General features: G+C 43.0%; 2 protein-coding genes and 2 long non-coding RNA genes across 9 annotated transcripts; 3 read left to right on the top strand and 1 right to left on the bottom strand.

The window, feature by feature from the left end:
• The first annotated feature begins 4,883 nt into the window (after window positions 1-4,883).
• Window positions 4,884-12,958, top strand: LOC150053185 (uncharacterized). 2 transcript variants are annotated; one of them, XR_016538156.1, is made up of 4 exons: window positions 4,890-5,308; window positions 5,734-5,917; window positions 11,690-11,785; window positions 11,878-12,958. It is a non-coding gene; the product is annotated as an uncharacterized LOC150053185 (long non-coding RNA). The 2 variants fall into 2 exon arrangements; XR_016538155.1 differs by having other exon boundaries at window positions 4,884-5,308; window positions 11,690-12,958.
• A 43,288-nt stretch (window positions 12,959-56,246) lies between these two features.
• Ampd3 (adenosine monophosphate deaminase 3) lies at window positions 56,247-106,801 on the top strand. 2 transcript variants are annotated; one of them, XM_090348159.1, is made up of 15 exons: window positions 56,247-56,340; window positions 75,631-75,856; window positions 86,471-86,672; window positions 89,199-89,361; window positions 90,422-90,641; window positions 92,637-92,766; window positions 95,843-96,037; window positions 96,828-96,959; window positions 97,507-97,670; window positions 98,339-98,465; window positions 99,411-99,574; window positions 100,588-100,708; window positions 102,179-102,352; window positions 105,455-105,565; window positions 106,514-106,801. In XM_090348159.1, exons 2-15 carry the CDS (start codon window positions 75,636-75,638, stop codon window positions 106,688-106,690), a joined length of 2,301 nt encoding a protein of 766 aa, XP_090204285.1. In that variant the 5' UTR covers window positions 56,247-56,340; window positions 75,631-75,635; the 3' UTR covers window positions 106,691-106,801. The 2 variants fall into 2 exon arrangements, with proteins under 2 accessions (XP_090204285.1, XP_090204284.1); XM_090348158.1 differs by lacking the exon at window positions 56,247-56,340 and adding an exon at window positions 65,700-65,790.
• A 6,357-nt stretch (window positions 106,802-113,158) lies between these two features.
• On the bottom strand, window positions 113,159-135,833 carry Rnf141 (ring finger protein 141). Of its 3 annotated transcripts, none has more exons than XM_090348156.1 (6): window positions 135,746-135,833; window positions 126,461-126,654; window positions 123,385-123,493; window positions 119,540-119,721; window positions 117,424-117,531; window positions 113,159-113,959 (listed from the first exon to the last, which is right to left on the bottom strand). In XM_090348156.1, the coding sequence occupies exons 2-6, from the start codon at window positions 126,601-126,603 to the stop codon at window positions 113,809-113,811; spliced, it is 693 nt and encodes a 230-aa protein (XP_090204282.1). In that variant the 5' UTR covers window positions 126,604-126,654; window positions 135,746-135,833; the 3' UTR covers window positions 113,159-113,808. The 3 variants fall into 3 exon arrangements, with proteins under 3 accessions (XP_090204282.1, XP_090204281.1, XP_090204283.1); XM_090348155.1 differs by lacking the exon at window positions 135,746-135,833 and adding an exon at window positions 131,639-131,817; XM_090348157.1 differs by lacking the exon at window positions 126,461-126,654 and having other exon boundaries at window positions 135,746-135,827.
• Window positions 135,740-140,969, top strand: LOC150053182 (uncharacterized). 2 transcript variants are annotated; one of them, XR_016538080.1, is made up of 3 exons: window positions 135,740-135,823; window positions 137,431-137,592; window positions 139,727-140,969. It is a non-coding gene; the product is annotated as an uncharacterized LOC150053182 (long non-coding RNA). The 2 variants fall into 2 exon arrangements; XR_016538079.1 differs by lacking the exon at window positions 135,740-135,823 and adding an exon at window positions 136,059-136,207.
• The last annotated feature ends 2,891 nt before the right edge of the window (window positions 140,970-143,860 follow it).

Genomic DNA, 143,860 nt, shown 5'->3' with positions numbered 1-143,860 from the left:
TATTTCTAGTTTTCCCATTTTCTTGGATAAAAGTAACTAAATAAATGTCATAGAGAGAATAAGTAGTGCCCATTTGGACTGTGTCATTTGGATTGGTGCTTGATCTGAACAACACCCTTCAACTTGAGACTTCAGTGCAGTAATGAGCAGAGAAACAACAGTGGTTTCACATAGCAGACCCTCCATTAATGTTTTTAAGTAAAATTTGAATGAAATGAATAGCAAAAGCTGGTGTCTGGGAGAAAGGATGTATTAATAGTGATCCTGGGAAATATGCCTTGTGCCTGTGTTCATATTAACAACCAAGTCTCGACCTTTCTCCTATAAGAAGAAAAAAATTCTCAAAACACATTTCAGATGATAGATTGCCCAGGCAGGGAGATATTCCTACCCTTGGCCCAGTCATGTCCCTCTTGGGATTCTCTCATAAAGAATGCAACAAAACCAAAGGCACAAAGGCATTTATGACATCATCACCCATGACATCAGAAATATGGAAACAAGACAGGAGTATGGCTCAAATAATAGTATGCTTGCCTAGCAAGTGCAAAGACCAGATTTCAAGCCACAGTGTTCCCTTCCTGCAAACAAATAAAAAGATCAACAGAAGCAGCCATGATCCAACAAAAAGGAATAAGTTGTGGTACAGCTATTCAATGGGATATCCTGAAGCCCTTAAAATGGACTCTGTGAATGGCCACTGTATAGCAAATATGGTATAAATGTAATAAACAGTTTAGTTCAAAATAAAGTATGGGACATGCCACACACAGTTATTAATGTAAGGGTGTTAAATGTTTTTCTTTATCTTAACTGATCAATTTTTGCCAAATTGTTATCACAGTGTTTAAATTCCACAGGGGACATAAAAAATTACTTCACAGTATCTAGTGTTTCTCATCCCTTCTCTGGGTTAAAAAGTGCACATTTTAGAATTCTGGGAAGCTGGCTGCAGCAGACCACATAGTATGTAAATTGACTTGAATCATCATATTAAAAAACAGCAACTGGTTAGCAACACTATAGACTAAGGAACAGCATTAGCAATCAAATAAGGTGACAAAGTAAGAGTAATAGCAATCACAGACAGATTGTGGGCACTGGTGTAGACAGGAGAACCTGAGAAAATAGAAGACATCAGACATGAAGATACAAAGCACAGAAGGTCAACACTAGAGCAGCAGCAAGTTGGACGGATATTCTCCGCTGATGGATGAGAACACAGGCTTGTGGCTAGGTCTAAAGGGACTGGGGCAGTCTGACCTATTTGAACATGAAATCTTGAAAATGAGTAGCCTGTGGTGTACCATGTTAAGATTGGCTTACCCTAAAGGAAACTTCTAGGATAAGAACTGAAATCTAAGAAGATAAAGACAGAAGAAACAAAGAGAAGAAAGAGTAAAGAACTAGGAAAAAAGGAAAGCAATTTTAAAAAAAACAACCTGTAGCTGAGCACCTGGAGGTTCAGGCCTGTCGTCCTAGCTACTCAGGAGGCTGAGATCTGAGGATCACGGTTCAAAGCCAGCCTGGGCAAGAAAGTTGTGAGACTCTTATCTCTAATTAACCACCAGAAAGCCAGAAGTGGCTCTGTGGCTCTGTAGCTGAATAGCTCAGGGACAGCACCTAGGCCCAAAGTTCAAGACCCATGGCTGACAAAACAAAACAACAAAACAAGAAAGAAAGAAAACTTTTATTTTTATTTTTGCTAGTCTTCTGGCTTAAACTCAAGGTGTGGGCACTGACCTCTGGGTTTCTTTTTGCTCAAGGCTAGCAATCTACCACTTGAGGCACAATCCTATTTCCAGCTTTTTCTATGTATGTGTTACTAGGAATTGAACCCAGGGCTTCATGCATGCAAAGCAAGCACTCTACCACTAAGTCACATTCCCAGTCAGAAAATTTTTATTTTAGAATGCAAACTGTCCTTTTTTTTTTTAGGACACTACTTGAAAATATCAGGGAGGTATGGAAACAAGAGCCATATAATATGTTCTTAATACACTAGGTTGTTTCTCATCTCTTATGTTGTCCCTTGGTTATTCTCATATTATTACAGTATCTTACTTTGTTATCTGGTACATTATATATACATTTATTTGTTTATTTGAAATAGGAAAGGGAAGAAGGGAAAACAAGATGAGGGGAGGGGTGGGGGAGGGTAATGGGGAGAAAAATATGAGAAGGGGTATCAATGTGTGTGAAGTAATGCACCTTCTATTTGACAAATATAACTTGAACCCTTCTATTAATTATAATTAAAAAAAAGAAAAACAGGACTCCCCCAAAAAAGAAAATATCAGGGAAGGTCACTCTGTGAGATTATAGAAGTAGTTGGAACAGCAGTAATCAAAAAATATAATTAAGAAGGGGGGCTAGGAGTTTGGCCTGGTGGTAGACACTTACAGAAAAGTTGCAAAGATAGTACGGAGAGTTCCTGCATAATCTCTACCTATTTAAATTCAATACAAAGGTATTTACAGTATATTTGTCCAAACTAAGCAATTAATATTGATACAACATTGTTAGCTAAACTACTGACTCTTTTTATATTCCATGACATTTACATAAATGTCCTTTTCCTATTCCAGTTACTTACATAGTTACCCACAACCAACAATGCCTAGAATTCAAAAAATTACTAAATGTGAGAAGAAATAAGCAAGTGTGATTTACAAGCAGAATGAGTCAATAGAAAAAATGCAGATGTTAAAGGAATTGACAGAAAACTTCAAAAATTATTTGGTAGATTCAAGGGAGAACTCAAATAGTGTAATTTCTTAGAAAAGCAAAATCAAAGTTCAGCAATTTCAAAGTTCAGTAAAATAAAACATCAGGAAACAAGAACTCAATAGGGGTAGGATGGTGTCAAGGGGAAAGGAATAGACAAATGGAGAGAAGAAGAGGAGTAGAGAGGTCAATATATAATCAACCGAAATAAGAAAAACAAGGGAGTAGGTGAGAGATAAGTGAGAATGTTGAAAAGAGTGACATCGATCAAGATGTATTGTATCCATAAATTGTCTTGTTAAATGGCAACTTCTATATACAACTACTTAAAGATAATAAAAAATTAAAAGTTACTGTATGATCAAGTATTTAAATAACATGAATATAACAAGAAGAAATAGAACCAGGAGAAAATGACAGATATCAAAAACAAATACATAGTACAAAAAATTCACTAGAAGTGCTTAATCGGCATATTGGACAATGTAGAAAAGATTAGTGAACTAAAGAACAAAGAAACATAAATGTATCTAATCTGAAATAAGGGAAGAGGAAAAGATGGGAAAAGATGTTTAGAGCTCTGTAATCTATGGGACAATAAGAAGTGCTATAAAAATGTATAATTGGCATCCTAAAGGAAGGGGGCAAAAAAAATAATGGCAGAAAAGTTTCCATATTTGATTAAAAACTATAAATCCACATACTCAGGAAGTTCAACAAACCCCAAGTGGGATAAGATAAATATAAAGTAAACCACATCGAAAAACAACATAATGAAATTCTTGGAAGTCAGTAACACAGAAAAAAATCAGCCAAAGTAAAAGAAGAACCAGAGAACCAACTTAAAAATGACTATACAAGATAGCTCTTATTTCTAACATCTTTAAAGTACTAAAAGAAAAATCAGTCAACCTAGAACTTTCCACACAGGAGAAGCAGCCTATATATAAAATGAAGCTGGTGCTGGGTGAGGTGGCTCATACCTGTAATCCTAGCTACTAAGAAGGCTGAGATCTGAGGAACATGGTTCAAAGCCAGCCGGGGCACTAAAGAATGTGAGACTCCAATTAATCACTAGAAAACTGGAAATGGGACTGTGGCTCAAGGGGTAGGGTGGTAGCCTTGAGCTGAAGAGCTCAGGAACAGTGGCTCATGCCTATAAATCCTAGCTAGTCAGGAGGCTGAGCTCTGAGGATGTGATTTGAAGCTGGCTCAAGCAGGAAAGTCTATAAGACGCTTATCTGCAATTAAGCACCAAAAATGCTGGAAGTGGAGCTGCGGCTCAAGTGGTAGATCACTAACTTTGAGCAAACAACAGCTTAGGGACAGCACCCAGCCCCTGAGTTGAAGTCCCAGCACCAGTCCTCCAATCCAAGAAAAAAAGAATAAATATAACATGGCAGGTGTGTTAGGCAAATAAAGCTGAGAGAATTTGTAAACATCATCTGGACTATAAAAATGATCAGTGAATATTTTTTCCCTTTTTCATTTTTTTGCAAACTTCAGGCCTCATGGAGGCTAAGTAAGCACAGTACCTTGAGCCACTAGAAATGCTTTATGCTAAAGAAACACGATACCACATGGAAACTTGATGCTACACAAAGGGAAGCAGAATGTAGGGAATGCTAAAGATGACTACTGACAAAGTAATGTTTTTCATTTAAAACTTTTCCTAAAAGAAAGGCTGGAGATATAGTTCAGTGGTATTGTACCAGCCGAACAATTGTAAGGCTGAGTTTAAGCCCCAGTACTTCAGAAAACAACTTTACTGAAAGTTGATTCACTGCTTATAAAACAATGTTCCATGGGTATTTATAACATACGTAAAAGAAAGGCTGTGGACACACAAGACAAAGTAAAGGGAGGAATAGTAGAATCCGTGTAAAGTCTTCTACATGAAGAGGTAGAATGTTACATGAAGGTAGACTGTGGTAGGAAAAATACGCATACTCAAAATGAAGTAAAGAAAAGGCAAAAAAAAGAACACATCACTTCATTTTAACTTCAAGGAAGTAAAGATAAGATAGAACACTGAAAAGAAAAACAAGTTCATCCAAAATAATTCTCACAAAAGGAAATAAAAACAGGAATGACAAAGAACAAACCGGACAAATACAAAATGAATAGCAAAGTGATAAGCTTAGGTCTAACCATACAGAGCACTAGGAAGTCTGTGATGAACGTACTGCAATTGAAAGTAGAAATCTAGGGCAGAGGGATAGCTCACTGCTGGAGTACTTAGCACATACCAGACTCCGTGTGTCAGGCCCACACCACAAAACAAAACAATCCCAAATCAAACAAAAGGCCCAGAGACGCAACTATGTGTTGTCTACAAGAGGAAACCCATTTTTAGCACACACCATCCTCTAGGGAAGGAAGAGAAGCAGGAGACAGAGTTGATAACCCATGATGCTTATGTGAGGCAGTGTCCAGAAAAGATCCCTAAGGCTGCAGAGCTCTGATGGGGTGAAGGCTTCAATGGCACACACTCTAGCTCCACAGGCAAAGAAGCTTCTGTGTCTTTCACACCTTTCCCTGTGGACCTCATCATCTATCTCCTTCATCATGTAATAAACTGGTAAGTGTAAGTAAGTATTGACTTCAGTAAGCCATTATAATCAGTGGTTTAACACGAGAGTAGACCTCCCTCCCCAGTATGTACTTAAGATAGACAGAAGTATGGGTAATCCAGTGAATCTGAACTGGAAACTGATGTGTGATATAGCTGGCAGTGTGGGAGGCTGAGCCTGTAATTTATAAGGTCCCTTTTAAAAAAAATTAACGGAACTATTTTTAACTAATTGAATAATGACTCTCAGAATTGAGTTGGTGTCTGCAGAAGAAACAGTTTGATTTTCCTATACAAATGACAGCTGCAGTATACAAGAATACTTTACCTAGCATCATGCTCTTAAGTATTTTTGATCATTAAGATTTTAGGTGGTAAATAATTTAAGATTGCCCATTGCCTAAATTCATTTCCTTTTTCTTTTGGTGTTGCAGGTCCTGGAGCTTGCACAAGGCCTGGCACTGCCTCTGAGCTTCTTTTGGCCAAGGCTAGCAAGCACTCTACCACTTGAGCCATGGCTCTACTCCAAACTTTTTGGGAGTTGGTAGAGACAAGAGTCTCACAGACTTTCCTGCCCAGGCTGCCTTTGAACCATGATCCTCAGATCTCAGTCTACAGGTGTGAACCACCAGTGCCCAGAATTCAAATTTATTTCATTATTAGTAAATTTTTAGCCATTTTGGCCATTATTTTATTTTTCTGGACATTATTTTGAAATGTTTCCAACCCCTACATATGTTCATCCATCTGCCTGCCTGTCTATCTGTTTCTCTGATCTAATATAAGTCTCTATCTGTCTGTCTGTCTATCTATCTATCTATCTATCTATCTATCTATCTATCTATCTATTTCTAGACAGACTAAGGTAAAACATTGATATTGATAGTTCTGTCTTCTTGTTCATTTTATGCCTTCTTCTATTGCATTGGTATTTAAAACAATATTTAAGAAAAATGGTACAATTGAGTATGTCCTTTTTGGCTACTAACATCAATAAAAAAAGAATTTCTTTTCATTGTGCTAGTACTGGAACTTGAACACAAGTTTGGTGCTCTACTACTTGAGTCATACATCACTTCTGGCTTTTTGCTGGTTTATTGAAGATGGTAATCTCTTGGATTTATCTGCTTCAACCCAAGATCCTAAGATCTCAGCCTTCTGAGTATCTAGGATTACAGGCATGAATCAGTAGAAGCTAGCAGGATTTCATTTTCATTTAAAAGATATTGTTATAGTTTATTATGTTATAATATTGGCCTTATTTTCTTATGCTTTAAAAGTTAAGCAATAGCAAAAACAAAAGAAAGGATGTGAAATTCTAGTCAGTGTTTTTTTTACATTGTCCAGAATTGTTTATTTATTTGTTTTATTGTTATTATTGATGAGCTGTATACTTAAACTACATTTCCTAATGCCATACCACCTTAATCTGGCAGGAATGAACCCTCATGATTTTTATGGGGGATTTTTTTTTTTTTGCCAGTCCTGGACTTGAGCTCAGGGCCTGAGCACTGTCCTTGGACTTTCTCAAGGCTAGAGCTCTACCACTTTTGCCTCAGCACTACTTTTGGCTTTTTCTATGTATGTCGTACAAGGAATTGGTAGTGCATGTTAGGCAAGCATTCTACCAATAGGTCAAACTCTTGGCCCTATTGAGTAGGGAGAGGGATTTTTTTTAAAAGTATTTACATTTAATTTGTTAATGTTACAGTTTTCTTTCATCCACATTCAAAAGTGACACTGGTCTTCTGTTGTTTTGTCTTGTGTCTGTACTGTTCCTGACAGGTTTTCTTATCAGGGTTATGATGATCTCATAAAATGAACGGAACAGCTTTTTGTCTTTGCTTTGCTTTTTTGTCCAAATTCCTCTCTGTTCTCCTGGCCTGGAGGAGACAAGGCTGGCCTGTGTTCAGACCTGCTCCAGGACCTTTGGTGACCTCCAGCAAGTAGCTGGCTCTCTTCTTGACTCTCCACACTGTTGTCTCTGGCATCCCTCTACTTCTCTCTGGTCTGACTTCCCACTGTGCACCCCAGCATCTTTGCTTCAACCTGAACTGGCCTCTCTGTGAACCCAGGGGAGGGGATTTCCTTGGCAGATGAAGGTTCTCCAGAAGCCCTTCCCACTTCCTCCAGGAGTTCTCCCAGCTGGGAGCAGTAGCTCCTTCCTGGGCTTTCTGCCTCTGGCTCTCTGCTGCCCTCACCTGCCTGGTGGTCACCACGTTGGTGCTGGTCAAGGTTTCCTAGGGCCAGGGCCTTAGGCATTGAGATCTACAGATTTGGTGTTAACAAATGTCTTGAAGTCCTTGGTGTGTGTGTGTGTGTGTGTGTGTGTGTGTGTGTGTGTGTGTGTGTGTGTGTGTGTGTGTGTAGGGAGAGGGGACAGGCTACAACAAGGCAATGCTTGTCCTGGATACTTCCAAAGAAAAGGGATGACAGAGTACTCTCAAAGCTTGGATGCTCCTACAAGAATGCATGAATATCATATCCACCCATAGGCAGCTTTCTAGAGAAGGCCTGGTGTGGGGCCCGTCACATCAGGGAAATGGAAACCTGTGCTGTGAAAGGAGGCCCAACTCGTGGCCCAGTGCTCATTGCCTGGTTTGGGGACCCAACCTGCCTGTTGCCCGATTGGAAGGCGTGGCTGTGGTTTGTGAAGTAAAGTAAGGCTGCCTCTGGGATAGGCCCTGAACCCTTCTGCCCTCTCGGACAGCACATGATTCCCCTTCTTTACCTACCTCCCCCCATCCTGCTCACCTTTGTGCTGATAGGCTCCTATATCCCATATTAGCTAAATGTACTTCCTCAATAAGCAAGTTCCTGCCTTGACAGGTATCCCTGACGCCTCTGATTGTCTTCTGGAGAGGGAGGGCTAGGTGCAGGCGGTCAGTCGGCCCTTTCCTTTCTTGGCTCGTCCTGGCTGGGGCATGTTCTGTCTATCCCTCCTGCAGGTGGGGAGGGACAGAGGACTAAAAACCCCTACAGCCTGGCACGTGGTGTGATCCAACAGGGCAGCTCTGAAATGCCAGAATGGGGAAAGGAATCATATTCACTGTGGATCTTTTTCTGCCATGTTGCTCTTCTGCCCTTTACTCCTACTTGAGACAGTTTGTATGTCCTACCTCTCTGTCTGGTTCAGACTTGGGCTGTTTTCAGGATCTAACCTAATACTATACCTTCCTTACCTAGCCCTTTGGTGGGGAGGGATTGGGAAGGAGAGAAAGATGCCTGAACTCCAGGTCACATGCTTATGCAATTTCATGTCAGATGACAAGGCCTTGCAATGAATTTCTCATTTCCTTGCCATCTCCTTTGATGTCACCTGAGGCCAAAGTATTTTTGTAAACATATTGTGTGCTGCTATTTAATATCTTGTGGCTAAGAATATGACACCTAGAGTCATACCCATTTAGTTGTGAATCCTGAGTGTGCTACTTATTAACTGTGAGACTTTGAGAAAGTAGCTTTGCATCTCTGACTTAGGGGATAGAGAGTAAGAGATCAGGGTGAGATGGCACTGGCTGTGCCAATGAACCATGGTTATCAGTCTGTAAGTGTTCAAGTGGGGTCTTAAGGCCTGGCCAATGACAGTCAGTTGTAATGTAGGCAGCTGTTGGATGTGAGAATATAAACTGAAGTGTACTGTTTTGCAGACACAACCAGCTCTGTCCATGAAAGGCATCTAGGGGTGATGACTTCCCTTTGGCTTGGGTGGAGTAAGCTGTGTCCCCTAATGTATGGAAGAACCTGAGATTCCTAAGAGATGAGCTTCTAGTCCAAAGCGGGGACAAAAACCTAGGGTGAGGCACTTCTCAGGCTAATGGGAGCTTGGCAAAATTCTGTGTATTGAGAACCATGGTCAGGTGATTATTTATCTTTGGGAAGTGGGTTGGAGGTTACCCCAAGTTATTCTAAGGGATTGGGCCAGGCTTTAAAACATGGAGTCTAGACATCTTTCCTCTGGATTAAAGGGTTGGGTTACGAAGTACAGTATAAGGGGAGGGGTACAGGACAAGGGGAGGTTAGGGTGCAGTATAAGGGGATGCCAGAGAATTTCAGAAGTCTGTGCTAAAGGAACCAGAATGTTCATGCCTCTTTGGACTGCTGTGTGAGACAGCAAGCCACCTGCACCAGGGGTAACTGGAAATGCCTCAGAGTCTCAGATCTTAGCCCTGGAAAAGTCTCAGTTTGCCTAGAGGTCTAAGTCCCAGTACCCAGCCCAAGTTCTTCCCCACCTTCTCTCATTTTGTACCTCCTAGACTGAAGAATCATCAGTGCTGTTTGCTGAATATTTCCAGTTTCCTCCTCTTCTAGGCATGTGATGGGATTGTACTTCTTGGCTCCTTGTGGCTGGCTGGAATCAGGATGGCAATTTATGGCCAGTGATTGTGCATGGAAGGCACATGTATCATTTCTGGGCCAGAGCATTTCCTTGTCTATGCAAGTTCCTCCAAGACACTCTGCCAATGTTGGCAATGTCCAAAATGGTGGCTGCCTTCCCAATGGAGAGCCATGGAACAAACCCATGGACTCGTGTTTCTGTCACTCCTATACCACGGAAGATCCGGGTCTCTTCCATCTGTTCCTACCCTTAATACTTCATTTTCTTTCTTCAAGATTCTGTGTCTACTGCTTTACTTTGTCCTCTCTGCACATCCCTTTCTTTTCTTAGTTACAGGGCTTCATCTAAATAGCTCTAGTCGTCAGGTTAACCTGTTATTGCTTAGCTGTGTATTGAATTACTAAGTTTAGATTAACTTGTTATGTAGTAGCAAATAACTAATACAGACAACTGTGTTTGAGAGGTGGTATGGAGATGACAAATGCATTTGAAGAGTGATGATAGATTTCTACTCACTCTAGACATGTTCTTGGCCTTGAGGTAAGTTTGTCCATCATGGCATGGCTGGTGACAATGCTCAAGCTTCCCAGATGTCTCTGTGTATGGAGAAGTAGCAAGAAATAAGGAACCCAGCCTAGTGTCCATCCCTTAAAAATATCTTTGATTTTCAAGACCCAAGTCTTTATTTATTTATTTATTTATTTATTTATTTATTTATTTATTTTGCCAGTCCTGGGCTTGAGCTCAGGGTCTGAGCACTGTCCTTGGACTTTCTCAAGGCTAGAGCTCTACCACTTGGGCCTCAGCACCACTTCTGGCTTTTTTTTTTCTATATATGTGGTACCGAGGAATTGAACCCAGGTCTTCGTGCATGCTAGGCAAGCACTCTACCACTAGGCCAAACTCCCTGCCACAAGGAATTATTTTTTTTTTTTACAAAAAATTTATTTATTTTTAACCTTTAAGCTAATATTTAATTGGACAGGATGGCATTTCCCATCTCAATAGGGTATGTACAGTGACACCATGATGCCTGTGGACACAGCATTTTCCTCTACTGACTGCCAGTCATCAACTGTACTTATCTAGTCAAAGATATTTGACAACTGACAGTTTGATTTATTTATGTTTTAGCAGTACTGGAGTTTGGATTCAGCCTTACGCTGGCCTATCCGGTGCTCTAACACTTGTAAAGACACCTCCTGAGAGACTTATCTCACTAGAGATTGCCTTATGGTGTTAAGGAAGAATGTGAGCTGGTGAGTTGAGAAGAATTACTGTTAGGATGTCTTCATTTGTGCGTGTAGGCTTTCCGGATTTGAGGAAATCGGTAAGTTAAAAAGAACAATAACAAGAATGAATACTATTATTCTACGGGGGAGATGAATAGATTAGATGTAGGTCAAGGAATACAAGATTTAGTTAGGAGAAAGTGCAAAAGATCTTTTATGTCTAGAGTCATATGGATGCAGTGGGATGTATCTGTGCAAAATCCCTAAGACAGGAGATTTAAACTGTTCTTATGGCAAAACCCAAACAACAAACAAACAAAATAGAGTTGAAAACGGATGGCTCATGCCTGTCATCCTAGCTGCTCAGGAGGCTGAGAACTAGATTTCCATTTGAAGCTAGCTCAGGTAGAAAGGTCTGGGAGACTTTATCTTCAAAATAATCAGCAAGAATCTGAGCTGGAGGTGTGACACATATGATAGAGCATGCAAGCAAGCACAAGGTCCCGAGTTCAAAGCCCCCAGTATAACAACAACCACAACAAAAACCCTGATAAGTATGTGGGGTAATTGGGTTAATGAGTTTGATTTAGTCATTTCTCAATACATGCCCATATCCAAAATCGTGCTATATAATATAAATATAGATAAATTTTGTCAGTTAAAAAGTGGGCATACAAAATATAATATATTACAAAATAAAAATGATTCAACAAAATGCACTTATTATATGTCTGAATTCAAAGTAAATAGCATTTATACATCTTGTACATGTTCCAGCTCTGAAATAACCTAAAGGTGGGTATTATTTGCATTTCACAGGTGAGGAGTCAAACATTGCATAACTTGCTACTTCCAACAGCTTCCTCCAAGGATCAAAGCAAGTCCACACAGTCAGAGAGTGACCACCCAGGAAAGGTACCGTCCTCTGGTGCCCACGCCATCTGACCTGGGTGATCCAACTGTGGTTGTGTTATGAGTACATGTAACTCTGCTCCTTTCTGAGACAGGTTCTCCTGGAAGGAAACCCATGTCCCTGCCCAGCCCAAGGCTCTGGCTGAGGGCATTGACTTTTTTTATCTGTGGAGTCAGCAAACGTGTGGATAATTTATAATAGCCATTAGTGGAGTGCATTTGAGGTCAAGTATGAACCTCTTGCACTTGAGCTCTACACAGAGCTGGGCAGGAGTCAAATTCCTGGAACCAGTCTAATCAGAAGAGAGGATTCTGTTACTGCAAGGCTTGTTTTAGGCAACTGCAAGAGGAGAGATGGAGAACAACAAAATGAGTGTACTTAATGGTACTACAGTAGACTCTTAAAATTGGTTCCAGTAGCCAATGGTGTGTGTGTGTGTGTGTTCACCACAATAAAATGTAAAAATAAAAAAAAAAAAGTTCTGGAGAATCATCATCAGCTAGTAAATGGCATCTGGGGAAGGAAGTGCTTGGCCCCTGTTAGGATGGAGATCTTCATAAATGAACAAGTGAATGAGCAGACATGGAGTCCCATCTAAAAAAAAAAAAAGGATGTTGGTGAAATTACTGTAGCTAATTCTACTCTGCTGAGGAGGGTAGAATAGTTAATTATAGCTTAATCATCAAGGTGGCCATGGTTTTACTTGATTTGCATTCACTATATGTGTGTGTATATACATCTTAATTGTGTGTGTGAATATATGCACGTGTATGTGAATAAAAATCTATAAACATGATGGGATGGGCTGCAAAACCCTGAGTCACAGAGGCCTCTCAGATTCTCCCTGGAGGCCACCCTGAATGAGCGGAACTGCTGGTTTGCTAGTTATCATTCCTGAGCAGAGTAGACATCCCAAATGAGCCGCCCCTGTTCCTGCCTGTCTGGGCTGTACATCCCACCAGAAGCAGAGCCCAGAAAGCCAGCAAGGTGGAATCAGCCTTAGGATCCTGACAATGTCATGGAAAGATTCAGCCTCCTTTCTGCCCATGGACTAGCCTCACCTGCAGGCTCCTGGGCTTGGTGACAGGCCTCACCAGTGATGACCTAAGTGAAGAATCTGGGGATAAGTTTGAGTGGGAGTGGGGCTGTGGTCGCTGGTCTTGTTGAATTAGAATTGGAAGGCCTTCAGACTCACATCTTGTCTTAGAGATGTGAAATCTGAGAACTATCTGATTTTCTAGTTCTTTTAGAGCTCTTTTTAAGGCCTTAGAGATGGTACTTAATAATATTCCTACTGTCAAGCCTACTCTTCTTCAGGTAGAGAGCACCCATACCTTTGATCACGCTACCCAAAACCTAAACTAAAAGTGCAATTCTCACGGCAAATGCAAATAGCCCTACTTCATTCTTCCCCTGGCTTAGGATCTAAGTGATCTTTTTGCCTTACATTCTAATCCCCCCACAAAAGCAGACCCTCTGGCTGGCTGATCTTGAGGGACTCCTGTAGCTCTCTTTCTCTCCATCTCTCTACATGCTTTGCATATGAATGCAGTGCTATCTCTTCCTTTTTGCGCTCCAAACCAAATCATAATGGATTTGCAACTTTGCACTTTTGGCCAGGGGTTCTTAAACTTTGGTTTATCTTACTCTGTTGTGTTCAGATTCTTGCTGGATCCTTCTCTCTGGAAATCTCCCAGATAAATTGCAGCCAGTCACATCATGCTGTACCTCTTCCAGAATAGTCAACATGAGGCAAGTTAGACAGGCCTTGGGAGAACACCCAGAAAGCCCTTGTATTATAGATGGGAAAACAAACCCCAAGGAGAGGACAAGGGACTTGCCCAAGTCATGGGTTTGAATCAAGGCCAGAAGTCAAATTTTCTTGCTTCACAGATCTCTGCTCTCTGAATGCTGGTCTCCTGTCTCTTTCAAGTTGAGATTTTCAAAGGGCTTTTTTTTCTTTTTCTTTCTTTTTTTTATGGCCCTCACCTATTAGGCATCATATCCAGGAAGACAAGCTGGTAACAGTCTGATCAAGTGTTTATTCCAAGAGTGGACAATCCTTCAGGGTCTAGGAGAAGAATACTGGCCCAAAGGAATGGAGACAACAGCCAGTGGCCCTTTAGATAGTCCCTTGATGAGACACTATCAAATAGTATTTTGATAATGAGCACTGGGAACAAATAGTGTCTGGGTAGAATTTACCCTGAACCTGAACTTGGTGAAGTGTTCATGGCCATTGGAACTCTCCACCACCCTTCTAATTGTCCTCTGGCAGGAGAATGTTTTGTTTTTGTGGTCTCCTGGTAATGCTTTTTCCATCAGCACAGGCTGAGTCTTGCTTGAGGCCTGATGAAGGCCGCCAGCTGTGTTCATGTTAAGTACATGGAAAGAATGCTACTTTTTTTGTTTTGTTTTGTTTTTTGGGGGGAACTCTGTCCTAGGCACCACTTACTTGAGCCCTAGTGAAGCTCCAGGTGGCATCAGGGAAGTCCTTTACTTTTAGAAGATGTCCTGGCCTAGAGAGGATGAGTGACTAACCCAAGGCTGCACAGCTAAACTGTTTCGGACAACAATGCGTTGACTTCAGTTCACTACTTATGGTGAAGCTCTGAGGTTCACTGCTCACTAGTTATGGGAACTTAATAGTGACTTGATCATTCTTTTCTGTTCCCTTATTTATTTCACTTTGTGCCAGTCCTGGGACTTGAACTCAGGGCTTGGGAGCTGTCCCTGAGCTTTTTTGCTCAAGGCTAGCACTCTACTATTGGAACCACAGCTTCACTTCAGGCTTTTTGGTGGTTAATTGGAGTTTAGAAAAAGAATAATGCCTGTTAAAAACTGGTTTAGAAAGGTGGAAAAGGGTGTCAAGAAAGAACCACGGGGGAGGTGAATTTGGAAATATTACAATCATTCTATACAAATAATATCTACTAAACTAACTAACTAAAAATGTATTATGAAAAATATATGTTTTGGCCAGTCCTGAGGCTTGAACTGAGGGCCTGGGCACTGTCCCTGAGCTTCTCTGTATACAAGGCAAGAGCTCTACTACTTGAGCCACAGTACCACTTCCCGTTTTTTTCTTTGTATGTGGTACCGAGGAATCAGATCCGGGTCTTCATGCATGCTAGGCAAGCACTCTACCACTAGGCCAAACTCCCTGCCCTGAAAAAAAATTTTTTTTTAAAAACAAAACTCCTTATTTGAGAATGGGTCTATTTTAGGCAGTATCAATTGACTTTCCCTTCTCTGGTCTGTCTTTGAACTGTGATACTCAGATCTCAGCCTCCTGAGCAGCTAGGCTTATAGGTGTGAGCCACCATCTCCTACCTTGTTCCTTTACTTTTAAAATTAGGAATATAATACATCTGTCGCTAGAATGTTGGAAAGTTAAATGAGCTGACATATGTAAAGTACTTAGCCCAGTGCTTGGTAGGCAGAGAGTGTTCAGCAATGTTGGAAATTGTTGCTTTTATTGTCAAGTGTGACTGTTATCACCTATCTTTCTTAATCTTCAGTAGGGATTTCTCTAAAGGGTTTCTGGGAAGATGAATTTCCAAAAGAGCATGGCAGAAGCACTAGAGATAATCCACTTTGTCTACTTATTTTATTGCTTAAGTAATCGGATACTTGATGATAATCATACATAATTACCTTTGTGATTCATAGCAATTAGGCACACAAGGTCAGTGGTCTGCATAAATCCCTGAATTTATTATTACATTTATGTAGCCAAATAACATTTAAAATTTTGTTCTTTCATTGGTACACTTTGGTATCTATAACAGACATCTGTGTCATCACATTTCTCTGTTATATGCACCATTTAATCCTGATCACATGCACTTACAATGACTCATGAGACAAAAATAGGCAAAAAAACAGTATTACTCATAATCTTTGGGAAATGGGGTAGGGGTGAGGGAGGAAGTTTAAGAGTGCTAATTTCCTTATCTTTCTTAGCAGCCAGTCAATAGATACCGCCTAAAATAGAAACATACTCAAGTAAGGAGTCTCATTTAAAAAATAATTTTCATAATAGATTTTCTTTTTATTTAGTTACTTTAGCATATATTAATTATACAATGATTTCATTGAAATATTTACAAATTCACCTCCTCTGTTGCAGTTTCTTGTCACTCTTTTTCCCCTTTCTAAATCAGTTTTTAACAGGTTTTTTTTTTGTTCTGTTTTTATACATAATCTCTCCATCATTCTTCGCTTGTGACTCCTTGGGATTCCCCAAGCCCTTCCTTATATCATCCATCCTCCTTTCTTTCCTCCCTCTCTCCCTCCCTCCCTCCCTCTCCCCCTCTCTCCTTATGATCCCTTTTAAAACGATTTCTTTATATTCATCCATCCATTCATTTATCCAGATTTTTTTCTTAGTCACCTTCTAACTAATCTGTGCAAATAAAACAAGAGAGAGAAATATAAAGAAATGAACATATAAATAAATCTGCAATATGTTTTCTTATGTCAGCTATGGTTAATTTGGACTGAGGGAATCTCAAAGTTTGCATTTTTTTGAGTTCATCAATATTGCTTGAATTGTTTATAATATTTTTTGAATTGTTTGTAATTTTTTTTGCCAGTACTGGCATGGACTCAGGGCCTAAGCACTGTCCTTGGGTTCTTTTATTCTCAATGCTAGAGCTCTACTACTTGAGCAACAGCACCATTTCTGGCTTTTTTTCTATGTATGTGGTACCAAGGAATCGAACCTGGGTCATTGTGCCTGCTAGGCAAGCACTCTACCACTAGGCCAAACTCCCGGCCCTGTAATATTTTTTATAAAAATAAAACATTCTAAAGAGGACCTATGTCCAATGCTTCTGGAATACCTCCTCCTACCCAACATTTGAGGTTTCCCCGATCTTGCCACCCTCCCTTGCCATATGCTTTACAGTGGCAAAGCTTCCGGGTTCATCCAATCCCCTGCTATGTATGATGATCTATTCCAAACTCCTGCTGTAGAGCTCACATCAAGGGTCATTAGTGCTGGAGAACTTGAGACATATGACTAAGGAGAAGATTGCTAGAGGAGAAAGGAAACAGGCCCAGAGGCCCTAGCCTTTCTTGTCTTGCATATGAAATCAAGCCTATAAGGGAAGGATGACTTATTCAGACTCAGCTAGTCTGCCACAAACATCAAAATCCAAATGACAGTCCCTCCAAAAGGAATCTTTTCTCCTACATTTTATAAGTAGGGAGGAGGTAAGGAGGTCTAGGGATGAAAAAGGAAAAAGAAAGTGAATGTTAGGGTGTGGATGAAGGACTAGTGCTACAACCCCTCCATTGTCAGCAGTTAGTCCTATTTTCCTACCAAGTAGACCAGAATTAGTCTCTCCAAGGACTGCAAGACAATCTAGAGGAATCTATCGCATTAACTGCTCATAATTTTCTGAATGAGAACAATGAAGTTTTACCTGGGCAGATCTTATATCTGGATTTGAGCCAATGAGAGAAGCATGAGAAGACTCAAGGCCAGTTCTCACCTTCCATACTCAAACAGGGGAATATGGCTTATGTTTTCTTAAACTCTTGTTGTACTTTATGTTTATCTGGGGATGGCCTTGTGATAGGGGTGTGGAAGGGACTCATAATTGGAAGGCAGCCCCTGTCCAACTCTAGGAAATTGTCAGCACCTTCCTGGTGGACAGCTCCACAGCAACCACTGAATCTCAGTGGAGCCATTAGGCTATTGAGGTACTATGAACCAAGCCTGCCTGCCTGCCTGCCTGCCTGCCTGCCTGCCTGCCTGCCTGCCTTCCTTCCTTCCTTCCTTCCTTCCTTCCTTCCTTCCTTCCTTCCTTCCTTCCTTCCTTCCTTCCTTCCTTTCTTCCTATCTCTGTTTTCTCCCTTTCCTTCCTTCCTACCTCCCTTCCTTCTTCCTTCCTCTCTTTCTCTTTTCTCTCTTCTGAATCTGTGTTCATATAAGGGAGCTTCAGTTCAAAAGGTTTTTTTTTCTTTTTCTTTTTTAATATACAAGATGTATGTATGGAAAGAGATACAGAGTCCATCCAAATAAAATATTTCTTTGGCTAAAAATATAAGAGCCCAAGTGACTGAGTTAGAGTTCAGGGATGTATGAATGTCATAGCTTAAGAATCTTTTGTAACAAGATTTTTAGCACCAAACCAATATTAAGGACACATCATCTTGCAACATTGTTTTGGGCTATTTCCCAGTGTTAATGCAATATGGGAGAGGTTAGTTGGACATGGGAATCTTAGAATTCCAAGGATATTTTAATGACTTAAGGCTAAAATCAAAAATATTTGAAATCTGGGCTGTACCAGAAAAATCCAGAATTATGAATATCATGTCCATAACCATCTGTCTGAAATGACTCAGGTAAAAGAGAGGAATCTAACAGGAAACAAAGTCCTGGCACGGTGGACATCCTGGGCTCTAAAGTTTTTAAGAGTACTCAGAGATTTTCCTGCTAAGAATGAGAAGACAGTTTTGAAAATATGTAGAGTCATTCATTGCTTCCACAAATAGAAATGGAACACTGCCATCTAACCCTGAAAGTATGCAGCAAGGGCAACTGCTGATAGGAAGGCTCACAGAACTCTGTTGGACACCTAGTGAGCAGCCTTTGTGTTGGGAAGTCTTCATCAGAACCTGGCTCTCATCTTGGTGGACTTAGAAACACAATTTTGTCAATGCTGCGAGTGGCTCTGTTTCCCACACAACAGGGTTTCACTGTCCAAGCTTGCAAACACGCATGTGAACTACTTGCTAGGTACTCTTTGATGATGAGCAGTAGAATGGCATAGAAACTGGGCATTTACTGCCTCTAATTAGTATCTCCTCTTTTCCTATAGGAAAAAAGATTTGTTAAATGTAATCAGACTATAGTGTTTTTTATTTTGGGTTGCCTACTCCTGACCCTAGGAATAGAACCTTTACATGCTTCTATTTTTACTTATGAAGTAGAAAAGTTCATAGTTTAATTCTTAGAATTATAGGAACATCTTGCTGAAGGCCCTTTGCACAGCTTAAAGGAAATGGGAGTGGGAAGGAGAAGAATAAGCTCAGTAACTGGAAAAGGAGGAACATTTAGAGAGAGTTTTGGTGTGCTCTGAACTTTTTATGACCGCTGATTCTTGAGTTCATCTGGAATAGAACATGTGTAAGCCTAGCCAAGAACATTTGGGGGAATAAAAAGAACAATGGTGAAGAATTTTCCCTATGAGGTATGAAAATATACTATAAAGCTACAGTAGTTAAAACATTGTGGGTTTGGCTCAGGAATAGACAAATAATTTTAATCAAACAGAGTAGAAAGTCCATAAATGGACTCACCCATGTGCGGGAGCTTAGCATACAGTAAATATGGTAGTTGAAATGAGAGGCAAATGGAAGTGGGACAAGGGTGATTTATACAGTGAGCCATGCATGCCATTAGCTATTTGAAAAAAAAGGTTAATTGAAATTCCTTTCCCACATATATATAAAAATATACAAATGTTTATGACAATCATACTAAAGAACAAAAACTGTCACTTTTAGAACAAAGTTGGCAATTCCCCCTCCTCCATGAATGACACCTCTTGAAACCTTTTGCAAGTGTCTGAAGCTGCTCATGGTACTAAACTCCATTTGTGCTGGAATTTTTTCTATGACAAAGTTTACTTTGTAAAGATACAGTAAGAGGCCAACAATAAGAATTAAGTGGAATAATTAGAACAATATGCTGTAATAAAATTTTTTTTACATTTTATGAATGGTTTGTTTTTGGAATTTTCCATTTGTATTTTGGGACTGGTGTGGTCGACAAGTAACTGACACCGTGAGAAGTAACACTGAGGATAAGGGGGTGGAGACGACTGTAGAGTATTGTTTAAATCTTGAGGCAGGACAGATCATTATACATAAGGCACCACAGCTCTTATTGGAAGATTTGACTAGATCATATTGAAAACTTTTGTGCAAGGTAATACAACAAGGAATTCCTTCTGGACTTACCTTTTTTAGTGTGTATGTGTGTGTGTGTGTGTGTGTGTGTGTGTGTCTTTTTGTTTCTCTTCATGTGTGTCTCTCTTTTCATCTTTCTGTCTGTCTCTGTGTCTCTATTTCTTTCTCTTTGTGTTTATCTATTTGTCGTTCTCTCTTTTATCTCTCTGTATTGTTTCTCTCTTTTGTGTACCTCTTTGTCTTTCTGTGTCTCTTTGTCTCTCCTTGTGCTTTCTTCCTCTTTGTGTGTCGGTATCTGTCACTTTCATTTTGCCTCTGTCTCTTCCTATTTGTATGTCTGTCTTTGTTTTTAGCTTCTTTGTCTCTCTTCGTGTTTCCCTGTGTGTATCTCTTTCTTTGTCTCTTTCTATTTGTCTCTGTGTATTCATGTGTCTCTTTCTCTGTGTTTCTCTGTGTTTCTCTCTCTGTGTATATGAGAATGAGAAGAGAGAAAAACAAAGGGACTGTTGGTGTTCTACGTGGTGGTTCAGCTTCCACTACTCTACTCAGAGAGGCCCGAATAAGCTCTGAGCAGCTGAGGCTCAGCCTCTCAGTTACCAGGTGGCACTGGCTTTAATCTCAAGGTGAACCATTGAAAGTAGCAGAGCAATGAGGGAAGAAGGCCATGAGGAAGGAACTACACTTCCACCGTCATCCCACGATTGGATGGGCTTTCAACACTACTTCCTTCCATCTTCTTTGCTGTCAAATATCACCTTACACAATACCCAAGGAAATGGTTGCTCCTCTTCTCCTGCCCATCAGCACATTGACCCTTATCATGACATTTCTCCGTAATTCTGGGTGCCACAGCCTGGGAGGGTCCAAGGAGGGGGTCTTTGCTCCTTTACTCTTCTTCAGTAGGCTCCCATGCTTCCAGCAACATCCCACAGCACTGCCAACCTGTAAGTCCCTGTTCATCAACCAGTCCACTAAATGGAAGGGAACGAGGAAGTAAAGATAGCAGATAAGGAAATGGTGACAAGAGTTGAGGAGCTAAGAGCTCCAGAGAAGTACCTCAGGAATCAATGTCTCCATCTGATCAAATGTGACCCCAAAGCCAAGAATGCAGGCAGCAGGAGGGACTAGGAAGAGAGCTCCCCTCTGTGGATAAGTGGCAGTTTTCTTTCCCAGAGAACTCAGCCCTAGAAAGAGTTCAGACTCCTCAGTGAGTATTAGTCTCTTGGAAACCAGAGTGGCACACTGTGTTCTGACCCCACAGAAATGATGTTTCCTCTCTTCCAATTTCCCCTTCCTGCCTGGAATGGCAGAGAGGACTGGGAGCTCCTCTCCCTTACACTGTATGCGGGAGATTCTGGGGGCTGTGTGTGACTCAGCCAGCCACCTGCATCCACTTTCCGGCTCTGTGGCTCTGTCCTTGCCACATTCTTGGGCCTGGCTTCCACACCCCAGAGCAAGAGGTGCCCTCTTGGCCTTGGCTGAATCCAAGTCCAAAAGCATGTTTCCTTGATGTGTCATTTTCTCTGAAGGCTTACAGAAAGGGTAGCCATTTCCAGGCCAAAACAAAGAATAATCAATGGTATTTAGAACAAACTTTGAGAAGTTCAATCCCTCAGGAGCAAAGGAAATTCCCCTATCCCAGATATATCCTAATGTCCTATGGCCCTAAGTCCCTGCAAGGACCTAGGTGCCTTCAGATTAGAAGAACAGGCTACACGTACAACCCTTGATCTGAGCCTGGGCTAAGGATAACAGGGCCACTCTGGGTAGGGCCTTTTTGTCCCTCAGCCCAAACCTCTTCTGAGTGCTAGCCTCCTCTGTACCACTGCCTACTTGACTATGTGGTGGCTCATGCGGACCTCAAACTTGACATGTCCCAACTTGACTTGGCTTCTGGCTTGAGACCCCCATATGCCAGTACTGCTGTTCATCCAGTTCTCAAGCCACCAATGTGAGATGTAGCCAGGAAGTCTTTTTGTCTGTCATGTCTGAGCTTCCTACTTGACACCAGCAAGTGCCATGCAAGGCCATTGTGTCAGACCAAGCCACCGTCCCCTCTCTGCTGACTGTAATGCCTGCAGCCATTTCCCTTATAGACACTCAAGCAATCTTTTAAATCTGATGGCACCAGTCTTTTCCAAAGCCCTTTCCTCCCCAACTTCTTCTTCACGAGCCAACAGCTTGCCTTAGCTCTTGACTTTCTTGTGTTTCTTGCCATCTCATGCCATTTTCTATTTGCTGTTCTTTAGTTACACAGAGCCCCACGCTGGTAAATATTTGGTTTTCTACCTCAGGCTGTGGTATTTAAAAAATGTCCTGATATGCCTGCATTTTTGTACCTCTGTCAATCCTTAAACATCTCCTCAGCGTATGTACCTTGCACAGCCTCTTCAAGAAGTTCTTTTTAATTTCTTCTTGTTCTCTTTTGCCATTCCATTTATTTCCTATATGACACTTAACCCATTAATTGTCAACATATTTTTAAATAATTCTATGTTTATATGTCAGTCTGTCACAGCTCCAAGAATGAGCCTGGGCAGGTTACAGGCACATCAGGGGTTCCGAGTGACAGAGGCAGGGGTTACGGCAGGTGTAAGATTCTTAGAGAGAAGGAATCATGTTTTACATACACTGTGTCCAAAGTCGCCAACAAAGAACCTGGAAGAACATTTGCTATTTGAATACATGGGGGATGAATGAGTGGGGGAAGGGATAGATGATGGATAGATAGATAGATACGAGGACAAGTGGATGGATGGACAATGGGTGGGTTTGTGGGTAAAAAAATGAATGGGTAACTGGATGGATGGATGCATGGGTAATAGATGGGTTCATGAGTAGATGGGTGAGTAGATGGATAAGTAGGAGGGTAGAAAAATGAATAGGTGAGTGGTTGGATGCATGAGTGATGGTTAGTGAGTGAGTGGATGAATGGATAGATGATGGATGAGAAGTTGGATGGGTGAATGGGTGGTAGACAGAAGGATGGATGAGTTGGTGGTGAATAGGTAGGTAGATGGATGGGTGGGTGGAAAGATGGACAGGTGAGTGGATGAATGAGAATTTCAGTCTCAGATAAAAAGCAGATAAAGAAGCCATGTCTGAAGGATAGGAGGGAATTAGAATAGGAACCATATAGGTTCATGTTTAGAGACAAAGACATTTATGCATCTAGATGAGGAAGACCAAGAAAGGTCATCTTTAAATTGGCTTAGGAAATTTTTGCATGGCAAGAGGGAAAATTAAGAGTAAATGAATGAGGAATGTGATCTGCTTTCTTCCTTCCTCACTTGGGGCAGAGCTGCTTGGCTCAGTCCCATGGGTCGGTGAGCCAGATGACTCACAGTACTCTAGGGGAATGGCTCCCTCACAGACTTGGTTTTGCAATGTCAGCATTCCTTAATAATACACTAGGCATTTATTCCTAGGGGAAAGGACTAGAGGTAGAACTTGTGCTCTGCCGCTTGAGCCACAGCTCCATTTCTGGCTTTTTGTTGCTTAATTGGAGTCTCATGGTCTTTCCTGCTTGGATTGACTTCCAAAAACACTGGATCCTCAGATCTCAGTTTCCTGAGTTTCTAGGATTCTATCCGTGGGTCATAGGTGTCCCTAGGTAAAGAAAATAAGAGTGAGCACTGATCTTCCTCCCAGGACACAGTATCTGGTGTGTGGTCAAAGTACATGACGCATGCCTCTAATCACTTTTTCAAGGACCACAACTAGCCACGCCACCACCAGCATTTGGCTCTCAGTCCCAACCAAAGTTGGCCAACAAAATTCTCTTTAATCAGGCTGCTCATTCTGCAGCTTCTCCACAGGGAAAAGTGCATAGGCACAATGTGTTTCACAATCACTGGCTTCCCATCAAGATGAAGGAACAGGGTGTAATGGAAAGAGCACAGGACTGGAAGTCAGGAGACCTGGGGTTGGTCCTCCTGATACTAACCAAGTGGCCTCCGTGTTTCTCCCCTGTCCCCTTCACAAAGGTAGAGTCAAGTGACAGGCGCTCTCTGTGATTTGTTTTAACTACTGAGCACATTCCATGAACAAGATTCCCCCAGCATGGGATCTCACAGTGGGCTCCCCTTAGCCGCATGTACACGTGTGATTTTCATGCCTTCCTCATAGTAAGCCTGTGACCCACCAGGTCCAATAAATCCCAATTTAGATGGAAATGAAAGAGAGATTGAACAAATATAGGAAAAGCATTTGTGTGAACTCAGGAGCTATGGGGCAACCATACTTTCTACCATACCATCTGGAGACCCATCTGCAATGAGGTAGAAAGTGAAGCTAATAAGCAAGCTTCGTGGACAGAAGGGGCAGAGACAACCTGGTCTTCATAAAGACTGGAAAGTTATGGGTTTAAACTTTTATCAGGCGCTGGTGGTGCATGCTGTAATCCTAGCTACTTAGAAGGCTGAGATCTGGATGATCACAGTTTGAAGCCAGCCCTGGTAGACAAACCCAACAGATGCTCATCTCCAATTAACTAACAAAAAGATGTGTGATTCAAGCGGTAGAGCACCATCCTTGAGTGAACAAGCCAAGTGAGTTCAAGAAGCCTGAATGTGTGCACACACGTGTGTGTGCACACATCCCCTCACACACATTCACACACATTTTCTTAAATGGGTTTGTGGGGGGTGGGGAATTTGATCTCAAGTCTCTATGGGCTCTGATCATCATTGTGGGTCCTGCTTGTCTTCCAGGTATCCCAATCTCTGCTTTAAGCATCTCAGCTCAGATTCTGGTCCACATCTGTATCAAACCCTATCCTATGACCCAGCCCAGGACTTTGGCACGGCTCCATCAACTCATATCAGGTGGCAACATAGAAAATCCAAAGACATCTTGCCTCCACAGAGCCCATTCCTTGGAGTAGAGCCGTGCAGCTCCTCCTTCTCTCCCTGTTCAAGGCTGTTAACAATGAAGCCATGACCTGCCTGAGCCCTTCCGGCTCTGCAATCTGTGACCCTGCATGAGGCCAGGACGCAACCCCTGATGTAGTCAGCCTACAACTTCCCAAGTTTTATTTTTATTAACCCAACTGGAAAATTGGACTTCACTCAGGATTATGCTGAAAACCAGATGCTGGAACTGGGCTCTGGTTTCCTAGATAAACACATTGCAATAATATGCATCTACCCGTGAAATGCTTGCTGTGGCCCACGTGGCAGCTCTCCAGAAGAAAGAAAAACAGTGTCAAAGCTACATTTGAGGCTTCTCATTCCCCTTCATGGCCAGAGGTTGGTGAAAATAGCCAAGATTTCTGGTTGGCATCACTGCAGGCAAACTCCCTCTCTGCTGGCATCCCTCATCCTCTCTACTTCTGGCCAGGAATTTAAAACTTCTAGAAAGAATTTCAAGCTTCTCTCTATCCACCTGTCTGGATTGAGGTCTTCTCTCTGAGCTCCCATGATGGTGGGTAACTCTATCCTGGCAAAAGAAGGCGGTGCAGCAGGGCAGGTGTTCCAAAAGGCAGTTTCTTCAGAGTGACATGGAAGCACCCTGGGTGAGGCACAGAGAATTGCATTGTCTATAGTCCATGCCCAATAAACTCCCTGGCACAGAAAGGGTGAACAGAGCTGTGAGTGTTGCTAAAGAGTGAATAAACATGAGTCACACTAGCAGCAGCCAGGGGGGGCGAGAGGGCTGTCTATAAGGGGGAGGCCTGAACTTGAGGAATTTCCCCATGTGTCTGTCCTCTAGCATTTGCCAGACCTTGTAACAAAGCCTAGGATTGGTATGGGGAACAGGAAACATCATGGCATATATATGCCCCAGCAGCCCACCATCTAAGAAAGAAGCCTTGTCCGGTAGCAAGATAAAACCTCCTTTCTCTCTTATGTCCTTCCCTGCCCCCTACTCACCATCCAGTCAGAGAAGGATCTTCTCTAGGAAGTCATCAAGAGTGACAGAAACAGCATAAAACTCCCCAGTTGGGGAGGTCAATATATACCAGAAAATGAGCAAAAGATTTAAAAGATGATTCCCTGGCTATTCTGAAGATGTCCAGACTCAAAGACCTCTAGGTACAACATTATCACTATAGAACAGAGTTGGGAGCCAGGCATCGTGGCTCATGCCTGTAATCCTAACTGCTGTGGAGGCTGAGATCAGAGGATGGCAAATAGAAATCAGCTCAGGCAAGAAAGTTTGTGAGACTCTTCCATTAACCAATAAAAAGCCAGGACTGGAACTATGGCTCAAGCAGCAGAGTGCTAGCCTTGAGTGAAAAAGCTAAGGATAGTACCTAGGCTCTGAGGCGTACAGAGAGAAACAAAATAGGGAGAGAGAGACAGGGAGAGGGAAGACATTCAGTCAGACAGACAGATACCAAATTCACAGACACACCTTCTCTATTCACTCCTCTCCATCACCTGCTACTCCACTAACCTTCCCCTTCCCCTCCCCACACATCATGCTCCATCTTTCCTCTTAGTTCTGGTGCATTCCAGCTCAGTCTGTTCGCTGTCTCTGCAGCTTGCATGTAATGGTTTTGTTTACTGCCTCATCCCCAGTGCTGAGAAAAATGTTTGGCACATATAGGCATTCAATAAATATTTGTTGAGTGAGCAAGTGAGTTACTAAATCTGATGAGAATGGAAGTTTTAGTGACTCTTCAGCACTGATGTGTAATCTTCCTGAGTGAATGTTTATCCCACGTATCAACATTTTTCTTTAAATTAAGTCAATTTGCTAGTATTGTCTCATGGGGCACGGACCCTCTCAGGGTAGGGCCTCCAGCCAGGTTATTCCTGGAAGGGTTGCCAGGAGCCAATGCTAGACTCAGTGCCCTGGCCCCTTGATGTCTAAGGATAGAGCCACGGCACTGCCCAGGCTTCCACAGCTAATTCACACTCAAGTTGTTGGTTTTTCCCTAGAAGGAAGTCCAGGCCTATGCCATTCTTTATCCCTCAGAGAAATAGAACCAACAGGGTATGTGTGTTTGGGTGGGGGGATCCTGTGTGTTTGTATCTGCATTAGGTGTCTCAGTGACAGGATATACATATATGTACGATGAAGAGAGATTTGTGTGTGTGTGTGTGTGTGTGTGTGTGTGTGTGTGTGTGTGCCAGTACTTGGCCTTGAACCCAGGGCTTTGTACTCTAGCTTACCTATTTGTTCAAGATTGATGCTCTACTACTTGAGCCACAGCTCCACTTGCAGCTTTTTTGCTGACTAATTGGAGTTATGAGTCTCATGCATATTTCTGCTCAGGCTGCCTTTGGATCTTGATCCTTAGATCTCAGCCTCCTGAGTATCTAGGATTATGGTTGTGAGCCACTGGTGCCTGCAAGAGAGATTTCTTTTACAGAACTACATTAAGAAATTGTGGGAGCTGGCAGATTTGGAGAGTTGTAGGGCCAGCCACTGATCTGCAACTCAGGCAGTTTCTGGGTTGCAATCTTGAGACCAAACTCTGGCTCAAGAAAGCTCAGTCTTCATGCTTAAGAATGTCAACTTAGCTGGGTACTGGTGGCTCACACGTGTGATCCTAGCCCCTCAGGAGGCTGACATCTGAGGATCGATGTTCAAAGCCAGGCTGTGCCTGGGAAGGGAATTCCATGAGATTTATCTTCAATTGATCACCAGAAAAACCACCAGAAGTGGCTCTGTGGCTCAAAAGAGTAGAGTGCTAGCCTTGAGTGAAAAAGCTCAGAGTCAGTGCCCAGGCCCTGAGTTCAAGCACCACAACCCACCAAAAGCAAAAACAAAAACAAACTTTCACCAATTAGATAATGCCCATCACATAAGGGTGGCATTGCTTTAAATGTTAATTTTATCTTAAACAAGCAAACAATAAACAAAACCAAAAGCCTTCACAGCAATATCTGGACTGGTACTTGATTGAACAACTGGTCACCTACCCCAGCTTATAGAATTACCTGCCCCTAGGCCGGGAGTTTGGCCTAGTGGTAGAGTGCTTGCCTAGCATGCACTAAAGGTTCGATTCCTCAGTACTACATACATAGAAAAAAGTTGGGAATGGTGATGAGGCTCAAGTGGTAGAGCTCTAGTCTTGAGAAACTCCAAGGACAGTGCTCAGGCCCTGACCTCAAGCCCAGGACTGGCAAAAAAAAAAAAAAAAGAATTACCTGCCCCAGAGACTCACCTTAGAAGCAACTGGCACAGTGTATTTTAGAACTAGGAGATGCTGCTGAGGTATCTTGGGCTCATTCAAGTTTCTGGTGAGGTCTTTGTATAGCAGTCACACGTATGAGGGAGCTATCAGGAGAGACTAAGAAAGGAGGCCAGAATTCCCTCTACCCTATTCTGGCTTAGCCCACATCCCTTGGTCTCTGAGTCATTTTTCTGGTGGTCTGAAGGTCAGGGAGGTCAGAGAGTGTGTGGAAGGACAGAGCCAGGTCCCGAAGATCATCTGGCATCTTAAGGGCTGGATAAACAGAAGCAGGGACATAGAGGGAGGGTGAGGACTGTGTTCCTCCTCTCTCCTCTGCTCTCCCTCCACTCCTCCTCTCCTTTCTTTTCCTGTCCTCTGCTTTCCTCTCTTCTCTCCTCTTCCCTCTCCTTTCCTTCTCAAAATGAATACCTAAACTCTCTTAACAGCTTTCTAGTACACGACAGCAGGTTATTGACTACAGTCCTCTCACTAAATCTCCCTGTAATCTGCCCCCAGCCGTGACTTTGTACTCTCTGCCTTACATCTTTTAGTCACCGTTCTTCTATTTCTGTATATTCATTCCACATACAAGTGAGATCATGCGATGTTTTCGTTCCGTCTGCCTTATTTCACTCAAAATTATGTTCCCTAAGATCATCCATGTTGTCTCAAAGGGTAAGATCTCACTTTGAAAGGCTGACTGGTATGCCATTGTGTACACATACTTTGTTTTCTTTCTTCATCTACTGATGGACACAGGCTATGAACTTGGGAGCACAGATGTGGCTATGCGGGAGTGGTCGTTTGGTGGTGTCCTTCATAATAACGGTACTAAATTGCAATCCCATCAAAAGCACGCAAAGGGTCTTCTTTTTCATTTTGGGCTAAGATGCCTTTATTTATGCATTTATTTATTTGGTGTTTATTCACATACATTAATCACACAAAGTAGATTTCACTGTGACATCTCTACTGATATATACCATTCATTCCTCACTCAGCCCCTCTACCACTCTTCCTTCCCCTGCTCCCTTCCCTCAAATAATACCAAGAAGTTTCATTGTTCAACTTGCATACAAACTGCCCGGATCCTATTCCTCTTCATTCATTCTCCTCTTCGTTCTTCTCCTGCTGCTGTTAGCTACCCTCCAACAGAGCCTGCTTCGCTTTCCTTGTCCCCAACAGCATTCATGGAGATTCTTTATGCTGTCTTCATACACAGTTGCAATGTATTTCAAAATAATTTGCCTCTCATTTTCTTTTTGAAAAGGTCATCTTTTTTCCAGGCACCTGCCTTGAAAAAATGGTCATCATTCATCCATTCAGGTGCCAGCACACCCTAACAGTGAGCTCACTGTGCCCTGGCCTGCTTTCCCCTCATGGTGAGTGACATGCTGAGCACCATTTTGTGTACCTGGCAGGCATTGCATGTCTTCCTGTACCAGTTCCTTTCCTTTCCCATTTGTTCTGGTCCCTCTAACCCTCACCTCCATGGAAACATCCTTTCTAATGCTTTCATTTTCTTTTCTAGAAACAGGTGATAGATGGGGGTCTGGAGCAGGTGACAGCCCAGACCTGTGGGACCCAAGCAGCCCCCAGACTTTTACTAGACACTCACTTGGTGGCAGGAGTGGGGTGGGGGACAGTGTCCTGAGGGACAGCTAGGTACCTTCTAGGGCTGAAGGCTCCAGATGTGCAGACACTCCTCCTCCTTCCTCACTCTCCTCACTGCTGGAGATGCAGGCTGTCTTCAGAAACCTCAATATGGCAAGTAGGAAAGAGTCTGAGAGGGGAAGGAAGCTCTGCTAGTAGCAAAGTGACTTCTTAGGGGGCATCAAGCAGATGTACCAAAGCACCCCATGCCTGGGCATCCCATTATGTGTGATCTACTGCCAGCCCTAGCCTCATTTTCATAAGTTTTAAAAACAGGAGCAATAATAGGATGGTCAGTAGTGAAAATGTTCTCGAAAATGTTTTTTCCCCGTTTGCCCTTGATAGGCCTTGGCGATTCCCAGGACCAAAATGTCCTGATCTCCAGTCTGGTGGGATTTTTTTTGCATCCACCCCACATGTTAGATGAGGGCAAAGATGAAATGTTCCACTTGGGGTGGGTAGACACTAAGAGAACAGAAAGTTCTCAGTCAACCACTGTACATGAGTTGACTTGGCCCCACACAGATTTTTTATGGCTCAGTAAGGGAGGACATTATAAATGTCGTTAAAACCTTCCACAGAGTTCATTATTTGACAGTTTATTGGTACCTTTTACGTGCCAATTTCTGTCTAAACATTGGGGTACAGTGGTGAACCATGCTGTAAGAGTCTTGCTTTTAGGAAGTTCTGGGCTTTGACCTTTTCTTCACCTCTGATGTCTTATTTATTTATTATTTTTGGTAGTGGGGCTTTTTGCTTGACGTTTTCTGTTCTAGGCTCATATTCTACCATTGAGTCATGCCTCCAATTCCAGTGTTTTGCTGGTTAATTGGAGATAAGAGTCTTGCAGTTTTGTCTGTCTTTGAACAACAATCCTCAAATCTCAGCCTCCTGTCTAGTTCAGATTACAGTCATGAGACAACAATGAGTGCCCAACTCTGTCTTCTGCTTTAAATTAGTTTCAGGATGTCCTCAATCAGAAGCCAGAAGGCCTCATTTCTTTCATCTAGTTCCTAGTTCCTGCTCTCTTCAATGTAGCTATGTGCCCTGGGGCAAAATGCCAGGCTCAGCAGACCCACTGCCAAGGTCTCTTGGGGCTAGAGGCAGCCCTTATCCTTCTGTCTTCCTCTATTAGGTGTGGTCTCTGTCACTGGGCTCTGGCCTTTGTCAGAGATGGGCTGTCTTCAGTCTGCTAAGGAGCAAATCATGGCTGAGTTCAGGGCTGGCTCCTTCTTCCTCTTCTCTGTCTCACTCTCACTCTCAGATTCTGCATCTACTGAATTCTCCAGTCTCAATGTCAGGCGCCAGTCTGAGCCTGCCTAAGCATTCCCAGTTGCTAGTTCTGATGGACTGTGTCTGCATTTCTAATCCCTAGGCCTCTGCTTTTCCTCAGAGTTCAGGAGCACAGGTCCAGCTCCTTTGTGACACAGAATCATGGCCAATAATCTCCAGGTTTCCTGGACAGTTCTGCAGGGATGGAGGCAGTCTGGGTAGATGCCAATATCCAGGATGGGCATCCAGTGAAGCCTGCAGTTTGCTCTGTGATAGGAGATAAATCACTTTTCTTCACCGGGCTCAGGTTCTCATTTCTTTATTTACTCATTGTTCAGTCAGTCAACAAGCCTTTATATAAGATTCCTCTTCATCTTCTATAGGAAAAAGTCCCTTGGTACTGCAATGGATGCCCCTGGCTTGATCAGAGCTACCTAGAAGGGAGCTGGGTAAGAGATTTCATTTCTTGAATGGTTCTTGTTCTGAGAGCTCTGACCTTCACATGCCACATCTGGAGCATTTATTGGTCTCCTGCACACCTGAAAGACTGAAAGAGGCACATTCAGGGCACTTGGGCACCAAGAAACTCAGTCACACCCAGGATTCCTGGGACTTCTGCAGGCCTTAAATCCCTTAGGGATTTAAGAATTTTGGACCGAACTCTCTCAATACCTGAGTTTAGGCTTAAACTTGGGGGCAAAGGAAAGAGCAGGGAGAAGCAGATTCTAATGAGAACCAGGAAGGACCAGCAGAGCCAGAGAGGTGCAGTGGGGTAGGCTTCTGTGTAGATAGCTAGGGAAGAGAAGAGTTCTGTGGAAGCTGAGACCAGGAGAGGCCTGCAAGTGACCACAGAGAGGTAAGTCTGACTCAGAAAAGGGGACAGAGTTACTATTGCCTTGATTTGTCAAAGCTTAGAAGACAGCACAAGCTGGCTGTGTCGGGAATGTGTCCTGGGCTATCACTAGGGATATGGCAATCATCTCAGAGTCTATGCCTAGTCCCACATGGTCTCTCAGAGTGACTTTCAAGACTTAAGGAACATTGGGAACAGGGTTACTCTTTTTCCCTTGCATCCCCTTGGGGGACGAAGCTCAGAGCTTCAGGCAGCCGATTTCCTTAGATGTGAAATCTGACATGGAATATCATAGGGAGGTGAAGGAAGCAGGGAAGAGGCAGAGGCAGACTGGGCGATGCCATTATGTTATCTGTAGAACCTGGTATGTACCTGTGTGAAGCTAGCCATTCCTGGGACATTTTAATCTCAGGGGTCTTTGTTTAAACTTGTAACCAGAAGAATCTTCCCTAATACAGAACCTATGATAAAATTCATCTCAGAAAGACCAACATGATAAGAGAAAATTCCTCCTGAGTTCTTACTCTCCATAGTAGTACAAGGTGCTCATCTGCTGATGACAGCAGTCTGTGCAGGATCTAGTGGAGATCTCACTGACCCTGATGACAGTGACCTGGGGACCCAGAATGACTGCTCTATGACCCCACATAAGGCACAATCAGACTGTCCTGAATCCCAATGTACCTATCTTCGTGTGCCATGGGAATTAGATTAGAGATTGGATAGAGTTCTGCAGCCCAGTGCAAGTCTATTTCCATATTCTATTCACATAGAGACCAAGACTGGAACTTGGCTGGTGCTTCTGAGAGTAGGGTGGTTTTGAAAGGCCCATAACAAAGGCTGGGAAGGAAATCTTGAATCCCCTAACATCCATCACAGCACTGCAAGCTGGCACTTCTGATTGGAATTGCTGTGACATCTCTTCCCAAAGTGCACTTGTGTGTCTCTACCTGGGAGAGACAGAGTTCAGGGTTCAAGGTAAAGAGGAAATAGAGCTGAACACCAGAGCATACAATGTAGAACATGTACACAGAACATGTGAATTGAACTGAGTTGAACTCAATAGCAAATGCTTTGTACATTCTCATTTCAGATACAAATAAAGTTGACTCCACAGTTTTCTTGTCTGTATCAGTAATCTTCAACTTGGAGTGGGTTACAATTTCCCTAGAAGTTTCATGTAGCTTTCACTTCTGTAATTATGCACCAAAGCCTCACAGCTGACACTTTATCAGTTCTTGGTGAGAAAGGGAAGGAAAGCTGAGTTTCTGCTTAGGCAGTAGGGTGAAAATAGCATTTGTGGGGCAACTTTGACTTGCATGTCCTGTGTGGAGAGTAGGAAGTGTTTCTTCTCTCTCTTCCCCCCTTTCTCCTACTTTAACCTGTTTATTATACTAAAATAAATTCCAGAATTAAAAAAAGAAAAAGAAGGAAGCATTTATGGTTAAGCTGGGCCCTTTTCCCTCGGGGTGTCAAAGGGATCCCAAACTCCCTGGAACTTGGAAGCTGGAGTTGACATTTTCTTCCAAAGCTTGTGATTCTCTTTCCTCTGTATGATCTTTATCTTTGTGGGCAGAGAAGAGAGTCCAGTGGTTATTGGTTTTAGGTGATAGACAGCAAAGATGGTCTCACAGGCCAGGACATGTGAGGACTTGGCTAATGTAGAGGTAGTGAAGAGAAGGACAGAGAGGAGGGTGGGAGCAGAAAGGGAGTCATATGCTCCCTACAAGCACAATGCCTGTGGTAACAGGGATAATGATCACCTAGCAACAACAAAACTGATTTAATTACCCCAACACCGTCCTTTCCCTTTGAGAGTCAGCTTTAAAATGGCCACTAGGGGGCAGGAGAGACTTCTTTAGTAAGACATTAGGCTTTCTAGGGTGATCTGGCCCTTTCAGTCAGTAGGCAATGCTGCCTCATCATCCCCAGTTCGAAGAAAAGGCAATACACATATGCTACAGAGAGAACTGGGAGCAAACAGAAGAGAACTTCAGGGTTCCTGGAACTTAATGAAGCCCCCCCCTACATTTCCAAATGTCATTAAGTATACCAAAATACGCAGTAAAGGAAAATACTAGGTATTAAGTTTGTATAAAATTCCAAATAAAATAACCTTGAACATTTTAGTCACAAAACCTGAGCAACTTTATAATCACACACATATGTTGAAATTATATTTGACGATTATAAGTTTTTCTCTCTCCTTTTTTGTTCTCCATTGACAAATGAACGATGGAAATTTCTGTAGACACTGAATTTAGTCCTCACTAAACATTTTCATTTCAAGTTTATTAAAATAATAATTTAAAATGGCAAGCAGGAATTTCTAGAAGTGTCACTTTGACTAAAAAAGCTCATGTGGTATGAAAGACAGAACTAGCCCATGTATCCTGAATAATGACCACTGTCCTACCACAAGTGGCATTGTCTTGACTGGTCCTGAGGAATTCTGATTTGGTCCTGCTGGCCTGACATGACTCACCATAGTGCCACCTTCCACTCTAAGACAAACAGAAGTACAATCCACAGAGATGGGCCTCAAAACATTACCCTGCCCGAAAGATACCAGACCCCAAAAAGTACATATTGTATGATTCCATTTATTTGAAGTTCTCACACAGGAAAAAAATGAACTTGCAGTGAGGGAAAGCAGATGTATTGTTCTCCGATGTAATATCAGACATGGGAACTTTAATCAGACAATGACAGGAGTTTCCATCTCAATTGTGGTACTGGTTACACAGGTGGATTGCCCAAATACATGCTTGTGAAAATTCATTGCACTGTATGCTTAAAATGAATGTATCTGATTGTATGTAAATTGTACCTCATTGAAACTGACTTTTTTAAGAAAGAGAGAACGTATGTCTGTTTGGTTTCTGTAATAAGCATGAAGATGGAGATGCAGGGTAATCATCTGATACTGTGCCCCCCCCCCCCGCAATCCCCTCCTGCCTTCCTTGCCTTTGGCCCCCATCCCTGTTGACCTATATTCTGCGTTCTCTAGGTACATGGTGCTCCCTCTTCTCCCATGGTTCCTTTGGCCTCCTTGTTTATGATGGGCCATGGCATACTGTACAGCTGGCAGCTGAAGGATAGTAATGGCATCCCTCACTACTTAGGGACCAAGTGTTCATAGTTATTTCGGCTGGTACCCAGGGCACAGGCCAGTCAGGAAGGACTGGCATCAGGCCCTTCCTTGGGCAAACACATGGCTGAACACCAGCATTGAGCACCACACTGTCAGCTCAGGTCATACCCACAGCTATCCACAGCTGACTTTCCTTTTCCTTGCTGTCTTCTTCCTCCTGGGCTTTGCAAATCACTCTCACTCTACATCTCTGCACCCTCCTTCCATAATTTCCTTCTCCTCTTTCCTGTTGCATCCTTCACACCCTTTTTGTGTTGCTGGTAGTGGCTTCAGCAGAAAACAGGAAATGATGCCTTCGTGAACCCATTGTTCTACAGGGCAGACCTGACCTCACCATTGTCACATGGGAGGGTTCGCCTGGGCTCACTGTTTTGTGAACTGGTTAACATCCTTGGTTCCTTTTGTAATATCAACCATTTTGGGGTTCTCAAGTCCCCCAGCAATAGAGTCACCAGCACTCAGTGAATGGAGCTAGGAGTCAGTCTAATAGCAGCGCAGTGGCTACTCTCTACCTTCAGGCTGAACTTTTAAAGGTGGTCCTGTGATAAGGGAAATACCACACGCAGGTAGGCAAGCAGTTTAAGTATTTAAAAACAAAACCAGAATTAGACAGCTAATCCTGACATCTTTCATGGTTCTCCAGGCTCAGGCCAGGAGGCCCTACTTTCTGGTCTGTCATGTTAAGGCAGATTTGAAACTAGGGCGGTTTGGTGATAAGAGAGCTGGTTACCCTGATTTCTTTTTTGTTCCAGTGCTTACTCCCATCTTTTACTATAATTATAGGTCTTGGCTTGCTTCTCCTCAGGGACATGCTGTGTCAATTCCTAGTCCTCCACCCAGAGTCCAGTACAGGGCTGTGCCCAAAGTGGGTCTTGATGATATCTGTTGCCTGGAATTGAATCTGCAGTTCATTTATGGGCGCTTTCCAGGCTTGGCTGGACATTGGGAGTTGTAGCCAGTCCCCCTCTACCATGTTCTCAAGGGCCCTCAGCCTGTTGCCGCCTCCAAAACATTCGGTCACATTTACCAACAGAGAAGCCAGGGGACAGAGTGGGATGGGGACTAAGGAAGTTATCCTTAACTCTTAGACACTAAAGGGACCAGATGAATGGGGGCCAAGATGATCAGACTGACGAAGTTTCAAGAAAGGGACTGTGACAAGATGTAGGTGAAGTTCAGGAGCAAATGGAGGGGGAGAGGGTTTGGAAGAGAAGCGGAGAACAGGAGGTTTCTGCCCAAGCCTTGGCCCTAGGTCCCTGCCAGGCCACCTGTCTTGAGGAACAGGGAGAGAAGCCAGCTGCCTCCGGGGACAGCCACATACGGCAGCAGGTGAGAGTTCCTTTAGCACCCTTGGGGACTAATTGTGGGACTTAGAGAACCAGGCTTTCACCTCTCATGGGCTCTGACAGGAGGAATGCTAACTCTCAGCTTTCCCCCACCTTGTGCTCCAGGGCAAAGTTGGGGAAGGCAATTGGCAGGAAGAGGTGCTCCCCAGGGTGCAGTATTTGTGGTGTGGTGTGAGTAAAGTACCTGCGAAGCCCTGGCCAACCTGTGGGCTGCAACACTGGCTGAATCATTGCTTAACTCATATGCTCTTAAGGCTCTGTAGCAGCAGGGTGTGTCAGAATAAGCAGTCAGGATAAATACAGAGCATTTTCCTGGAGCATCCATGAGGTATCAGTGCAAAATCCCACCTCCAATTTTGTTATTTAAAAAAATGTACAAATAGGAGCCAGGTTCTGGTGGCTCACACCTGTCATTCTATGAGTGAAAAAATGCCACGAGACAGTATTTAGGACCTGAGTTCAAATCTTAATAAACACACACACACACACAGAATCAAATGGAAACTATCCATAAATGTAAAGTAAGCAGGGAGCCCTAACAGACTCTTATATTTCAGAACATAATCAGAGGATGCTGCTAGACCCTTGGGGTTTGCATTCTTTTCTCTGTTGTTAGCACTGTCCTGGCCATAGTTTGCTAAGGAGGGCAGTGAGGCTGGGAAAGAGTTAGTCATTTATTGGATTCGAGCATATCCTGATGACCTCACTTTAACTCATGATTTCTATAAAGGTTCTGTCTCCCATTAAAGCCACACTGAGTTAGGACTTAATATATAGATACTGCCTACTCTGCTATCCCTCTGTGCAGCGTTGGGCTCCCTGGTTTCACCACATGGTCTCTTTCAGCTCCTTGGGTGTGTCACCCTGGTACCCAAGTGAAAGTTTACACGCAGGCCCCTTTCCTGCATTCCACCCAGCCATAATGGAAGACCAGCATTATGGTATTGTCAAGTGTGACTTGACAGTGACCTGTAGTGACCTATCAGGATTTGCCGTCTAGTTCTGTTTTTGTTTTCTTTTGTAAAAATGCTTAAACTGCTTGACCACCTGTGTGTGAGCTTTGAAAGCTCAGCCCCAGGGAAGGTTGGGGCTCTCTCTTCAGCCCAGAGGTGGCGGCGCTGCTATTAAACTGACTCTACGCTCTGTTCACTGAGTACTGGTGACTCTCTTGCTGGGGGTTCAGAGACCCCTCCCCAAATGGCTGGGATATTGCAATAATAACTTCTGGTACAGTTATGATAAGCACTCTTTGGGATACAATGTATCTCTATCCTAAGCTGATTTGTGTTCCTTATCTCCCTCCACAACAAAAAATAGGCGTGAGTGGGTGTCACAATTATTGTAATCTGTATGATGCACAAATACTCTGTATGGTATATGTGTACATATTATATTGCTATTAGGTATGTCTTATATATTGTATGCACATAGGTATGTACTTACATGTAGGACGTATATGTAGTAGAATTTGTAGTGGCTACATGTGTGGTAGCACAGTCCACAGGGTTCTGGGCCACACTCTTTTCTGATCACAAGCTGTCATTATGCCCTAGATGTGATTTGGCATCTCTGTCAACTCACAGCATTGTAGCCTTCTCAGAGCCTCTCATCTGGCAAGTTCACCTCATTTTGCAGTAATGACAGCCCCCAGGAAAAGCACAGATTGGATTAGCACAGGATACTGTTATTTCAGCATTCAGGAGATTCACAGCTGTGATTCACAGCTGTGAAACGCTGGTTCACTTTCTTTAAATCAGCAAGGACCACAAAGAACGAACGAACCCTAATGCCCAGGAAATTTAGCTGGAGTCAGTGCTCTGCAAACAGAACGGCAAAGGACAGAATGAAATTTTTATGGTTTCCAAGAGCTGAAACTGCAAGCCAGGATTTATTGATTTGTTGGAGTAGCCCTCTAGAGCTCACATTTCTCAGGGAAATCGCCAGATTGTTTAAATGCAAATGCTCTAGCTATCTCAGTCTCCTAGAGAATTCAGCTTTATCAAGAGACTCCATTCCCCACTGAACAATTTCAAGTCAATGCATTTGGGGGATCCCTAAGAGGAGTAAGGTGTAATATGGAATTCCTCAAGAGACGCTTCAAGACTTCATGAAGGATGAGGAGCTGTGGTTCAAGTGCAGTTAGCCTTGATCAAAAAAGCTCAAGGACAGCACCCAGGCCCTGAGCTCAAGCCAGGACAGACAGATGGACGACAGACAAACCAACAGATGGATGGTTAGGTTACAGGTGTGTACTATACTGCACTTGTTTGACTTCCTCTTCTTTAAACAAACAAAAAAAATGAAGCACTGACGAGGCGCTACATATTTAGTTAAATGCTCATAATATGCATACTGTTTTGTTTCATTCTCACAGTGAATGAGAGGTGAGGATGGATCACAATATTGAGTCTGCAGTTGGGTGTGTTGCATTTGTGTTTCAGCAGAGCTCTAGAAATGATCATTTCTGGGCATCATCTGTTTTCAGCCAATTGTGTCTAATGGGAGGGACTGGGGCAGTGGAAAGAATTAGGGACCAGAAGCCAGGAGAGGATGATTTTATCTCTCTTTTAACAGTATTTTTTTTTTTTTTGGTATTTGGGATCAAACCCAGGGTGTTGCACTTGCTACGCAAGTGCTTTGCCACTGAGCTACATCCCAGCCCTGATTTTATCTTTAAGCAGCTCTTTTTTTTTTTGTTTGTTTCTGTGGTGGTTAGAAACACTTTTTAAAAAAGATTTTATTAGCATTAATTTTTTACATCATATTTCAAATGTCATGTTTAATGAACAAGTATTCAAGAAGGGAATCTCTATATACAATCACTGGCACATAGATTTTAGAACATAATTAAAATTAATCTGAGGGTTTGTATGTCATAGATACATATCAATCTATATAACATTATGTCTATAGAGTATATATCCCATCATAGATTTTTTTTTTGCCAGTCCTGGGCTTGAGCTCAGGGCCTGAGCACTGTCCTTGGACTTTCTCAAGGCTAGAGCTCTACCACTTGAGCCTCAGCACCACTTCCGGCTTTTTTCTATGTATGTGGTACCGAGGCCACTAGGCCAAACTCCCAGCCCCATCATAGATTTTTATGTCTGTGTAGTTATGTTTACATCTCCAAGACCATGTCCATAACCTTGAGTACCCAAATATTGAGTCATCACTGTTGTACTGTTTGGATCTAATAGCCACATATTAAGAATACCATGTGACTTTTGTTCCTTTGGTCTTGACTTATCTCACTCAACATGATTCATTCTAATTTCATCCACTTCCCAGCTATGCCATTATTTTATCTTGTCTGCTGGCTATGTAGAATTCCATTGTGTGTGTGTGTGTGTGTGTGTGTGTGTGTGTGTGTGTGTGTGTATACATATATATATATATATATATAAATCACATTTTTTTGTATCCATTCATCTGCAGTTGGGCATCTGGGTTGTTTCCATTGCTTGGCTATTGTGAATAGTGCAGAGATGAACATGGCTGAGCAGGTGTCCTTATCATATTCTGGATTATGATGCTCAGGGTAGATGCCCAGGAGTGGTATGGTGGGATTGTAGGGAAGGTCTATTAAGCAGCTCTTTTAATAATAAAACTCTGGGAACTGAAGGTAAGGCTTAGTGATCAAGCACCTATCTAGCAAACCTGAGGCCTTGAGTTTAATCCTCAGTACTGTTAAATAATAGTATCAATGATGATAAAGCTCTGTAAGTTTGACACCTCTTCTCTCTGTTTCTACCTCCCCTAATCTGTGACAACTTGACCTCTGATGACTTGGGTAGGCCCATTGCTTTCTTTCCAGAACATCCAGTCTAGCAGCTGGTCCTTTCCAGGTCATGCTAGAGTTCCTGTAGAGGATTCATATTGTATGGGGCCAACTGCTAACCTCCAGACCTGGGCTTAGAAGACTCCTCTGGTCCTGGATTCTGGCTGGCACCCAAAGCTGGTCCTGTCTCTCTGAGGGTAGTGGCATCCCTCCCCTCGTTACTCTTCTCTCCTGTCACTTAGCTCCCTCTGCCTGCACAGGTCAACTTGCCCACTCACCCCAGAGAATGTCTTGCAAGTCCCATTCAGACTCCTTCAGAGCGGGCTGGAAGCTCATCTGGGGAGCATGGGAGACTCTGGACCACGTGGTACAGACATTTCACTTCCAGCTTCCCCTCCTGCCTCTCTGTTCCTTCCCTCTGCATCAGTGGCGGAGGAAATGATTCTCCATAGTTTCCTGGCAGCTTAGAGCTGGGAGGTGTCTGGAGATGATGCTTCCTTATAAGGACTTTGGCTCCATTCTCCCATCCGTTTCTCAACCTGGCTCCAACTCAGAAACCTTTGTGCAGCATTCCTCTTGGCATTCCTTCTCAGCACGTGGGCTGTTGGTTCCAGCTGCTGTGTTTGGTAAATTAATTACCAATACTTGGCTTCTCATTTCTTCCAATAATTACTTACTTTTCCCCATCTTCTGTTACTTCATGCCATTCTCTTTGCTTGAGTTAGCTCTGTTTGAAAGCATTTTCATTTTATTACTTTAATGTCAGGAAAGAGAGGAGATATCCATTATTTAACCCTCCCCATCTCTACCGCCACCTGGCTTGCTTAACCCCAGGTTCCAATCATATTGCTTTTGTGAAGATCAGCCATGATTTCCAGGTCACCGCATCTAAAGGTCACTTCTTGGTCCTCACGGTATCTAGTCCATCAGCAGCATTCCACGCACCCGCTTCTCCCTTCTGGTTTTTTTCCCCCCTCAAAGTTAGACGCAGTACCTGATGCTTTTTGCTCACTGGCTGGCACTCTACCAACCTGAGCCACACCTCCAAGGCCAGCTTTCTTCTTCTAGACTTCCTTTTGCTCTTCCTTTCATCACATCCTTCTGATTTGTCTGCTTCTCTACTGGCTACTTTTTCCTCTCTCCCTCTTCCTCCTTCTTTTCCCTCTTCCTTGTTTTTTGTTTTGTTTTGGGGAGGGTCATGGGGCTTGAACTAGGCCTGGGCACTGTCCCAGAGCTCTCCAGCTCAAGGCTACCATCCTACCCCTGGGCCTGGGCATTGTCCTTGAGCTCTTCAGCTCAAGGCTACCACCCTACCTTAGAGCCAAGCCCCACTTCTTGTTTTTTAGAGCTTAATTGGAGATAAGAGTCTCAGGTCCTTTTGTGACTGGCCTGACTTTGAACCTTGATCCTCAGATCTCAGCCTACTGAGTAGTTCGGATTATAGGTGTGAGCCACTGGGCCTGGCTCTCCTCCTCCTCCTCCTCCTCCTCCTCCTCCTCCTCCTCCTCCTCCTCCTCCTCTTCTTCTTCTTCTTCTTCTTCTTCTTCTTCTTCTTCTTCTTCTTCTTCTTCTTCTTCTTCTTCTCCTTCTTCCTCTCCTTCTTCTCCTCCTCCTTCTCCTCCTCCTCCTCCTTCTTCTTCTTCTGCTTCTGCTTCTTCTTCTTACTCTCCTTCTTCTATTCCTCCTCCTCCTTCTCCTCCCCCTCCTCCCCCTCCTCCCCTTCTTCTTCTTCTTCTTCTTCTTCTTCTTCTTCTTCTTCTTCTTCTTCTTCTTCTTCTTCTTCCTCTCCTTCGTCTACTCCTTCTACTCCTCCTTCTACTTCTCCTCCTTCTCCTCCTCCTCCTCCTCCTCCTCCTCCTCCTCCTCCTCCTCCTCCTCCTCCTCTTCTTCTTCTTCTTCTTCTTCTTCTTCTTCTTCTTCTTCTTCTTCTTCTTCTTCTTCTTCTTCTCCTTCTCTTCTCCTTCTCCTCCTCCTCCTCCTCCTCCTCCTCTCTCCTCCTCCTCCTCCTCCTTCTTCTTCTTCTTCTTCTTCTTCTTTTTCTTCTTCTTCTTCTTCTTCTTCTTCTTCTTCTTCTTCTTCTTCTTCTTCTTCTTCTTCTTCTTCTTCTTCTTCTTCTTCTTCTTCGGTGTTACTAGAGTTTTGAACTCTGGGCCTGTGCTAGCTAGGCAAGCACTTGAACCATGCCCCCATCCTGTTTTTGCTTGGGCTAACTTTCTCCCAGCCAGATCACTCCCCTCCTCCCTCCTGACCCCCTATCCCTGGTCCTGGGGCTTGAACTCAGGACCTGGGCACTGTTCCTGAGCTTCTTTTTGCTCAAGGCTAGTGTTCCACCTCTTGATTACAACGCCACTTTTTCTGAGTACCACCTCCCCCCACCTCCCCAGGCCCCAGGTTTTCTTTGAGTAGTTTATTGGAGATAAGGAGTCTCACAGACTTAGGAGCATGGCCTAGTGGTAGAGTGCTTGCCTAGCATACACAAAACCCTGGGTTCAATCCCTTGGTACCACATACACAGAAAAGGCAGGAAGTGGTGCTGTGGCTAAGGGTAGGGCTCTAGCCTTGAGAATGCCCAAGGACAGTGCCTGCCTGGGCTGGCTTCAAACCAGAATCCTCAGATCTTAGCCTCCTGAGTAGCTAGACTATGAGTGTGAGTCACTGGGCACCTGGCTTTCCCAAATCATTTTTCAGAGCAGCACTTAATTTTGCTTATGTTTGAAAAAAAGTTCATAGTAGGAATCATTATTCAAAATTGTCTTGTTCATATATGTGTTCACTTGCAAATCCTCTATTCTCTGTTTTAAAAATTAAATCTGAGGGATTGGGGATTTAGCTCAGCGGAAGAGCCCTTGCCTGGCAAGTGCAAGGCCCTGAGTTCGGTCCCCAGCTCTGGGGGGGGGGGGGGAAGCTATAAAAGACCTAAAAAAAATTAAATCTGAAGCCAGGAGCTGGTGGTTGACACCTGTAATTCTAGTTACTCAGGAGGCTGAGTGCTGAAGGATCACAGTCTAAAACTAGCCCAGGCAGAAAACTCTATGAGATTTCATCTCCAATGAACAAAAAGCTAGGTTGGAGGTATGTCTCAAGTGGTAGAGCACCTACCAAGCAAACACTTGAGGCCCTGACTTCATGTCTCAATATCAACACATACACACGAAGTAGAACTTTGAGTGAAGAGGTCATCCTCTGCCTAGTTTGATTTTTGCTTCTCCTTGACTGCACTGTTTGGAATATAAATAATACTCAATAGATAAATTTACAAAAAAGTGAATAAATGGCGGTTACATTGCAGGGATGAGCAGCTAGGACAGTTCTCAGGGAAGGTGATATGGGAAGCATTCCTAAACAGGGTATCGCCTGAAGTGCTATTAGGCAAGCAGAGGCAGGGACAGAGGCAGGGCACAGACCCCACACAGTGCAGTACAAGGTACTATCATGCAAAGACCTCGTTCTATTCCTCTGCACTGGGTGACTTTCTATTTTTTCAGTGTTTTGAAGTAGTTTTCCACATGGTTAGCCAGTCCTATCAAGTGAGGACAGGAACTGGGGATGGCTGGGAGGGTGGAGCCTGGGGGGTGAGGACTTGGGGTATGCTGGCAGTCTCCTCTGTGTGGGAGGGCCCTGGATGTGACACACAGGCTGTTCCCCTGTGGCTGTTTGGAGGGGAGCTGGTAAAGGAGCTGTAATTCTGTCACACATGCTTTCATCTGGCTCCTGGTTCACAACTCTTGGCCTATCACTTCTCAGTGATGCACACCATAAAGTATTAAGTCGTTTTTTATCTTTGTTCTTGAAGCAGCCCTGGAACCACTTCAGAACAAGGTGAAAAATGCTCTCCTCTGCACCCCTCCATGTGCCTCCCTCCCTCTGCCTTCTTCCTCTTCACTCCCTCTTTCCATGCCTTCCTTCCTCCCCCCCCCCCTCTCTCTCTCCCTCTTTCTCTCTGGCTTATCCTGGCCTTGAACTCTGGGCCTGGGTGCTGTCCCTGAGCTCCTTTTGCTCATTGCCAGTGCTCTACCACTTGAGCCACAGCACCACTTCCAGCAATTTCTGTGATTAATTGAAGAGTCTCACTGCCTGGGCTGGCTTCAAACCAGCTCTCAGCCTCCTGAGTAGCTAGGATCACAGGGGTGAGCCACTGGCACCCAGCAGAAAAACTTAAAAAAAAAAGTTTGCTAGACACAGGTAGTTCACTCCTTAATCCGAAGGCTGAGATTGGAAGATCACTCTGATCTCCAGCTATCCAGTAAAAAGCAGGAAGCAGAGCTGTGGCTCAAGTGGTAGAACTGGATTTCAGGACACCCTGGTGGGGGGGGTGACTGTGTTCCAGCAGATTGCTGGCTTGTTGTGAAAAAGACCCCCACTCCTGGTAGATCAGAGAGGCCATCTGAGGTGTGATCATAAAATGGGGGTTTAAGTTTGATTTTTCTCCTCCGGTCTATCTTTTTTTTTATTTTTAAAAGACATTTGCCTTCACATTGAACCCCACATCTGTGGCATACAGCTCAGAACAGATGTGCAGATGCAAATTCTTCCCAGGAGTTTGGGCTGGAGTCTGGGAAATGGCTGTGTATCACAGTTTTCTTCCTTTTGAGTTTCCCTGTGGTTACAGAACGTTTTCGATTTGGAGAAAAAAACAAACCACAAAAATAGCAGCATGTTTACGAAAATAGAGAAAGAGAGAGATAACATTTGGATTTTTTGAAGAACAGAAAGAAGGAGGCTGAGTGCTTGAGAATATTTCCTTTATGAGTGAATGGAGCCCCATGGGGTGGGGAGGGTGAGGTGCGGGGTCTCAGCACTTCCAAGAATGCTAAGGAGGGCCTGCTGGCCAGCGCTTGTGAAAGCTGAGCATCCTCCTCTATTACCCACTGCCCAAAGTCTGGCAGGCTCTATGGGAAGAGGAACGGCCCTAGGGAGAGCTGGAGCCTGGCTTGCCCTGGTGAGTACTTCTGCAAGGCCCTCCTCTCTCTGTGCTGCCCAGCTAGGGCTGTGGCTGCCACTCCCACAGTGCCTCGGGAAGAGGCAGCTGATGAAAAATGCTCGCTCATCTTGCAGAGCCTTGGCATCTCTCCCAAAGTGTTCTTAGTGGCTGGATAGCCCTGCTGCTTATCAGGCTTTCACATCACACTCTAGTTCTTTTGCTATTTCTTGGCCCCCTTTTGTCCAGCCCGGGCTCAGTCTTAACCCAGAAGCTCTGTTTTGCATGGCACACTGGAATGGCTGTGGGGCTATGTTCAGGACTTGTTTTCTAGCACCCTGCTTCTTTTGCAGTTTTGAAGAGGCTGGAGATAGCAGTTACCCGGTTTGTTCACTCTGGGTCTCAGGGTCTAAGCAATGATGGTGTGTGGAATCCAGCTGGCCTAGGTAGAATTCTGTATAATACATTATGTACTCAGAATGGAATTCTTTCACTGGGAATGAAACTATCGATACTTATATATGAGGGGGTACACACAAGAGTTTAAGCAACTGGATATGCACAAGTAACCAAAAAACAGATGAAGTGTTCAGCTATTGATTCCAATCCCTCTCCTCGAGGAGCTGTGATAATCATGGTTAGATCTGGCTGAGGACAACATCCTTACTCTGATTCTTTTGCATCTTGATTGTTTTATTTTGGCCTCATTTTGTGTGTGTGTGTGTGTGTGTGTGTGTGTGTGTGTGTGTGTGTGTGAAGGGAGTACTGAAGTTTGAGCACAGGGCCTCAAGCTTGCTAGCAAATGCTCTACTATTTAAGCCATGCCTTTAGGCCAGCCATTTGGAACTTTTTAAGAGTGTCTGTGGCCCTGACAGTCCCCCACCTGCTGGTCCATCAATTAGGCACCAACAATGACTATGGAAATTTGGCTAACATTTTTTTTTTACCATTGTAAGATTTTTCTACCTGAAAAAAATAAGAAGAAAAACATCTGTACTCATTTACTGTACCCATAATTCAGACAAAGGAAATGATTATGAGCATGTCTAAACATTTTAGAAGGAAGAGGCATGTAAGTAGAACTATCTCCATTATAAATTGGCCTGGACCTATTTCAAGCACTGAAATAGAAATGGCAATAAGAGACCTCCCACCTAAGAAAAGCCCAGGGCCAGATGGATTCACAGCTGAATTCTATAAGGTCTTCAAAGCAGAGCTCACACCAATACTCCTCAAGCTCTGCAACGAAATTGAAAATGAAGGTTCTTTACAAACTCATTCTATGAAGCCAGTATAACCCTCATCCCCAAACCAGACAGAGATTCATCAAAGAAAGAGAACTATAGACGTATTTCTTTGATGAACATCGATGCAAAACTTCTCAACAAAATACTGGCCAACCGTCTACAACAACTCATCAAAAAAATTATACACTATGATCAAACAGGATTCATCACAGGGAGGCAAAGCTGGTTCAACATACGCAAATCAATTAATATAATTCAACACATCAACAGGAGCAGGGACAAAAATCACGTGACTGTCTCAATAGATGCAGAAAAGGCATTTGACAAGATCCAACACCCCTTTATGTTAAAAGCTCTGGAGAAAGTAGGAATCCATGGAACATTCCTCAATATAATAAAGGCTGTGTATGACAAACCCACAGCTAGTATTATACTTAATGGCGAAAAGCTAAAGCCATTCCCTCTAAAATCAGGAACGAGACAAGGATGCCCACTCTCTCCACTCCTCTTTAACATAGTATTAGAATTCCTAGCCAGTGCAATAAGGCAAGAAGCAAGCATAAAGGGGATTCAAATAGGGAAAGAGGAAGTAAAACTTTCCCTCTTTGCAGATGACATGATCCTGTATTTAAAGAATCCTATAGACTCTACTCCCAAGCTCCTTGAGCTGATTCAAAACTTTGGAAGAGTAGCAGGCTATAAAATCAACCCTCAAAAATCAACTGCCTTCCTCTACGCCAACAGTGAGAGGAATGAGGCAACAATCAGGAAAGCAACTCCTTTTGCAATAGCCTCAAAGAAAATAAAGTACCTAGGAATTACCTTAACTAAGAATGTAAAGGACCTTTTTGATGAAAACTTTAAAATCCTGAAAAAGGAAATTAAAGCAGAACTGAGGAAATGGAAAAACCTCCCATGCTCCTGGATTGGAAGAATCAACATTGTGAAAATGACAATCTTGCCAAGGGCTATCTACAAATTCAACACAATACCCATCAATATCCCAATGTCATTCTTTAAAGAAATAGAAGAGGCAATCCAAAATTTCATATGGAATAATAAAAGACCCCATATAGCAAAAACACTTCTCAGCAGAAAGAACAGCACAGGAGGAATTCCAATACCAAACTTTAGACTCTATTACAGAGCTATAATTATCAAAGCAGCTTGGTACTGGCACAAGAACAGGCCTGAAGACCAATGGAATAGAACTGAAGACCCAGATATTAAACCACAGACCTATGGCCACCTAATCTTTGACAAGGGAGCCAAAATAATAGAATGGAAGAAAGACAGCCTCTTTAACAAGTTGTGCTGGCAGAACTGGTTAAGCACCAGCAGAAAACTAAAGTTGGATCCTTTTTTGTCACCCTGCACTAGAATTAATTCCAAATGGATCAAAGACCTCGAGGTAAAGTCCAACATACTGAAAACTTTACAAGAAGGAATAGGAGATACACGAGGCCTCCTTGGCACAGGTCGAAACTTTCTTAATAAGGACCAAGAATCACAACAAATCAGAGAAAGGCTGGATAAGTGGGACTGCATTAAACTGCAGAGCTTTTGTATGGCAAAGGACATAGCTAGTAAATTAATTAGGAAGCATACAGAGTGGGAGAAGATCTTCACCAACCAAAAAACAGACAAAGGCCTCATATCTAAAATATATCAACAGCTCAAAAAATTGAATCACTCCCAAACTAATCTCCAAAGTAACAACCATCGCATTAAAAGATGGGCCAAAGACTTAAAGAGAGTCTTCTCTGAAGAAGAAACAAAAATGGCCTATAGACACATGAAGAAATGCTCAACATCTCTGGTCATAAAAGAAATGCAAATCAAAACAACTCTAAGATTCCACCTCACTCCAGTTAGAATGGCTAGGATCAAGAAAACTAATAACAACAGATGCTGGAGGGGATGTGGCCAGGAGGAATCACTACTGCACTGTTGGTGGGAGTGCAAACTCGTTCAACCACTAAGGAAAGCAGTGTGGCAGTTCCTCAAAAGACTAAACATAGAACTCCCTTATGACCCAGCAATTCCACTACTTGGCATTTACCCAATCATCCAGAAACAAGGACATCCTAAATCCACCAGCACAACAATGTTCATTGCAGCACTATTTACCATAGCAAGATATGGAACCAACCCAGATGCCCCTCAGTTGATGAGTGGATCAACAAGATGTGGTATTTATATACAATGGAATGCTATGCTGCTGTCAGAAAGAATGACATCGCCCCATTTGTTAGGAAATGGAAAGACTTAGAAAAAAATCATATTAAATGAAGTAAGCCAGACTCAAAGGAACTTAGGCTCAATGGTTTCCCTCATTCGTCATAATCAGTAGAAACCTTGGGCTCTCCTAGCAGAGATCTGCAATAGAGCAAAACCTTGATACAAAAGGCCATATAGTAGGATGCTAAATGAAAGGATAATCTAGGATATAGAAACATAAGCCATATAATGAATGATTGTTGTCCTTAATGTACTGTTATCTCTCATCTCTTTTGCTGTCCCTTGATTATCTCATATTGTTACAGTACCTCACTTTGTTACCTGATATATCGGATATATTTGTATTTGGTTATTTGAAATTGGATAGGGAAGGGGGGAAAACAAGATGAGGGGTAGTGGTGGGGGGGAGGGAAATGGGGACCAAGGCATGAGAAAGGGTATCAATGTATGTGAATTAATGCACCTTCTATATGGCAAATACCTTGTAACCCTTCTATTACTTATAATAAAAAATATATGAAAATAAATAAATAAATAAATTGGCCTGGACTGAATAAAGGAGTATAAACTCCAGGTTTAGCTTCAGGCATAGTTCAAAGAACTAAAAAACATTCTTCAAACACTGGTCACTTGTGGCTCCTGCCTGGCGTCCTATCTACTCAGGTTGAGATCTGAGAATTGCCGTTTGAAGTCAGTCTGGGTAAGAAAGTCCATGCGAATCTTATTTCCAATTAACCAGCAAAACCTTGAATTGGAGCTGTGATGCCATGGAGCTGTGGCTCAAGTGGCAGAGCACTATTCTTGGGCAAGAATAAAAAGCTCAGGGATAGTATCTAGGCCCTGAGCTCAAGCCCCAGTCAAGAACTCCCTTTCTACTCTACACTCTATGGTAGATTTTTTTTTTCTACCATATATTCCCTATATGTTGAAAAAAAGTCCTGGAGACTCTATGTTTTAGGACCTCAGAAAAAGTCTTCCAGTAACACAACTAGTTCTTGAGAGGATTTCTAGCTTGGTTTTCTTGGCCATCCTAGAAGGTAGATACTGTGTTTACCCAGCTTGATTGTCTGCCTCCTTGCTCCCACAAACTTCTCTTGAAAGGGAGGAGGAGAATGGTTTGCACGTGAGGAAATACAAATAGAATAAGTAATATATCTACTCTAAGGACTGTTAGTCTGAGGCGTTAGTATTACTTATTTTAGGACCTTAGAAATAGTTGAGATTGTTTAGAACCTCTACTTAATTTTCCAGACCTGAGTCCAGTGGAAATCCATCCAGCTTTAATGGAGATTATATAGGCTCATTTAATTTTCACAAGATGTGTAAGGTAAGTACAGTAATCATTAGCTCTGCTTTTACCCATAACAAAAGCTAATTGTTCTTAAGAAGTTGTCATACACTAAACAATTCTGTAAACTATCTATAGCTCATAAAAATTTGATGCCATGCTGAGTTTGTTAAGGCTCTTTAGATTGCAAGCAGCAGGCAGAACTGCTAAATCAAGAGGAAATGTGCTGAAAAGACGATAGAGTATCTTATGGATACCTATTCGAGGAAGAGTTGAATAATCAAAAGTTGGAACAGCAAGAAGTTCTGATCGTGTAGGCAGCAAGTGAATTTCGAGGTGAACCCAGGACATTCCCAGCGGTTCCAGGTTCCTATTATTTCTCTCCTAGATATCACATTCCTGGGAGAGAAGATGTGATTGGCTTATCCTGAATCATATGTATCTATCACTGGACCAATCAGATTGCAGGACCGTGCTCGACCAGACCTGGCCCCTGGGAACTCTCATATTGATATTGGAACTGCTCTCAGAGAAGCAGATTCGGTATGTATCAGTTAGGCAAATGGTGATCATTACAAGCCCATATTATTTTTTTAATCATTTGGAATCATGATATATTCAAAAGTGAGAATTGGAGAACATTTAAGAAGAGAATTAAGATGCAAAGAGTTTAGGCATGGCAACAAGGGCTGTTAGAGGCTAGTGACAGTGGGAGATGTTACCATCCCAAACCTGAAAGGGAAAGGGGAAATGATGGCTTTGGGAACCTATGGGAGAATTGTAAGAAGAAGGCCTTGGAAGGAGTTGTGGTCATTGGATAAAGACCACCAGCAACCCTTAGCTACTAGCAGTGTAGGATCCATCAAGCTTTAATGGAGATTATATGGGTCAAATGTCACTCTCCTCCCACCCTCCCCATTTTTCCGGTACAGATGGAAGTCAGAAGACCTGAGAGTTCCTGGATATAGCTCCTGGGACATAGGTCAGAATAGAAGGGGTTGTAGAGTGGATAGGGAAGGCAAATGGAAGATGGCTAAAACAGTATATCATAGTTTATGAAGGAGCTAGTGACTTCAGTTTTACACAGTTAATTCAGGGGAAGACTTTGGAACTTGTGCCTTTGATCATTATGTTCTATCACCTCTCAGATGAGGACACTGGATTTAGACATTAGATTGATCACCTACTGCTCAGGCGGCTGACTTTGTCTCTCTGCTTCCCCTTTAACATTACCTCTCACCTGCAGCAGCCAGAGTCTTTAGTCTAGCTTCCTCAGATTGGGCAGGAAGATGCAGACTTGCTGGTTTCCCGCCAGGCCCTCGCCCTAGGAGTCACAGAGCCATGTGATTTGATTGAGACTTAAATCTTACTTCAATTAAACCTATCTTCTCTCAGCCCTCAGGGGAGCACTTTCAGGCCTGGACCACACATTGTGTGAGCTAATACCATTAGATGCCAGTTCATCTCACATAAACAGGCCCATTAGTGCCTCATCTGTCTATCCATGCACTTTCCTGCAATTACTTGGAGCCAATCAGTCATGCAGAGGGAAATGTCATTAACAGTAATGATATTTTTGGTGTGGCTTTATGTTCTGTTTCCTAATTTTGTTTCTGTTTAGCTAATCTCTGAGATCAGATCTGATCTCAGAGTGATATGGAAGTAAATAAGAAAGATACTATCTATCCGAGGTGTGCTAGGTACTGCTCAGTTGTCCATGGATTATCTTACTTTACCTTGCCAATAAATGTAGAAGGTAGGTATTGCTTAATTCCCACTTTATAGATGGGGAAACTGAAACTTAAAGGGGCTTAAGATGATACAATTAGTAGGTAGCAAGTCCATGACTTGAACTGAGAGACTAGATCCTGAGCCAGTATTGCTTCCTTGTACCCTGGTATTGCTTCTTAGTAGCCTGGTATTCATAAAATTGTGAACTCTAGCCATCTCCTTTTTGAAGAAGTGAGATTCTTATTTGTTTATGAAACAGGAATACAGCACAGGCTACTATTGGTCACCAGGTATCAGGGTGTTCTTCCAAAGTTCCCTCTTCTATCGGAGCTGAGTCTGAGCTACATAACTATGTCTGACCTTTAGATGGTAGAAGAAGTGTTAAGTGTCATTTTGGAATCTAGATAGAGTCTGTGGGCACTATTGGCACTCTTTCTTCCTTTTCCATGGTTCTAGAAGCCACATGATTCTATGTGGCTAGATATAGACAAGCCATACTGCTTGGAGAGAACCATGCAGTCATTACCTGACCTACACTGAAAGGGTGTCACATATGAGGAGATACCCTGTGGTGGGTATCTCCACTTAACTTGAAGTTTACTTATTATCACAACATAGCAGATCTGTCTCTGAGTAATTAAAGTATTGTATTAAAATAGATATTGGTACATTGAAGTATGCTATTGCTATAACAACTTAATGACTTAGTGATGTGTTAGGAGGGAAACCAAAGCTGGACACTGGCAATACATGTTATATTGTGCTCAAACATTACCAACCTTATAACTTGGGAGGCAGATTTTATGTTTACTTAAATGTCATCTCTAGAAGAAGAAATTAAAAATCAGAACAATTTGTACTGGTGGCTGTGTCTACATTTGTCAAGTATTATTAGAAGAATATGAGCTTAGAATAGAATTGACCAGAGACTTTTAGAATGGGTAAAAAAATTATCCAATTATATGTTATACTTGTACACTGTATTAATACTTGTACTCTGATAATGACAAACCATTGTTGAAAGAACAAAAGACCTAAACAGATGGAAAGTATTCTACTTAGTATTCATGAGTGTTAAAATGACAGTTCTCTATATATCAACATCATTCCTATAAAAATCTCAGCTATATTTTTTGCAGGAATTGTCAAGTTGTTAATGAAATTCATATGGAAGTGCAAGAGATTTAGGATCAACAAAGGATCCATACTTTCTTGGTTCAAAACTTACAAAACTCTAATAATCAAACTACACAAAAGATTGTGACTAAAGGATATCTATACATTTATGAATTAAATAACAGTAGCAAACTATTATTTTTTAAATTGTAAACATGCTAATAAAAGAAAAAAGAGTATAGTATGGCCTTGGGATAGATATATTGATCAATAGCATGGACTTGTGAGTCTGGAAATAAACCCACAAACTGATTTTCAACAAGGATGCCAAGATCATTCAATGGGAAACAAATACCTTTTCATCAAATAGAGCTGAGAACACTGTGCAGAAGGATGAAGTTGGAATACTAGTTCATACTGTATGCAAAAGTTGATCAATGACCTAAATTTAAGAACTAAAATTATAATATCCTTGAGTAAAAATATAGGTATAGATTTTCATGGCCTTGAATTAAGCCATGATTTCTTACATACAATACCAAAAGAAAAAAATATGCCATCACAATTAAAGGACACATTGTATTTATGTACAAAGATGGTATAAAAAACTTAATGCAAGTTGGTGAACAATAGGGAGGTAGGGGGAACTGGAAAGAGGCAATAGATGAGGTTAATTTAAATTATAATATATGTATATGTGACTTGACAAGAACCCCTTTGTACAATTAATATGCATTGAAAAAATGAATCAAAGAAAGTCAAACAGGCGACACTGGTGGGTAGGTGCCTAGGGGAGTACATAGGGTTATGAAGAGGGTGAATGAGAGTGAATGAGGATTAAGTGTTTCACATGGATATCCCAAATTCTTGTATGATAATAAAATTCTGAAACCTGTTGAAATTGTTTAAGAAGGGAGGAGGAGGAATGAGGGAGAAAGATGGAGGTGAGTTTGATCAAGGTATATTTTATGTATGGATGGAAATGTCACAGTGAAAACTTCCTTCTTCTACAACAAATATATGCTTATAAAGAATCTTTAAGAGTAAAAAATATTAAAGGATCTCAAAGTATTTCCTGGTCACTTAAAAGAAAGTGAAAAGATAATCTACAGAAGAGGATAAAATACTTGTAAATCTGATATGTATATATAATGATCTCACGTGCATGATACTAAGCTTATGATAAAAGATTAGTGTCTAGAATATATAAAGAGCTATTATATCTTAACAATAAAATGAGAAATAGCAAAGGATTTGATCGCTATTTCTTGAAATAGCCATATATATATATATTATAGTGGATATATAATGGAAAATAAGCATTTGAAAAGATGGTGGCTCATGCCTGTAATCCTAGCTACTCAGGAGGCTGAGATGTAAGGATCACAGTTCAAAGCTAGCCCAGGCAGAAAAGTCCCCAAGAGACTCTTAACCACCCCAAAACCAAAAGTTGCATTATGGCTCAAAGTGGTAGCATGCTAGCCTTGAGCAAAAGAGCTCAGAAGACAGTGCCCAGCCCCTGAGTTCAAGTCCCATGACATACATACACATATGTCACACACACGCACACACACACACACACATGAAAAAGAAAAAAGACAGCAAGTGGTGGTGATGAATGTCATGGTATGGCCACTCTGGAAAAAAGGCTGAACGTTTCTTCAAACACTAAACATAGAGTCTCTACATGATCTCTCAATTTCATTCTTAGATATCTATCTAGGAGCAATAAAACAAACATCTACATAATACTATGTAGAAGTGTCCAGCAACTATTTCTATTGCCTCAAAAGCAAAAGTAACTCATACACACATAAACAGATAAATAAACAAATGGTACATTCATAAAATAAATAAAATGATTCTTATTATAACATGTATGAACCTTGAAAACATTATGCTGTATAAGAGAAACTAGACTGAAGAGGCTACTCATTATATGGTCTCATTATCTGAGGTATCTAGAATAGGCAATCCATACTATAGATAGGTAATAGATTAAAGATTTCCATGGGGTAGGAAGATTGTGGGAGAGTGAGATTGGTAGGATCACAGTTCCAAGTCAGTGTGGGTAGAAATGTCTGAGAGACTCCATTTCAATGGAGGGAAACTACACATGGCAGCATGTGCCTATTATCCCAGCAACCACAGAAAGCTTAAAATGAGCAAGTTGGGAGAGTGTGCCTTGGCAGAAAGCAAAACCCTATCTTAAAAATAACCAACAAAAGCCAGAACTGGAGGCATGGCTCAGTAATAGAGTGTCTGGATAGCAAGTACGAGGTTCTAAGTTCAAACAAACAAAAAAACCCACCGAACAAAATTGCAGTCAGTACACACACACACGTGAAAATTTTACATATTTAAATATAACATTTTGCATTGTGTGACTTAGCTTTCTGTTATATAAGTGTATTAAATACATGCTTCTGTTTCTTCTGAAGACATTCTATAGTCCTGTATTTGTTGTATTTTTCAAGGGAAAATGAAAAAACAAAACAAAACAAAAGAAAATAATCAGAAAAATAGCAGTAAATTAAGACAGATTATAATTTTTTTTTTGCTAGTCCTGGGCCTTGAACTCAGGGTTTGGGCATTGTCCTTGGGGTTTCTCAAGGCTAGAGCTTTACCACTTGAGCCACAGCACCATTTCTGGCTTTTTCTATGTGGTATTGAAGAATTGAACCCCGGTCTTTGTGCATGCTAGGCAAGCACTCTACCACAAGGCTAAACTCCCGGCCCAGACTATAATTTTTGAAAGTACTGTCAACCAGTTTTAAAATGGACTATAGAAAGGCCAGAACATTGAAACCCACAGAACTGGAAGGATCAAGGCTTTCAGTTCCTAAATGCTAAGAGGTGGGACTTCCAAAGGAAGGCTCGGCATGCCCAAGTCCCAGATGACCAAATCGAATCATGAAAACATCTGATTCAAGTTCCTCTGGCTGGTTCCACTGTGACTGAGAGTCCCTGGGGCCGAAAGGCAAAAGACAAAGCACATGGGAAAATTCTGGTTTCCAAAAGTGATATTGAGTGTGGTGATTAGCAAATGGAACTGACTAGATGCGGAGAGAAGCTCTCCAATTGTTTTGAGGAAATGATTGCCAAAGAAGCCACAAGCTTATGCAAGAAAAACACACATCCATTAGTTAAGCCTTAAAGCAACCTCTGGCAGGAAATGGCACTTCTCCGGAAGATCCCTTGCTTGCTGTGGACATTGGTTCTTAATAATAGACTTAAAGTTTTAAGTTTCTTCCCAGGCACTGCTTTTGTGGCATTGTAGGCCACGCTACCTCCCTTCTCAAGTGGTGGCTGGAACTACATGAATCTCCATATAAACATTCGGAGGACAGCCTCACAGCAAGGCTGTCTGCTGAGCACTAGCTTGTGATATGAACAAGCCATAACTGATGCTGAACTACTGAGCTCTTCTTTCTTTCTTTTTTTTTTTGGAGGGGGGGGGTGGTACTGGGGCTTGAACTCTGGTCCTTGCTCTTGCTCAGCTTGCTTACTCACTGTTGTCATTCTACTAATTGAGCCATGCCTCCACCTTGGTGAGGGCTCCTCCTCCTCTTTCTCTTCCTCCTCCTTCCCCCCCTCCTCCTCCTGATGGAGATGGAGGCACTGAGATTTGCTCCCAAGTGGGCTTCAAATTGTGATCCTCAGATTGTAGCTTCCTGAGAAGCTGGAGTCCAGGCATGAGCCATCAGCTCACAGTCCCACAGTCTCTCTTGTTTATTCTTCCCATCCTTCCTATTCCAGAGCACCCAAAGCTCTCCAATTTTTTCTTTAAAGAAAAATAAAAGGAAGAACACAATCAAAGATCAAGCCCTCCTTTACCCAAGCCAAAGCACAGCACAATAAGACATGGAAGGCAAAGATGAGTCTATGGGGAGTTGGTAGAAGGTAAGAGGAGCCCTCCTGAGCTAAGTTTTACTCTAGGACTCAGACTTGTATTTTTGGTTTTTTTCCACTTATTTGTAAGCTGATATTTCCTTTAAAATAGTACCGCTTTTAAATTTGGCTTTATTATTGCTATTAGTATTAATGTGTGATGTGTGTGTGTGCATATGTGCGTGTGTGTGGTTCTGGCACAGAACCGAGGGCCTCACACATGCTAAGCTGTTGCTGTACCACTGAACTACCTCCCAAGCCCACATGCTCAGATTATTATTGACTTTATTTCATTTAATTCTCAGCCCCCTATTTTTCTTATTAGCATTAGTCAGTTGTACAAAAGAGCTGCATTTTTTTTTCCATATTTTTTTTTGCCAGTCCTGGGGCTTGAACTCAGGGCCTGGGCACTGTCCTTGGGCACTTTTGCTCAAAGCTAGCACTCTACCACTTGAGTTACAGCCCCATTTCCAGCTTTTTCTGAATATGTGGTACCAAGGAATCGAACCTAGGGCTTCATGTCTGCTAGGCGGGCACACTACCTCTAGGCTATGCTCCCAGCCCAAGAGCTGCATTTTGAAGTGTGGCTATGATGTATCTTTTTTTTTTGCCAGTCCTGGGGCTTGAACTCAGGGCCTGGGCACTGTCCTTGAGTTTTCTCAAGGAAAGAGCTCTACCACTTGAACCACAGAACCACTTCCAGCTTTTTTTTCCACTATGTATGTGGTACCGAGGAATCAAACCTGGGTCTTTGTGCATGTTAGGCAAGTACTCTACCACTAGGCCAAACTCCAGCCCTGTGATGTATCTTGATCAGAAAATCCTGTCACTCTTTCTCATCTCCACTCATCTGCTTCCCTCTCCTTGTTTTAATTCTTTACACAGTTGAAATGTTGATCTTGTGTCCTACTTTTCTAGCTTTACTAGTTCTATTATGAGCATTTACTATATTATTATATGATCTTGCTAAACTTTTTTGGGGGGATAAACATCTTTTATATGTTTATTTTTATATGTTCTTTTTAGAAACACAAAGGTCAGTTCTCAGGGGCATAAGAAGGAGAACCCCCTTACAAATTGGGTTGTATGACTTCAGCAAGTTAGACAGCTTAAGACAGAAGAAAGATTATTACTGAATACTTCATGATGTGACTGCTTGGAAAGAGCTGTCCCTTGCCAAACTGTCCCAGAGCCAACATCTTGCAGGGACAGCCTGGGGCCTCAACAGCAGGACAGATGGACATACATTTGGATGTGGGCAGCTGTCTATTTACAGAAGGTTCTGGGAGACACCCAGCCTCAGAAGGGGAGGCTGAAATGAAAAATGACTCAAAACTGGGCAATTCTCAGTACAGGCCTGTTCTTTTTTGTGTTGTCTGCAAGAGCAACCACATGAAATAGGGGGTAAGAGAGTGGGATGGGGGATCTTTCCCCCTCCTGGTGGAAAACTCTGGGAAACAGACTGAACTCAGCTGCCTGAGCCATGAGCTGGAGCCAATTCTCCTGGCCTGGAGCAAGAGGTTGGAAGATCTTTACACTGGGCAGCCCTGGACCTGGCTATGACTTCAGTGATCAGTCTAATTGGGTAGCAGTCAGCAACTAAAATAAGGCAAAGGAGGTCAGAGGGCAAAGGTAGTGACCTTTTTCACTGTTCTGAGGTACTTAGCTGAGGTGGTGAGGGAGAAAGGCCTGTGATTGGGCCAGGTGTCTATAGGAAGACTTCCTGCCGAAGGTGACCCACATGCCCTTGGAAGGAGCCTGGAGAGACCCAGAGAGAGGTCTGTGTGGAGAAATGCCCACTAGCCTTATAGGAGGTAGCCAGACAACATAAGACCAGTAAGTACCTTTGAGTCTAGCTTGGTGGGTAGCTTTCCTGTGACTGGCTTTTTGCTTTGCTCATTCAGATTCCAAGAACCACAGCCCTGCTGTCACCAGCCCTTGAGTTGTGCCCACCTCCTTATGGCTTCCCTATACTTTTGCAAACAATCCCTCTATCCACTTAGCTATCAAATCGGTTATTTCAATTTGCCCTGAGTTAAATTCCCTACCATCAGTGATGTCTCTAATAGTCCCTTTATTAGATTATCAATGAAATCCTTGATTTTAATATACTCTCTGCTTGCTGCTGGCACCCTAATGATAAAAAGGCCATTCTGTCCCTTGCTCAAGAAGGGTCCCTGGGACTCTGGCTCTCAACAGCAGTTCTGGGAATGGAGGATGGGGACAGGTTGATGCGTGTGTGTGTGTGTGTGTGTGTGTGTGTGTGTGCGCGTGTGTGTGTGTGTGTGTGTGTGTGTGCATGTGTGTGTGCATGTGGCTACTGGGGCTTACATTTAGTAATCTCAGATACATGAGAGGCCAAAGAGAGGAAGATCATGGAGTCAGGGTGCTGTCCCTGAGCTTTGTGGCTCAAGGTAATAATGTTGTACCACTTGGTCTACAGTTGTATAGCTTCTTGGTGCTTTATTGGAGATAAGGCTCACAACTTTTCTATCCTGGCTGGCTTCGAACTTCAATCCCCTGCTCTCAGTCTTCTATGCAGCAAGTCATCTTTACCCAGTGGAACAGATAAAAGGCAAAGTCATGGAACATCATTTCACAAACATATCTTGTAAACATCTGATATAAACTGGATTATCCATTTGGGCCTACATCGTTGGGCTGGGTGAGATTAGACTGATTTGAGTTGGTGATAGATAGTGGGGAGCTTGAGGAAGCAGGAAGATTACAGTGAACCCATAGCCCAGATTACTTTGTCACTCAGATTTTTCCCACTTGTTTTCGGGACCTAAGGCCTGGGTCTCAAGGAGGATGATTAGATACTGTCAGAATTCCCTGAAGATGGAGTAGACACATCTGTAACTCCAGTGGAAGAACAAAGGTGCCTATAGAACAGCTCTAGAGTGAAGACCATCCAAGTAACGGCGCTCGGGGGGTATTCACATGCAAGGAATGCTTGAGAGAGACAAGAGCTGGAAGTACTCAGAAAACACAAGGGGCCAGGGAAAACTGGGCATGAGGAATTTTAAAGCAGGTCTGTTATAAATTTAAGAAATGCTGGAAAAATGACAGGATTTTGGAAAAGTAATTTTTTGTTTAACAACACTATCCCGAAGCACTCAATCTGGTTTTATTTACCCGGGCCATGTGGTACTTCCTCTAAATGAAGTGAGGAATTTATACACATTGAAAAAACTGAAATCTTATTGTGTAAACATAACAGAATGTCCAGTTGAAATATGTGAAAATAATAAAGTAGGGAAAAAATGACTCAGGTATTGGTCAAGTAATTTTTCCAGGGTCTTTGAACATGCCATCCATCTTCAAAGTCTGGAGGATTCTGCTTCCACCCACCTTCAGAAGGTGTTGTTAGGCTCTGACGTAATTTGTGTCTTTTCCTTCATGGCTCTCTCACAGGGGAAGCTAGGTTTCTGATAGTGGTTTGGCTAGTATCCAGGTAACAGTGGACCTGTGATCTCCTCATTTCTATGTGCAAAGATGTGTTTCTGACAACTCGCTAGTAGGAGTATGTATGCTCACATAGTACCTACCAACATAAAAACTTCCTAAGGAAGGCTGGTGAAGACTTGGGTCCAATAAAAGTTCCTCTCACAGCTCTTTTGATTTCCCAGAATTAGTCAAAGGTCTTCTAATATTAACTCAGAGTCTCTGGGTCTTGCAGTGGACTATGTGAATATTGTGGTGCACACGGCCAGCTTGGGGAAATGTAGAAGGCTGAAGGCCTCTACACTCTGTCTTGGTAGTTTTCTCTGTTCTCTTTGGTGAGAGATTCTAGGCCTGGTGTAACATGAGCCTGGAAGCCAATGACAGTTATATTCGAAAAAGAAAGCTGTGCCTTGGTAGATTTATATTCAAGGAAAGAAATACTAATGTTGGTGATAGTACAGGACAGCCCAAATGGCCAATGACAAAGGTGATATAATGGTTTCATTAAGAGATCTTCAGAGATCAAGCAAGGTGTTTCACACCTGTAATTCCGGCCATAATCCCCGCCACCTGGGAGGTGAAGATCAGGAGGATTGTAATTTGAGGCCAGTCAGCTTAAAAAAAAAAAAAAAAGTGTGACTCATCTCAACAAACAAACCGGATGTGGTGGTTTGTGTTTGTAATCCCAGATACATGAGAGGCCAAAGCTAGGAGGATCACTGTCTGAGACTGACACTAGGGAAAAACATAAGACCCTAATAGAAAAAAAATTAAAGCCATAAGGACTGGGAACATGCCTAAGTAGTAAAGCCCTGGCATAGCAAACATGAGGCTCTGAGCTAAAACCCTAGTACTGCCAAAGGAATTAAAAACAAGTTTGGCCCATACCTTCTGCCTATGATTTTCCACCACTTCCTCCTATGTGCTTCTTGAAACCCAGACATGGATGAAGATGTAGCTGTTGGTTCTTCCTCAGCCAAGAAAAAGGAATTCTAATCCTTACAGGCATGAGAGCCAGCTACATTTGACGGTTGTAGATCAGTGGCTGGAAGGAGGCTGGGGGATTTGTGGAGAAGCTCATAATTTTTAGCTCCTGAGTCCTGGAAGGCTTTCCATGTTGAGGTCACTACATTTCAGGTCTCTGTTGCCCTGGGCTGAACCTAATCTCAATGAATCCATTAAGAAATGCTAAATTATTGCTGTACCACAAACATTCATTTGGAATGCTTTATTTGGAAATGATTTTTTTTTTTTTGCCATCAGTGACTGGAAGTTAGGTTGGAGCAGGAACTATCTGGAATGGGAGGTAGGTAACTACACAAATGAGCAGTCCTGAGCTTTTTTCTTTGTCTTTTTTTTCTTTGGGTGAGCAGTTGACAGGTGATAGATCCCAGTGACTCCTGGTTTATTTCTCTTTCCCAAAGCCTTGTTCTTTAGACAAGCTGTGAGTTATGGGAAGCATTGCCCACACGGTGCTGCTTGGGACTTGTCTAGTGTTTCTCCAGTTTCTGAAGACTTAGGTGGAATTCTGTGTCACAGTGACCTCTGGGGCCCAGCTCGTCACTATAGTGCTACACTTTCTCCGGTGTTGGTCTCATAGACCCAGGTTCTTACTGCCCTGCCCTGTGCCCATGGCCCCCACCCCCAGAAGCTCTGCACCACTTTGCCTGAAGAGCTGGGGGAGGTTGGATAGTTGGAAAAGAGCCAGCTGTTCTGCCTTGTCCATGCTTATGATGTAAGCAAGCAGTGGAAATCACATTAGTGGTTTCTCATAGTCAAGCTTTTTATATTTTTTGAGATATATGTATATATGTAGAATTGTGTGTGTGTATGTGTGCACATGTTGGTACTGAAGCTTGAACTCAGGGTCTTGTGTGGGGGAATGATTCCCATCAAGAAGTCATTACAGTTTACAGGAATAGAGGACCAGGGCCAGATACCATTCTGGAGGGAAGGCAGAGACAGCAGGCCTATCTCAGATGGGAAAGGGCTGCTAATCCCCAGGCGTCAGTCTAATTAGAGATACCATATGCCTGTCAAACAGGTGGCAGCATTTGCCTTGCCACACTCTCAGACTAAGGAGAGGACATTTTGTGGCTCTTGGCTGTAGGCCCCAAGTCTCAAATCCCCACTTATACACTGTCCCTTGTTCCAGCACAGGGAGGAGTGAGGAACCTCAGTTGCCAACAAGCAACTCAATCCAGCCCCACTCTTGAGTTTTCTCATGGTCTCATCTTCTCCCTCTTAGCCTGCCACAATCCTGAGAGCATGCGACAGTGACTAGCACCTAGCTCTCACGCATGCTAATGCCCATAGTGCTCAGGTTTTACTACCTCCCTTCTACTCCACTTCCCAAAGAAGGAACCAGCTCTTCCCAACGGTAAGGGGAGCATAGTGCCTACTGTCAATCAGACTCCAGCTTGCTTCGGTAAGCTGAGCCCATAGAATGCAAGCTGGGAGGAATTAAATCTAACTGCATCAAGGTGGGCTTTGATGGTCTTTTCATGCCAGGGCCTGGGACACCTGTCCTGGGTCCTATGTCTACCCTGTTGTCAGGCCATACTCCATGGTTTCATCCTCTCAATGAGTTCCCCCAGGCACTCCATTTGGAGAAGCCGAATTGAAGAGACAAAGGTAAAGCACTCTCACAAGCAGAACCTTTCTCAGGCCACCTCCTACAGCCCAGGGAACTGTAAGAAGCTTCAGAGAAGCTAGGTATTTGGAGAGTGCCATGCTCATCTTGAATGTGGTATGTGTGTGTGTACACACGCACACATGCATGCACACTCACAACACCAGTACTGGGGCTTGAACTGAAGGCCTAAAGCTCTCACTTGAATTTTCTGCTCAAGGCTGGTGCTCTACCACTTCAACCACACCTCCAGTTCTAGCATTTCTGCTGGTTCATTTGAGCTAAGAGTCTTGTAGATCTGTCTGCCTGTGCTGGGTCTGAACTGGGTTCACAGTGCTCAACCTTCTAAGCAGTTGGGATTGTAAGTGTGCACCCCTGGCACAAAGCTCTGTCATATTTCTTGACAACAATATTCAGGAAGAAACACGTGAATCTACTAAAATAAGGACACGTTCACAGCAATGAATTACTTCCTCAGCAAACGCCACTGTGGATTTTATGTATGAGTGCAACACTAGTGGGCTGGCTGTCTTTTCTGGAACACAAGTCTGAGAAATGACATGTGAAGCTCATTAAGGTATCATCCATTTACAAGTTACAGCTTCTAGTTGCAGCTAGAAATGTGCAAACTAATACCAGAGCTTATTTGGAAAAAATAATGAATACTTTATAATAAAATGTGGAGCAACCCTGAAAATCTTTTATAGGATTCAGATTTACTGGTCATCTCAAGGCTATTTAAAGAGAGTTTTTGTTTTGGGTTGTACTTGGATTTGAACTCAGGACTCATGTTTTACCTAGGAAGCATTCTACCATTTGAACATCTCCACCCCTTAAAATGAATTTTTCTTTAGACAAGGGGTAAATTTTTTCTGGCTGTGAATGTGACAAGAATGCTACCTAAGCCGGATGTGGTGGCTCACTCCTGTAATCCTAGCTACTCTGGAGGCTGAGATCTGAGGAGCAAGGTTCAAAGCCAGTCTGAGCACAAAAGGACCTGAGACTCTTATCTCCAGTTAAATTCTAGAAAATGGGAAGTAGGGCTTGGATCCAGAGTAGGGCAGTAGCCTTGAGCTGAAGAGCTCAGGGACAGTGCCCAGGCCGAGTTCAAGCCCTATAAGCCACCGAAAAAAAGAGTGCTACCTAGAAGAATGAAATTCTCTTCCTCTCCCTGCCCCCCCTCCTTTCAGGTAAAGGTGATAACTTAATAATGAATTACTTTACAAGGTTATTGGATGCTGGGTACTGGTGCCTTATGCCTGTAATTCCAGCTATTCAGGAGGCTGAGATCTGAGGGTCAAAATGTGAAGTTCAAGAAAGTCCAAAAGTCTCTCATCTCCAATTTAATTACCAAAATGCTGGAAGTGGAGCTATGGTTCAAGCGTCAGAAGGCTAGCCTTGAGCACAAAAGCTCAGGAACAGTGCTCAGCCTGGGACCAAACCCCAGGATTGCATGTAAGCATGCACATATGAAACACACACATACATACAGGTACACAGCTAGGTATTGGTGACTCATAGCTCTAATCCTCACTATTCAAGAAGCTAAGACCTAGAACATTCTGGTTTGAAGTCAGCTAGGACAGAAAAGTTCAAGAGACTCCATCTTCAATTAATTAGGAAAAAAATAATAAAATAAAATAAATAAAATAAAGCTGGACTGGAGCTGTAATTCAAGTGGCAGAGAGCCAATTGCAAAAGAGAGTCAGAGGTCCTGAGTTCAAGCCCCAGTGCTGATACAAAAAAGAGAAACAAAACAAAAGGTCATAGGGGAAGGAGTTTAGCACACTGAAAAGCAGTGCTGGGACTGTCTTTAATTATGTGATGTCAATGCTGACATAAAATATGTCAGTGTCACCTTCACCCTTCACAGTCTGCAAAGTTCACAGCTGTATTAAAACCCTGTTGCAATCTTAAGGTTTGTTTTTTAAAATCCTATTTGTTAAAAATATTTGAAAGAATAATTGATGAAAACCTCATTGAAAATCCTGGCTTCATGGGCAAAAAATGTTTTCCTGTGGAATTTCAGAATTGCAGAATTGGTAAATGGGATTTAAACAGTGAGAATTGTGACATTTTCATTCAAAGGTAGTGATCTATTATCTTTGTTATTTTGTTTTGATGTATTATGGTTTTAAAATAAGTAACAATCACCCCTAGTAGCAAGCATTGCCATTGATTGAATTTAGAAGCATACTTTCTCAGATTTAGTAAACCTCTCTTAGCCATGTTGTTGTGACTATATGGGTGATTGTGAACAAATTTAAAGTGAAAAGAAAAGATGTATTGCTACATTCACTACAAGTAAAATAATTGAAAGTGGTTGGTTGAACACTGGTAATTTCAGGACTGAATTATGAGGTTCAAGGTTCAAAGCCAGCCTGGGCAGGAAAGTCTGTGAGACTCCCCAATTAATCACCAGCAAGCTGAAGGTAGAACTGTACCCCAAGTTTTAGAGTGTTAGCTTTAAATGGAAAAAGCTAAGGGACAAGCCCCTGCACTGGCACACATACCACCCCCCCAAAAAAAGATTGTTTTAACTATCACATCCTTTTATGGTATTTAATGTGCTTTTAAAAATTATATATTAACAGTCTCATAAACATCAAATATATAAATAAATGAGTTGTAAATATCAGGCTGTGAGGCAGAAGGATCAGAGCTTGGTGTTTAAAAGGACAGCCTTGTGAAGGCACATTAAGCACACATGTGCTCCCTAATGAATGCTTCCTTCTTCCCTAATGAGGACTAATTTGGACAAAGGCGCAGGCAGTAAAGGGTGGCTCCCAATATGGCATGGCGAGGTGGTGCGTGATGGTCTTCTTTGCCAAGAGTAGAAACACAGGAGCAGGTTCCGGCATGTTCGTGGGTGTTCATTAGGAGTTCAGGTCTGGACCTGTTTCCATGGACCTAGGAATCTTTAGTGGAGATGTTCCCCAGGAATTTGGACAAGACAGGAGGCTGTTAAAGGGGTGGGGATCCCCAGAGTGAGCTGGCACAGTGGGACCCCAGGGGTGGGGTGTAGCAGAAAAGTCAGGCCTTGGAGCCACCTCAGGCATCCAGGTGTGTGTGTGTGTGTGTGGAGGGGGAGAATCAGGTGCCACATCAAGAAACGCAGTGCTCCTAAGGTTCCGGGGGAAGGGGGCGTGGTCAGCAGGCCAGTGCTGGGAAGAGGTGAGCTGGCCGGGCTGTGAGGCGGGCACCCACTGGCGTTGGCAACTAGAAGGTCATCCCGGACTTTGTGGGGCGGGCACAGAAGCCAGGCGGCAGAGGGTTGGAGAACCAGGGACAGTGACCAGATTAGATAGACACGCGCGCGCGCGCACACACACCCCCACACCTGGGAGAACACGGATGCTGGAGGGTCGGTTCAACGACAGGGAGTAAGTCACCTGTGTGTGGGGGGATCCTCGAGACGCCCCTTCCGCCCCCAAATCTTGCCTTGAGGACAATCCCAGCGGGGACGGAGGGGAGCGTAGGCAAACTCGACCCGCGGACGGGAGCGGGGTGGTAACCCCGCTGGTGGCCGCGGAGGCAAGGTGCGGGGAGCTGGGGCGGCGGCGTCTGTCTGGGGGCTGCGCGCCGGGCCCCGCCGCGCGCGCGCTTCCGGCCGGGGGACTGCGCGGTCCCCGCGCCCCCGGGCTTCTCAGGTTTCCTGTGGACGGCGGGGCCCGGCGCTTCAGGTAGAGGCGGAGAGGCCTGGTGGGCGGCGGCGGCCCCACCGGCGCCCCACCGCACCCCGGCTCGGCGCCCAGAGCGGGCAGGACAAGGGTGGCGCACCGCTCGCCCACTTCTTCGCTACAGGGGCGGCCTCGCTCCTTCCCGCCTGGCCGCCCCGGAGCTGGGGCGCTGGCTGGGGGAGCCGCGGGCCCCCCCCCCGACCTCCTCCTGGGCCGCGGCTGCGCGCCGGGCCCCCGCGTGGCACCTGCGCTCCAGCCCTGCAGCCGCCCTCGGGCCCACGGCATGGCCCTGTCCTCAGAACCCGGTGAGTGCCAGCGATGCTGCACCGCTGACCTTGGGCCCGCGCCCTGGGACCCTAGCGGGAAGTCCTGAGAACTCTGGGTCTGGAACCTCAGCTGCGCAGCGCGGAGCCCCGCACCCCGGAGCCCCGCACCCCGCCTCCAGTAGGCTCGTCTTCTGCCCTGACAATCCGCAGGCTCCGGCCTCCGTTTCCGGGGAAGCCTGGACTCCAGCGGCCTCAGGTGAGGCAGCAGTACAGTATTTCTGCTTCCTGGAGGCCTCGATTGAATCAGCAAGGTTTAGGGAATTGAAGGGACATGCTTCCTCTTAAGCACCTGGACGAGTTTCTGGGCGCTTGAGAGCTGACTGCTGTGGCCAGCTGAGTCCAATGCCTATCTGGCTAGAGGCAGGGCTCTGGCCAGGATGATAGGATCCGGAATCCTGAGATGCCCCATCTCCTGCCTCTAGCTTTCTCTGGGCAGGGGAGGTGTACAGCTTTGCTCCAGTAGTTTGCTTTCTGCCCTTGAACTTCCTGGTAGCCGTTTGGCCCGCAGAGCTGCTAATGGCTGATGTAGGCTGGCAGAGGCCTCCATGTGCCTTTGAGAGTCCTGAGTGCTCCTACTGTGTCTGTGTCTGGAAGTATTTTGAGGACAAATAAACAAAAGAGTGGTGGTGGGGGAAGCTGGCAGCACTAAGAAGTCAGAAGGGGCCTGCGTCCTGTTGGCTACTTTAGATGGAGTGACAAACACTTGGCCACCTTCAAGGGAAAAGCTGATGGCAGCTGGAATCTTCTAGGGCAAATTCCTCCCCCCTGGCAGGAGCATCAATACTACTAAATGGTAGTGGAGTCATGGAGCCTCCTTCAGCTTCCACAGAGCCTGGCTAGCCCTCAACTCTCAGAATGGTAACAGCAGGATTGGGGTGATTGGCCTGGCCTGGCTGCAACTCTGAGGAGTCTTCCTGGCTCGGAGGATGGGGATCCTGCCCTCTATGTGGTTGGGTTGCTGGGAGGCTGTGACTCCTGAGCCTCATCCTTAGCCCACCATTACTCCTGAGATCTTGGATAAGGGGTGAGCAGCATTTACCTACCCACATCAAGAAGTTCGTTGGGACTCAGGCTCTGGTAACTCACACCTGTAATCCTAGCTACTCAGCTGAGACCTGAGGATTGCGGTTTGGAGTCTACCCAGGCAGGAAAGCCTGTGACTCATTTCTAATCAACTACTAAAAAAGCTGGAAGTGGAGTTGTGGTTCAGGTGGTAGAGTGTTAGCAAAAAGAGCAAAATGAAGCTCAGGGACAGTCTCCAGGCTCTGTGTTCAAGCCCTAGGATTTACATACACACACACTCAGATTTCTTGAAGATTTGAAGTCTGCTTTTTCTTTCCCTTATATTTATTGGGTCACTCTTCAAATGGTCTCAGAATCAGTCCCACATCTTGATAATATGGATAGATAAAACAGGCTTTAGGCTAAGTAGATCCTTTTACTAAGAATTTTAATCTAGCTCTTCTAAGACTCTGCTGTATTTCTAAGACAAGAGGCATGGCTTTGTCTTTTTATAAGGCATGAGGAACTGACTAGGGCCTAGAGAGGGTGGGCTCAGGGCTGGAGTCCTGGTTGTATACAGCCATGAAGAGATTTCATTTATAGAGGTGACAGCCGTTTCTTTTTTTTTTTTTTTTGCCAGTCCTGGGCTGGAGCTCAGGGCCTGAGCAATGTCCTTGGACTTTCTCAAGGCTAGAGCTCTACCACTTGAGCCTCAGCACCACTTCCGGCTTTTTTTTGTAGGTATGTGGTACCAAGGAATAGAACCTGGGTCTTTGTGCATGCTAGGCAAGCACTGTACCACTAGGCCAAATTTCCAGCCCAACAGCTGTTTCTTCTATGGGTCTTGGGTTCCCATTTCAACATGGCTGCCTTCTTGCATCAAGGTAGGAACTTTGGATAATACTAGGGTCATAATGGTTCTTAATAAATAATGTCAAATAAGAAGATCCGGTGTCTATATAAAATGTCTACATTCATTTTCCCAATTGGACTGTCTTTATCTGGTTGTGGAGATAGTCGTGTTGACAGATAATACTTATAAAGCACATACTGCAAGTCAGTAATCTAAGCACTTCACATGTGCTAACTAATTTGTCATGGCAACCCATGACATAATATGGTTGGTATTTTTATTATCCTGCTTTTATAGGAATAGAACTGAGCTGTCTTAAAGCATGGTAACTTGCCAAAGATCATGGAACTAAGTAGCAGAACAGAATTCAAATCCCAAACATTGCATGTTTTTAATCATGCATTATACTGACTTCTGTGATTGCCAGAGGTAGATTCCTCTACTCAGCCCTAGTCACTCATTCATTGTTCATTTATTCAACAAAATTCTATTGAGTGTCTGGCTATATAATGGTGAATGAAAACACGAAAATTTGTTGTGGAGGTGATTTTTAGTAGGCAGGGACTGCTAACTCCTTGTGTGAGTAAAGCACATAGAAATAAGATGGGAAAGATACTTCTGTAGATAAGCTGTGCCTTGCTTCTGAGGAGGGGTGGTTTCTTATAAGACAGTTTGATTTTCCCTTTCCCTATCTTGTGAGGGGGCTTAAGGGTAAACAGTGAATGCATTCTGGTCTCCTCGATAAGAAATGTAGGCTCAGGGGCTGGTTATCATAGATTGTCCTGGTATTTGTTCAGCATGGAAGTAAAACATTTAGCATGGGATCTGCTCTCTTTAGTCTAGGGAGACATCTAGGCCATAAGGCACAGTAGCATGTTAGGTGCAAGATGAATTTTAAGGTCCTGAACATATCTTGCTCTCTTAAGAGAGTGGACTTTGGCTAAATCACCCCCCCCCCCCCGCCCCCGATTCCAGAGTGTGTTCCATTCTTTTGGCTCCAGCAGCATTCTTGGCCATTGTTCCCTTGTCATATGAGCAGGGCTGCTGCCCATCTCTGTATCTGGTGGAGTAGGCCTCCCACTCATGAAACAGGAAGGCAGCTTTCTCTAAGCTGGAAAATGAAGACAAAGTAGAAGGCAAAGTAGAATGACCATTCAACAGGTGTGCCTTCCCCACCCATGTTAGCTGTAGTGGGATGGTCAAATAAGTGTGTTGGGTTGAACAAAGTTAAGTGGCTTTCTTTACTACAGGACTTCTCAGGTGACGACAAATCAGTAGAAATTGTGATGAATCTCTATATAAGGGAGTAGGAGGAATGGCCTTCTGTCCTTCTAGGTTCTGGACTGCACTTTATTTAGACTTAGGCTATTGAGGATCTCATTCAAGGTAGAGAAGAGAATTACTTGACTGCATTGGACTTAGATCCACAGGCTAGGATACTCCAACTGCTCTCCTGCCATACTGTTGCCTAAAACACTAGCAGAAGAAATCTTAAATCCTCCCTTCCTTCTAGCTGAACAATAATAAGGGCTGGATTATTTTCTCCTGGTTTAATTATTTAATGAATACATATTACCCTCCTTCTAGGTTACCTGTAGCCCTCTGGTCACACTGTTTATGAAACAGCTGTGTGGACAGGTGGGCTGTAATCTGTGGGTAGCTAAAGCCCAGCTGAAGATCATGTGTCAGTGGTGTAATCCTGTTCTGTGCTCATAGGCATTAGCATGTGGGCACAGCAAGGTACAGCCTCTGGATTGGACATCAGGAGATGACTCAGGGCCAAGACAGGGCTACAGCCAGCTTCCCGGTAAACAACTGACCCATCTTTTCTGGATTCTTCTCCCTGGGATTTTCGCAGCACCACTGAAATAGCCACTTTGCTCATGATTATTATTTCCCAAACCCTCACAGTTTATGGGAGTCACTGCAGGCTGCCTGTCTCTTCCAAGCCTTCCTAGCCCCCTTAAGGGTATAGAGCTGCATGGCAGTGATGTGTTTGTCATCCGCTCTGCTTGGCTCTGGGTGTCATTTGGGGCAGGGGGTGGCAGAGTCCAGCTTTAGTTCCTGAGGATCTCAGACTGGAGGCCCATGTGAGCAGCAATAAGAAAGGGGTGGTGAAAATCGTTCAGAAACAAGGGCACACTAAATCCACTAGCACAACGATGTTCATTGCAGCACTATTTACCATAGCAAAGATATGGAACCAACCCAGATGCCCCTCAGTTGATGAGTGGATCAACAAGATGTGGTATTTATACACAATGGAATTCTATGCTGCTGTCAGAAAGAATGACATCGCCCCATTTGTAAGGAAATGGAAAGATTTAGAAAAAATCATATTAAGTGAAGTAAGTCAGACACAAAGAAATGTAGGCTAATGGTTTCCATCTTTTGTCATAATCAGTAGAAACCTGGGCTCTCCTAGCAGAGATTTACAATAGAACAAAACCTAGATACATAAGGCCATACAGCATGACGCTAAATGAAAGGACCTCCAGGATATAGAAACAAAAGCCATACAATGAGTGATTGTCGTCCTTAATGTACTATGTTATCTCTCATCTCTTTTGCTGTCCCATGGTTATCTCATATTGTTACAGTATTTCACCTTGTTATCTGATATATTTTATATATATATATATATATATGCGTATTTGGTTGTTTGACATCGGATAGGGAAGGGGGGGAAACAAGATGAGGGGCAGGGGTGGGGGGAGGGAAATGGGGACCAAGACATGAGAAAGGGTATCAATGTTTGTGAAATAATGCACCTTCTATCTGGTGAATATAATGTAACCCTTCTATTAATTACAATAAAAATATATGGAAAAGAAAAAAAAAGAAAGGGATGGTAAAGGATGGAATCAGGTGGGCCAGGATGGTATACTTCTGTGTATATGGGCGGGGTCTGGCAGACCTTGCTAGTCTGCCTGGTTATCTATGGTATGTGGCCAGAAGGGAAGACATAGGAGGGTCCAGCCCTATCTGCTGTCCTCTTCTGCCCTGAGGCCACCCCAGCCCCTTGAGTCTTGCTCCTCTCTTGGACAAGGAGGATGTGGTTTATGGGCCTGTCTTCTTTTAGAGGGGGAGGGGAGGGAGAGAGGGTGTATCTGGCAACTGGACTAAGAGCTTCCTGTTTAGCCCCAAGGCAGCATAGGGAGGGGTGCTTTTATGTGTATGTGGGGTCTTCTAAGAGGAAGTAGAGGTGGCTGTGCCATAGGCAAGTCCCATTAATGAGCAGACTTATTTCTCTCTGGCCCCAACTTATACCCAGAAGCAGATGGATTGCAGAAACAACTGGTGACCAGGTTAGAGCTTAACTAGAGTTCACACTGGAAGCAGCAGAGGTGATGGTATTGTTGGGTCGTGCTTGGGTTTGTCAGGAGCTGGGTGTTGGAGGGTGGGGTGGCTTATCTCCGTGGCTGCTGCTACTGCTGCTGCTCTGGCCAGCAAGGCTACTTGAGTTTCTTCTGCTGAAGGCTGGGAGCAGAGCCAGGACATGGTGTTCAGGATACCACAGCCATTTTGCCTTGGATAACCAGCATTACCTGGGGCAGTAGGCCTCTTGGAAATTTTCCACTTACATTTCATAGTCATGGGAGAATTTCCAGCCCAGATTTTTCCTGCTCACGGATAGGCAAAGCAGAGACCTCCCACCCCAGCTGCAGCAGCAGGCGGGACCCAGCTAGCTGCTCTTCTACTGACTCAGCTCAGCCCCGGGCAGCAGCAGCATCTGGCTGGAGCACATCGCCTGTGTGTCAATCTCAGGAGCCATCATGGAGACTCCAGCACCAGGCTCAGGTCTGTGTCATGGGTTCTGCCAGTGAGCATCTGGAAAGATCAGGAAATAGCTTTGTTTGTGTAAGGAGGGATTTTGGTGGCACTGGGCTTCCTTTCTGGAGGGGCTGTTTATTGAAATTGGTGGTGTTTTAGAGGTTTCTGACTTGGGAATACTTGTTCATGCTCATTAGCTCCTGTGGCCTGTAACAATGAGATAAGCTGTATCACTAATTGACTGATACTGGTGAGTTCATAGTTAAGCCTGGCAAGTCTGTTGGCTTGAGCTGACAGATGGTTGAAAGGCAGACTTGACCGGGCAGCTGGGGCTGAATTCTTCTTGGCATTTGCAGAGTGGGCTTTCCTTAGCAGGCCTGGCCTGCGAGGTGTTGGAGACAGGAGAGTAGTGTTGTGGGGCAGGCCTGGCAGGTGGGAGCTGAGTGTCTAAGATGGCAAGAAGATAGCAGATATGCAAGACCCACAGAAGTAGCTCAGCTCCCACCTGCATTACTGAGGCCATCTGGAAGACCGTTGAAGTTTTCCTCAGTTGTTGAACACACTAACAGTAGTTCAGCAGGTGATTCATGTGTTCTGTAAAACTGTCCAGTGAGTCTTTAATGCGCTTGGTGGACCTGGGCGAGGGGGCTGTGGCATACAGCATCTCCCCCATAATAAACCACAGGTTGTTTTTACCGGCAGCAAGATATCAATGTCTCTTGTGACCCAGTTGGAGGAGATTGATTTAAGTTATATAAGGTAAAGATGCATCCTGGAAAGTATGTTTGGTTGACTTGAGCAAATTAAGAGTGCTAAAGGAGACCAAGATGGAGCCCTCCCATGTGTGATATAAAGGACTGTCCCAAACGCCCATTTCTGAGGAGTCCCTTTCTTTGTAGAATAGGAGTCTAGGATGGCAGGATGGGTAGAGAGGGGGAGAAGTGGATGGGGTCTCAAAGATGTCATTCTCTTTGTGCTGGCCTCCTTCTGTGCGGGTTAGACAGGAAATTGCCCAAACTGGCCCAAATTGCTGGAATTGTGAAGTTTATTTTCTATTTTTTCTCACATCCCTTTATTTCCCTTTTATTCTTCCTATATTTATTGAAAATGGCACAGTGACTGATTATGCTATCTGTTTTGAGGGTATGTCTCACTCCAGCCCTGGACATAAGGGGATGCATCTCCAGATCAGTACAGTCAAAGCATGCTGTGGTTTTGTGTATTACATATCTTGTTTTAGGAGATGTGTTGCAACATTGCCATAATTATAATATCCGTTGCTTTACAGTTTGTTTTCAAGTGTGTATGCTCTAATTTGGATATTGCAAAGCTTTTTATATAAAGAATGCAGGCAGACACCTCTTTTTTTAATTTAACTTTATTGTCAAGGTGATATATAAAGGGGTTGCAGTTACATATGTAATGTAGTGAGTATATTTCTTGTTGAGCATTGTTACCCCCTCCCACATTATTCTCCCACTTTCCCTCCCTGCCCCAGATTTCTGGAATGAGGTACCTTATGCAGAGCCTTCTGGCCTTTGCTGTCCATTGCCTGAGCCTGTTTCAGAGAAATGACATGAGATTGTTGGAACACTGCACTTGAGCTTGTAGATTTGGTGTTGGAGGACAAGGTCTAGCATTGTTTTGCTGATAGTGCCTCTAGAATCTCTCTGTCGCTATCTCTCTGTCTGTCTCTCTCTCCCTTTTTGAGTTCTCCCAGCCTTTTTCTCCCTTGTCACCTTCGTCTTGAGTCTCTGCTATCAGGACACAGAAATCTCCATAGCTAGCTCTGTTCTCTTGCTCTTCTGCTGTCTTGGCCATGGTTGCATGTGGAGGCGGCTCTTCCTCACCAGTTCCCTCTCATCAAACTCCTTGAGGATGAAAAAGGATGCCCAGGAAAACCATAGCCCTGGTGCCTAGGATAGAGGAAATTGGTTTCAGAGTCAAGGCCTACAGACGTAGCTCTGACTGCACATTAGCAGCCTGCTTGCCTCCTTCCTGCCCGTGTCATCAATTAGTCCTGTCTGCCACAGAGTAGTACAGAGCAGGGAGCCTGAGGCACAGGAAACCCATGCACCTAGAATTATGCCACTCAGAATGGATAGGGCCTCAGAGATCATTTAGTAGTATAGCTTAATCTCACAGATGAGAAAACTGTGAGGCCAAGTAATGATTGACCTAAGATGGCCCAGTGAAAACCCCACCCCTGTAATTGCTTCCTCTCTCTGCCAGACAGTAACAAGGCACTGACTCTCCTTCAGCTTGTCTGGTCAACAAAACCATTTGTCTCCTAGCCAGCTTTAAAGAAATTGTGGTAACAGGAGGACAGGAACTTCTCTTCCAGAGCTGCTGTCAGAGGAGGCTGCTTAGAGAAAGGTGGCAGTGTCCACTCATTGTGTATGTGTTGTGTTTATGAGGGACACTGTGAGGAAACCCTGTCCTGTGCCCAGAGGGACACAGTTCAGTAGTGTAGTATAGTATAGTAGTGTAGTGACTAAGGCACAGATGTAGAACTGAGTGCCCAGTTCAGATCCCCAAAGTAGAGGCTCAGAGAAGAAAGGGCCATGGGAGGGGGTGGGGGAGAGAAATGGGGACCAAGACATGAGAAAGGGTATCAATGTTTGTGAAGTAATGCACCTTCTATCTGGTGAATATAATGTAACCCTTCTATTAACTACAATACAAAAGAGAAAGGGCCATAGGAGAGTTTTAAAAAAAAAGCAGAGAACAGCATAGACCTTTGCAAACCTGTTGCAAGTGGGACCCAGGGTGAGTTTGCTCTTTGTGCCTTTATTTCCTCTTCTGGAAAATGGGACCAGTAAGAGCGACATAGTTTTAACATTGTATAGTGCATGTAGAAAGTGCCATGCAAGTGTTTGCAAAGAAAGAGAACAGAAAGTGAAAGGAACAAGAAGAAAAAGATGGGAGGGAAGGAAGGGAAAGAAGGAAGGGGGAGGGAGGGAGGGTTAATAGAGCTACCAAGATGCACAGAGGTGGGTAGTGAAAGCTTCTTTGACAACGTGAGTTTTGGTAAACAGTATCGCTGTTCAAAGTCTTGACTATATTTGCTAGGTATTTTGTTAAATGATTCTTGAAGACTCAGGGGTACCTTAAAACTGTACTCACAGATTCGTTCTTTCAACCAACGTGTTTCCCAGGGCTTTGTTATTATCTTGTGGGGCCTGATGCTCACTGCTTGCTTCCGAATCCTGGCCTATAGTCTTGGAAGGTTTTGTTCATGTTTGGCTCTCACACCAACCGTGCCGTGGAGAGGGGAAGTTCTAAACTCTCTCCTGACTCTTCTCAGTGTTGGAAGCAAAGGACTGTCTTGTGCTGTACATTCCCCAAGGGCAGGAAAATGGAAACGTATGGTTGAATAGCTTGTTCTTTGATTTGTGAACATTTTCTTTCTCGTGAAATGTGAGTGGCCTTATGCCCTTATAGAACTAACTTTGAAATTTGACATTTGAATCCACAACTGAGTCAAGGACCAGGCAGGGGCCAGGCCTTCTGTTCCCCATCCTAGGGACTTGGAGTATCGACCTGGGATAAAAGTATGCAGTCTCACACTTGTATTTTCTTTGCTAGCCGAAATGCCACGCCAATTCCCCAAGCTGAGCATCTCTGAAGTGGATGAGCAAGTCCGGCTCCTGGCGGAGAAAGTATTTGCCAAAGTGCTGAGAGAGGAGGACAGCAAAGATGCCCTCTCCCTCTTCACGGTGCCTGAGGACTGTCCCATTGGGCAGAAGGAAGCCAAGGAGCGGGAGCTGCAGAAGGAACTGGCTGAGCAGAAGTCCGTGGAAACTGCAAAAAGGTTTGTCCCTGGGACTTGGCTTTTATGTGTATAGCATTGTTATGTCTTAAGCTGGGGCACCAGGGGACTGTTTATTTCTTTCCCAAGACCACTTACATTTCTTTCTTTTTTTTTTCTTTTTTGCCCATCCTGGGGCTTGGACTCAGGGACTGAGCACTGTCCTTGGGTTTTCTCAAGGCTAGAGCTCTACCACTTGAGCCTCAGCACCACTTCTGGCTTTTGTCTATGTATGTGGTACTGAGGAATTGAACCCTGGTCTTCATACATGTTAGGCATGCACTCTACCACTAGACCAAACTCCCAGCCCCCAAGACCACTTAACTTACCATTTACTTCCTGAAGCTTGTCTTTATGCCTGTGTTTGGTTGAAAAGATCAAACCCCATTCTCACCTGATGGTTTAAGTAGATTGCATGCAGAAATACATATCACCTCCAAATAGCACTTCCCTTTTCTTTTTGGGGATTTGAGGATTTCTTGGGGTAGCACCAACTACTTGTTGGCATGACTTGTCTACATTTGTTTTCATTATTAGGTATCATGGATCACTATGTTCTGGGACAATGTTCTATTGTAACAATATTGTTTGGATCAACTTTGGAACTTACAGTGGGTGGAGACAATAACTAGGCAAGTGGACAAGTTAAGAGGAGAGTTATAAGTTATGACAAATGCTAGATCAATTGGGGTCTACCCAGAAAAAAAATCAAATGCACAACAGAAACCACTTGAATATTGGAAATATGGTTTTCATGCAAGAAATTTGTTATATAGGTCTCAGGGCTGAGACACCAAAAGGGAAGAAGAGATGGACTACAAGTTGGGGGCAGCCATCATCCATCGGCTGTAAGATAAGAGGAAGAGGTGGTGCGGTAGAGCCTGGCTGCTCTGGGCAAGCTGGAAGTTTAGAGGCCTTCTCAGTAGAAACTGGAGCCCAGTGCAGAGCAGAAAGCAAGAAGTCCTGTACCTGGATTGACCCTTTCTGTAACTTCCAGGTCCCTTACTGGGAAAACCTATGCCAGCTGATTCCCTATGGGAAGCAGAAAAGAGGATGAAGAACAGATATGGGGACAAACAGGCTCAGGACTGGCACAATGAATGCTACAATGGAGATGAATAATGAGGGTGGGAAGGAGACTGGGGGAGAGAATAAAAACAGGACAGCGAAGTGTATGGGAGTGTTCATCTCCATTAGATTGGGCAGTTGAGGGTGCTCTCTCTGTGGAGATAACATTTTAGTTAGATAGACTTGAGGGGTACAAAGAAGCAGCCGTGGGTGGAGTTGGTAGCATACGCACAGAAAGATGATTGGCCAGGGCAGAGGTCTCCAAGTCCCTTCAAGGAGGCCTATGTAGTTAGAGGTCCATTGAAGGGAGACATGCCAAGTACTGCAGCTGGAAAGAAGGCAGGGCTCAGATCAGACAGGTCTTGTGCTCCCTGATAAGAAGTCAGGGTCTCAGTTGAAGTTGCAGAAATGATCACTTTTAACCTAGGATATGAGGCTACAGTGGGGTCCCTGCTTGCCCAGCATACTGCAGACATCGCCAGCCAACCCTATGAGCCTCTTGGAGACCCACTCAGGAATCAGACCCTTCCCAAGGTCCTTGTGTCTATAGAAAAAGTCTTTCCTTTTCCTGGCAGTGCAGAATTTCAGCATTCCCTTGGCTTTTCTAGGAAGACTAAGGTGTTGACTGCTGGTATAAAAGTAGGAACAGGGACTTTCTACCTGTAAGATCAGTGTTCACCTTCTTTGGTGGGGGCAGGCTGAGTCCCTGAAAGAAGGGACTGGGAACCCCTGGAGAATGTGGCTTTCAAGGCCATGGGCCAATATGCATATACACCCTATCAGAGTATAAAATTCCATGTTGTCGCCACTTTGAACATTTATAGTGAAATAAACAAATACCAGGAATTTGAAATAGGTCTTGTCTGAAGGGGTTGGGGATTAAGGAAAGGGGGGTGTAGAGGAATGGTGAGTGAATACAACCAGAATATTCAGTGTATGTATGTGTATATATATATATATATATATATATATATATATATGGAACTAGAAAATTCAAGGAAACTGTTGGAATGGGTTAGAACGGAGAATAATAGACAAAGATGAAAGAGTGATGCTGATCAGAATGCATTGTACATATGAATAGGCATATTAAATTGAAACCCCTTAGTACAACTATTTGAAGAGAATAATGGGAAGGGGCTATGAGCCAACTTGAACAGCCCCAGGCTCATGGCCATACTCAGGCCTGTAAAGTAAGAACTTTACTATAGAGACCCTTGTCTACACTGTGCCAGCCTGGCAAAAGGGCTGATCTCAGGAACTTGACTGCTCTGCAGGGCTTTTTGTCTGCTCTGAATTGAGCATTTGAGACCATTCATAATGAGAGGAAAAGGAGTCTTGGCATTTTTATTATCAGGAACAGTAAGTGTCTGAGGCAAGTTTCCATGAGAATAGCTCAAGCCTTACATCTGTAGAAAAATGAGGAAAGGACTGTGATCCTGAGAACAGAACCCGGGGAAGGGGCAACATGGAGGCTTTCTTATTCTCAGTCCTAGTGGTGCACTGCCATTTCAACAATTCCTCTGTAAACTCTCCTCCAGAACACATTTGTCTGTCTTCCTGTTAGGATGCCGTATTCCGGTCTTGCCCCCATTTGACGGTAAGCTCCGAGAGGACCCCATCTACTTTCCACTGTGTTCCCAGGCTCCAGTATAAGCTGTAGCCATGCATCTGGGTGATGGACATCTAGCAGATGTCCTGCCTCCCTGTGGCTGCCTCACAAGGACTGTACCAGTAAGTGTCCTGGGACTCACTGGCATACTCTCCTCCTTCCTCCTCAGCTCTCTTTATGGGGCATTGTGGGAAATGAAGGGATTCGCATATGTAAAAGGCTTCGGACTTGTGTGTTCTGGGTACACTTACATATAAATGTTACTACCTAGTTTCTTGCTGCTGGGTCGGGGAACTGCAACAGATGCTGCCACTGTAGAGGGCTGAGGGCTTACATGGGCTGAGGACCAGGCTACTCAGCTTACAGGTTCCTTCATCTGCACACTAAATTCACTGTGGGTACTGGCAGCGTCTGGCATCTGGATTTTGCAATGAAGCAAGCAAGGCCCAGGGAAGTGGAATGTACTTGCACCAGGACACATTATCAGCAAGTGACAGAGCATATCTTCTCAATCTAGATGGCCACATCTTAATTGGGAAACTTCCTGTCTCTAGGCAGAGGTGGAGTCTTAGCTCCTTGGTTCAGTTTCATCACTAGAATGGCACCAGCTATTGTTCTGAAGAAGTCTATGCCAGCTCCTGAGTGATAGGGAAGGAAGCTGGTTACAATTCTACCAGTGCCATTTGCTTTTTTTTTTTTCCTGATCCTGGGATCACTGTCAGATATGCCATAGCCCCTGGATCTATGCATACTCAAGTTTGTCTTTGAACTTCCCTGCTGGATGAAAGGTGTCTCTATGTGAATAAGTGGTTCATGTTTTCATGGAGGACATTTCTCCAGCTTCCTCTCCACCCATGGCCCCTCCTTGACATTCTGGGACACATGGTGAGATGCACCTTCCTGCTGATTGCTGAGGTTGTGGGTTAGTTTGTGTTTTAATCTGGATTTTTATGTGTTTTAATCTGTGTTTTAATGTGGCTTCTGGTTTGGAAAAAGCCACCAGTACTCTGGATCCCGTGAATGTCCCTGGGACTTGGAGAAGGCTTTTCTTTACAATAATTTCCTTGATCTCTTTTATTTTTAGTCCCCTCAAATCCAAGCAAAACACCCACAACTATTTTATGTTTAATATAAAAGCACAAGCAACAATCATGTTAGTAAAACAGCTTCTTAGAATAAAAGAAGTTGATTGTGGGCAAGAAAGTGAGCTCCTGGTACTTGGAAGCTTGTGATATGAGGTTGTCCCCTTGAGGGCCAGGCTCCTTGCCAAGACAGCCTGTGGGGCTGACGACGGACCCCAGGGCTGCTCGGGGAGGCCCTCATTTTACAGGCCAGGACCAGATGGAGAGAATATGAAGTTGGCTGGGTCTCCACTTAGGGTGAGCTGTCAGTGCAGGCAAAGTTAGGAGCAAAGAAAGAACTGAAAAGCTCTGGTGCTGCCCAGAGGGTCTCTGATTTATTTTGAGTCTTGTCTGTGTCACATAACAAAATTCATCAATCTTACAAGTGCACACATGCAAACTTAACACTGAATACAACATGAAAAATTTCCAAGCAAAATGCATACAGGGTTCCTTCCTTCCTGTCTCATTTCTTTTCTCTCTTTTTTCTACAGCTTAGTTGAAATAATTCATATGTCATATTGTCTAGCCTTTTTGTCAGTCATCAGGCTTGAACTGAGGGCTTGGGCACTGTCCCTGAGCTCTTTTACTCAAGGCTAGTGCTCTGCCACTCTGAGCCACAGCACCACTTCCAGTTTTCCTCGTGGTTAATTTAAGACTTTGCTATCCCCACAAACTTTGAACTTCAATCCTCAGATCTTAGTCTCCTGAGTGGCTAGAATTTCCTCCATGAGCCATCAGTGCTCAGCTATAATCAGCCATTTATAGTGTACAATTCAGTGAGGGTTAATAACCATTACTATAATTGGTTCTAGGACTTTTTATCATTTTAAAATTCTATTTATGTTTTCATGGTGCTGGGGTTGAATTCAGCCTCTTGCTTGTGAGGCACCTCTTTGTAAGTTATTTTCAAGATAGGTCTTTTTTAATACCCAGGCTGGCCTGGACTTCAGTCCTCTTATTTGTTATTCACTCTGTCAGTGGGATGACACATGTACACCAGGGCACACAGCCTTTCAGTGTTTGAGATGGAGTCTTGCAACCTTTTTATGCCTGAGCTGGCCTCAGACTCTGATTTCGCCTGTGCAGTCATTGTGCCCAGCTTTACATTTATTTATTTATTTAGAGAACCCCTACTGACCCATTTACTCAATCCTGCCTCGGCCTTCCCAGTGCTAGGAAGTGTTGACAAGTGCCATTATGTCCAACCTTAGGATTTTAGCCTTCTCCAAAGAGAATTCTGTGTCCTTTAACTGCCACTCCTTAATTCCTCATCCCATCTTCTCTTTTCTCACTTTAAGTGAAATCTAACAAGCTTAGTGTTTAGTCCTGTCAGAGACTTACAGAAGTAAATTAAAAGTAAGGAAAAGGATTTCTGTATACAGGAATTATGTATACAGGAAGTGAATTATGCTGATTAAAGTGACAACTTTGGAAAGGCCTTGGTCAGGCTACTTAACTGCCAGAGCCTGTTTCCTAATCTGTAAAATGAGCATAATGAAAGGATTTGGCCTGTGAGAACTGAATGAGCAAACATATGAGAAATGCTCAGAGGAGCTTGGAGCATAGTTGAGGCTTTTGTGTTTTGTTATTGTTACTGTTTAATAGTCAACAATGAGGATGGAAACAGTGATGAAAAGCAGACACAAGAATCCAGAGCACAGCAGTCTAGGGACAAAATGCCCCTGAGATGGTGACTGGATAGTATAGGTGTGACCTTGAGACACCGTAAACTATGTTCGGCTTGATCTGCTAAGAATGCAAGATGTGTGCATTTCACTTAAAAAAATGCCATATCAACATTATTTTAAGTTAGGATATAAAGGGAACAGATTTTGTTATCTGAAAAAAAAAATCTGGCTGTCTAGAACAGCTACCTCCCAGAGAATGTTTTGAGTAAACCAGGTATTTTTTAGGAGTTGAACATAACACAGCTGTAGTGTTACTAAGTCATTTTAATATCGCTATTGGAGAAACAGGGTGGGGTATGGTCTTTTTTACTTAATGGCTTCAGGGTATCTCTGTGCCCCTTCCCGCTCTCCCAAGCCCCTTACTGTTAGATTCTCCTATAGTATCCAGTGTGCAGCATACACTCTGGTCAGCTGTTTCTTTGGACAGGCTGGACCCTCTGCCCAAAGTTACACAGCAGGTACCAGCTTCCCAGCCATTCTTTTCCTTGAGTCAGGGCCCCAGTTCCATGTGACTCCAGACAATGACCTTAGAAGCAATGACACGGATGGGCCTTGGAAATGGCATTCAGTGGCATGTTAACAACCCCTACTGGCTGCTGCTCCCTCCCTGCAGCCTTTCCAGTGCTGCTGCTCAGCTGGAGGTAGGGGGGCTGCCAGAATGACTATTTTCCACCCCACCCACCCTACCCCCTTGCTGGGAGCAGGGATTCAAATAGGATATTTCCTTTCTGAAATTTCCCCACCTTCTCTCCTGGCAGCTTCACTGTTCCCACCCCTTGTCTGGATTAGGTGTCCCTCTGGGATCCCAAAATATCCTGAGCATATCATTACACAGACCACATTGTATGTAGACGATCTGTTGAACTGTGTGGGTCTCACTGTACCATCACAGCAGGAGTCTCTGAGTCACAGGTTAAGTTTGGGCTACCAGTTCTACTAGGGCCTGGTTCCTGGGGGGTTATGGAGTAAAGAGGCCAAGTCCATGCATGACCCTTTCCAGCCCCCCACCCACACTTTCTCGTACTTCTGAGAGTTTGGTTGAAGGTTCCTACTAGAGTCTCTCCTGCCTGGATGTCCCCTGGACAGACTCATAGATAGGGCTTTGAAAGACTCCTGAAGAAGAGCAAGAAGGACTTACAGAGTTTATTTAGCACAAGAATTGGATGTTATAGGAAGGCTTTGGGGGTGGGGGTGGGCAGGGCAGATGGAGATACTGTGCCTGTGACAGGAGATGGGATGCTGGGATAACAATCATCACTGCCTTGTCTCAAAGGCCTGGTCAGCAAGCAGGATGTGGAGGAATAACTAGTTATTTTATTTTATTTTATTTTTTGCCAGTCCTGGGCTTTAGCTCAGGGCCTGAGTATTGGCCTTGGACTTCCTCAAGGCTAGAGCTCTACCACTTGAGCCTCAGCACCACTTCTGGCTTTTTTTTTTTTTCCTATGTATGTGGTACCAAGGAACCGAATCCGGGTCTTCGTGCATGCTAGGCAAGCACTCTACCACTAGGCCAAACTCCCGGCCCAGGAACAACTATTTAGAGGATGACTGAAGGCTGCTGGCAGGTCCACCTCAAGCTTGGCCTGGAGCTGCTCTCCTGGCAACCCACACCCTGACAGCTCTTTGGCGTCAATGCTATTCTACCAGGTGGCTGGAGAAAGGAGGAGGCGGGCCAGCTGCTGCTGGCTTACCCTGCTGCTACAGGGGCTAGCACGACATCTGACAGGTGGGACCAGACATGGACAGGTAACTCAGGGCCCATCATGAGGGAATGCTTTATAAAGATTGTATGTTGTGTTTAACTGTGACCTAGTGCTGAGTCGCTGCCCTGTCACCTACTGAATAAGCAAATGAGTGCTGATGTCTTGTTTGGGAATGTGAGTTCTGTCACTAGATGTATCCAAACGAAGGCTGCTGTACTATAGGGAGAAGGTTGGGGTATAGCCTTTCCTATCTAGGAGACCTCATAGTTCTATAATTCAGAAGAGCTCATGACAACTTGAAACATTAAAAAAAATATTGTTGGTTTACAGAGGGGCTTCAGTTCAGCTTGTCAGGTTTTCAATACAATGCATTTTGATCAATGTCACCCTTTCCCCATCATTCTTCCTTGTCCCTCTACACCCATCCACCCCCTCAAGTTTATGGTAAATTTTTTTTTTAGTCGGTTGTGGGGCTTGAACTCAGGGCCTGGGCACTGTCCCAGAGCTCTTTTGCTCAAAGCTACTGCTCTATCACTTTGAGCTACAGCTCTAGTTCTCGTTTTCTGGTTGGTAATGCAGATAAGAGTCTCAAGGACTTTCCTGCTTGGGCTGGCTTTGAACCTCAATCCTTAGATCTTAGCCTCCTGAGTAGGTACGATTACAACAGGTGTGAGCAACTAACACCTAGCCTTATGGTAACTTTTCATGTGTTTCAAATTTTTTTTGTGACATGGGGGAGGGGAAGAGGGACACATATGGGTACACACACTCAGCTGCTTTTCTCTACACAAGACCTATTTAAAAATGCCCCTGTCCTCAATGAGCTGTCACCCAACTGTACTATGGAGGAGGACCCAGACGCCTTAAAAGAAGATCTGTGGCTAGGCCTAATCTATCACACCATCCCTTCAACACAGACAACAGAGAGGAGGTCAGAGATTGGAGGCCTCAGAACAGCGCAGTGCTCCTCATTTAGGAGATGGAGGGCTGTTTGCAAGGATGATAATACCACCAGTGGGAGCGATGGTGATCATTGACCCACAGCAGCAGGGAGCTGGGGACCCCAGTTTTTTTTTTTTTTTTTTTGCCAACAACCTGAATGAAAACTTGAGAGCAGATTCTTCCCTAGTTTCCAGACCAGTCCATCAGTGCACCCAACACTTTCATATCTTGTCTTTCGATGTCCTAAAGTCAGAGCCTGCCAGGTCTCTCACTTTGGATCCATGAACTAATGAGTGGCTGTTGTTTAAAGGCACCAGGTTGGTTAAAATTTGATGCAGCAATAGAGGCATTCTACTTTTTGAGAAGCAGATTCAGTTTGGTCCCTGTCCTGAGGTGGTGGTATAGAGTTGTTCACCATGTCCCCAGGCCAGAAGGGCTGAGCGCCTAGCCTGAGAACATTTCTACATGGCAATCTGGAGCTAGACCTGAAAACCAAGGCTGGAGTCCTACAGGATGCATGTGAGGAGAGCTCTTGGGCCAGCAGCTGATGAACTGACTTCTCAGTGCTGTAGATGAATCTACCTTCTAGAATAAGCCTCAGGGGCCCTTAGCATAGGCAGCCTTCCAGCTTTTGCCTGTGGGTGTTTTTTTTGTTTTTGTTTTTTCATTTTACCTCTTGCTCACCTGAAAAGTCACTTGTTGCTTAACCTCATTAGAATGACTAGAATCCAGGCATCACAGGATGGAGTAGGCATGGAGATAAAAAAAAAATGACTAACAGGTATGACAGTGACAGAAACCTTGAGTCCCATGGGACCAAGCTGAGCCTGTCGGGATACAAGGAAACCCAGGTCAATGGCTCTACTTTGTGATTGGCCAAAAGATGCCAACAGAAGAAGTTCAGGAACTGGGCTTGAAGGATGCTTGACTGGGACTCATTGGCATCTTCCTTAGGTCAGAATGTTGACTCAGCTCCAGTTGTTAGAGGCGGGCCAGGGAAGGCCTAGGCTGGGTTACTCTGTGAGTTCTGAATGTTTCCCGGCTTGTGCGAGGCTGGGACAAAGATAAACTCCTAAGGAGAGGCCATTTCCACCTTGTAGGTGTGAACAGCCTTGTCCCCAAAAGATGGTAACACAGTTCTTGCCATAAGCAGGTAAGAACCGGAGGACCGCAGTGAGAGGGAAAAACAAGAGAGCAGAGCTGTGGTTCCTGAGGCAGGGAGGACAGCTGGGAAAGGCCGAAAGGAAGCCAGATGCTTCTGAATGAACATGAGGCCTGAGGTCCATTTGAGGATAGTTGGGTTGTTCTTCATCCTGTGAGTGTCACCAGGACCTGGAAAAGGGGTGTTGGGTTCAATGGGCTCTGGTGGCTTGTGGTTGTTATTGAGTCCTTTGCTAGAGGCTGGCAGTGGTCAAATAAATACCCAAGAGGCTACTGACCCCTGTGGCACATAGTAGGACAAGGAGCCAGCCAGGTTCTGGCACTGGACTTGAACAGAGGTAGGCAGGCAGGGTTCCCCTGGAGGCAGAAAGGCAGGAAGGGCTGCTGGATGGCCTCTTCTCAGTGCTGAGGAATTTCCTTCCTGGGGACTCCAGGGCTTCGAGTGACATCACTGGAAGCATTACTGTTTTGTTAGTGAGGAAGCACATCATCACAAGTCAATTTGCAAGCAAGCATGAGCTTGCAGCTTTGGGCCCTCGCAGGAATGAAATCATCTCATGCTGGGGTGACAGGCCCATAGTCCAGCCCTGAGATTGAAGCTGAGCAACCTTTTCCTGTAATAGGGATACAGGCCTGTTCTGTGCCAGCAGCTGCTGCCAGGATGACAATGTAGGGTTGGGGGAAGGAGCTACATGGGGGATGGCTTAGGAGAGCCGCTACTGCCCTGTGGCTCTGCATAAGGGCCCTTTCATCTCTTAGGTCTCCCACTCCCAGTCTCTGATACGTTATTACAGAATGGGAAGGCTGGACCAGTCTGTTCTCATTCTAGCACCCCAGGTTTCTGCCTCTGTGTAATACAGTGTGGTTGTCTCTGTGACCCTGTTCATAGTCCTCACTGACACCATTCATGTGTTGGTGTATATAACAGGTTCTGAGTTTGGGTTAATGAAGACAGAAGGCTGTCTACCCCTCAAGGATAACCTAACTTGGTGCCATCCTCACTTCTGTGAGCTGTTGGAGCCCCTGCAGTGTGTTCTATGTCTGGTGGCACCTGTCTAGTCTAATTGCCACATGCCATGCAAACACCACCCACAGCAGATTGTAGTGACTGTGGGTGGGGGAGGGTTGGTCTGGAGTGCTATGTGTCTTATGCAGAGACATGGGTAAGAAGAAGGTGTATGTAATTCAAAACTTCTTAGTGATCGTGGGCTGGCAGCAGTGATTAAGCATGGATACCATATACCTTGTGGACGCCATCACCACTCACCTCCCCAACTAGCTTCTGATGTCTTTTCCTGTTCCTTGTCCTTGGCTCTTAGAAAAAAAAGTTTCAAAATGATCCGGTCTCAGTCCCTGTCTCTGCAAATGCCGGTGCAGCAAGATTGGAAGGGTCCTGCTGTGACCAGCCCAGCCATGTCTCCTGCCGCCCCTACCCCTGGAGCCACTTCCCAGCCCACACCAGAGCCCTACACTATGCCTGAGTATCAGCGGGTCACCATCAGTGGAGATTACTGTGCCGGGGTAAGGAGTATGGGAATGTGTTCAGGGCCTTCTTGGACCACTGGCTCAGGCCTTTGAGGCCTGGTGCAGCCTGTGATTGTCTGGAAGATGATGGAGAAGAGATGTAGGAGTCTGAAGAGGAGTGTCCTGGCACAGGCTGTGGTGTGTGTGTGTGTGTGTGTGTGTGTTTGTGTGTGTGTGTGTGTAGGGGGCTGTCCCACCCCCATGTGGGGGGTCTAGGATGTAGGCTGATATGTTAGCTGTGAACTATAAGTTCCATGTCAGGCCAGAACATTGCCATATTTTCCAGTAGCTCATTGAGAAAGGTGCTAGCTTGAGCCCTTTAGTGTTCCTTATGTTCCATAGACTTAGTCATTGGTTGGTTTATATGAAATCAGTTATGGCTGATTAAGCATTAGAGGCTTAGTAATATTCTATTTATTATTATCAGTAAGTAGTTGTACAAGGGCTTATAATTCTATAAGTCAGGTCATGAGTACAGTGCTTCTTGATCAACGTTACCCTTTCTTTCATTTTCAACCATCTCCCATCTCCTATCCCCATCCTCAAGTTACTTTATATCATGTATATTGAATAGGACTGCATTTGCTCACTCTTTCTCATTCCTGTGAAGTCAGTTTTTTTGTTTTTTGTTTTTTGTTTTTTTGCCAGTCCTAGACTTGGGCTCAGGGCCTGAGCACTGCCCTTGGTTTTTTTTCTCAAGGTTAGAGCTCTAGCACTTGAGCCACAGCACCACTTCTGACTTTTTTCTATATATATGACACTGAGGAATCGAACCCAGGTCTTCATACATGCTAGGCAAGCACTCTACCACTAGGCCAAACTCCTGGTCAGTATTCTTTTCTTTTATTGCTAGTCCTTGGGCTTGAACTCAGGGATTGAGCACTGTCCTTGGGCTTTCTCAAGGGTAGTGCTCTACCACTTGAGCTGCATTACCACTTCCAGCTTTCTCTGTGTATGTGGCACTGATGAATCAAACCCAGGACTTCATGCATGCTAGGCAAGCACTCTGCCACTAGGCCATGCTCCTGGCCCCATCAATATTATTATTAATTATTATTATTATTATTTTGTTGGTCATGGGACTTGAATTCTGGGCTTGGGCATTATCCCTGAGCTCTTCAGCTCAGGCTACAACTCTACTCCTTGAGCCACAGTGCCACTTCTGATTTTCTGGTAGTTAATTGGAGATAAGAATCTCATAGACTTTAGTGCCCAGACTGGCTTTGAACCACAATCCTCAGATCCCAGCCTCCTGAGTAACGAGGATTACAGGCATGAGCGACCATGCCCAGCCATCAGTATTCTTAAATACAGAATAGATCATCAACTAGGAAGAGTTGACTTAATTAGACATTTGGCATCTTTTCCTATCCCCCTTTAGAGATGTCTTATCAATGTAAAAAGAACTTCTATGTGAATTTATTTTACTATATGCCCTATTTATGATAAATTCCCATGGGTGAGAATTTAGTTGAGAAACAATACAGGCCTAGTTTGAAGTTCAGCATCTTGGCCAGGCTGTGCTGGTCACCACAGGCAGATGGACAGAGGACTGGAAAGGGAGAGTGGAGGTGGGGCTGACTACAAGCTGAATGAGGGATACTGACCCGGAGAGTGCCCTTACTTCTTTCTACCAGTCTGGTGCATAGTAGGGCAAAACCCCTCATCCAGGCAGTTAATTTCCAGAGAGTTACCAACTGTAAGAAGCAGGCAGACCTTATAGATTTCATTGGTGTGTGTATGTGCGTGTGCATGCTCATGTGCATGTACAAAGTGTGTGTTGCCAGCAGAAGGGCCTGCAGTGCTCATACACTGGCTGGTGACTGCTGTTCTCCCGGGATGCTGAACACCCTCTCTGAACTCCTTGACAGTGGCCCATGTCCTGCTGAGTTCATTGGCTTTGTTGGGTGAGGATAGGCCATCATCTAAGATGTTGTGCCTGTTCACTATTTTTGCCACACTCAGAGGCCAGCCTCTGGAAGGTACAAATGAGCACACCCCCAGAGGAAACAAGTGACCAAGAGACACTGGTCAAACTACATAGGGAGAAAAGACATGTGCCAACTTCCACCCATCCACAGGAATCTATCTGTGATGACTTCTTCATACCTTGTGACCCCTGAGACAAATACTTCAAAGAGTGAATGCGGCTTGCTGTGGATTTGCTCTTGTGGAGGTTAGGGTTCACATCCTCAGCAGGAATGGGAGTCCAGGCTTTTGTCTCTTCATCCAGTGGTATGGCCCATGTGAAATGTCTAATGATGCTCGTTAGACCCTCAGCACCCAAAGATTTTGTTTAGTCTGCACAACCTCAAATTCCACCTGTAAGAAACCATACATGGTGCATAGATAATACCCACGCAGTTTACACATGAGGAACCACTCTCGTTGGTGAGGGAATGGTGAGAACATTCTCCTGAAATCCAGGTTCGCAAGTGCTATCCAAGGCTAGTCTTTCAAAAGGGAAGGCCGTCTGTGGTCTGCCGTGTGTGTGAACTCTCTCCTGCATGTCCCCTGCTGCAGATTACTGTGGAGGACTATGAGCAGGCCGCCAAGAGCCTGGCCAAGGCCCTGATGATCCGGGAGAAGTATGCACGCCTCGCCTACCATCGCTTCCCCAGGACCACAGCCCAGTATCTGGGTCATCAACGAGCTCACACTGCCCTCTCAGAAGAAGTCCTCCCAGGTATGGAATCCTGGCTGGAAGTGGGATCCTGTGTGGATCCTGCCCCATGATTGACCAGGAGGTTGTTAGCTGCTTTCTCTAGAGGCATTTTTAGGGTGAGGCTCTAGTGGTGGCTTCTGCTACATGGATCCTTGACCTCTCATAGGATTGGCTTTCTGTGTCCAGTGTGCTTGGCCCTGTGTGGAGAGAGAGGGATGAAGGACAGCCTGGTGATGGAGTCTGCCAGGGAGGTTGGCAGTGTCCTGAGGGAAGGTGAAAACAATGCAGTCTGATTGGAAATGCTGTGTAGTGGGAAAGATGGGTCAGGTGGGAGCAGGTACTTGTTTCCCAGGGTAGGGAGGTAGCTCTGGGGTCAGACACACCTGCATTCATATTTAGGCTCTGCTAATTATATGGACCTTAAGCAAGATATTTCTCTAAATTTTAGTTTAGTGTGAGATTCTAATGCTGCCTACCACCGGGCTTCTGTGAGAGTGAGCAGGTGTGTGGGGTACTGGTTGCAACTATGGTACTTTGTGGGAACATGCTTAGTACATGGTGGCTGCATGGATGCTTCTGGCTTCAGAGAGGTGGGTGGAGCAGGAGGATGTAGGGCAACTTCCTGGCAGGGTCTCTTTAGCCTCCTAATCAAGCTGAAGGCAGTCCAGCCTTAAGTCATACAAATGAGGACAATGAGAAGTTCCTGCACCCCCTATTCTCTTACTGAGGGAAGACACGGCCACTTTCTTTCACATTCCTGGGTATCTCTAAAGAGCATAGGAAGCTGAAGCGTATGTAAGTTCAATTAAAAAAAAGAGTGGCAGCTTTGTGTTCTTGGCCTGGACTGTTCTGGGTCATGGGGCATACCAGTGAACACAAATCCACCTCCAGTCTGAAGAAAGAAGACCTGTAATTCCCAAGGTAGGATATGCAGCTATTTTAACAGTGCTAGTTACTAAGGAGACAGAGTAGGGCCGGACAGAGGAGACTAGATTTTAGGTTGGAGGGCAGGCCTTGCTCTTGATCTTAGGGGAGCTCACAAGGTCAAGGATACTGGGTCTCACTCTGTCCTGTTTTGCAGACTTCCACCCTCCCCCTCTGCCCCAGGAAGACCCTTACTGCCTGGAGGGTGCGCCTCCCAACTTGGGCTACCTGGTTCGCATGCAGGAAGGAATCCTCTTCGTGTATGATAATGAGAAGATGCTGCAGCGCCAAGAGCCTCACAGCCTCCCCTACCCTGACCTGGAGACCTACACAGTAGACATGAGCCACATCCTGGCACTCATCACAGACGGCCCCACGTAAGCCAGCTCTCCCCAGCTCCCCCTGTCACTGCATGGGTGTTACGTTATAACAGCAGGCTTCTTCATGGGCTGGCATATTCTTGGAGTTTTTCCTGCCTGTCCCTTTTGCATGCATATGTGTGGAGCTTCTGTCTGTTGGTGGCACTTGTGTACTTTAAAATGGTTGCCACCCCTGTCCTCAGCAAGCCAACAGCCTCTCAGAGAGCTGCCAGCCAGTGCCAGGACTGAACATGGCAGAGTATAGATGAGGAGTTTTGCTTCAGGTCTTGTGTTCTCTGTTTCTAGAGGGTTGCATGCAGGAACCTAGGGCTTGAGCTGGCCTAGTGGGTAGTGGCACTGACTGCTCACTTTCTGGTGGGCACTTGAGTTAGTCAGTGATGGAGGTTCAGGGATCTATCTGTACTGGAGGGGCTTTGGGGTGGCTGTGCCAGGCATGTAGCGGGGCAGTCTGGGAAGGGAGGGTCACACTGTGGACCTTCTTCCTTTTATGCCTCTGACTTTTGGATTTTTCTGGGAATAGTGTGATGCTGATTTTCAGGGGTAGATTGGATGGGTGGCAGGGTGGCTCTTGGTCTCCATTGCTCTGAAAGCAAAACTGGGAGCTGGAAGGGGAAGGAGTGGTTTCTGGAAGCCCTCCTCAGGCAGCATGTGAGTGGTGGCTGTCTGGATAGTCCATTCCTGGGGAAGACTGAGCGAGTGGACCTCTGCACTGTCCTCCACAAGAGATACCCTGTGTGTCCCGGGGCCTGATTGAGCCTATGGGCATGGCACTGTTGTGGGTTGGTGACTGTTCTATCTATACAAAGGCCTGAGTGACTGGACAGGAAGCAGCTGCTGGTTGTTTGGGGTATATGGGGAAGCAGGGAGGCATGCATTGTGGTCAGCTCCATGTGGTGGTAGACTCTGACATAAGGTTCACCTTCTGGGTTGTGTATTGGGGGCTGGTAGCCATAGCACTGAGCCCCCTACCTTTGCTGAGTGAGATAACATCCCTTCTTGTGGATGCCTTCCCCAAGGAGGTAAGAGCCTGGCCCCACAGAGATTTCTGTCTCAGCAACCAACACCCTACACTCCTGATCTGCCTGTGATACAGAATGTTCTCCTCTTGCTCTGAAGCCTTACGATTGAAAGGACCTCAGGATTTGGGGAATTTAGCCTTGGGATGGTGGTAGGTCTTGCTCCCTAAGGGAGCAACTATGCTTTAGAGTTTTATCGTATTGTTGAGATTCTGAATGATTAAGTTCTTATTTAAGGAGTTCAAGATCCCTGAGGATGGGTGGGGGAAGGAAAGAAGGGAATGGGTAAAGGAGACCTGCCTCACTCCCACTTTGCTAAGAGTCAGGCTCTTTCACAGGCCTGAACCAACCTAGCCCAGAGTGTGTGTATGTATGTTTATTTCTTTTTCATTTATTTCCCTCCCTTCCACTCTTCCTTTTTTCCTTCTTTCCTGCTGGTACTGGGCTTGAACTTAGGACCTTGTACTTTTACTTAGCTTTTTGGTATTATGCTGGTATTCTACCATTCACTACCACTTAAGCCAGAGCTTTACTTTTGGCATTTTGCTGGTTAATTGGAGATCTGTGAATCATAGACTTTTCTGCTTGGGCTAAATTTGAACCTTGATCCCCAGATCTCAATCTTCTGAATATCTAGGATTATAGGCATGAGCCACTAATGCCCAGCATTGTTGCTTTATTCATATTTATTTATCAGGTAGTTATTAATGGAAATGAAGGCTCATGGGCAATTACCTAATTACACAGAGCTACAGGTCTCAAAAGATGGCTCTTCGCTGCTCCATGGCTGCCTCCCTACCCACACGCTGGTGGCTATGAGATGCTGGCTAGCTCAGCTGGCTCCATGGAGAGCTGGAAGCTCCTCAGCAGTCCCTGCTCTGCCCTTCCTTCTTGGGTCAAGCTCACCCACTCTGGAGCTCTCCAAACAGAGTCTGATGGAATGTCTCAACTGTTTCTCCCTCTCCCCATTCTGCAGGAAGACCTATTGTCACCGGCGATTGAACTTTCTAGAATCCAAGTTCAGCCTCCATGAGATGCTAAATGAAATGTCTGAGTTCAAAGAGTTGAAGAGTAACCCTCACCGAGACTTCTATAATGTGAGAAAGGTTCGTTACAGCCAGTTTTAAGCCACGCACTGGGCCGCACTGCTGGTCTGGGGCCAGGGCCCTGTGACAGTGAGCATCAGGGCTCTTGTCTATGGTGGCCCTTGGGGCTTGAGGAGCATGATGTGTAGATGTGTGCCCTCGTCCCGCTGCACCTCACACAGCCTGGTACCACTCCAGAGCCATGTGATGCATCCTCTTCCTTGGTTGAAGGGGAGAATAGAGCCTGCTTATGGCTCAGAGCATTTGAGCACGGCTGCTTTAGGGTAGATGTGTTCGATTCAGCATGGAGGGAAGTAGCTATTAGGACCTCAGAACTTGGGAGTTTGTAGTTTTGCATTCTTTGGATTCAGGTGCCTTAAAGAAAAGCTACTGTGGGGCTATCTCTGTTCCTTTTCTACCTGCCAAATGACTGTGTGGCTCTGGCTCCCTTACCTGCCAGGGTGGCAACAAGCCAGGTGTGTACAAATGGTCTTATCCTTCAGCATTTCCACTTTCTTCCAGTTTAGCAGCACACAGTGAGGCACAGGATCAGAGAGGAGCACGAGTGCTTGTCGATGAGCAAGAGGCATTTTCTGTCTCTTATCTGAGGGATAAGTGTTATAATGGAGTGGCTTTCAGGGAGAGGCCAGACTTGATCTGTGGTAAAGGGGAGGTAAGTGTTGTCATACAGAGGGAGGCACAGAAGATGAAATGGTGGTGTTCTGTGGAGGGCCACCACATGTGCAAATGCTAGGAGAGAACACATAGAGTTTGTATAGTACATGGACTGGGCAGTAGGGTGTGACTGGAGTTTCAAGTGGCAGGGAAAAGGAAGGTGTGGGGGAGGCTGCAGAGGTATGGGAAGGTTCTAGATCATGTGGGGCCCCTAGTCTTCTCAGAGAAAGAGGATCTATAGACTCCCATTTGGATGGGACCAGGAGCCTTCAGAAGTGAGAGCTTGGCTCACAGACTGAGAAGAAATTCCTCACCTACCCAGTGCAGCCCTGCCCTCTGCAGGTATGAATGCTCTGGGTTCTTTCTGTCTCCTACTGCCTGGGGCCAGGTGGATTGCTTCAGAGGTGGCTGGTGGCTGTCCTGCCTGCTCCCCAGCCACAGTGTGGAGAAGAATCCTGACATGAGGCTGTGGTTACATGCCAGAGCCAATCCTCGGTTTCCAGAGGGTTAACGTACTCTGTGGACAGGAATGACCTTGACACCCTTGTTGTGGCACAGCAGCTTCTTCTCTGTCACCACAATCAGTCCATCAACTATGGGCCCAGGGCTGCTGAATGAGGCCTGTGCTCTCCTGGGTAGAGGAGTGTCCTGAGTGTTGGCTCGTTTATCTTGTTCTCAAAGCCTCCTGTGGGCTGTGTGTGTGTGTGTGTGTGTGTGTGTGTGTGTGTGTGTGTGTGTGTGTGTGTGTGTGCGCGCGTGTCTGTCTGTCTGTCTGTGTTGGCAGAGGACTGGCTTTCTAAAATCCAATGTGGTTGGGAGAGGAGAGTTCCCTGTTCCTCAGGTGGTTGTACTGGGTGGGTCTCTGTTAGCTCAGGTCCCAGGCATCTGTCAGCTCAGGGTGGAAATGAAATGCTACTGTTTATTTAGACTTGCATCTTGGGTGAAAGCAGAGAATGCACTTAGATTTTCTAGTGATCAACAACAGTGACTGCCAAAGAAAGCTGTGCGCGTGCGTGTGTGGGGGGTGGTCTTGTGCTTGAACTCAGGGCCTTGGCACTGAGTTTCTTTAAGACTCATTCCTTTAGTCCTCTCCCACTGGAGCCAGAGCTCCACTTTGAGAGTTTTGGTGATTAATTGAAGGTAAGAGTCTCAGACTTTTGAACCACAGTCCTTAGATCTCATCCTGCTGAATAGCTACGATTATAGACATAAGCCAGCAGTGCCTGGCCAATGAAAGCCACTTTGACTTTTGTCCTAAAAAGTAAAATCACCTTTGAGGTTCTGAAGGTCATCTTGGGGGCTCCCTGGATTTTCTAGTTGTTTTCCTTGTGACTCGTGAGGTAAGGACAGTCTGAACCCCGGTGGCAGGCCATTGGTGGGCTGGAAGCCGTAGCCAGAAGCCCACAATGTGCTGAGTCATGCTGAAGTCGTAGGCCCAGCCTGTGTCCTGTTAAGTGAAGCCAGGGCGACCTACTGGAGGGTATCCCACGTGAGCTCAGCCTTGTCCCTGAGCATCTGCAGCCTTTGGGGAGTGCTTGGCTTTTAGAGCTTTTCTGGGAAGAGCGGCAGGAAGGAGCCTGACGAGTGAGTGGTGTCTCCTGACGCAGGCTGGCGGGGATGATGCATGCAGAGTTCCACTAGGTCCAATATCTGGTCTGGCATGACTTAAGGGATGACCAAGCAGCTGTGGACAGCACTCACTGGCCTGAGGACAGTGCTGCTTCACCCCGGCCCTGGCAGAGAGCCCAGCCAGCCACAGCAGTAACTGGGTGGTACAGGCTGGTGGCTGGGAACAACATTGGTGCCTCCTTCTCGACCACTCAGGATGCCCACTGTGATGCCAGGCCACCTTCACCTAGCCAGGCGGCCGTCCTGGGCCTGTGAGTGGAGCACAGTGCAGAGGGCTGTAGGGAGGAGGGGCTTGGGTTCATGAAGGGACCAGGTGTCAGCAGGGCCCTCGCCCAAGATGAATGACAGAAACAAATATATCCCTTCTAGCTTCTGTGTGGAAAGAGTGAGTGAACCCGGGCAGCAGAAGCAGCAAGGCCAGTCAGACGATCACTGCGGATTCAGGAGTGAGAGCTTAACGATGTGGGCCGTGTGCTAAGCCTGAGGTTGGAGAGTGCTGTGTGGATTTGAGATCTGTGTGGAAAGAGAACGGATGGGACTGACAGATGTGCAGGCAGTGGGGAGAGGAGCGTTGAGAAAGATTCCTGGGGTGAACAGCTGGTTGCCAGATGTGTCATTTTCCTGGGAGTGCAGAAGCTCGGTAGGGGGTCAGGTTAGGGTCAAACTGAGGGCATCTTGGATTGGCAGGTGCAGCGTCCATGGCCTATATGGTGCTGAGGCTCCGTCTTCCACATGGAGGGTTTGTTGCAGGGGAGGCGGCCTGGCTCACCAGCTGGTGGGTGCTGTGTTCCAGGTGGACACGCACATCCATGCAGCGGCCTGCATGAACCAGAAGCACTTGCTGCGTTTCATCAAACACACATACCAGACGGAGCCCGACAGGACTGTGGCTGAGAAGCTAGGCCGGAAGATCACCCTGCGGCAGGTGTTTGACAGCCTGCACATGGACCCCTATGACCTCACTGTGGATTCACTGGATGTGCACGCGGTGAGTGAGCCTCTGCCCTGGGTGTCTGCAGCAGAGGACACCTGGACTGGGAACGTGGCCCCTGGAGAAAGTGCCATGGTTGTGCTTAGAGAGTAGATGGCTGGGGAAGCAACTTTCTCTGCTTGTGATGTGAGAGGCTAATGGCTTGGGGCAGCTGTGGACAGAGGGGAGTACATGGCCTGGGGTCACAGGGGCCTAAGTTCTAATCTCATTTCTACCATACAGGAGTTATATGTCTTTAAGCAAATCACTTTAAACTTTTACTTCCTTGCCTATAAAGTGGTGATTCAATAGGGCAGGACCTCAAAAAGTCAACTGTAGAAATACCACATAACCCAGATCTTCCAGCCCGGGGCCCACACTCCAAAGAACTGAAGAGAAGGACTTGAATGCACACTTGCACACCAACATTCACAGCAGCACTCCTCACAATAGCCCAAAGGTGGAAATAACACAAATGTTCATCCACAGGTGAAGAGCAACCAAAATGTGGTAGACACACACAGCAGAATATTATTTAGCCTTTTGTAGTTGATGTGCACTGGCCTCGCATTATCTGCTTTCCAAGCTGGCTCACCATGGTTCCGTGGAGCACAGGCCTTTGATACCCCTTCATAGAGTACTCTCCAAAAGCCCTGGCTGAGGAAGTAATGTCCTGGTCCCAGGATTTCATGCATGAAGCCATGGAAAGTACTTTTCAGTGTGGACACACATTACACTACCTGGTAAGATTTGTGTTTTGCTGCCACAGAACAATATGGCAACATTGTGAGTTGTTTCTTTCCCCCAGGGTCGGCAGACATTCCATCGATTTGACAAGTTCAACTCCAAATACAACCCTGTAGGAGCCAGTGAGCTGCGTGACTTGTATTTGAAGACTGAAAATTACCTGGGCGGGGAGTATTTTGCTCGAATGGTCAAGGTGAGTGAGTCCTTAGCCTCTCCAGGGCCTCCTCAGATACCTGATGGCATCTGCTGTAATGAATGGGAGCCTAAATAGCTGCCGGTCCCTTCCCCTTACCTGAATGCATCCTTAGTCACCTTTCTAGTAGCTCAGGCCAGCTCTGAGGAGCCTGGTTGCTCCAGCCCTGGGTCCTTGTTCTGGAGCCCAGGCAGCCAGCTGGTGCTGTGCTTGCTGGTTTCAGGGAAGAGAGGAGGGCTTCCATCCTGGCAGAATTTGCAGCCTCCTGGTACCATGCCAATTCTGTTTGTGGCTTGAATTCAGCTAGGTGCATGTTGGCTATGTGCACTTATGTTTGGTGCCTGGCCTCATTCTGCAAGGTGAAGGTGAAGACCCACAGTCTTCATCCCAGAGGGAACCTGTGCTGGGAGTGGGGATTTCTATGGCAGCACAGGGGCTATAGATCTACCTGTCTTCATCCAGGTAGTCAAGAGAGCCTAGAGCCTGGAGGTCGGGTCTCCTGTGTAGCTGGAAGGCTCTTAGGTTGACCTGGTTTTCTTGGTACCAGGAGGTGGCCCGGGAGCTTGAAGAGAGCAAGTACCAGTACTCAGAGCCACGCCTCTCCATCTATGGCAGGAGTCCTGAAGAGTGGTCCAACCTGGCCCGGTGGTTCATCCAGCACAAGGTCTACTCACCCAACATGCGCTGGATCATTCAGGTGCCCCGCATCTAGTAAGTGTCATCTGCCCTGCATCCTCTGGGGAGGAGAGCCTGTCCTGCATGGGCACCTGTGTACCCCACGGAGGGGTGGGCCTATTCCTGTGCCAGCTTAGCTCCTCCCAACCCCTAGGGAGGGGTGGTTGGCAAAGATGTCCTCTTGAGATTTCAACTCTTGTTCTTTGAAGAACACTTGTGTGTATGTGTGCCAAATCTTGGGGGGGGGGGGCGGAGTATGATCACCTTTGCCTTCTTCTCACTGAAGGTTTGGGTGAACTGGGGGTTATGAGGTGATCTGCTATTGGCCTGCCTTACTGCCCCCTCCCTGATTGTCACTCAGAGTGCCTCTGTCCTCCAAGAAGACTGGGTCATGGGGTTTAGGGAAGCTGAGTGGAGGGGCACAGAGCCTGGATTACTGTGAAATTTAAGGACTCCTCCCGCACACCTCGCTTGGCCAGCCTGAATATCACCAGCCCGCTCCCACAATAGCCTCTGGCTTGAGACAGTGCCCCTGCTGGGCATGGGAAGATGTGATGTTTGCAGAGTGCTGCCTGGTATTGCAGCAGTGTCTGACAGTGGAGGAGGAAGGCTACATCTGACTACTTAACTCACAGGGGCCAGTGCTTGACAAGCCAGGGAGACTGTGGGGTCCACCTAACAAACGAGTCTTTGCTTCCCTCCAGTGACATATTTAGATCAAAGAAGCTACTGCCAAACTTCGGGAAGATGCTGGAGAACATCTTCCTGCCCCTTTTCAAGGCTACAATCAACCCCCAGGATCACCGGGAGCTTCACCTGTTCCTCAAATATGTAAGTGGGGTGGGGCCCAGGCAAGCTCAGCGTGGTAGAGGTGGAGGCTTTCCCCACAGGCCTGGTCAGGCTTTCTGTTGCTCCTGCTTCCCCGCTATGGCTTCCCATCTCAGATTATGGAGTCCTGTATCCTGGTTATGGGGCTGTCAGCCCTAGGAAGCTGACTGTCTAAATGAAGGGAGCATTGGTCCCAGGGGACAGAAGCCCCCTGGAGGAGCCATTCATATTTGCCATATGCTTTCTGCCTGCCTAGTTGTACACCACAGTGTCACAGCAGTCTCACAGTTACCCAGTCTTTATCTGTGATGTGTAGTTAGTAAGTAACCAGTATAGAAATTCTACCACATTCTAGCTTGGCAATCTCTGTGCTTAATCTCAAGAAGCTAAAAGACTGCAGGGCTCTTGTGAGGATTACACAGAACCCACTGACAGCCCTTCGCAAGCATATGCACAGGAGTCCACTCTAGAGCATATCGCCTCCTGTGTAGGGCTGTCAGCCTGAGGCCCGGTACAGGGCATGGCAGGATAGGAGTGGGCTTGGAGGGAAGTGGCTGATGTGGCCTCAACTGGACCTGAGCAAAAACTGGAGGGGAGCAGGAGGGAAAAGGCCAGATGCCTCCCATGTACCTGGCTTTATAGAAGGGGGACGAGTGGATCATTTGGAGGCTCCTGCCAACAGTAAGGGGAGAGAGAGCAGGGAGGAGGAGGGGAGGGGGACGGCAGGGAGAGAGGCAGGTGGAGGAGCTGGAGTTAAGTTATTTGGGGCTGCACCTGTCCTTGTCTCAGAGGAATGTGGCCTTAGCCAGACCCAGGGTTTCCAGCTGAAGTGTGAACCCCTGGACTCAGGCCTGCGGCAGTTCAGCTCTGAGCTACAGGAAGCTGAGCAGAGCCTCAGTCTGGCTTATTCCACCTTGGTTTGATGCTCGGGATCTTCCCCTTACACAGGTAACAGGGTTCGACAGCGTGGATGATGAGTCTAAGCACAGTGACCACATGTTCTCAGAAAAGAGCCCCAGCCCAGACATCTGGACCAGCGAGCAGAACCCCCCGTACAGCTACTACCTGTACTACATGTACGCCAACATCATGGTGCTCAACAACCTCCGCAGGTGGGTGAGGCGCCACCTGCTACGGGCCGACACCCCTGACCCCTCCCTGGCTGCATGCAGCGCCTCTCCCTTACACCGCTCACTCCCACGTCTTGTCATGCGTCTGTGTGCACTTCAGTCAGCACGCCTGTCCATGTGCTCATGTGGATATTTGCCAGGAAACTAACCAAGGCATGTATCGCATGATCACAAACAAACAGGCATCCCTACTCAAGTCAATATAGACATGCATAAGGTGAAGTAACATACCACACACACATATTCACATGTACACACACTCACCAACACACAACTCTGTGTGGACCTGTGAAGTCCCCTGAGACAGCAGAAACACAACATGCCAACACACACGCAGGTTACTTACCAGTCAATGCAATGTGCACACATGTGCATCTGTACTTTCCACATGAGTCATGCTGCCATGGGATAGACAGGCACTAGGCAGATAACAAGGAGCCAGACTCAACTTTCACTAACAGTCTCATGTGTACATGTCTCACTGTCATATACACGGGCAGGGGTCGGATGTCAAAGGTACAGGACTGCAGTCAAGACAAGAGGCCTGGGCTTGGGGCAGAGGCAATCTTGAGGTGAGGTTCTAGCTTTGCTGCTGATATGCTCCGTGGCCTTGAACTCAGATTTTACACTCTCCTGGTCTTCATTTGCCCATTTCTAGAACAGAGAGGGTGAACTTGCTGGTTTCTCGTAGTGTGTCCTGCTCTGAGGTCTGTGAGTGAGGGATGCAGACCTGGAGAGGGGTGGGTAGACACCCGCAGCTCCCTTGACAGATGCACCCTATTTCTGCTTAGGAGATCACGTCTCTTGGCTTTGACTGGCTCTGGGCCTGGGAGTCTGACTTTTAGGAGTCATTTCTAGGGCGAACTGGGTTAGCTGTATTTAATTGTGCCATGGTGACAGTCTCCTCTGGTGTAAGTGGATCCTGGGCTGGGAGTGTGGGTTCTAGGCTGTGAATCAGGGGTGCCTTCTGATCCAGAGCCTCCCTTCTCCTTCAGAGAGCGAGGCCTGAGCACATTTCTGTTCCGGCCTCACTGTGGGGAGGCTGGCTCCATCACCCACCTGGTATCTGCCTTCCTAACTGCTGACAACATTTCCCATGGACTGCTCCTCAAGAAGGTATGTGGGTCTGCCTTGGGTCCTCTGAGGCTCCTGTCCTACTGCTGAAAGCCTCTAGTAGATCATGAGTGCTTTTCTGGACCAGGCTGTCTAGTTATCTTGGATTCATTTTTAATTATGTAAAAGTAATATAACCAGACACATCTCAATTTTCCCCAAAAGAAAGGAAAAAGAAAACCTCTCTGTAATCACTGTATAGAAAAGGCTTTATTAGTTTAATGATTCCAATTCCCATTTTTCATTTACAGCCTATTTTAAATACATTTGTTATAGTTGGGTGTCAGTGTTTCATGGCTGTAATTCTAGCTATGAAGATTGCAGTTTGAAGCTAGCCTGGGCAGCAAAGTCTGTGAGACTCTCTTATCTCCAATGAATTACCAAAAAGCCAGAAGTAGAGCTGTAACCAAGTACAACTAGCCTGGAGTAAAAAATAAAAAATCGCCGGGAGTTTGGCCTAGTGGTTAAAGTGCTTGCCTAGCATGCATGAAGACCCGGGTTCGGTTCCTCGGTACCACATACATAGAAAAAAGCCAGAAGTGGTGCTGAGGCTCAAGTGGTAGAGCTTTAGCCTTGAGAAAGTCCAAGGACAGTGCTCAGGCCCTGAGCTCAAGCCCAGGACTGGCAAAAAAAAAAATAAAAAAATAAAAAAATCTTGGACACTGCCCAGGTCCTTAGTTTGAGCCCCCCAAAGTGTCACAAATCACACTTACAACAAACACAGAATTCTGAATCACATTTTCCTACCCTGCAACATAATACCCAGGCTCCTTATGTTAAAGGCCTGTGGATGAACCACCTGCTGTTTTCATCTACAATCCACTTGCCTGGCTGTAGGAAGGGTGGTGGTGGTCACAGCAGCTGTCTAGCTTCTCCTGCATTGTCAGTCATGCTACAGTGGACTCTGCGTGTCAGTCTTCCTATGTTTTGGGTGATTCCCCTCAGAATGCAAACTGCTCCTGTGCCACAGTCCCAGCAGATCCAGCCTCAGCTCTCATTTCAGTATGGACTATGTTGCAAATTACGCCTGTTGTAGCCCACCCAGCTCAGCCCATACTAGTCTCTTCCTGGATCATCTCCGAGAGGAGTCTCAACTGGGATGTTTCCCATCAAAGCAACAAACCTCACATGTAGAGGCCTCATGGCATGGTGCCTTAGGGGAAGCACTTTAGGGAGGGGAATTGAAGATGAAAATTGGGGCCGCCCTTCTTACCTTTCTCCTGCTGTGCCTCCAGTTGTGAGCCACGAGTGGGTATTTCAAACTGGCCATTGCCTGTAGGGCTAGCAAGCAGCAACGGGAGGAGCACAGGTGGGGAAAAGGAAAGGGTGTGTCTGGTGTCCTGGCTTTGGGGAACTTGGGTTCAGTTGGGGACCTGTACAGATACTGCCCAACTTGTGGTTTCCACTGACGAATGTTTGTCCCGTCCCTCCCTCTGTGATGATGAGTGTCACCGTGTGGTGGTTCTCTTGCAGAGTCCGGTCTTGCAGTATCTCTACTACCTTGCTCAGATCCCCATTGCCATGTCTCCTCTCAGCAACAACAGCCTGTTTCTGGAATATTCCAAGAACCCCCTGCGGGAATTCCTGCACAAGGGGCTGCATGTTTCTCTCTCCACCGATGACCCCATGCAGTTCCACTACACCAAGGTGAGGCTCTGAGGCAAGGACAGCAGGCCATAGTCCAGGCCTGTCCCTTTTCAGTGTGAAAACAAGCCCATGGCTCAGTTTGGCTCTAGGGGTAGGCTGGTGAGGGAAGATGTCATTTTTTTTCCCCAGAACCCACTTTGGGGTCCTGAGCTCTTGAAGGTATAATTTCATTCATCTCTGTCTTTCTTCATTTTCTCGTTCTTTGGTATGTCTTAGGTAACTCTGGTAAAGTTATCAGATGGTTCTGTATTGCATTCCTCTTCATCTATAAAAATGGGCATAAAATTATCGCTAAGACAGTGAACTAGAATATGAGCTTTGCACTTAGCATATGTATGAGGTGTAATTTTATTAACATTAGTACGCTTGGATCTCTGAGGAAAAGAAAAAAGCAAGGCAATGTCATTTATAGGAACCAGCCACAAGAACTCCTGGCACATTGTTGGATTTTTTTTTTCAGCACTTAAGATTGACTCCAAGGCCTTAAACTAAGCTAGACAGGTGCCCTACTGCTTCCACACCTCTAGCTGTTGCCTGTATTGATTATTTTGATGGCAAGTCTCACTTTAGTTTGGACTGACCTGGTCTGCAGTCCTGCTTGTGCTTCCCCTTTCTGGGGAAATCAGGTATGTGCCATTGTGCCCATTCACTGTGCTTCTCCTGTAGCAGCTGGAATAACAGGCATGTGCCACTGTACTCAGCAATTGGTTGAGAACTGGGGAGGGTGGGTAAATGCCAAGGAATGGAATTGCTGGGTCATAGGGGAGCTCTATGTTTAGTCTTTTGAGGAACTATCATACTGATTTCCATTGATTTATGCTCCCAACCAACAGTGTAGCCACATCCCCACCAGCATCTGTTATTAGATTTCTTGATAATGGCCATTCTAACTGGAGTGAGGTGGAATCTCAGTTGCTCTGATTTGCATTTCTTTTATGGCCAGAGAGGTCAAGCATTTCTTCATGTGTCTATCAGCCATTCTTATTTCCTCTTCAGAGAAGGCTCTCTTTAAGTCTTTAGCCCATCTTTTAATGGGATGGTTTTACTGGCCTATTTTAATGTTAACAAAATCAACCACTAATTTTAGGAACTAAGGAAAAATTTAAAAATATTTATTAGTGAACTTGAGTGTTAATACCAATTTTTTAAAATGAAAAACAGTTCTCAAAATAAAATTACCAAGGAATGGCATTGTTTTCCAATTTTGCAAAGCTCCTTAATGCCTTATTTAATAGAAGACATCTGGAGTATCATGTCTAATTTTACAATTTGTTGATAAAGTATCTGAAACAATCTTGCCAGCAAAAGTACATGGTTAGAAAGAAGGTTAAGTTTCTTCAAAAGGTCTTAGGTCTAAAAGTCCTTGGACCACACTTTGAGAACCACTGATCCAGAAGATGGAGGCAATGAGGTGAGCGGGGAAACGATCCCAGGAAAGCTGATGATTAATGACAAGTACTTCACATCCCAGAAGATGAAACCTAGCCCTTTTGGGATTACATTGTGTCCTCTTGTGTAAGATCACTTCTCATTTATAATGTTCCATCATCTCTGATCTTACTATAATTAAACTTGTTTCCTTCCTTCCTTCCTTCCTTCCTTCTTTATTTTGCCAGTCCTGAGGCTTGAACTCAGGGCCTGAGCACTGTTCTTGAGCTTTCTCAAGGCTAGAGCTCTATCACTTGAGCCACAGCACTACTTTTCTGTGTAGTGGTACCGAGGACTTGAACCTGGGTCTTTGTGCATGCCAGGCAAGCAATCTACCACGAAGCCAAACTCTTGGGCCCTGTATTAAACTTTTGGATGATTTTTTTTTCCCCAGCCCCAGAGCTTGAACTGAGGGCTTGGACGCTGTCCTTGAGCTCCTTTTGTTAGTGCTCTACCACTTAAGCCACAGTGCCACTTCCAGATTTTTCTGCGTAGTTTATTGAAGATAAGAGTCTCACAGACTTTTCTGCCAGGGCTGGTGAACTTCAGATCTCAGCCTCCTGAGTAGCTCGGATTATAAGCATGAGCCACCAGCACCTGACACTTTTCGACACTTTTAATATTGTGTTAAGTAAAAAGGCAAAGCTGAAGAACTAGTAAGGGTGGTATTAAACTATTGTAGAAGACTGCTTAGGCTGGAACCAATAGACAAAACCAATATGGACTACTAGTAATAACTCAGCATCGATTGGTTATTGGGGTCCCTGAAGCTAATTAATTAAGCCACAATGAACTAAGTTGTAACCAATACATTTATTGATTAAACTATTGCTAATTACATTGTTACTATTCCTCCCTTTGGTTTTTCTATAAAGGCTGTTGTATTATATAGTAGGTTAGAGTTCTTAGACTATACTGCTTCAGGGAAATACACCATTTATGAGTGTGTTTGTTTTACTTGAGTAAAACTGTGAAGTTTAATTGACCTAGGGAGATCTTTCAACAGGTATTGCCCTGCTTTATGTTGGTAGCTGATGCCTATAATACTATCTACCTCAAGAGGCTAAGATCTGAGGACGTCCGTTTGAAGCCAGCCAGTCTCTTTTCTCCAAGTAACCAGCAAAAGCTAGAACTAGAGATGTGGCTCAAGTGGCAGAGCAACAGCTGTGGTAAGAAAGCTGAGTGAAAGGATGCTCATGGCTTATGCATAGAATCCTAGCAACACAAGAGGTCCTGAGATCTGAGGATGGCAGTTCAAAGTCAACCTGGGCAGGAAAGTCTGTGAGTTTTCAGTCAATCACCAGAACTCTGGAAGCAGAGCTGTTGTTCAAGTGGTAGAGCCCTAGCATTGAGAAAAAATAAGAAAAAAAATATTCTCAGGGACGGTGCCCAGGCCCTGACCACCACAAGACAGCCCAAAGACTGTCATGCAGAACACAGACTGACATCCCTAATGGCAGGCAACAGGTTTCAAAAGGATGAGTCCTCAATACTGGCCAACAAATGAAATGCATGAATGTGTTTTTATTTCCAGTAAACCATGGTGTCATGTAAGATCATCTTAAAAATTTGCTCTTTTAGGTGTGCTTTTGCTTGGTCCAGGCTTGGGAGATCTGTGAGGTTTGGAAGCAGATGTTTTCCCACCTAATCCATGTGTTTTGGGGGAGGGTGTAGGAAGCACTGATGGAAGAATATGCCATTGCAGCTCAAGTATGGAAGCTGAGCACATGCGACCTGTGTGAGATCGCCAGGAACAGTGTGCTGCAGAGTGGCCTATCACATCAGGTATGGCGTAAGATGGGGCTGTTGGTCTTTCCTATCCTTTTAACAAAGGGACACAGAATATCTATTTGTGTGCTAGCTGTCTGCTAGGTACTAGGATTTGTGAGTGACAGAATGGGATTCTTTCGGCATTGACAGGCAGGCTAGGAAGAATTCTTGGGAGTTATCTGACCTTCATGGCTGCTCCTTCCAAGTTTTTCAGAGCTGTATGCAAAGTCGGTCACTCCTTTGAAGAGGTCTTCCCTGGTCATTCATTCCAAAGCAGACACATACTTGTCATCTTCCTCTATCCCCTTCATCTGCCTTTGTTCATAGCTTTTATCATCACAGTCATAACATGCATGTCTCTTAAGTGTTTTCCTATCTTTCCCTCTAGAATGGAACTGAGCACAGGGGCTAGTTCCACATTGTATCCACAGACTCTAGAATCATGCTGCCAAAGAGCAGGCATGAGTTTTGAAATGGATGGGATCCAGGCACTAGCATTTTTAGTATACTTTCCTGCATGATTCTCATGTAGAACTGGCAGTGGGAACCATTCTCTGGCTGCTTCTCCAGCACTTCCCTTGGGGATGTTAATAATACAGGAAGACACTGATTAGTTGGTGCTCTTGTGGCTTAAGTTTTTGTGTAGAGTTTGTTCCTGTGATTTATCCTTCCCAGAAATGCATCTCTATGCCCTTATTACTTCTCAGTAGGGAGTCTTAATTAGTCTTAAGATCTTACTACCCATGGCAGCATCTTTCCTTTTTGGTCATGGAAATCATAGGAAGGAAGGACTGACTGCGATCAGATGGCATTCTCAAGGACATGGAGGCCAGGAAGGATTTTGAGTCCTGTGGACCATGTCCGGATTGAGGAACTGCTTCAGGGGAACCAAACTGCATGCTGGGCTAATATCAAAGCTGCCTGTGTAAGGATACTATTTCACTTGTTTTCTTTGGTCCATAGGAAAAACAGAAGTTTTTGGGAGAGAACTATTATAAAGAAGGACCCGAAGGAAACAATATACGAAAGACAAATGTTGCTCAGATCCGGATGGCATTCCGATACGAGACTTTATGCAATGAGCTTAGCTTCCTGTCTGATGCCATGAAATCTGAAGAGATCACAGCTCTGACCAAATAGGCCCAGCCGTCAATAGGCATCTTCACTTTCTGGGTTAATTTCAGGTCTGTTGGGGCGAACAATGGTCAAGACACCAAGGTAGGACTTTCCTCTGTGAAGAAGCCTCTGAAGAAGTTTGGGATTTGCACTGCTCACTTTAAGACTGAACATGCTCACTGTTTTTTGGTGGGGGGGGAGGTGGTCATGAACACAGGGTATTGGTACTGTCCATGCATTTTGCTCTCAAAGTGAGTGCTCTATCACTTAGAGCCACAATGCCACTAGTTTTCTGGTGGTTAGGTTAACTGGAGATGAGTCTCATGAACTTTTCTGCCCTGGTGGCTTTGAACCATGATCCTCAGATGTCAGCTGCCTGAGTAGTTAGGATTATAAGCATGAGCCACTGGTACCCTTCCTCGTGCTAATATTTCTGAGTGAGAGATGGGGATATCTTCTAAGGGATCAGGTACTTGTCAACACTCATTCCTCATTTTCCACTTCTCTTGTAACCACCAGGGCTGGAACTGTCAAGAGCTGGGATTTCCCATGGTCAAGTGCTGAGCAGCATGAGGTCTGTGTGGTTTCTGCCACACCCCCTAGGTCAGCACTGTAGGCTAACTTGCTTGTTGTTTATTTCAGCCTCTGGCTGGCTGATTGCCTTAAACACAATTAACTTCAAAGCTCCCTTTCATAAAGGGCCTACTTTGAGAGAAAACAGAAGACTCCCTTCTAGGAAATTTTATGTGTTTTTAAAAATGAATTTCTTAACCTATCTTCTTTAGCCCTCCTCCCTCTTTGTAGTTGGAAGCCAAATATGCTCATTAACAGTCACTCCTACTTTGTGTTGGTTTCTTTTACAACAGGGTGAGAGTTTTCTGTGAACCCTAATGGATCTCTCCAAGGTGAGGGAAGAAACTGGGTGAGGGAGGTTCAGGGGGCTGTCAAAATGACTTGTCAGTCTTGCACTGGAGCTGTTACTTCATATTTTCACTTGAATGAAGGATTCTGAAAAGCACAGGACCAGATGATCTGCACCTTTCATTCCAGTATCCTACAACTATCGTCCAATTAGTCTTCTACCTATTAAAAGTTAGGCTACCGAAGTGACATTTGTTTAAAAGTTATACAACTCATGGCAAACAGGATTAGAACCTGGTTTCCTGTTCTCAATTCACTCTTTGCCCACTATTAGGCATCACAAATACTACATTTAACAACAATAACAAAAAGAAACTTAAAACAGTGCATTTTATTTTCAAGGCAAAATATCTCTTACCTATGGGAAATTTCCTTCAGATAAGTGGCCCAAAGGGCCAGGTAAAGAACATTTTTGAAGTTCAATCTGAAGTTAAGCTTTATCAATGTAGTCTTCGTTATTGTTATTAGTGATTGCTACACAGTAGGTGCTCAATAAATGGACATGGAATAATAACTGGATTAATTTCTCTTTTGGCAAGCATACAAGCTCTGAGCACTCAACAAGCTTCTCAAGGACCTTCCCATCTATCCCTTTTGAATAATTAGAAGACATCTAATTTTGCTTGGGATATACTTGCTTCACTGTAGATTGTCTTGTCCTGTGACTGTGTCATACCTGCCCCTCTAGTGGTCAGTTTAGCATATGGAAGTTTAAAATATCTTTTGCTAGCCAACTATACATGCTGTGTTATAGAGCTACTTGTGAAACTCAATGAAAAGACATTATCTTAGGATGCCTCCATTTGTATACATTTGCCCTAACATACAGTTGTACAGTTTTTCATTGTCATTCTACCTGTACCAAGTATTTAAAAAATTATTAAATAAATGGACTATGAACCAATAATTAATAACAATTTAAGGTTTATATCTTAAATGCTTTAAATTTTTATGCTAGCAACTGAGCATGAGAACTATTAATAACTATTAATTTACCTTTTACTAAGGCTAAAGCATAGATGCTGTTCACTAGGTAAACAATTTTCAAACTGAAGTTTACCAGACCTCTAATTTTATCTACTTATTATGTTATTGTTATTGTTATTTTATTGTTACTCATTTATTTTCCTTTGGATAGTCTTTTTGGTCCACCAACCTGTGTGCATCGTGCGTGTGTGTGTGCATATGTGGGGCTTGAATTCAGGGCCTAGGCACTGTCCTTGAGCTTCTTTTGCTCAAGGCTAGCGTTCTACCTCTTGAGCCACAGTTCCACTTCTGACTTTTTGGCGGTTAATTAGACATAAGAGTCTCACACAGTTTTTCCTGCCAGGGTGGCTTCAACCTGTGATTCTCATCGTAGTTCCCGAGTAGCTAGGATTACAATCATGAGCCACTAGTACCAGGTTATTGGTCCCGGTTTCTGAAGAAAAGATTTTCAAGGTAGTTTTTCTCCCTTACTTATTCCCAAAGGCCTTAAGTTCTCTTTGTATTTTCTTCAAAATATACTGTGGAAACAATCAGCATTGCTCTTTGTCTAACACAGGTTGCAGATCCCAGGCTAGGAATGATCAGAGCCTATTATGAGACCTTTACTTTCTCTTGGATTAAAGCAGAGTTGAAAGTTCAATCTCTCTGGCTTACTGTTTATCCCTGCATAGCACCCTGATGAAACAATATTAATCTTTCCTTGGGTTTGTAGACAGAAATCAATGTAATACACTGATGGTATACCTAAATGTTATGAATGAAGTATGACTGGTATAAAAGGTAAGAACTAATTCAACAGAAGAAACAAATCACAGATATACAACACAGCTTCTTAGAATTCCCCCCCCCCCCCCCGCAATCCTGGGGCTTGAAATCACAGATATACAATACAGCTTCTTAGAATTTTTTTTCCCCCAATCCAGGGGCTTGAACTCAGAGCCTGAGCACTGTCCTTGGGTTTTCTCAAGGCTAGAGCTCTACCCCTTGAGCCACAGCTCCACGTCTTTTTCTATGTATGTGGTATTGAGGAATGGAACCCAAGTCTTCATGCATGCTAGGCAAGCACTCTCCACTAGGCCAAACTCCCAGCCCTCTTGGAAATGTTTGTACTCTCAGCCTCTAAAGAGGTTGCTAGTAAGGGAATGACACGATAGTTAAGGCTATAAATAGCTGTATGATTAACAAAATACATCTGAGGTTTATGTGGTGTGTGTGTGTATGTATGATGGTACTGAGTCCAAGACCCTAGCCTAGCTCTTCCACTGAAGGCTGGTGCTCTTACCATTAGAGTCATGCTTCTGCTTCTAGCTTTCTGCCTGTTAACTGAAGTGAGTCAGATGTATATGCTTAGGCTGCCTTCAAACTATGATCTTCAGAGTCCAGCCTCATGAGCAGCTAGGATTTATCACTATGGGCTATCAGCACCCCGTCTTTCTCCTATTGGTGGTTATGAACTCAGGTCCACATGCTTGCTAGGCTCCACCTCCACCTCTAGCCCTTTATTGCAGTGGAAAATTTTAAGATAGGGCCTTGCTTCTTGCCCAGATGTGCACCTGGACCATGGCCCAACTATTCTTTTTCGGCAGGGGGGTGGGGAGATATGGCCTGGGGCTTGAACTCAAAGACTGGGTGCAGTCCCTGGGCTATTTTGTGCTCTACTTCCATCTTTTTTCTGGTTAATTCGATAACAGGCTTTTCTGCCTGGACTGGCTTTGAACTGTGATCCTCAGATCTCAGCCTACTGAGTAGCTAGTATTACTGACAGGAGCCTGGTTCGTTCCAACTATTTTTTTTTTTTTTACTTCCTATTGTAGCTAAGATGAAAGATAAACTTTTATCCTCCTAATTTCAGCCTCCCACAAAGCTAAGCAGACAGGTACAAGCCACATGCCCAGCTATGAGTTGAGAAGGGGTCTTGCAACTTTTCTGTTCAGGCTGGCTTCAAATTATAATCTTTCTAGGAGTTCATAGTCTCCCAATTAGCTAGGATAACAGATATGAGCCTCTGGAACCTAGTTGTTTTTAATGAATTTTGATACAAAATGGGATTTTTTTTTTCATAGTACAATGATGATATACATCAGCAAACGATTTTAAGCTGCCTCTTTTATATGTTTTTCCTTTCGTCAGCACTAAGATTCTAGGTTATTTAGTTTTATTTCTTAAAATTTTTTTTAAATTGTATTTTATTGTCAGGGTGATGAATAGAGGGGTTACAGTCTAATTATATTCTTAAATAATGAAAATAGTTTTATAAGAAAAACATAAAACTACCACAGGGTACAGTATTTTATCCATTTCTTAAAATTGTCATTAGGATAAGAAGACATAATAAATGAAAGTCTATGAGTGAATGTTTCTATTATAGTGTCATTGTGTTGCCCACCATTAATGTTGAATGATCAGCTGATCTCCTTCATTTCCAAGTACTTTTTTCTTTGAAGTACTAGGGATTGAACACAGGACCTCCCACACACAAGACAAGAGCACTACCATTTAATCCATTCCCCAGGCCTTCCAAGTAAGTTTTCTTATTATTAAGAAAGTAAGTTTTAGTTAAGGAATACAAAACAAAGCAAACTACTCAAACCCCAAACACGACAGTTAAAAATATAAATTCTTCACTGTCTTTTAATGAAACCACCTTCCCAAAGTTAAGTCACTGAACCAGAAGGTATTTTCAAGCAGCCTATCCATATCTATGTATACATATATAAATGAGTAAAGCTGAACTTGAAATGAATTTCAAAATACAGTGCACAAATATCACAAACCCCTAGAGCACAATATAAAATAATTCTCTAAGGAATATAAATATTTTGTGTATAAGAATGTAAAATTAAATAAAGACCTCCAATTAGGAAAAATTTACTTGCTAATGATCATTTATTGAACAATTTATCATTTTCTATTAATAAAAGAGAACAATATTCTTAACCTCTAGATTCAGTACACAGTAAAACTCACTTTCTCAAACTACAGTTCTACAGCAAGAGAAACCCTTTGTTACTGAGTTAGGATAGGGAAAACTATAACAAATTTCTTAAAGCACATGAGACCATTTCACAGTTCTAGAAGGCACACATATTTCCTATCAAAGTAATACATTTAAGTAGTTCATATTTTAAAAAGGCAAAGCTGTACAGAGTAGAAAAAATGTACATTTTATCAATTAAACACATTTACAACTTTTATAATTAGATACAGTAGAACCTACTTAATATTCACATCTAAAGAATTATCACCCAGTTTAATGAAATGAACAAATAACTGTTCATTTATTTCACAAGGTTAATAAAAAGTTAAATAAATCACAGTAGAACAGTTAGTCTTGGAGCTAATATTGTAAAATAAAAGGTATGGGCAATATCAAGTCAACTGCACTCACTGCTTAATAAATCCTTCAAAGGTGAAGAATTTTGAGTAAAAGTATTGGCTATAAGGAATCAAACCCCATAAATGTTGTTCATTTTCAGAATCATTTCAAAATTAAGCAATCTTAATTAAAATCAGTCTAACCCCAAAGTACAATTCAAATTTTTAGAGCTGGAAAACATTTGAGGAGCACTTACAAGATTTTTCAAAATATATCCTACATTAGACAAAGAACGAATGGAGGAGAGACTCAGGGATATGAAAACTATTAAAAATTTGGGGTTTTAATGACAAAAATTCAAATAAATAGCATATTCTCTTGCATTATGCTTCCATTGGTTGACTTAATATTTTGTCATTGTGTACATAAATGTTACAGAATGAAATTTATGTTAATAAAATATGATTTTGTGGGGGGAAGGGTATATATACATGAGTACATGGGTTCTAAAAATTACCTTGCAAAAAAAAAGGTTACATTGCTGAAATACTATGAAAACCAAAGATGAAAACTACTTCTAAAGTAGGAATCTACCAAGTGCAGAATCAACTAGTACATTGCAAGGTTGACAGAACAGAGCCCAAATACTCAGCCTGCATAAATACCCTATGAAAAGTATTCAGTTATTTGGTGACTTTAATGTCTCCTCATGAATGTCATTAGAGCTTTTATTCTTGAAATGGTTTTTATCTTACTTGCTAACCATTAAAATCAGTATCCCCCAATTTTTGTCACCAATAAACAGCAATTTAAATTTATGTACCTTGGTTAGGAAAATGGTCTTTTCAATTTACTGATAATAAACAGGTTAAAAAGATGCATGTGTTAAAATATTTTTAAAGGAGACATCATGCCCTAATTTAATTATATTATGAAATGTTAATGTTAAAACTTGTACTTCATAAGCAAAATCTAAAAAATATGGTTGAGTGTTACAGAAGATCATGATTATAATATTTTTTTAGAGACTTGCGCAGGGAGTACAGTGGAGCAGTAGAAGCCAAACCATCATGTGCTTGAAAAACTTCACTCTCTTTTTTAATCTAATAAATCTGAAGAATGTGAAACCTTCATAATCATCAAATAACTCATCATATAATTAATATATGGAAAGAAAAGTTTCCTCCTGAAAAATCCAAGATGAGCAAGCCTTCAAAACCCAATCAAAACAGCTAGAGGAATGCATTTCCATAACTGCCAGAGACTATCCAGCAGAAAGTCATTTGTAGAGCAAAGTCCGAATTTATACTCTTTATCCAAATTATACATCATAGGAAATTGGTGTTTTAGAACATATGGATGAAGTTAAATAAAGGTAGGAAAGCACTGAATCTTTAAGTAAAAACTACTAAAGGAGCAATAATTAACCACAAGGGGGCATAATGCATACTTAAGTCTCCAGCAGAAAAGACTGGCTTTTTTAACTAAGTTTGCACTTTGATGTAGCTTACCCTTGAAGTCATTCAAAATTTTCTTGCAGATGGCTACAACTTGTTAGCATTCAAAATTTATTTTAAACCTATCTAAAAAAGTGTCAGAATACTTCCCTGAAAAACAGTGAGTCAAAAGCCTCTGGAAATATTGCTATTTTCAGTTAGCAAAGGATTCAAGAGCAATTTGTCCTAATACACATTAGAACAGATAAATAATAGGAAAATATGGTTTGAAACAGTAGCAAATTTTGGCTTACCATAAATGGAAGACATAGGAAGCTTATTTTTTAAAAATTGGGGCATATTTTCAGTATAGCAAAAATAGGAGGGTGGGAAAGTAAGATTTTGCGAATCAGTGCCACAATGTCCCACTGTTGCCAATATATTCATAGCCTACAATAACCAGAGAGACTCATCCTCTAAAGTCATGGCCTATGGGGCTGGCCTGCCTCATCAGCCATATTAAGAATATAGTTAGCCATATCATCTTCAGTGGGTGCATCTGACACCACCCAAGACTCATTTGCTCCAGTCATTTGTAGTCGACAAATGGGGCAATTCCTGTGTCGGTCACTCCTGTTAAGACAAGAATAGTTTATTTTCCTTCCCTCTTTTTGTAAAAAGTGGTTTTTAAAGAAAACTTTGGAAAAAGGATACATGTACATGGCTTTAGAAAAACAGCATAAATGTATATAATGGCAACCTCTCAATTTATTTCTTATACAGATTAAACATGATCAAGCTTGTAAATATGTACATACACATGTCTATCTTGTTGATCTTTATACTGTGCATATTTGTAGACCATTATGAGTCAACACATATTAAAGAGTTTTTTTTTCCCTTGAGATAGTCTTGCCATGTAGTCCAAATTGGTCTTCCACGTGGTGGGATTACAGGTGTGGACTGTCACACAGGCTTAAGTTTATTCTTTTTAAACATATACTATATGGGCATACCATTAATCTATTTAACTAGTCTCCTACAGAAGTATTTTTTAGTTCTTCCCTGTTATTCCTGTTCTCAAATAGGTGAAGTTTCCCTTTATAATACAATTCCTTATGAGTCCTAAAAGGAAACCAATGGGTATTTGATCAAAGTATGGAGGGTAAATGTTTATTTAAATGGAAGCCATTGCTTTAGGAGTGACTTCTTGGCAGAGGTAGGTAGAAAGGAGGGTTTTATCAGTTAACTTCCTTCCCTCATACCCAGTTCTGGAGCTTGAACTCAGGGCCTGGGCTCTGTCCCTGAGCCTTTCTGTGCTCAAGGCTCTATCACTTGAGCCTTTATAGAGCCTCAAGGCTCTACCACTTCCTTTTCAGTTTAACTGATACTGAGGAATTGAACCCAGGGCTTCACACAAGCTAAGCAAGCACTCTACCTCTAAGCCACATTCCCAGTCCATTTCAGTTAACTTTCTAAGTAATATCTACATGTCTCTCAACAATTGAACTATGCTTACAGGTCAGAAAGGTCTATGACTAGTCCATAAATAAGAAGGCCTCTTAAAAGAACCATACAAAAACGAAGCATTCAAGGTTTAAGATGAGATGAAATTTACATGCAGGATAATATATATTTTGCCAGTCCTGGGCTTGACTTCAGCCTGGGCACTGTCCTTAGGCTTTCTCAAGGCTAGTACTCTACCACTAGGAATTGAACCCAGGGCTTCGTGCATGCTAGGCAAACATTTTACCACTAGGCCACACTCCTAGCCTGTGCAGGATAATTTTTGATGTGATCACTGAATAAAATTTTGTTTTCTAAGCAGTTTTTTGTCATATATTAATGTGGAAACTTAAATACCACATTTGAAAAGTACATTATGTAAGGAAAAATGTTTTTCTCCTCACCCTCCACTCTGCAATCAAAGTAACCAAATTTTATCAACTGCTCTTTGGCTTTTATATAAACAAAAATTTATCCCAAAACTGAATATGAAAGCTAGAACTTACATGTATTTTTCAAGATATTTACAAGATAATGTGCTCTTTGGTACACAAAACATAGAACTGGCCATGAAGGATGAAGGACAGTGAATACTAAGAGGTGAAAAGCTAAGTAAGCAAGCCCTATATTAGCCTTTTCTAGCCCTGAAATAAGAAGAGGAAATCTATGGAAAGCCTAGTAGACTTCCAGGGTTGAAGAGATAAAGAGAATCTCAAGAGCCCAAGGCAGACAGACGTCATGATGCAGAAGAAGGCTAACCATTTTTTAATTTTTATTACCCCAAATTCAAAAATGAATGCACTGAATTTCATTAAAATTAAGTTTCCTGCCCAGGCTGGCTTTAAATTGTGATCCCTGGATCTCAAGCTTCCTAAAGAGCTAGGATCATAGCCATTCAGCCACTAGTGTCCAGCTATCAGACATATTTTCCTTTTTTTTTTTTTTTCTTTTTTTGTCGGATGTGGGGCTTGAACTCTTGGCCTGGGCACTGTCCCTGAGCTCTTCAGTTTAAGGCTATTGCCCTACCCCTGGGCCTGGACGTTGTCCCTGAGCTGTTCAGCTCAAGGCTACTGCCCTACCCCCTGTGCCACAGTGCCACTTCTGGTTCCAGTGGTTAACAAGATAAGAGTATTGGCTGGCTTTGAACTGCAGAACTCAGATTTCAGCCTCCTGAGTAGCTAGAATTATAGGCGTGAGACACTGTGCTCAGCTTTATCAGACATCCTTAAGACAATGAAAACTAAGCCATAGACTTATGGGCAAATCATATACTCTATTTGATAAAGCACATGTATCTAGATTACATATAAATTACTCTCAATAAAGAAACTGGCAAGGTTTAAATGGACATATAAGTTTAGAAGACATAGATGGTATATTAGCATACAGATGGCATGTGAAAAGTTTTTCAATGTTTTCTGTCAGCAGGGGAATGTAAGTTAGAATCATAATTGAATTATTGTGCAGCCTGATTAGAATGACTAAAACTACGAATACTGGAACATGCCAGTATTGGCAAAGATGTAGAAAAACTGGAACTCCTATACAAAGCTGGTGATAATGTTTGGAAAAAGATAACTGCTTTGGGAAAGAGTTGGTAATTTCCTATGATGTTAAAACTCTCACTATATTCATAAAAATGTGTCCACAATGTACAGTGGAGCTTTAGTTTACAACGTATCTACATCTGCAATGTGGCTGAATCTCAAGATAGTTTTAGAGAATAAAAGAAGCTAGACAAAAAGAAAAACAGTACATCTGGTATGATATGTCATTAAAATTCTAGAAAACTCAAATTACTTTTAGAAATGGAAGCAATAAGTAGTTGTTTTCGATATAGGGTAAGGATTTGGAGACTTTATATTTTACAAAGGTGCACAAGGTAATTTGGAATGGGGGATTGCTGACTATCTTGATAAGTTTTTAATGGATGTGTATATAAATTCAATTATTGTACATTGATTATAAATCTTCTAAGTGTTCAATTCTTATTTTAAAGTGATAAGCCTAATTGATCTCTTACATTCCCTCTACAGCAAGGATTTTACTCTTTCTCAATACATAAGGAGGATAAGTATAGAAAAGGAAGAAGAAAAAAAAACTACACAAAATCAGGCACAAGTTCCTTCCTTGTATCAGAAGTATCAAGCCAAGTTACATCACATTTTATGAACTTTAGGTATAAAAAAAATCTGTGGGCCGGGAGTTTGGACTAAGTGGTAGAGTGCTTGCCTAGCATGCATGAAATCGGTACCACATAAATAGAAAAAAAGCCAGAAGTGGTGCTGAGGCTCAAATGGTAGAGCTCCAGCCTTAAGAAAGTCCAAGGACAGTGCTCAGGCCCTGAGTTCAAGCACAGAACTGGCCAAAAAAAAAATCTGTAAGAAGCATATGATACAACTGTATTCATAAACTGCTTTGTTAAATGCCAACTTTTGTATAACTAAAGGTAAGAAAACAAAAGTATGCCATAAATTTTCATATACTAAGTAAGAATCTCACATCTAATACACTTTGTACTTTTCCAAGTTTATTCATATACAATGTCCCACATATTCTTTGCCTACCCTCAGAGGCAGCAGACAACTTACCATTTATCAATACACTTCTGACAAAAGCTGTGAGCACAAGGCAGGATGAGATCAGCTCGACCATCCATACAGATGCAGCATTCCTCTTCATCAGTCAGCTGCTTCACCCTACAATGTGAAAATGGAACAATGATTTTCTCTGTCCATGCTTCCTACTGTTTTCATTGCCTTATAGCATTATGGAAATCCACAAGATAAAGCACAATATGACTTATGTGCAAAAGCCAATGCCAGACTAACAGTAATACCTTCTAGGAACAACAAATACATTAGGAAAGAAACCCTTAAGAGAGGTACGCTTCATAAAGAAAGACTAGATAGAGCTGGGAGTGTGGCCTAGTGGTAGAGTGCTTGTCTAGCATGCATGAAGCCCTGGATTCGATTCCTCAGTACCACAAACACAGAAAAAGCCAGAAGTGGTGCTGTGGCTCAAGTGGTAGAGCAAAAGAAGTTCAAGGGCAGTGCCTGGGCCCTAAGTTCAAGCCCCAGGACTGGCAAAAAGAAAAACAAGTAAGACTATATAAAAGAACACACAACTGGGTAAAAACTGGAAATATTTAGTTCTTTCTGAAAATAACTTGGCCCACTTTTAATCATATTACATACATGAATTCAACCAACCTATAATTTATTCATTATATAGTATATAAAGCTGCTTGAAACATGGCCTGTATCTGCTGTTATTACTATGCTGACGTTGACAGAAATGAAGAACTAGCTTAGTCTTAAGTATCTCAACTTCTTTCTTTTTCATGCATTTTACTTATCAGCATGCATTGACAGTACAAGGGGATTTCACTGAGATCATTTCCACAGATGCATACATGAGTGCTTAGAATAAGTTTATCCTCTCTATCAACTGAGGCAAAAGAGGAGCTAAAATTTGAACACAGATAAGTTGGTTCTAGTCTGTACCTGTGTTGCCATTAAAAAGCCAGATATTGAGGACTAAAGATTACAAGACAACAGGAAAACTTCATAGTAATGAAAAGACCTCTAAGCATAAAAATGTGCTTGTCTGTGGCAGTGAGTCTCACATAATTGTGTGCCTGCACAGGGGCTAACAGTAGTTTTAGTTTTAACTTGCAAAATTCAAGCTGGGCTCTATGGCAAAATATGGCTGAGGCGTGCCTGCACCCCAGTGTTATCCAAGGATCAGCAGCACTGGCACTACCGTGAAGCCTGACAGAATCTCAGGCTCATCGGCAAAACTACTAAAAGTCTGAATAGCACAGTATATTTAACAGATGCTGAGTTTCCCAGAATGAAAGGCACAGGAAAGGTATCCTTCCTCCATTTTTATGGTCACTAAAACAAAACCCACTTGCCATCATATGGCCTAAACAGGGTAAACACCATCCTTACCTTTCAGAACACTTACAAAAACTCATCAATCTGAAGAGGGAGTACAGAAAATGGAATATTAGATGTCTATCTTTGAGAAACGGATTTTTCATAATAAGGAAAGCTTAAATACTGTCTACAATGTTCTAAGTCTCATCTGGTCAACAGGAATACCTGTACAGCCCAAACTTTAAAAACTATTAAAGATTAATAGAAAATCATAAATTGAAAATATAATTTACAACATAATACTTGGAAACCAGTTGGTTAAAATGAAGTAGGAAAATGCAACTGTAATAAAGGAGTAATATAGAAATTATTGTTAAGCACATTCTTAACCTTAAGATAAAGGACACTTGTCAATAGAGATTTCTGTTATTTGCTAAGCATGACTATAGGACAGAATGTTAACATGTCTCCACTAATGTCAAGTTCTTCTTTTCCAATGAGGCATTTATACTAGTGGCAGGATCATGGTTTGAAGCCAGCTTGGACAGGAAAATTCATGAGAAACTAAAGCTGGAAATAGAGTTGTGGTTCAAGTGGTAAGAGTGCTTGAGCAAAAATCTAAGGGACACTCCCAGGCCCCAAGTTCAAGCTCCAGTGCTAGAAAAAACAAACCAACACCCCAAATAAAAGTAAATAGAATGACAGAATAATCCAAAAGCTGCTGTGGGCTATAATACAAAAAGAAGTGAGATTTCAGATTTTCTGGTATTTTAAATATTACAGACTAAGTAATAATTAATTGCAGTAATTTTGCACTGTATACCTTCCCATCCAAAGACTAGTCTGACAAGATGTTACAGAGGATAAGTTTTCACCCGGCTCTTCAGAGGTGGAAGTCTGAGCCAACACTCCTGCTGCTTGACTTGTTATGTCTTTATAAAGCTGAATAAACTGGTACAAATTCATGATCCGTGATGCTTCCACAATGCCACTGCTTTTGTTAATCTAACAATACAAAGAAAATGAAATCAGAAGAGGGAAAAGATATTTAATAAGAAATAGAAGCTTATAGTTTGTAAATTACCTAAGAAAATAAGAGATTGAATAAATGTATAATATCATGTCCCTTTCATTGTGGAACTTAAAAGAATGTATACAAATGCACCTAATTAGATACTCAAAATATTCTTTTAAAGTTGATTAGGAATCTTCCTGTTTAGCATAGATGAGGTTACTAGGTGACTTTCCTGAACAACAAAATGAGTTTTAGAGATCAGTATTAATAAGTCTTTCATTTTATTTTTTTCTACTTTAATTTCTTTTCTTTCTTTCCTTTTTTTTTTTGTCAGTCCTATGAACTCAGGCCCTGGGCACCGCACCACTTCCAGCTTTTTCTGTGTATGTGGTACTAAGAAATTGAACACAGGACTTTGTGCTAGGCAAGCCCTCTACCACTAGGCCACACTCTTGGCCCCTATTTTAATTTCTTAAATAATTTATTTTCTCTTTGTCCTGTGTCTTATCTTGTCTACATAGCCAAACTGGCCTCCAAGTCATGGTCCTCGTTTTAGCTTCTTGACTGGATACAGGTGTTTGTCATGAGGCTCAGCTAATAATTTATTAATTAGGACTTAACGTAATGAGACACTTTCTTGAGTACCTTTAAGATCTATTTTATACCAAAACTTCTAAACTGAAACAAGAAAAATGCATTAAATAATTTACTAACAAAAATTGTTAAAATTGGAGTTTTACCTAATACCATTAAACCTAAAAACAAAAACAAAAAATTTTAGCTTTATCAAAAGTTCACTTATTATGAATTGGGACCAGTTTCCTAGAAAAAGTACCTACACAGTATATCCTTTTTCAGGGAAGATGGTGGAGCTGGACATATGAAAAAGGCAGGTTTGGGCCTTTTAGAATTGCATAATATAGAACAAATTTTAAGTAATTCACACAAGCTTAGTACTATATTAGGAAAGTTTATCACCCTACAACTATTCTAATCATAGGATCCCTGTAATAATTTATTAAGTACCCACAATGTAAGATAGTACAGGCACTATGTGCACTGCACTATATCCTAAAAACATAATGTATTCACTACCTCCGCACATCAAGTTCTAGGACAGGGAGGAGACTGACAATCAAAATGTAGGTTCAGTTAAGTGGAAAGCAGTGTTATAAAGATGAAACAGAAAAGAAAGGAAACTGAGGCACAGAGGAGGCCAAGCAGGAAAATGAGTCACAAGTGACTATTTAAAGGGAAATGATCATTTCAGATTCAGAGAATAAGAAGAGTAAAGGCTGTTCAATGAAGTACAACTGGCGAGAAGCAAAGTCCAATAGAGTCCCAAAGAACAGGATGAGAGAATCAAGAGTAGTGGAAGGGAAATAGCCAGGATTAGAGCATGAGCCACAGGGGTCTGGTTTAGTTTTATCAGGTGTATGTGTGTGGGGGGGGGGGGGTGGGGAGGGTCCTGGGGCTTCAACTCAGAGCCCTGGATACTGTCTCTTAGTTTTTTTGCTCAAGGGTAACTCTCTACCACATAAGCCACAGCTTTATTTCCAGAGATAAAAGTCTCTCTGACTTTTCAGCCTGGGCAGGCTTCAAACTGTGATCCTCAGATCTCAGCCTCTTAGTAGCTAGGATTTCGGGCATGAGCCATCCACACTCTGCTGCTAGCAGTCTTCTATATTTTGTCAGTCAAGGGGCTTGAACTCTGAGCCTGAGTGCTGTCCCTTAGCTCTTCAGCTCCAAGTTAGCACTCTACCATTTGAGCCAGAATGCGAATTCTAGTTTTCTGGTGGTTAATTGGAGATAAGAAAGAGTCTCATGGACTTTCATGCTTGGCCTGGCTTTGAATCTTGAGTAGCTAGAATTACAGGTGTGAGCCACCGGAGCCTGACTGAAGTCTTTTATTTTGGTATTCACTTTCTAACTCAAGAGACAATCTGGTTAATCTAACCAAAACTAATCATGGTAAGCACAGTTCTCCAACCAGAGTACAAGTGTCTAACACTGACAAATGGGTTGCAAAGAGAGATATGCTGGGTCTTTAACCAATCTTGAAGTCTGTCTATATCAGGATTTCCTGGTGAGAAAATACTGTCTTTATTTAAACAAGTTCAATAGCAATCTTCTGTGACTTGTACTTGATGTCAATTTAAATGACAGAAATAATAGACATTCTAGTTGAGGGAACTCACTAAATGGAAGGACTGAGGTAGAAATGTAATAGCTTAATTTGGTTAAGACTGGTAAGAATTCAGTATATAAAAGGAAATAGTAAAGCATGAAGTTACTTTCTAGCAATCTTGTAGTGGATTTTGAATTAAGTAGGGAAGATTTTGAAGGCATGTGGAATGTAGAAGAATTTTAAACAGGGCAATGAGGTAATGAGTTATGCTTTAGAAAGGTTATCTCACAGCAACATAAATTGGAATAAGAGTCTGAAGGTGTGGAGATCAATACAGATTCCAGTCTGAATCACAAGGGACCTGAACATTAAGTACAGCTGCCTTGAAAACATAGAATTTATCTTATTCAGCTTATATGGTATTCCTAGTACCTTGCATGGCTGCACTCCTGTTTTTGCTTGAACAAATGAACAATGAAACAACAGAGATAAAATTGACAACCCAGTAGGAAAACATGACAAGCTGTTTAGGCAATCCTCAGAGTCTGTATCTCAAAGGAAAAGTCTACTCAGAGAGATTTTGGTTGGTCAGGTATAGATGCTCATGAATAGGCACTTATGTTCAGTTTATGACGTGCATATACATTATTTTATTGTATCATTGTTCATTTTAGGGGCCAGGATAGAAGGCCTAATAAAACTTGCGTCTTCATTTTCAAGCAAAGTTCTCTATTTATCAAAAGGTTAACAGATGTCTATTTGAATTGACTCGAGTGGGAGGAGGGAAGATGAGGCTTTTTGTTTTTTTGGCAGTACTGAGGACTGAACTCAGGGCTAACACTTGGGCCATGTTCCTACTTCCAGTCCCTTTTGTTTTTTTTTCAGATAGTGTGTCCTACTTTTGCCTAGGCTGGCTTTAGACCATGATCCTCCTTCTTCCATCTCCTGAGCAGTTGGAATTACAACTGTATATCACCGTTGGATAGGAATGTGGTAGGAATGAAGCTTTCAAATACTTTTTGACAACTATCATGGTACTTGTAGCAGAACTGATATAAGCAATTTTCTGAAATGTAAAGACTAAACTACAAGATAGTACTTTAATGATGAAAAATCTACTCCATACTTAAATCACCAAAACAAAGCCAAACACATTTTTCTAACAGATTTTTAAATGAATGAAACAGTGTTACTAAAAGAAATTATTTCCTGAGATAACTTTAATTTTTAAGGTGTCATCTTAGACCAACACAGTATTACCTTAGGGCCCACAGTGTGCCAAAGCACCCAAAGAGAGGTGGAAAGTAAAGATAATAGTTCACTAGTCTTTTCCTTGACTTTAAAAAGATGTAACACAGCAAGCAGGATAACCAGTATGTCAAACAGATAGAAGACGATAACAGTATTAAAATTATGCCTTATAAGACATCAAATTATTAGCATTTATTTCCACTATATTACTTTTAAACATGGTTTCAACCACTAAAATATTTTAGCCCAGAAACAGAAGCCTCTATTACCTTACCTTAGTACAGACCACCCGCACAACCACTTTCCAAAAGGCAGAGGCATCAGACCCAGGTTGTACCTCAAAAAGAAGATGTTTTTCTTGGCCAGCAGCTACCTTGGCGGTTCTAAAAAGACACAAGTCTATTTGTTATTTTATGAAAAGTCATATAAAACAATGAAGTTATGATTCAAGACATACTTTCATTAGTGGCTCATTAGTCACAATACTTGTCTAGCAAGTGTGAGGCCCAGAGTTCAAACACTAGTGTTGCTTTAAAAAGAAATGCTAATAATTTTCTTCAGAATACTAGCTTCTTAAAACGCAGTATACAAAATGTTTTAAATATAAATATAAAGTATCTCAACTGTCTTCATTTAAAGACATTTATGGAACACAAATCCAAGAAACCCGGTACTTAGAGAAAAATGGTTAGCTGGTTTTACTTATTAAAAGGTTGACTGAGGGCTGAGATATGAAAATATCTTGTTCTTTGTTGAGTCTTAAGTAACTACATTACTACAACTCTTTCAAAGTGTTTGGGGCATGATTGAGTAAAACAAGTGATTTGAGATACTAAATCTAGCTCTACAATCCTTCCCTCAGAGTAATAGACTTCAAATTTAAAATGTAGCACTTTAAAGGATTATTTAATTCATACTACCTACACCAATTTAAATCAGTTCAAAGGCATATCTAAATATTGCACTTTGCCTTTATTGTTAACATTTCTCTGAGACGATCAAAAATACAGTTTACCAGTAAAAAGAATCTAGCTATGTGAATTCCTAGTTGTTTCCCCATGTTTCCATTTGACTTCACGTTGTCAGAAATTGCTACACTTGTGAGAGGCCCAACTCTAATTCATGGAAATTGGTTTAAGCTACACTGACAGTGCTGCTCAGTGGCAGAGTGCTTGCTGAGCACACACAAGGCCCTGAGTTTAATCCTCACACCCAGAGAATATATCAGAAGTTGTCCAAACACAACTATGCAAAAAAGTTAGAGAATAGGGGCCCGGGAGTTTGGCCTAGTGGTAGAGTGCTTGCCTAACATGCACGAAGGCCCAGGTTCGATTCCTCAGTACCACATAGATAGAAAAAAAAAAAAAAGCTGGAAGTGGTGCTGAGGCTCAAGTGGTAGAGATCTAGCTTCAGAAAGTCCAAGGATAGATAGTGCTCAGGCCCTGAGCTCAAGGCCCAGGACTGGCAAAAAAAAAAAAAAAAAAAAAAAAAAAAGTTAGAGAGGGCCGGAAGTTTGGCCTAGTGATTAAAGTGCTTGCCTAGCATGCATGAAGACCCGGGTTCGATTCCTCGGTACCACATACATAGAAAAAAGCCGGAAGTGGTGCTGAGGCTCAAGTGGTAGAGCTCTAGCCTTGAGAAAGACCAAGGACAGTGCTCAGGCTCTGAGCCCAAGCCCAGGACTGGCAAAAAAAAAAAAAAAAAAAGTTAGAGAATAAAAGTAGACTATTAGAAGCTTAAAATCTCCAAATCAATTTTTATTAAAAAAAAAAAAGATAACATGTAAAAATATCTCTCACTGCCTTTTTGTCTCACTATCTCTTGACCCAGGGACAAGCACTAGGAATAGTTTAATTTGAATTGTTCTAGTCCATTGTTTTGGTTTTTGGTACCCTAGAACTGAGGCTTAAATTCAGGAGCTGGGTGTTAACCTTAGCTTTTTCACTCTCTGCTTCTACTTCTCCACAACTCTACTTCTAGCTTTTTGGTAGGTAACTAGAGCTAAGAGTCTGCCAGGTCTGGCTCTGAACTTCAATTCTCAGATCTCAGGATTACTGGGGTGAGCTACTCAGATAATCTATTCTCTATTCTTCATAAGTGGTTGAAAACAGTAGACTACAGCCATATCCATAGATACTACTAGTATTTCCTTCTTACCTGTTCTGTCAAGGATATCTTATCCAACACAATTGTCATAAAGTGCAGGAAAAAGATACATATGCATTACACACATTTATAAACTAAATGGTCCTGCACTTCTAGGTGACTTTTTAGTAGGTGACTTCTCTGGGAGAGGTTTGGAAAGAGCTAGATCTGCCATTCATTGGTAATCAATTTAGGCCTCAGTTAAAATATCCAACCCTCAGCACGTTGCTTAAATTGAAGACATTAAAGAGAGAACCTTTGGGTATTAAGGTATACATCTTAATCTGTACATACATTTTAATTACTCTCCAAACAGACAGACAGCACACACATGCACACACACACACACACACACACACACACACACACACACACTATAAATAAAGACAGAACTAGGTGTTGCTGCTAGAGAAAGATTTAATAGTCCCTCACCCTATCCTTATGGGAGAAAAGAAACTACTAATATTTTAAAATCTAGTGGTCTGAGGCAATGCAAACAAAGTGTCCTATGTATTGCAATGTATCTATATTCTATACAGACTGGTATAAAATTGATATAATAAAGAATACACTCACAAAAATACATTTTTATTAGGTATGCCTTTTAAAAAGGATGAGAAATTTAGAATTTACTAAGAAATCTATTTAAGAGTTATGTAGAGACTTAAAAGTCTTGGCTAATGAGAAACAAAGTCTATTAGTCTAATCGTATACAATTTTTGAGATATTGGGTTGTCTTATTTTCTAAAATTGCTTTAATTAATATGCATGGTCTATATTCCAAGTTTCATTTTAAGTTCCTTTAATATCTTCTGTTCTCATTTAACAATTTTTAAAGTTATTATAGAAAAGTCTACATTAGCCAGGCACGGTGGCTCACACCTGTAGTCCTAGCAACTCAGGAAGCTGAGATTTGAGGATCCAGGTTCAAAGCCAGCCCGGTACTAAGGACCATGAGACTCATTTCCAATTAACCACTAGAAAACAGAAGTGGTGCTGTGGCTCAGGGGTAAGGTGGTAGCCTTGAGCTGAAGATCTCAGGAGACAGCCACCAAGCCCAAAGCTCAAGCCCCACAACAGACAAAAAAAGAAAGAGTCTACATTAATGTTAACTCTGACCACCAATATCTTTGATTATTTCCTATATAGTAATGACACTTGAGGCAAACACCATGGGGAAAAAATTTTAAAACAGCGAGTCTTACACATCATTAAGTTCAGCTACTCTCCCAAGAAATTCTTCATAAGTTAAGGAGCCGCTTTCTCGAACCAGTGTCATGTGTTTCACTACTTTTTCTGGCAACTTGTTAATAACCAGCTGCGACTGATCTGAAATTTGCTGTCCCATGATGAAAAGATGTCTTTTAGAATCCAGAAAGAGTGTTGCTTCTCATAGGTTCTGTCAAATATATATAAAATATTAAAATGTGAACATACCCATTCTTCAAAAACAAATGAGTGTAAACCAGTAGAGAGCTAAAAGAGAGCTTGGTAGACTTACATGAATCTAAGAATTTGTTTAAATGAATTTTTTTGATTGAAAGATTTTATTAATACTGATTTTTACATCATATTTCAAATGTCAAGTTTAGCAAGTATTCAAGAAGGAACTCTCTATATGCAATCACTGGCACATAGATTTTAGGACATATTTAGGATTAAGCTGAGATTTTGTATGTCATAGATACATATCGATCTATATAACATTATGTCTATAGAGAATATATCCCATCATAAATTTTTATGTCTATGTAGTTATGTTTGTATCTCCAAGACCATGTCAATAACCTTGGGTACCTGAATATTGAGTCATTGCTCTTGTACTGTTTGGACCTAATATCCACATATCAAGGAGACCATGCGCCTTTTGTTCCTTTGGTCTTGACTTATCTCAACATGAGTTGCTCTAGTTTCATCTACTACCCAGTGAATGCCATTATTTTATCTTGTCTGTTGGCTATGTAGAATTCCATTGTATATATGTACTACTAAATAACTATATATTTAAAGTAAAAAGTTGTATTTAACAGGAAGCTTATATAGTTTGCTTTCCTAAGAACATTTCCTGACTGCTTACCAGGTCAGATTCCAAAGTAAGAGCTTTCCATATAATGTCACTTACTTGTTGAGAGGCAGGCATTATTATAGCCCAATTTTATGGATAATATACAACTGGATAAGAAAATGGAGTTTACGTGACTTTATGAGACTGATGCATCACCTACTGTGCTAATAAGGCACCTGAGTTTATGTGACTTTATACACAGTACAGGTGAACTCTGAGCTCCTATTTTCATATTTACTACAATACATTGGCTCGTATCAGCTAAAGTTTTTGTTATTTCAATTGTATTTTTTCTGTTGTTGTTGGTCGTGGGACTTGAACTCTGGGCCTGAGCTTTGACCCAGAGCTCTTTAGCTCAAGGCTACAGTCCTATCCCTCCCCTGAGCCACAGCCCCACTCCCTTTAGTTGTATTTTTTATTTTAAAATATAAACTAAACAGTATGAAAAATCTGATATAATTTAAATGTTAAAGTCAATTTAACTACCTCACATTTTCTACTTAATCTATAGTTCCACTTCTGTATTTTTGGTAGAGATGTGATTCTCTGACACTTTCCTGCTCAGGCTGGCTTTGACTGAGATCTCAGTCCTCCTGAATGGCTAGGTGTAAGCCACCACTCTTGTTCATTAACTCCTCTAAGCATTTTCAATTTACAACTTATATAATCTATTTTCTAAATATGACTATGCTTAGTTAAAAGGCAGAATCACTATTTTGGTAATTTGCTACCAACATATTAATAAAACAACAACTTGTTCAATTGGCTTTAAAACTTAGCCACAAAACATTTAGTAACCATTTACTCTAAAGTCTTCAGAGATAAAGTATATGTATTGTGACTAGAAAATAATTGGATGTGTTTATTATAGATAGAATTTATTACACCAGTGAGAGCTGAGGATCTGGTTAAAATGAGGCTAAATATTTAAGTGTTTTCCGACACTGGATACACTCAACAAGTGAAAATGGCAAGTCCTGTTCAATACAAACGCATATTAATAAGTATTTGCTGGGCCCTGCCATTGTGTGGCAATCCTTCTAAGCACGTCATATGTATTCATAATTCAGTCATTAAAATCATACAACAACCATTTTACAGAATCATTTAAGGTTAATTTAAAGTACCTTGCCCAAAATCACATAGCTAGCAGTAAGGTTTTTCCCCTTAGACTTTAAAAAACAAAATAGGAAGCTAAGATGTAACTCGGTGATAGAACAATTCCTTACCATACATAGGGCCCCCAGTCCTAACACCAGCATGGAGGTGAGGGAAGTGTGCGGGTATGAAAACACATTACAATTTTCCCTCCCCCCGTTCTGGGCTTGAGCTCAGGGTTTGAGCACTGTCCTTGGACTTTCCTCAAGGCTAGTGTGCTACCCTGAGCCACCACACCACTTCTGGCTTTTTCTATGTATGTGGTACTGAGGAATCGAACCTGGGTCTTTGTGCATGCGAGGCAGGCACTCTACCACTAGGCCAAACTCCCGGCCCTACATTACAATTTTTAATAACCCGATCGCCTTCAGGAAAATTTGATTTCATTTAACCATTAATGACTATTATTTTCTTCCTCTAAAGTTAATATCCATATTATGCAACAAAGGATATGTTCTCATAGGAACCTTTGCCAGGAAACTTGCTTTATCATTTAATTAACCATAAAACTATGTAAAATCAAAATGCGAGTTACAATAAGCATGTTTTGCCTGTGGTGTCAAAATTTAATGTACCATATTTATGGTTTATTCTTTCAGTGATCTTAGAGAAAAATACAGTTGTACAAAGAAAGAGAAGACAAATTCCACAATTGCTGTTTTGAATCGAAGCCTAGATGGTAACAATTTATCTAGGAAAAGAGGTTATCTAGGAAGATTCAGGTTATTAAATTTTTTTCTGAAGGCAAAATTACATATTTTAAATATAGCTAAGTAGATTTATGGCCACTGTATCCAAAGAGAAACAATGAGAAATCCTAGCTTAGAGGAGTTGCTCATGGCTTCCACCATCAATGATTTCTGAGTGTCACAGATAAATAACATCTCAAACCCTTATGGTGTTGCACTTTTTTTTTTTAATTTTAAGCCAGACAACTTCAAAAAAAAAATAAAGCAGAAAAAGTCTCTAAATTTAACAGAAAAACTTAAAAGAGCTCAAAACTTGAAAATAGAACATTAAAATCCTTCTCAACTTTATCCAGACCAGATCCACTGTCTTACATGGTCTTTCTAAAGCTAAAAACCTACAAGTGTCATGTGCCTGGTGTTTATGTTCTAGAATATGACAGTGAGAAAGAGAAACAGCTCTTACCACTAGGGAGCACCCAATACAAAAGGGGAAAGAGTCAGTGATCACACCAAGAAGTATATAATTACAGTACAAAAAAATACTAATTCAAACAGCTAATCTTATGTTAGGAGAGAAATCCCTGGCCATTTGAGATAAGGACAATCAAGAGGGGGTAGTAGCATGATGAGAGGAGAATATTCCAGGATGAGGTTTACAGAAAGTTCCTAGAGAGGAAGGCAAGATCACACCTAGATAGGTGCTGTTGAACAGCTGATGTCCTGAAGATGGATGTTTCTCTAACTGTGGCTAACCAAAACTAGAATAAATGATATCCACTGATAAAAGATTAAAATACTAACTTGTTAAAAGTAAATTATAAGCTGAGTGTTGTGGCTTATGCCTGTAATCCTACTCAGGAGGCTGAGATCTGGGTATCAAAGTTCAAAGCCAGTGGGCACAAAAGGACCTGAGATTCTTTATCTCCAATTAACCTCTAGAAAACAGGAACTGGTGCTGTGGCTCAAGGGTAGGGCTTCAGCCTTGAGCTGAAGAGCTCAGGGACAGCACCCAGGCCAAGTTCAAGCCCTAAGACACACAAAAACAAAAATAAAAACCAAAAACAAATTATATTTACTATAGAAAAAAGTGACACTCTGTTTTTTGAAAAGCTAACTGCACAAAAGCATTTAGGCTTAAAGGCAGTTAAACATAAAGGTTTGAGGGTTTTAAGCAAAATAAGTAGACAATAAAACAGAGGCATCAAAAATTTTAAAAACTGTGGGCAGGGAGCATAGCCTAGTGGTAGAGTGCTTGCCTAGCATGCATGAAGCCCTGGGTTCAACTCACTACCACATACACAGAAAAAGCTGGAAGGGGTAATGTGGCTCAAGTGGCAGAACATTAGCCTTGAGCAAAAGAGTCCAAGGACAGTGCTCAGGCCCTGAGTTCAAGCCCCCAGTACTGGCAAAAAAATAAAAATAATCCTAAACTCTTGCTAGAAGCAGGTATCTAGATCAGGGAGGCTCCTAGTCCCATTGTGATCTGCAATGCTTTGACCAGTGTGGTCAGTATTCAGCTGGAGGCAGGACTGCTTTTAAAGAGTACTAATTAGAACATATTTTAGATAGACCTAGAGAAGGAAATGGTAATTTATTCCATAGAAACATACCCTTAGTAATAACATGGAGCATGGTTTGCTCAAACATTTGAAGAGCTGACATACAGAAGACAAAGTAACATCTATAGCTATACAGTTATAGAACAGAATGACCGGTAAATAGAAGTTAAAGAGAAAAATTTCAGTAGTCTCCAGAGGTGGAAAGGGCTACTCCATGTAAAGTTACTTTTCCTGAAATACGGAAGTATTTAAGTAGAGACTAGAAGTTCATCTAATTGAATGTAAGAGGAGAGTTTCACATGGGTGGGATGTGGAGTAGGTGATCTTTGAACTGATATTTTACTCTCAAAATGAAACTTACCCTTTCTCTAATCATCCTGTATTAATTCAAACAAAAGGTAGATTCTAAACTGAAACTTGGAATCATATCTATATTAGCAGAAAAAAAGTCAATTTGTATAAATTCAGTCTCCGTATTTAATGTAAACTCAAATTATTTGATCAATGTATGTACTGGATCTAAAATATTTATCCTTTCAGGATCTGAGGCTAGGTATAAAAATTAAACTCTCAGCCAGGTGCCAGTGATTCACACCTGTAATCCTAGCTACTCAGAAGATTGAGATCTGAGGATCACGGTTCAATGCCAGCCTGGGAGGGAAAGGCTGTGCATGTGTTGGGGACCAGTGACTTTGGACCTGCACAATTGAGTACATAAGGAAGTAAGCTGTTATCATGATGACTTTGGGTTTCTTACACTTAACCTATTTGAGACTTGATTGCTGTTTTGTACAAATGTAACCCCTGGCAGTTTCCTGGTTTTAAGAAAAGTATCTAAGGTTGGTTGGAACTTGAGATAAACAGTGGCTACAGTCTTAAGCTCATAGCCTTAGGCTACAGTCTTAAGCTCGCCTTAGGCTGGAATCTTGGGCTGCTGACTTGGGCTGTAGTCCTCCTGACTCCATCTTTTTCTTGTCTTCTTTTTGTCTTCTTCTTTTCCCAGTCTTCACCCCTTGGGTCAGGAATCCTGGTTCGCTGCTGGCTCGCTCTGGCATGCATGGAAATCTTCACCAGAAAAACAGGGCCCAAATTTTAGAGGTGTGTTGGGTAAGAAATAGTAAATTGTGAAAATACACAAAGACAACAGGGTTTGGGCTAGACAATTGCATTCTCAAGTACTTCTCATATGGTGACAAAAATCCCTAATAGAAACAACATGAAAGAGGAAGGATCCATTTTGGCTCCTGGTTTCAGAGGGTTCATTCAGTCCATGTGCTTGGACAGAACATTCCGGTGGCAGCTATGGTTGAAGCACTTGGCAGAATGGTTAACAGAAATGGAAAGGTGGAAACAGGGAAAAGGTAAGACAAAGTATAGTTCCCAAGGACAGGCCTCCATTGACCTACTTTCTCTTACTTCCTCCTTTCACTACCTCTCAATAGCGTCATCATATTAAAAACCCATTTCAGAGCTCTTATGAATATTCTCACAGAATATCCAGAGGTACTTACTGGTCTCTTGGCTGTTTGTCAGTCAAATTACATGGGCAAGCTAATTGTGGAAAACAGTCACCTCAAGGCTTATATAGATTTCTCCTAGCCTCCAATACTTGTCTTTGTTTTCCTTTCTCCTGAACTTTTCACGTGGGAGTTTTATCTCTGGCTTTTAGAAGAAAAAAGGTCAGAACATCTCTTATATCTGTTACTTCTAAAAGTACAAAATAATCTGAAAATAATCTTTATGTCAAAGAACATTTTAAATACTCTATACTGTTCACTAAAACTTTATTTAAAAAGAGGCCTTGTTGGGGCTGGGAGTTTGGCCTAGTGGTAGAGTGCTTGCCTAGCATGCAGAAGACCTGGGTTTGATTCCTCCGTACCACATACATAGAAAAAAAGCTGGAAATGGTGCTGTGGCTCAAATGGTAGAACTCTAGCCTTGAGAAAGCCCAAGGACAGTACTCAGGTCCTGAGTTCAAGGCCTAGGACTGGTTTAAAAAAAAAAAAAAGAAGTCTTGTTAATTTTTTACTTTTAGTCAGTCATGGGGGGCTGGGTGCTGTCCCTGAGTTCCTTTTGCTCAAGGCTAGCATTCTACCTCTTTGAACCATAGCACCACTTCTTATTTTTAAATGGTTAATTGGAGGTTAAGAGTCTCATAGATTTTCCTGCCTAGACTGGTTTTGAACCATGAACCTCAGATAGTTGCTAGGATTACATGTGTGAGTCACCAGTGTCCAGCATTTATTAAATTTAAAACAAAAAAATTAAAACATTTTTAAAAAGAATGCTTGCCTGTTCATTGAGTTAGGAAATATTACTTCTCTTTGTGCATTGTTTTGCTGGTATCCCAACTGTGAATGGTAGGGTTTATGTGAGACAGCATATTAGCATGTTTTCTTTTCATTGTACTTGGTATCCAGGAAACCTAATCACTGACTCCTTCAATTAAAACACAACACTATTTAGACTACCCAAGACTGCTGGGAACAGTGGCTCTCAATCTGAGGGAGAATCCTGAATTCAATTTATACAGCAATCAATACTGATAAACACTAACATCTACCATCAATGTAAAAATATGAGTGTCATTTATATGCAGTATAAAAAACAACATATTCCCAAAAGCAATCTATCTAGGTCATCTGTTAGTCATCTACTACAGATTTTTCGGTTTGTCTTCTCTGGTGACGGACTGTACATATTTCTAAGATTGGACATATATATCACCAGTCAAATCACTTGATCACCCACCTCCATGAGCATATGCATTTAGCTGTATTCTTCCATCTAGGTACAAACTGTTTTCTAAATGTTACTATTCAGAAACACACGAGTGTGCGTATGCTAATATGGTTATTAATACATGTTATTAGCATTAACAAGCTGAGCATGGTGGCTCACGCTTGTAATCCTAGCTACTCAGGAGGCTGAGATCTGAGGATCTAGTTCAAAGCCAGCCCTGGTACTAAATAAAGTCTGTGAGACTCTTATCTCCAATTAACAACCAGAAAACAATAAGTGTTGCTGTGGCTCAAGGGGTAGGGCAGTAGCCTTGAGCTGAAGAGCTCAGGGACAGCACCCAGGCCCAGAGTTTAACTCCCACTACTGACAAAAACAAAACAAAACAAAAAACATTGAAGGGATTTTTTTTTGGGGGGGGGGGGGAATCAGTCGTGGGGTTTGAACTCAGGGCCTACCCCTTGAGGCACAGCACCACTTCCTGGAGGCATTTTTTTTTTAAATAAAGAATTGTTACTTTGAAACTCATAAGGAAGTCAAGGATTCCAAAAATGCCACATTCTCTAGTGGGTGGTACAGACAAACTGCTGTAGTTCAAATATTCCTTATAAAAAAATGTAACAATCACATCATAGATAACTACCAAAAAAGCCCAACAAAACTTCCAGAAAATTTAAGGCATAATCTATCCATTCAAAAAGGACCAAAGTCAAGTTGAAAAGCCTGGCAGTCCAACAGGACGACTAGTTGCCAAGTACTGTAGTATTCAGAAGACTCTAAAAACTGTTCCCTAGCAAATTTCAGATCAAGTTTAACCTCGGTAATAAATACTACTATACTATTACTGTAGCTAGGTTACTAAGGATACTATTCGCTTTTTACTTATTGCTTACTTTATCTCTACATCTGTAAGTATTCCAGCTGTTTTACAAGACACAATGAATTACCACAATGAATTAAAGAGATACACAGTGAAACAATTAGATAAAGTCACATAATTTGGAATGCCTGTTCTAGAATCAAAAATGTTAATCAGAAAAAATAGTGTTTTCTAAATACATTTCGTATTTTGAAATAACGCACCACAATTGTATGAATTCTCTTTGGCGTTTCCAGCCCTTTTAGGAATGGGGAAGCAAAATATATAGGTAGGAATCAAGAGGGATCAAATACAAAAGTCATACCCCAAAAAAGAATCAACATTTTTACAACAGTCATATTCTGGGGGCTGCAAGAAGAAAACAATTCCTAGTATTTGACTTCTAAATTCGGAAAGCATTGCTACTCAAGAGAAGTGATCTCCATATAGAGGGGACATATTCAGAATCGCTCATCAGTGGCAAGGCTATGCCTCGGACAAACTTCTGAATGGATGCAGCTCATTTATATAGCTCGAATGGGTGGAGCAGAGAAACGACCGGCAGAAGCAGGAAGGATTCTAAACAACCGTGTGACGCTCAGCTTCATAAACACCACGCCAGAGGAGGGGGCGGAAAGGGGGGGAGGGAAACGCTGAGCACTGTAGAACGGGACAGGGTCAGGGTATCAAAATATAAAGGCCATTTTTAAAAAGGGAGGCTGGGGATAGATTTCAACAATGACAGTAAATCCACATCCTGTAAACACGAGATAACTGAAGGAGCATGGTCCCCAAACGAACACCGAACACCGGAGGGGTTTTTCAGCCCGCAGCGGCAATCCGCGCGATAAGCAAGAGCTCTGGAGCAGCACAGCAGCCTAATCTAATTAGGAACCCGACCCGCCCTTTCTGGGCGACGCCTCAGGCACGCAGGTCCCGACTGGGGTGTCCAGCGCGGCCGGGCGCGGGCCCGGGGGACACCCTGAGTCCAGCGCTCTCCGCTCCCGGCCCCTCATTAAAGCCCGGGCGCCGTTAACCAGCAGCTCAAGCCCGTCACCAGGAGACCGGCGGCCGCGGCGGCAATATTCAAACAAGCGCTTCTGGGCTCCCGGGAGAAACACCCGCCACCACGCTCGCCCGGAATCACACGCCCTCCGGACGAGCTCCGCCCGCGCCGGCCACCGGGAATCTCTAGGCGGGAGACGAGCACCCCCCCAGGACCGGCTTGTCAGCCGGCCCCACGCCCCCTGACCCCGCGTCCCCGCTGGCCCCGCGCGCCTTGGCCTGGAGAGGGCGGCAGGGCAGGGCCTGGCTTTCCCGAAGCCCGGCGCAGAAGGCGAGGCTGATCCAGGGTTTCCAGTTCCAGGGAAGTAGGGCAGCTAGGAAGGGACGCGGGGAGGAACCGACCCCGTGGAACTCACCTTCGGCTCAAGGCATCGCGCTCGCTCACCGCGGCCCCTCTCGGCCCGCCGGTGGGATCCCCGGGCGACGACTGGCAGGTGGGTGTCGCGGGCGCAGCTTAGTGACGCGAGGGCCCCGCCCCCAGCGTTGCTAGGAGACGACGCTCGGCACGCCCTCCGAGTCAGGGCCCCGAGGCGTTGGATCGTGAAGGGGTGTTGGCCTAGTCGGAGAGCCCATTGTACTGAAAGAGGCCTCGCTGGGCTAGGTCCTAGTGGGTGGCGTGGATGCGGAGTGGGTGTGGACGGCTTGGCCAACTCCCGCCTTTCCCGGCGTCAACGTCACCTCCCGAGCCGGGCCGTCCAGCTGGGGACACAGGCTGCCCTGTGAGCCCTGGTTTGAGTCCCAGCCATCATCTCCGGTTAATGAGCGATGAGCTCTGTGGATTTTCTTCCGGGAGCTGGCTTTGAACCGTGCTCTTCCAGGTCTAGAGAAGCTAGAGTTGGTGGCTTGAGCCAAATTCTGCATGTTTGATGAATATGTGAACACTCCAGTGGCAAAGAGCTTAAAAATGAAGTATAAGTGACAAGCTAGTAAATTAGACAACAACAAAAAAATCTAAATTCAAAGTCCATATGGTGCAGCTAAATCTAAGCCTGGGGGCCAGGAATCATATTCTGTAGATAAGATCCTTTGGGGCTTTTGTCAGTGCTGAGCTTGAACTCAGGGAGCTCAGATACTCGGCAATTTCTTATCTTGCTCACAGCTGGCTCTCTACCACGGGAGCTGCACATCTCTGCAATCCAGGAGATGGAGTCTTGTAAACTTTTCTGCCTGACCTGACTTTGAAACAAGGTCCTCCTGGTCTCATTCTCCCAAGTAGCTAGGATTACAAGCCTGAGCTACTGCCCTGGAAAAAGTGGCCTTTTTGTTATTTTTTTGAGAGAGACTTTCGCTATGTAGCGTAGGCTTCCCTCAGGCTCTTGATTCACCTGCCTTGGCCTCCAGATTTCTGGAATTATAACCACACACCAGCATGTCTAGCCTGTGATTTATGTTCACATAAATTGAACATTATATTGCAGGTTCAGTTAGTACAATACAATGACAAAGAAAAGGCATCCAGATTTAGAAATATAGCACCCCTCATTTGCATAAACGCAAAATTATAGAAATGGCTACTAGAACTAACTGAATTTAGTGGAAGTTACAGGGTAAAACATAAGCTGATCATGGTTTTTATAAATTAGCAGTAAATTGAAAATTAAAAATATAAAAACTAGCAGTAAAAACCTCTGTGATAAACTGATATGATATGAAAAACTATTATATGATAAGATGTAAAAGACATACATAATGAAAACTATACAAACTCTTACTAAAAAATCTACCTGACAATCACATTCTTAGATCAGAAAGGTCAATATTTTAAAGCTGTCATTACTGTGTTAACTTGATTTATAAATTCAAGGTAATTTAAGTAAAATTTTGAGAGATCCTTTGTGGAAATAACTAAGCTGATTCTAAAACTTACATGGAAATGCAAAGTACCTGATATTTCTAAGACTTCCATTAAGGAAAACACTATGAGGATTTACAGTGCCAGGATTTTTTTTTTTCAGTGCCAGGTTTTAATACAGTAATCAACACAGTGTGGTTTGACAAAGTAGAGAATTTAGAGACCTATACCTGTGTGATTGTTTTTCAGCAAATTTCAACAAAGAAAACAAAACCTTGGACAGTTAAAGCAAACAGCAACAACATAATACAAAAAATACAAAAGAAAAATTGATAAACTATCTTTAATTGATAATAACATCTCTGCTTCCAAAAGAATGAAGACAGGGAAAACACGAGCTACCAAGTTGGAGTAAGTATTACAAAATATTTAATGAATGTTTTAGAATATACAAAAACTTTCCCACAACTCAACAAGAAAACCCAAAGTTTAATAAAATTTGATAATTTTCCATATTCATAGATGATAAATGCATGAGCAGATGTTGAACATTATGAATCATCAGGGAAGTGCAAAGTAGAAGTGTAATGAGATATTGCTGCAACTCTTGCGATCACAATGAGTAAAAAGATTGATTGTACCAAATGTTGAGAAGAACAGAGAACTGGAGTTCTCATTTACTGATGTTGAGCATGTAAAGTGATACAACCATTTTGGCAAAAAATTTAACCATTTCTTAAAAAGCTTAGCCCATACCTCCTATATAACCCTTAGGGATTTATTTAAGGAAAAGGAAAGCATATGTTTCCACAAAGACATGCACATAAATATTCATTGTATTTTTGTAGTAGACCCAAACCTGGAATAACCTACGTATCCATCAACAGGTGAATAACAACTGGGAATAACAAATGAAAAACAACTGGGGCATAGCCAGACAATGGAATACAGTTCGGCAGTAAGGAAGAATGAATGGTTGAAATACTCTGTGATGTGGACGAGTCTAAAATAATTACTTTAGGACAAAAGAAAAAAATCACAAACTTGTGACAATATTTGTATAAGATTCTAAGAAATCCAAACACCTTTCGTGACAAAAGTAGAACATAAGTAGTTGGTTACCTAGGGATTAGGCAGACTGAGGGTGGGAGAAAGAATGATGATAATGTAAAAACAATGAGGGGAAAACAATGAGGGATGAGTACTTGAGATAACCCAGTGGTAGGACACTTTTTAGCATGGAGGAGGCCCTAGAAGCCATCCCAATCAACATAAAAACCTTCAAAGAGGATAGAAACTTTTCTTGGGGGTGGGGAGAAGATAGTGACACTCAACAGTCAAGTCCCTTCTCTTGATTATAGGTAATGATTTCACAGGTATATATAACAAAGCTTCCCAGGTTGTATACTTCAGTCATGAATAAAGGAATGGAAAAAATAACATTTAGCTACTTAACTTGCTGATCTGAGCCTGACTATTCAGGAAAACCACTTTCTGTAAGTTGCTTTTATTTCATAAAATGGGACAGTACTCCTTTTTCCATCTGACAGAGCTGGAGATTGAACTCAGGGCCTTGCAATTATGAAGCAAGCACCCTACCACTCCACAACTCCAATCCCGCTAATCTTGCTTTGTTTTTTTAGATAGGGTCTTGAGCTATTTGCCTGGGGCCAACCTACTACTTCCCCTCCTGAATTGCCTTGAAACACTACACCTTTGCTTATTTGAGATAGAATCTAGTTAACTTTTTGCTCTGTCTGGCACTGTCCTTGACTCCTTTTGCCCTACTACTTGAGCCATAACATCACTTCCAGCTTTTTCTGTGATTTAATTGAGGATTAGAGTCCCACAGATTTTCTTGCCTAGGTGGGCTTTGAACCTCTATCTTCAGATCTCATCCTCCTGATTAGCTAGGATTATAGGTATAAACCACCAGCTCCCAGCTTACTTTTTTTTTTTTCTTTTGAGTCATGGGACTTGACCTTGGCCTGGGCACTGCCCCTGAGCTCTTCAGCTCAAGGCTATTGCCCTACCCTTGAGCCAAGCCCCACTTCCCATTTTCTAGAAGTTAATTAGAGATGAATCTCAGGTTCTTTTGTGCCGGCTTTGAACCTTGATCCTCAGATCTCAGTCTCCTGAGTAGCTAGGATTATAGGCCAGCTTATTTTCCTTATATATTAGAAAAGTATAGGCAACTGATTTGAAGAAAACTGTAAGTGTAAATAGTAAGCACTATGGACAAAAACCTTCTCAATCCTTTTATGTAAAATGAAAGTAATTGAAACACATTTGTACAACTATTTAAAGATAATCTAAAAACATTTTTAAAAGGTGACAACTGTGGTGAATTTAAATGGGCATTCAGAATTTCATAGTTTATATAAGTATTTTCCAGTCACTGCAAATGTGGGAGCTTTAATAAAATTATAGTAAGTGTAGTCCTGTAGTAAAGCTAAAAGGATTTGACTCCTGCAATGCTGTGATTTTTCTAGGAAGGTATGTGTGATGCCTCCTGGGTTTTGTTTTGTTTTGCTTTTTTGCTAAGGTCACTCAACACCTGTGACAGAACTGTGAAAATATTGGAGGACTGTGAGTGGAATGGACTGGAAAGATTATTAATTTCCTATATGTCACGCATAAAAAATCCTAAACTCAACAACAATCATCTGGTCCAACATTACTCTCTTCCAGATGAGGAAACGAAGATCTAAAGTTCAGAAGTGATTTGCGCAAGGACTACAGAGCAAGTAACTGAGTTGGGACAGAGTCAGATTTCCTGGCCTGTAATCACATGCTTTTTCTCACAATGCATTACCACTTTCTGTTCTATAAGTGTAGAGAAAAGAGGAACAGCTGTAAACTACAGTCAAGGTTAATGTTTCACCTTCTAGGATACCACATTCAAATGTTCTGTATCTTACTGATTTCCTTCTTTTCTGGCGGTTTGTACTCAGTTTTGTTCTTAGATCTTCGCATTTATTTTGAAGACATCTGGGGAGTTCATTTATTCATAACGTTAACTATGTGTATTTGGGCTATTTCCATGTCTGCATTGCCAGTCGTTGCCTTCCATGGGCCTTCCTCACATATCCATATTGCCAAAGAATATCACCCATAAGAATGAATGTTCCATAGTAATGGCATGAAACTCAAAAATTTCCATATCAAAGTGTCATCAGGAGTCTAGAGCACTGATGCTGGGGTCAGTAATAATGACTGCAGAAATCACAGCACCTGGTGAATTCTGTTGTGGCTGAAGGAACAGATCCCATCAGAGGAGTCAGGATTCTTGATTGTTTACAGGCCAGCTAGGAGATTGCCAAAAACTCAGCAAAGTCAGCAGTGCCTTGTTGGGTGTGTCAGTAGACCTGGAAGGCTGGTGATAGGTAGAGGCAAAAAAAAAAAAAAATCACAGAAAGCAGTGGAGAAAACTTAGTGCCATATGGAAGGCAACCTCAGTGGTTTATTTTTTTCTTTGATTGCCAAATAAGGCCTACTTAGCTGAAGACTAAGTGGAGTAGGGAGAAAAAAAGTACCTGAAAGTGCGTTATAAAGGGCTCCACTTTCCAGAAATTAATGGCATTTAGTACAGAAATCCAGATAACTAAGAAAGAATCCTAAACTCAAAACCTAAAGATAAAAATCTAGAACCCAAAGAATCAATATTTTGCCAGTATTTATTCGGTTTTCCTGTTGAGGGCATTAATCTTTCTGAGTTGACCATAGTCCACACACACTCTTGTTTTTGGGTTAACATGTGATGTTCAGAGATGAGTCACTGGCCATCTCACAGTATGTTCTTTATGTAATTTCTGACTAGTACACCGCTGTTTACTACAAGAGCTGTATGTTGAACAAGAGAAAGCCATGAATAAGAAACAAAACTTAGGTGGACAAGGTCAGTAATTTCTAAATCATCTTAGCACTAAAGAGGAATAATTGGTAAAAAAAAAAAAAAGATAGGTTTGCAGTTCATGAAATATCAAAAGACAGTGCACATTCACTCAATATTTATTGAGAACCTATTTTTGTATATATTAGCATTCCATGAAATGCACAATATGTCACATACTATCAAGGCTATATGAACAAATTGCAAAATGAAGATTCACTTGTGGTGGGAGACAACCTCATAAAGAAAGCCTCCAAAAGCTCCAGGCTTCTTCGTGCTCCTGCTTTTGTATCTTCCTCTGAGAGTGAGTTGCTCCTACTGAGGAGACTAGGACGAGAGGAATAGGATGTCATTTCCAACAGTAGGTTTCAAAGATTATAACTCGTGTTTGCTCTTTCTCTGACTCTTCTTACGCTCTGCCTGTGAAGAAGTAAACATCTAAGATGTCCCCAATAGAGATATCTACATGGTAAGGAAATGGTGGCAGACTGTGGCCAACAGCAAAGAATTAAATCCACTATCACCTGAGTGAACTTGGGAGTGATTATCTAACTCCCTCCAGCCCTGAAACGACCCTTGGCTAACATTTAGATTACTGCTTTGAGATTCTCTGTAGCAGATACCTGCATTTCTAACCCACAGCCCATGAGATAATAAATGTTCTTAGCCATTTGGTTTTGGGGTCATTTATTTTGCAGTAATAGAGTTAAGAAAAGAAAGGATGAGTGAAACAGAAGAAACAGCACTTTCAAAGGTGAGAAAGTACAGTACAAATACAATGTACCTCTCCCCTCAAGTAATGATCATTTCAAAATATATAGTACTCAATTGTTATCTGTACTCATTCTATTATCCAGTAGCCTACCAGGACTTCTTACTCTATCTACCCATGATTTAGAAACCATCAATTAGCCCTCTCCCTCCCACATCACTACGGTCCTTAGCCTCTGCTATCCACTATTCTACACTTAGCTCTTATAGGTGCCAACTATGAGCAACATCACGTGACACTTGCCTTTCCATTCCTGACTTGTTTCAGCAATTATCTCCTGTTCCAACCGTGTTGTCACAAAGGATAGGATTTTGTTCATTTTGTGGCTGAATAGTATTCTGTTTGTGTGTGTGTGTGTGTGGTATGTAGTGTGTGTACGCCCATATATAGTAATTTGGGTTTTCACTTTTTAGCTATTGAGAATAGAGTACAAAAAAAAAAACCCATGGTAGTGTATGGTACTGGGGTCACTTATGCTAGTAGAGGGATTGCTGGATCATATAACATTTCTATTTTTAATTGTTTGATTTCTCAATAGCCTAAAGTTCAGATTATTGCTTTTCTCTTGTCAAAAAAAATTCTTAAAGGTCTATCTCAACTGTCACCACCTTTATGAAGGCATTACAAATTAATCAAAAAAGTCAGAAGTGTCCAGGCACACCTGTACCTGTAGCTCTTCTGGAGACTGAGGAAGCCTGAACATTTTTTTGATCTCGGTCTTAAAATAGATTTTGTTTTGTTTAAGCAGAAGGCTAGGGCATGTGCAATCAAGCCTCTAAGTTGGATCCTCAGCACCATGGCAAGCAAGATTGAGGAGGGGAGAAAGAAGGGCTAGAGTAGTTTCCCAAAGTCGGTGCTTCAAGGCAATTAGAATTAAGTTGAAATTGTTTCTCATGGCTTAATAGTGGTGATCTATGTATGTAGAGCCAAAGAGTGCAATGAGAAGAAAGACTATGGAAGGGGAGACAGGGCGGAGGAACTGCATCGTGATCCTGAGTGCTTGTCCACTCTTGCTAGTAATGTGTCCTCCTTATCCTAATTTCATCTCAAATAACTACATTTTCTAGTGAATTGCATCTTAATTGCATCTATTTTCTAGTGGATTTGGGGGCTGGAATGTAGCTTAGTGGCAAAGTGCTTTCCCAGGAAGTGCAATGTTCTGGGTTTGATTCCCAGTACCAAAAAAGGGTAGGAGATGCAGTTAACCACCCCCACACACACCCAGCCCCAGAAAAAACAAAAAAACAAAAAACAGAAAAACAAAAACAAGCCTTGGACTGGTGCTTTTTAATGAGTGAGTCTTTATTGGGCCACAAGTTGGGGGGTAGAGCATCAGTGAATTGGAAAAGTGAGCTTTTCATTCTCTGTGTGTGTCTTTGTGTGTCTGTCTGTCTCTGTCTATCTGTCCTTTCTTTTACAAAGTAATATAAGCCAATATCTTGGCACTAGGCAACTTGTGCTACTTTTAAGCCCATTCCCAGTATGCCAGTAAGAGCAATCCCCTAAAATTTCTTTTTTTTTTCCCCACAAAGCAATGATTCCTCTTTAACTTTGGGGAAAAAGGGTCCTGTAGTGTGGCTCAAGTAATAGAGATTTATTTCATTACTGTACATTATTATTGTTAATAGTAGTGTATTCTTACACATCTGTTATTCCCTAAGCAATGATTTTGCTTTGGGCACTCACTGAAAGTAACAAAAGAAGGGCAAAAATATAGACTTCTTTGGTCAGGAAATCAGGGCCGTACAATTCTGTTCAAGACAATGGCCATTTATAGACTCAGCTGGGAGCAGGCTTACCTGAAAAATCAGTGTGTCTTTACTGGGCCCACACTGGTACCTTAATATTTGATAGTGACATGGTCTTTATATAAACATACAATTTCAGAGAAGACTCCTCCTTAGGATGAAGTATCTTTGGCCAAGGGATTATATCTGTTAAATTTGGGCCAGGAAGGCAGGCATGCAGAAGGGACATTTTGGGGCAGGGAAATCCCTTGTACCCACTGAAGTCAT

This window comes from Megascapheus bottae, chromosome 16 (genome assembly GCF_031878675.1).
Source record: "Megascapheus bottae isolate mThoBot1 chromosome 16, mThoBot2.hap1, whole genome shotgun sequence".
NCBI classification, from domain to species: Eukaryota; Metazoa; Chordata; class Mammalia; order Rodentia; family Geomyidae; genus Megascapheus; species Megascapheus bottae.
Note: the sequence above shows the minus strand (reverse complement) of the source record. Positions and strands in the feature narration are given on the sequence as shown.

Excerpts from the sequence above, each read along its gene's own strand:
- Ampd3 (XM_090348159.1), top strand. The coding sequence starts at position 75,636 with ATGCCACGCCAATTCCCCAAGCTGAGCATCTCTGAAGTGGATGAGCAA. Across the intron at positions 90,642-92,636 it reads CTCATCACAGACGGCCCCAC|GAAGACCTATTGTCACCGGC; the intron begins GTAAGCCAGCTC and ends CCCATTCTGCAG. Across the intron at positions 97,671-98,338 it reads ATTCAGGTGCCCCGCATCTA|TGACATATTTAGATCAAAGA; the intron begins GTAAGTGTCATC and ends GCTTCCCTCCAG.
- Rnf141 (XM_090348156.1), bottom strand. The coding sequence starts at position 126,603 with ATGGGACAGCAAATTTCAGATCAGTCGCAGCTGGTTATTAACAAGTTG. Across the intron at positions 117,532-119,539 it reads ACTAGTCTTTGGATGGGAAG|GGTGAAGCAGCTGACTGATG; the intron begins GTATACAGTGCA and ends TTCACATTGTAG. Across the intron at positions 113,960-117,423 it reads CAGAAGTGTATTGATAAATG|GAGTGACCGACACAGGAATT; the intron begins GTAAGTTGTCTG and ends TTGTCTTAACAG.